The 112,976-nt window shown below is 34.6% G+C and overlaps 1 protein-coding gene across 1 annotated transcript; it reads left to right on the forward strand.

The window, feature by feature from the left end:
- The first annotated feature begins 28,433 nt into the window (after positions 1-28,433).
- On the forward strand, positions 28,434-91,731 carry LOC143222341 (uncharacterized). The gene is made up of 3 exons (XM_076448759.1): positions 28,434-29,144; positions 51,165-51,376; positions 91,087-91,731. The coding sequence occupies exons 1-3, from the start codon at positions 29,029-29,031 to the stop codon at positions 91,092-91,094; spliced, it is 336 nt and encodes a 111-aa protein (XP_076304874.1). The 5' UTR covers positions 28,434-29,028; the 3' UTR covers positions 91,095-91,731.
- Positions 91,732-112,976: the final 21,245 nt, after the last annotated feature.

The following is a 112,976-nucleotide window of genomic DNA, read 5'->3' on the forward strand; positions in this document are numbered from 1 at the left end:
TTGTAGAACAGTGAGGAAGTTGTTTGTATTACATAGATGATTCACACTTACTGTCACAGTTGTAGAACAGTGAGGAAGTTGTTTGTATTACATAGATGATTCACACTTACTGTCACAGTTGTAGAACAGTGAGGAAGTTGTTTGTATTACATAGATGATTCACACTTACTGTGACAGTTGTAGAACAGTGAGGAAGTTGTTTGTATTACATAGATGATTCACACTTACTGTGACAGTTGTAGAACAGTGAGGAAGTTGTTTGTATTACATAGATGATTCACACTTACTGTCACAGTTGTAGAACAGTGAGGAAGTTGTTTGTATTACATAGATGATTCACACTTACTGTCACAGTTGTAGAACAGTGAGGAAGTTGTTTGTATTACATAGATGATTCACACTTACTGTCACAGTTGTAGAACAGTGAGGAAGTTGTTTGTATTACATAGATGATTCACACTTACTGTCACAGTTGTAGAACAGTGAGGAAGTTGTTTGTATTACATAGATGATTCACACTTACTGTGACAGTTGTAGAACAGTGAGGAAGTTGTTTGTATTACATAGATGATTCACACTTACTGTGACAGTTGTAGAACAGTGAGGAAGTTGTTTGTATTACATAGATGATTCACACTTACTGTCACAGTTGTAGAACAGTGAGGAAGTTGTTTGTATTACATAGATGATTCACACTTACTGTCACAGTTGTAGAACAGTGAGGAAGTTGTTTGTATTACATAGATGATTCACACTTACTGTCACAGTTGTAGAACAGTGAGGAAGTTGTTTGTATTACATAGATGATTCACACTTACTGTCACAGTTGTAGAACAGTGAGGAAGTTGTTTGTATTACATAGATGATTCACACTTACTGTCACAGTTGTAGAACAGTGAGGAAGTTGTTTGTATTACATAGATGATTCACACTTACTGTCACAGTTGTAGAACAGTGAGGAAGTTGTTTGTATTACATAGATGATTCACACTTACTGTCACAGTTGTAGAACAGTGAGGAAGTTGTTTGTATTACATAGATGATTCACACTTACTGTCACAGTTGTAGAACAGTGAGGAAGTTGTTTGTATTACATAGATGATTCACACTTACTGTGACAGTTGTAGAACAGTGAGGAAGTTGTTTGTATTACATAGATGATTCACACTTACTGTGACAGTTGTAGAACAGTGAGGAAGTTGTTTGTATTACATAGATGATTCACACTTACTGTCACAGTTGTAGAACAGTGAGGAAGTTGTTTGTATTACATAGATGATTCACACTTACTGTGACAGTTGTAGAACAGTGAGGAAGTTGTTTGTATTACATAGATGATTCACACTTACTGTGACAGTTGTAGAACAGTGAGGAAGTTGTTTGTATTACATAGATGATTCACACTTACTGTCACAGTTGTAGAACAGTGAGGAAGTTGTTTGTATTACATAGATGATTCACACTTACTGTGACAGTTGTAGAACAGTGAGGAAGTTGTTTGTATTACATAGATGATTCACACTTACTGTCACAGTTGTAGAACAGTGAGGAAGTTGTTTGTATTACATAGATGATTCACACTTACTGTCACAGTTGTAGAACAGTGAGGAAGTTGTTTGTATTACATAGATGATTCACACTTACTGTCACAGTTGTAGAACAGTGAGGAAGTTGTTTGTATTACATAGATGATTCACACTTACTGTGACAGTTGTAGAACAGTGAGGAAGTTGTTTGTATTACATAGATGATTCACACTTACTGTCACAGTTGTAGAACAGTGAGGAAGTTGTTTGTATTACATAGATGATTCACACTTACTGTGACAGTTGTAGAACAGTGAGGAAGTTGTTTGTATTACATAGATGATTCACACTTACTGTCACAGTTGTAGAACAGTGAGGAAGTTGTTTGTATTACATAGATGATTCACACTTACTGTGTTGTACAGTTGTTGTGTAGAACAGTGAGTGAGGAAGTTGTTTGTATTATAGAAGTTGTTTGTATTACATAGATGATTCACACTTACTGTCACAGTTGTAGAACAGTGAGGAAGTTGTTTGTATTACATAGATGATTCACACTTACTGTGACAGTTGTAGAACAGTGAGGAAGTTGTTTGTATTACATAGATGATTCACACTTACTGTCACAGTTGTAGAACAGTGAGGAAGTTGTTTGTATTACATAGATGATTCACACTTACTGTGACAGTTGTAGAACAGTGAGGAAGTTGTTTGTATTACATAGATGATTCACACTTACTGTCACAGTTGTAGAACAGTGAGGAAGTTGTTTGTATTACATAGATGATTCACACTTACTGTGACAGTTGTAGAACAGTGAGGAAGTTGTTTGTATTACATAGATGATTCACACTTACTGTGACAGTTGTAGAACAGTGAGGAAGTTGTTTGTATTACATAGATGATTCACACTTACTGTGACAGTTGTAGAACAGTGAGGAAGTTGTTTGTATTACATAGATGATTCACACTTACTGTGACAGTTGTAGAACAGTGAGGAAGTTGTTTGTATTACATAGATGATTCACACTTACTGTGACAGTTGTAGAACAGTGAGGAAGTTGTTTGTATTACATAGATGATTCACACTTACTGTCACAGTTGTAGAACAGTGAGGAAGTTGTTTGTATTACATAGATGATTCACACTTACTGTCACAGTTGTAGAACAGTGAGGAAGTTGTTTGTATTACATAGATGATTCACACTTACTGTCACAGTTGTAGAACAGTGAGGAAGTTGTTTGTATTACATAGATGATTCACACTTACTGTGACAGTTGTAGAACAGTGAGGAAGTTGTTTGTATTACATAGATGATTCACACTTACTGTCACAGTTGTAGAACAGTGAGGAAGTTGTTTGTATTACATAGATGATTCACACTTACAGTTGTAGAACAGTGAGGAAGTTGTTTGTATTACATAGATGATTCACACTTACTGTCACAGTTGTAGAACAGTGAGGAAGTTGTTTGTATTACATAGATGATTCACACTTACTGTCACAGTTGTAGAACAGTGAGGAAGTTGTTTGTATTACATAGATGATTCACACTTACTGTGACAGTTGTAGAACAGTGAGGAAGTTGTTTGTATTACATAGATGATTCACACTTACTGTCACAGTTGTAGAACAGTGAGGAAGTTGTTTGTATTACATAGATGATTCACACTTACTGTCACAGTTGTAGAACAGTGAGGAAGTTGTTTGTATTACATAGATGATTCACACTTACTGTCACAGTTGTAGAACAGTGAGGAAGTTGTTTGTATTACATAGATGATTCACACTTACTGTCACAGTTGTAGAACAGTGAGGAAGTTGTTTGTATTACATAGATGATTCACACTTACTGTCACAGTTGTAGAACAGTGAGGAAGTTGTTTGTATTACATAGATGATTCACACTTACTGTGACAGTTGTAGAACAGTGAGGAAGTTGTTTGTATTACATAGATGATTCACACTTACTGTCACAGTTGTAGAACAGTGAGGAAGTTGTTTGTATTACATAGATGATTCACACTTACTGTCACAGTTGTGAACAGTGAGGAAGTTGTTTGTATTACATAGATGATTCACACTTACTGTGACAGTTGTAGAACAGTGAGGAAGTTGTTTGTATTACATAGATGATTCACACTTACTGTGACAGTTGTAGAACAGTGAGGAAGTTGTTTGTATTACATAGATGATTCACACTTACTGTCACAGTTGTAGAACAGTGAGGAAGTTGTTTGTATTACATAGATGATTCACACTTACTGTGACAGTTGTAGAACAGTGAGGAAGTTGTTTGTATTACATAGATGATTCACACTTACTGTGACAGTTGTAGAACAGTGAGGAAGTTGTTTGTATTACATAGATGATTCACACTTACTGTGACAGTTGTAGAACAGTGAGGAAGTTGTTTGTATTACATAGATGATTCACACTTACTGTGACAGTTGTAGAACAGTGAGGAAGTTGTTTGTATTACATAGATGATTCACACTTACTGTGACAGTTGTAGAACAGTGAGGAAGTTGTTTGTATTACATAGATGATTCACACTTACTGTCACAGTTGTAGAACAGTGAGGAAGTTGTTTGTATTACATAGATGATTCACACTTACTGTCACAGTTGTAGAACAGTGAGGAAGTTGTTTGTATTACATAGATGATTCACACTTACTGTGACAGTTGTAGAACAGTGAGGAAGTTGTTTGTATTACATAGATGATTCACACTTACTGTCACAGTTGTAGAACAGTGAGGAAGTTGTTTGTATTACATAGATGATTCACACTTACTGTCACAGTTGTAGAACAGTGAGGAAGTTGTTTGTATTACATAGATGATTCACACTTACTGTGACAGTTGTAGAACAGTGAGGAAGTTGTTTGTATTACATAGATGATTCACACTTACTGTCACAGTTGTAGAACAGTGAGGAAGTTGTTTGTATTACATAGATGATTCACACTTACTGTCACAGTTGTAGAACAGTGAGGAAGTTGTTTGTATTACATAGATGATTCACACTTACTGTCACAGTTGTAGAACAGTGAGGAAGTTGTTTGTATTACATAGATGATTCACACTTACTGTCACAGTTGTAGAACAGTGAGGAAGTTGTTTGTATTACATAGATGATTCACACTTACTGTCACAGTTGTAGAACAGTGAGGAAGTTGTTTGTATTACATAGATGATTCACACTTACTGTGACAGTTGTAGAACAGTGAGGAAGTTGTTTGTATTACATAGATGATTCACACTTACTGTGACAGTTGTAGAACAGTGAGGAAGTTGTTTGTATTACATAGATGATTCACACTTACTGTGACAGTTGTAGAACAGTGAGGAAGTTGTTTGTATTACATAGATGATTCACACTTACTGTCACAGTTGTAGAACAGTGAGGAAGTTGTTTGTATTACATAGATGATTCACACTTACTGTGACAGTTGTAGAACAGTGAGGAAGTTGTTTGTATTACATAGATGATTCACACTTACTGTCACAGTTGTAGAACAGTGAGGAAGTTGTTTGTATTACATAGATGATTCACACTTACTGTGACAGTTGTAGAACAGTGAGGAAGTTGTTTGTATTACATAGATGATTCACACTTACTGTGACAGTTGTAGAACAGTGAGGAAGTTGTTTGTATTACATAGATGATTCACACTTACTGTGACAGTTGTAGAACAGTGAGGAAGTTGTTTGTATTACATAGATGATTCACACTTACTGTGACAGTTGTAGAACAGTGAGGAAGTTGTTTGTATTACATAGATGATTCACACTTACTGTCACAGTTGTAGAACAGTGAGGAAGTTGTTTGTATTACATAGATGATTCACACTTACTGTCACAGTTGTAGAACAGTGAGGAAGTTGTTTGTATTACATAGATGATTCACACTTACTGTCACAGTTGTAGAACAGTGAGGAAGTTGTTTGTATTACATAGATGATTCACACTTACTGTCACAGTTGTAGAACAGTGAGGAAGTTGTTTGTATTACATAGATGATTCACACTTACTGTCACAGTTGTAGAACAGTGAGGAAGTTGTTTGTATTACATAGATGATTCACACTTACTGTCACAGTTGTAGAACAGTGAGGAAGTTGTTTGTATTACATAGATGATTCACACTTACTGTGACAGTTGTAGAACAGTGAGGAAGTTGTTTGTATTACATAGATGATTCACACTTACTGTCACAGTTGTAGAACAGTGAGGAAGTTGTTTGTATTACATAGATGATTCACACTTACTGTGACAGTTGTAGAACAGTGAGGAAGTTGTTTGTATTACATAGATGATTCACACTTACTGTCACAGTTGTAGAACAGTGAGGAAGTTGTTTGTATTACATAGATGATTCACACTTACTGTGACAGTTGTAGAACAGTGAGGAAGTTGTTTGTATTACATAGATGATTCACACTTACTGTGACAGTTGTAGAACAGTGAGGAAGTTGTTTGTATTACATAGATGATTCACACTTACTGTCACAGTTGTAGAACAGTGAGGAAGTTGTTTGTATTACATAGATGATTCACACTTACTGTCACAGTTGTAGAACAGTGAGGAAGTTGTTTGTATTACATAGATGATTCACACTTACTGTCACAGTTGTAGAACAGTGAGGAAGTTGTTTGTATTACATAGATGATTCACACTTACTGTGACAGTTGTAGAACAGTGAGGAAGTTGTTTGTATTACATAGATGATTCACACTTACTGTCACAGTTGTAGAACAGTGAGGAAGTTGTTTGTATTACATAGATGATTCACACTTACTGTCACAGTTGTAGAACAGTGAGGAAGTTGTTTGTATTACATAGATGATTCACACTTACTGTCACAGTTGTAGAACAGTGAGGAAGTTGTTTGTATTACATAGATGATTCACACTTACTGTCACAGTTGTAGAACAGTGAGGAAGTTGTTTGTATTACATAGATGATTCACACTTACTGTCACAGTTGTAGAACAGTGAGGAAGTTGTTTGTATTACATAGATGATTCACACTTACTGTGACAGTTGTAGAACAGTGAGGAAGTTGTTTGTATTACATAGATGATTCACACTTACTGTCACAGTTGTAGAACAGTGAGGAAGTTGTTTGTATTACATAGATGATTCACACTTACTGTCACAGTTGTAGAACAGTGAGGAAGTTGTTTGTATTACATAGATGATTCACACTTACTGTCACAGTTGTAGAACAGTGAGGAAGTTGTTTGTATTACATAGATGATTCACACTTACTGTGACAGTTGTAGAACAGTGAGGAAGTTGTTTGTATTACATAGATGATTCACACTTACTGTGACAGTTGTAGAACAGTGAGGAAGTTGTTTGTATTACATAGATGATTCACACTTACTGTGACAGTTGTAGAACAGTGAGGAAGTTGTTTGTATTACATAGATGATTCACACTTACTGTCACAGTTGTAGAACAGTGAGGAAGTTGTTTGTATTACATAGATGATTCACACTTACTGTCACAGTTGTAGAACAGTGAGGAAGTTGTTTGTATTACATAGATGATTCACACTTACTGTCACAGTTGTAGAACAGTGAGGAAGTTGTTTGTATTACATAGATGATTCACACTTACTGTGACAGTTGTAGAACAGTGAGGAAGTTGTTTGTATTACATAGATGATTCACACTTACTGTCACAGTTGTAGAACAGTGAGGAAGTTGTTTGTATTACATAGATGATTCACACTTACTGTCACAGTTGTAGAACAGTGAGGAAGTTGTTTGTATTCACATAGATGATTCACACACTTACTGTGACAGTTGTAGAACAGTGAGGAAGTTGTTTGTATTACATAGATGATTCACACTTACTGTGACAGTTGTAGAACAGTGAGGAAGTTGTTTGTATTACATAGATGATTCACACTTACTGTGACAGTTGTAGAACAGTGAGGAAGTTGTTTGTATTACATAGATGATTCACACTTACTGTGACAGTTGTAGAACAGTGAGGAAGTTGTTTGTATTACATAGATGATTCACACTTACTGTGACAGTTGTAGAACAGTGAGGAAGTTGTTTGTATTACATAGATGATTCACACTTACTGTGACAGTTGTAGAACAGTGAGGAAGTTGTTTGTATTACATAGATGATTCACACTTACTGTCACAGTTGTAGAACAGTGAGGAAGTTGTTTGTATTACATAGATGATTCACACTTACTGTCACAGTTGTAGAACAGTGAGGAAGTTGTTTGTATTACATAGATGATTCACACTTACTGTCACAGTTGTAGAACAGTGAGGAAGTTGTTTGTATTACATAGATGATTCACACTTACTGTGACAGTTGTAGAACAGTGAGGAAGTTGTTTGTATTACATAGATGATTCACACTTACTGTCACAGTTGTAGAACAGTGAGGAAGTTGTTTGTATTACATAGATGATTCACACTTACTGTGACAGTTGTAGAACAGTGAGGAAGTTGTTTGTATTACATAGATGATTCACACTTACTGTCACAGTTGTAGAACAGTGAGGAAGTTGTTTGTATTACATAGATGATTCACACTTACTGTCACAGTTGTAGAACAGTGAGGAAGTTGTTTGTATTACATAGATGATTCACACTTACTGTCACAGTTGTAGAACAGTGAGGAAGTTGTTTGTATTACATAGATGATTCACACTTACTGTGACAGTTGTAGAACAGTGAGGAAGTTGTTTGTATTACATAGATGATTCACACTTACTGTCACAGTTGTAGAACAGTGAGGAAGTTGTTTGTATTACATAGATGATTCACACTTACTGTGACAGTTGTAGAACAGTGAGGAAGTTGTTTGTATTACATAGATGATTCACACTTACTGTGACAGTTGTAGAACAGTGAGGAAGTTGTTTGTATTACATAGATGATTCACACTTACTGTGACAGTTGTAGAACAGTGAGGAAGTTGTTTGTATTACATAGATGATTCACACTTACTTGTAGAACAGTGAGGAAGTTGTTTGTATTACTGATTCACACTTACTGTGACAGTTGTAGAACAGTGAGGAAGTTGTTTGTATTACATAGATGATTCACACTTACTGTGACAGTTGTAGAACAGTGAGGAAGTTGTTTGTATTACATAGATGATTCACACTTACTGTGACAGTTGTAGAACAGTGAGGAAGTTGTTTGTATTACATAGATGATTCACACTTACTGTGACAGTTGTAGAACAGTGAGGAAGTTGTTTGTATTACATAGATGATTCACACTTACTGTGACAGTTGTAGAACAGTGAGGAAGTTGTTTGTATTACATAGATGATTCACACTTACTGTGACAGTTGTAGAACAGTGAGGAAGTTGTTTGTATTACATAGATGATTCACACTTACTGTGACAGTTGTAGAACAGTGAGGAAGTTGTTTGTATTACATAGATGATTCACACTTACTGTGACAGTTGTAGAACAGTGAGGAAGTTGTTTGTATTACATAGATGATTCACAGTTGTAGAACAGTTACTGTGATTCACAGTTGTAGAACAGTGAGGAAGTTGTTTGTATTACATAGATGATTCACACTTACTGTCACAGTTGTAGAACAGTGAGGAAGTTGTTTGTATTACATAGATGATTCACACTTACTGTCACAGTTGTAGAACAGTGAGGAAGTTGTTTGTATTACATAGATGATTCACACTTACTGTGACAGTTGTAGAACAGTGAGGAAGTTGTTTGTATTACATAGATGATTCACACTTACTGTCACAGTTGTAGAACAGTGAGGAAGTTGTTTGTATTACATAGATGATTCACACTTACTGTGACAGTTGTAGAACAGTGAGGAAGTTGTTTGTATTACATAGATGATTCACACTTACTGTCACAGTTGTAGAACAGTGAGGAAGTTGTTTGTATTACATAGATGATTCACACTTACTGTGACAGTTGTAGAACAGTGAGGAAGTTGTTTGTATTACATAGATGATTCACACTTACTGTGACAGTTGTAGAACAGTGAGGAAGTTGTTTGTATTACATAGATGATTCACACTTACTGTGACAGTTGTAGAACAGTGAGGAAGTTGTTTGTATTACATAGATGATTCACACTTACTGTCACAGTTGTAGAACAGTGAGGAAGTTGTTTGTATTACATAGATGATTCACACTTACTGTGACAGTTGTAGAACAGTGAGGAAGTTGTTTGTATTACATAGATGATTCACACTTACTGTGACAGTTGTAGAACAGTGAGGAAGTTGTTTGTATTACATAGATGATTCACACTTACTGTGACAGTTGTAGAACAGTGAGGAAGTTGTTTGTATTACATAGATGATTCACACTTACTGTGACAGTTGTAGAACAGTGAGGAAGTTGTTTGTATTACATAGATGATTCACACTTACTGTCACAGTTGTAGAACAGTGAGGAAGTTGTTTGTATTACATAGATGATTCACACTTACTGTGACAGTTGTAGAACAGTGAGGAAGTTGTTTGTATTACATAGATGATTCACACTTACTGTGACAGTTGTAGAACAGTGAGGAAGTTGTTTGTATTACATAGATGATTCACACTTACTGTGACAGTTGTAGAACAGTGAGGAAGTTGTTTGTATTACATAGATGATTCACACTTACTGTGACAGTTGTAGAACAGTGAGGAAGTTGTTTGTATTACATAGATGATTCACACTTACTGTCACAGTTGTAGAACAGTGAGGAAGTTGTTTGTATTACATAGATGATTCACACTTACTGTCACAGTTGTAGAACAGTGAGGAAGTTGTTTGTATTACATAGATGATTCACACTTACTGTGACAGTTGTAGAACAGTGAGGAAGTTGTTTGTATTACATAGATGATTCACACTTACTGTGACAGTTGTAGAACAGTGAGGAAGTTGTTTGTATTACATAGATGATTCACACTTACTGTGACAGTTGTAGAACAGTGAGGAAGTTGTTTGTATTACATAGATGATTCACACTTACTGTGACAGTTGTAGAACAGTGAGGAAGTTGTTTGTATTACATAGATGATTCACACTTACTGTCACAGTTGTAGAACAGTGAGGAAGTTGTTTGTATTACATAGATGATTCACACTTACTGTGACAGTTGTAGAACAGTGAGGAAGTTGTTTGTATTACATAGATGATTCACACTTACTGTCACAGTTGTAGAACAGTGAGGAAGTTGTTTGTATTACATAGATGATTCACACTTACTGTGACAGTTGTAGAACAGTGAGGAAGTTGTTTGTATTACATAGATGATTCACACTTACTGTGACAGTTGTAGAACAGTGAGGAAGTTGTTTGTATTACATAGATGATTCACACTTACTGTGACAGTTGTAGAACAGTGAGGAAGTTGTTTGTATTACATAGATGATTCACACTTACTGTCACAGTTGTAGAACAGTGAGGAAGTTGTTTGTATTACATAGATGATTCACACTTACTGTGACAGTTGTAGAACAGTGAGGAAGTTGTTTGTATTACATAGATGATTCACACTTACTGTGACAGTTGTAGAACAGTGAGGAAGTTGTTTGTATTACATAGATGATTCACACTTACTGTCACAGTTGTAGAACAGTGAGGAAGTTGTTTGTATTACATAGATGATTCACACTTACTGTGACAGTTGTAGAACAGTGAGGAAGTTGTTTGTATTACATAGATGATTCACACTTACTGTGACAGTTGTAGAACAGTGAGGAAGTTGTTTGTATTACATAGATGATTCACACTTACTGTCACAGTTGTAGAACAGTGAGGAAGTTGTTTGTATTACATAGATGATTCACACTTACTGTCACAGTTGTAGAACAGTGAGGAAGTTGTTTGTATTACATAGATGATTCACACTTACTGTCACAGTTGTAGAACAGTGAGGAAGTTGTTTGTATTACATAGATGATTCACACTTACTGTGACAGTTGTAGAACAGTGAGGAAGTTGTTTGTATTACATAGATGATTCACACTTACTGTGACAGTTGTAGAACAGTGAGGAAGTTGTTTGTATTACATAGATGATTCACACTTACTGTGACAGTTGTAGAACAGTGAGGAAGTTGTTTGTATTACATAGATGATTCACACTTACTGTCACAGTTGTAGAACAGTGAGGAAGTTGTTTGTATTACATAGATGATTCACACTTACTGTGACAGTTGTAGAACAGTGAGGAAGTTGTTTGTATTACATAGATGATTCACACTTACTGTGACAGTTGTAGAACAGTGAGGAAGTTGTTTGTATTACATAGATGATTCACACTTACTGTGACAGTTGTAGAACAGTGAGGAAGTTGTTTGTATTACATAGATGATTCACACTTACTGTGACAGTTGTAGAACAGTGAGGAAGTTGTTTGTATTACATAGATGATTCACACTTACTGTGACAGTTGTAGAACAGTGAGGAAGTTGTTTGTATTACATAGATGATTCACACTTACTGTCACAGTTGTAGAACAGTGAGGAAGTTGTTTGTATTACATAGATGATTCACACTTACTGTGACAGTTGTAGAACAGTGAGGAAGTTGTTTGTATTACATAGATGATTCACACTTACTGTGACAGTTGTAGAACAGTGAGGAAGTTGTTTGTATTACATAGATGATTCACACTTACTGTGACAGTTGTAGAACAGTGAGGAAGTTGTTTGTATTACATAGATGATTCACACTTACTGTCACAGTTGTAGAACAGTGAGGAAGTTGTTTGTATTACATAGATGATTCACACTTACTGTCACAGTTGTAGAACAGTGAGGAAGTTGTTTGTATTACATAGATGATTCACACTTACTGTGACAGTTGTAGAACAGTGAGGAAGTTGTTTGTATTACATAGATGATTCACACTTACTGTGACAGTTGTAGAACAGTGAGGAAGTTGTTTGTATTACATAGATGATTCACACTTACTGTGACAGTTGTAGAACAGTGAGGAAGTTGTTTGTATTACATAGATGATTCACACTTACTGTGACAGTTGTAGAACAGTGAGGAAGTTGTTTGTATTACATAGATGATTCACACTTACTGTCACAGTTGTAGAACAGTGAGGAAGTTGTTTGTATTACATAGATGATTCACACTTACTGTCACAGTTGTAGAACAGTGAGGAAGTTGTTTGTATTACATAGATGATTCACACTTACTGTGACAGTTGTAGAACAGTGAGGAAGTTGTTTGTATTACATAGATGATTCACACTTACTGTCACAGTTGTAGAACAGTGAGGAAGTTGTTTGTATTACATAGATGATTCACACTTACTGTGACAGTTGTAGAACAGTGAGGAAGTTGTTTGTATTACATAGATGATTCACACTTACTGTCACAGTTGTAGAACAGTGAGGAAGTTGTTTGTATTACATAGATGATTCACACTTACTGTCACAGTTGTAGAACAGTGAGGAAGTTGTTTGTATTACATAGATGATTCACACTTACTGTGACAGTTGTAGAACAGTGAGGAAGTTGTTTGTATTACATAGATGATTCACACTTACTGTCACAGTTGTAGAACAGTGAGGAAGTTGTTTGTATTACATAGATGATTCACACTTACTGTGACAGTTGTAGAACAGTGAGGAAGTTGTTTGTATTACATAGATGATTCACACTTACTGTCACAGTTGTAGAACAGTGAGGAAGTTGTTTGTATTACATAGATGATTCACACTTACTGTGACAGTTGTAGAACAGTGAGGAAGTTGTTTGTATTACATAGATGATTCACACTTACTGTGACAGTTGTAGAACAGTGAGGAAGTTGTTTGTATTACATAGATGATTCACACTTACTGTGACAGTTGTAGAACAGTGAGGAAGTTGTTTGTATTACATAGATGATTCACACTTACTGTCACAGTTGTAGAACAGTGAGGAAGTTGTTTGTATTACATAGATGATTCACACTTACTGTCACAGTTGTAGAACAGTGAGGAAGTTGTTTGTATTACATAGATGATTCACACTTACTGTCACAGTTGTAGAACAGTGAGGAAGTTGTTTGTATTACATAGATGATTCACACTTACTGTGACAGTTGTAGAACAGTGAGGAAGTTGTTTGTATTACATAGATGATTCACACTTACTGTGACAGTTGTAGAACAGTGAGGAAGTTGTTTGTATTACATAGATGATTCACACTTACTGTGACAGTTGTAGAACAGTGAGGAAGTTGTTTGTATTACATAGATGATTCACACTTACTGTCACAGTTGTAGAACAGTGAGGAAGTTGTTTGTATTACATAGATGATTCACACTTACTGTGACAGTTGTAGAACAGTGAGGAAGTTGTTTGTATTACATAGATGATTCACACTTACTGTGACAGTTGTAGAACAGTGAGGAAGTTGTTTGTATTACATATATGATTCACACTTACTGTCACAGTTGTAGAACAGTGAGGAAGTTGTATTACATAGATGATTCACACTTACTGTCACAGTTGTAGAACAGTGAGAAAGTTGTTTGTATTACATAGATGATTCACACTAACTGTCACAGTTGTAGAACAATGAGGAAGTTGTTTGTATTACATAGATGATTCACACTTACTGTGACAGTTGTAGAACAGTGAGGAAGTTGTTTGTATTACATAGATGATTCACACTTACTGTGACAGTTGTAGAACAGTGAGGAAGTTGTTTGTATTACATAGATGATTCACACTTACTGTGACAGTTGTAGAACAGTGAGGAAGTTGTTTGTATTACATAGATGATTCACACTTACTGTCACAGTTGTAGAACAGTGAGGAAGTTGTTTGTATTACATAGATGATTCACACTTACTGTCACAGTTGTAGAACAGTGAGGAAGTTGTTTGTATTACATAGATGATTCACACTTACTGTGACAGTTGTAGAACAGTGAGGAAGTTGTTTGTATTACATAGATGATTCACACTTACTGTGACAGTTGTAGAACAGTGAGGAAGTTGTTTGTATTACATAGATGATTCACACTTACTGTGACAGTTGTAGAACAGTGAGGAAGTTGTTTGTATTACATAGATGATTCACACTTACTGTCACAGTTGTAGAACAGTGAGGAAGTTGTTTGTATTACATAGATGATTCACACTTACTGTCACAGTTGTAGAACAGTGAGGAAGTTGTTTGTATTACATAGATGATTCACACTTACTGTCACAGTTGTAGAACAGTGAGGAAGTTGTTTGTATTACATAGATGATTCACACTTACTGTGACAGTTGTAGAACAGTGAGGAAGTTGTTTGTATTACATAGATGATTCACACTTACTGTCACAGTTGTAGAACAGTGAGGAAGTTGTTTGTATTACATAGATGATTCACACTTACTGTGACAGTTGTAGAACAGTGAGGAAGTTGTTTGTATTACATAGATGATTCACACTTACTGTGACAGTTGTAGAACAGTGAGGAAGTTGTTTGTATTACATAGATGATTCACACTTACTGTCACAGTTGTAGAACAGTGAGGAAGTTGTTTGTATTACATAGATGATTCACACTTACTGTCACAGTTGTAGAACAGTGAGGAAGTTGTTTGTATTACATAGATGATTCACACTTACTGTCACAGTTGTAGAACAGTGAGGAAGTTGTTTGTATTACATAGATGATTCACACTTACTGTGACAGTTGTAGAACAGTGAGGAAGTTGTTTGTATTACATAGATGATTCACACTTACTGTGACAGTTGTAGAACAGTGAGGAAGTTGTTTGTATTACATAGATGATTCACACTTACTGTCACAGTTGTAGAACAGTGAGGAAGTTGTTTGTATTACATAGATGATTCACACTTACTGTGACAGTTGTAGAACAGTGAGGAAGTTGTTTGTATTACATAGATGATTCACACTTACTGTGACAGTTGTAGAACAGTGAGGAAGTTGTTTGTATTACATAGATGATTCACACTTACTGTGACAGTTGTAGAACAGTGAGGAAGTTGTTTGTATTACATAGATGATTCACACTTACTGTGACAGTTGTAGAACAGTGAGGAAGTTGTTTGTATTACATAGATGATTCACACTTACTGTGACAGTTGTAGAACAGTGAGGAAGTTGTTTGTATTACATAGATGATTCACACTTACTGTGACAGTTGTAGAACAGTGAGGAAGTTGTTTGTATTACATAGATGATTCACACTTACTGTGACAGTTGTAGAACAGTGAGGAAGTTGTTTGTATTACATAGATTATTCACACTTACTGTCACAGTTGTAGGACAGTGAGGAAGTTTTTTGTATTACATAGATGATTCACACTTTCTGTGACAGTTGTAGAACAGTGAGGAAGTTGTTTGTATTACATAGTCTGATTCACACTTACTGTCATAGTTGTAGAACAAAAATAATTTACGTCATCAGTAGCACAGTCGTAAAGCATCCGATTTACGTCATATTTGTATTTTTACACCATTTAGCCATTTTGTAACTACATCAAATGTTGACTTTTGAAATTAACCCCATATCACAGTTGGGTAGTTGCTTACGTGGCTTGAAAGAGAATCCGAGTTAGATCCCGGTCACAAGGTGGAAGTAATATTAAACTACCAGTATTACCTGAGACAGCTAGAGGTCGCCCAGCTAGAGGTCGTCTCCCAGAACTTATATATGAGACAAGAATGATTTTCAAAACGTTTCACAGGTCACGCAGAATTTGTAGTACAACATAATGATCGCTGGTGAAACGTGGCAGAAGAACGCAAACCAGTAAGAACATGGTTGAAGAAGCCAATTTTACCAAATATTAACAACGAACTTCTGAGCTGAAACAAAAATCTCTTGCAAATTTACAAACAGCGATTCTGCTGATAACAAAGTAACAAAACAATAAGACGAATTAATATGGTTTTAGGTAATTTATACCCGAATATTAAAAGACAATAAAATAGGCTTAAAGTATGGAAATAGCTCATATATTTTATGAATTTATTATACCTGAAATCTGCGATAAATATCACACGAATCAGATACGCTTGATGAAACATAGACGGTCAGAAGAGGTGGCGTACGTTGGAAAGAGGTAAAACAGTTGCTCAGCACATAACTGGCAAACCTTAAGGCTATTACGTCTCCTTTTGTCTCCACCTCATCACTCCCAATGGTACAGTAGTATGGCTGCAGACTTTTACTGTTAGAAACCGGGTTTCGATACCCTTGGTGGACAGTGCGGAGATAGTCCTTTGTATGGCTTTGTGCTTTGAAACAAAGAAACAGATTTATCCTTTAATTATCTGAGTTTATAACAGGTTCGGATATTCAGAACTCACACTTCTCAGGTCAGCTTAAATTACTTGAAAGATATATCTACGCACTTTACAACACGAGGAATATGTGGATAATAAGATGAAACATGAGAGAAGGACTAATATAGAGAGGTTAATAATGTTGATAAGGTATTGTACACACAACTTAATGGTTAATAATGTTGACAAGGTATTGTACACCCAACTTTATGGTTAATAATGTTGACAAGATATTGTACACACAACTTAATAGTTAATAATGTTGACAGGGTAGTGTACACAAAAAGTTAATGGTTAATAATGTTGACAAGATATTGTACACACAACTTAATAGTTAATGATGTTAACAAGGTATTGTATACAAAACTTAATAGTTAATAATGTTGACAAGATATTGTACACACAACTTAATGGTTAATAATGTTGATAAGGTATTGTACACACAACTTAATGGTTAATAATGTTGACAAGGTATTGTACACCCAACTTTATGGTTAATAATGTTGACAAGATATTGTACACACAACTTAATAGTTAATAATGTTGACAGGGTAGTGTACACAAAAGTTAATGGTTAATAATGTTGACAAGATATTGTACACACAACTTAATAGTTAATGATGTTAACAAGGTATTGTATACAAAACTTAATAGTTAATAATGTTGACAAGATATTGTACACACAACTTAATAGTTAATAATGTTGACAAGGTAGTGTACACACAACTTAATAGTTAATAATGTTGACAAGGTATTGTACACACAACTTAATAGTTAATAATGTTGACAATGTATTGTACACAAAACTTAATGGTTAATAATGTTGACAAGATATTGTACACACAACTTAATGGTTAATAATGTTGACAAGATATTGTACACACAACTTAATAGTTAATAATGTTAACAAGGTATTGTATACAAAACTTAATGGTTAATATTGTTGACAAGGTATTGTACACACAACTTAATGGTTAATAATGTTCACAAGGTAGTGTACACACAACTTAATAATTAATAATGTTGACAATGTATTGTACACAAAACATAATGGTTAATAATGTTGACCATGTAGTGTACACACAACTTAATGGTTAATAATGTTGACAAGGTAGTGTACCCACAACTTAATGGTTAATAATGTTGACCATGTAGTGTACACACAACTTAATAGTTAATAATGTTCACAATGTATTGTACACAAAACTTAATGGTTAATAATGTTGACAAGATATTGTACACACAACTTAATGGTTAATAATGTTGACAAGGTAGTGTACACACAACTTAATAGTTAATAATGTTAACAAGGTAGTGCACACACAACTTAATGGTTAATAATGTTGACAAGGTATTGTACACACAACTTAATGGTTAAAAATGTTGACAAGATATTGTACACACAACTTAATGGTTAAAAATGTTGACAAGATATTGTACACACAACTTAATGGTTAATAATGTTGACAATGTAGTGTACACACAACTTAATGGTTAATAATGTTGACAAGATATTGTACACACAACTTAATAGTTAATAATGTTGACAAGGTATTGTACACACAACTTAATAGTTAATAATGTTGACAAGGTATTGTACACACAACTTTATGGTTAATAATGTTGACAAGGTATTGTACACCCAACTTTATGGTTAATAATGTTGACAATGTATTGTACACACAACTTAATAGTTAATAATGTTGACAAGGTATTGTACACACAACTTAATGGTTAATAATGTTGACAATGTATTGTACACACAACTTAATGGTTAATAATGTTGACAAGGTATTGTACACCCAACTTTATGGTTAATAATATTGACAAGGTATTGTACACACAACTTAATAGTTAATAATGTTAACAAGGTAGTTGTACACACAACTTAATGGTTAATAATGTTGACAAGGTATTGTACACCCAACTTTATGGTTAATAATGTTGGCAAGGTATTGTACACACAACTTAATAGTTAATAATGTTGACAAGGTATTGTACACACAACTTAATAGTTAATAATGTTGACAAGATATTGTACACACAACTTAATGGTTAATAATGTTGACAAGATATTGTACACACAACTTAATGGTTAATAATGTTGACAAGGTAGTGTACACACAACTTAATAGTTAATAATGTTGACAATGTATTGTACACACAACTTAATAGTTAATAATGTTGACAAGGTATTGTACACACAACTTAATGGATAATAATGTTGACAATGTATTGTACACACAACTTAATGGTTAATAATGTTGACAATGTATTGTACACCCATCTTAATGGTTAATAATGTTGACCATGTAGTGTAAACACAACTTAATGGTTAATAATGTTGACAATGGATTGTACACCCAACTTAATAGTTACTAATGTTGACAATGTATTGTACACCCAACTTAATGGTTAATAATGTTGACCATGTAGTGTACACACAACTTAATGGTTAATAATGTTGACAAGGTATTGTACACATAACTTAATAGTTAATAATGTTGACAAGATATTGTACACACAACTTAATGGTTAATAATGTTGACAAGGCATTGTACACACAACTTAATAATTAATAATGTTGACAACATATTGTACACAGAACTTAATGGTTAATAAAATTAACAATGTATTGTACACACAACTTAATAATTAATAATGTTGACAAGGTATTGTACACAAAACTTAATGGTTAATAATGTTGACAAGGTATTGTACACACAACTTAATGGTTAATAATGTTGACAAGGTAGTGTACACACAACTTAATAGTTAATAATGTTAACAAGGTAGTGTACACACAACTTAATGGTTAATAATGTTGACAAGGTATTGTACACACAACTTAATAATTAATAATGTTAACAATGTATTGTACACAAAACTTAATGGTTAATAATGTTGACAATGTAGTGTACACACAACTTAATGGTTAATAATGTTGACAAGGTATTGTACACATAACTTAATAGTTAATAATGTTGACAAGGTATTGTACACACAACTTAATAGTTAATAATGTTGACAAGGTAATGTACACACAACTTAATAGTTAATAATGTTGAGAAGGTATTGTACACACAACTTTATAGTTAATAATGTTGACAAGGTATTGTACACCCAACTTTATGGTTAATAATGTTGACAATGTATTGTACACACAACTTAATAATTAATAATGTTGACAAGGTATTGTACACACAACTTAATGGTTCATAATGTTGACAATGTATTGTACACACAACTTAATGGTTAATAATGTTGACAAGGTATTATACACCCAACTTTATGGTTAATAATGTTGACAAGGTATTGTACACACAACTTAATAGTTAATAATGTTAACAAGGTAGTGTGTACACAACTTTATGGTTAATGATGTTGACAAGGTATTGTACACCCAACTTTATGGTTAATAATGTTGGCAAGGTATTGTACACACAACTTAATAGTTAATAATGTTGACAAGGTATTGTACACACAACTTAATAGTTAATAATGTTGACAAGATATTGTACACACAACTTAATGGTTAATAATGTTGACAAGATATTGTACACACAACTTAATGGTTAATAATGTTGACAAGGTATTGTACACACAACTTAATGGATAATAATGTTGACAATGTATTGTACACACAACTTAATGGTTAATAATGTTGACAATGTATTGTACACCCATCTTAATGGTTAATAATGTTGACCATGTAGTGTAAACACAACTTAATGGTTAATAATGTTGACAATGGATTGTACACTTAACTTAATAGTTACTAATGTTGACAATGTATTGTACACCCAACTTAATGGTTAATAATGTTGACCATGTAGTGTACACACAACTTAATGGTTAATAATGTTGACAAGGTATTGTACACATAACTTAATAGTTAATAATGTTGACAAGATATTGTACACACAACTTAATGGTTAATAATGTTCACAAGGCATTGTACACACAACTTAATAATTAATAATGTTGACAACATATTGTACACAGAACTTAATGGTTAATAAAATTAACAATGTATTGTACACACAACTTAATAATTAATAATGTTGACAAGGTATTGTACACAAAACTTAATGGTTAATAATGTTGACAAGGTATTGTACACACAACTTAATGGTTAATAATGTTGACAAGGTAGTGTACACACAACTTAATAGTTAATAATGTTAACAAGGTAGTGTACACACAACTTAATGGTTAATAATGTTGACAAGGTATTGTACACACAACTTAATGGTTAAAAATGTTGACAAGATATTGTACACACAACTTAATGGTTAAAAATGTTGACAAGATATTGTACACACAACTTAATGGTTAATAATGTTGACAATGTAGTGTACACACAACTTAATGGTTAATAATGTTGACAAGATATTGTACACACAACTTAATAGTTAATAATGTTGACAAGGTATTGTACACACAACTTTATGGTTAATAATGTTGACAAGGTATTGTACACCCAACTTTATGGTTAATAATGTTGACAATGTATTGTACACAAACTTAATAGTTAATAATGTTGACAAGGTATTGTACACACAACTTAATGGTTAATAATGTTGACAATGTATTGTACACACAACTTAATGGTTAATAATGTTGACAAGGTATTGTACACCCAACTTTATGGTTAATAATATTGACAAGGTATTGTACACACAACTTAATAGTTAATAATGTTAACAAGGTAGTGTGCACACAACTTTATGGTTAATAATGTTGACAAGGTATTGTACACCCAACTTAATGGTTAATAATGTTGGCAAGGTATTGTACACACAACTTAATAGTTAATAATGTTGACAAGGTATTGTACACCCAACTTAATAGTTAATAATGTTGACAAGATATTGTACACACAACTTAATGGTTAATAATGTTGACAAGATATTGTACACACAACTTAATGGTTAATAATGTTGACAAGGTAGTGTACACACAACTTAATAGTTAATAATGTTGACAATGTATTGTACACACAACTTAATAGTTAATAATGTTGACAAGGTATTGTACACACAACTTAATGGATAATAATGTTGACAATGTATTGTACACACAACTTAATGGTTAATAATGTTGACAATGTATTGTACACCCATCTTAATGGTTAATAATGTTGACCATGTAGTGTAAACACAACTTAATGGTTAATAATGTTGACAATGGATTGTACACCCAACTTAATAGTTAATAATGTTGACAATGTATTGTACACAGAACTTAATGGTTAATAATGTTGACAATGTAGTGTACACACAACTTAATGGTTAATAATGTTGACAAGGTATTGTACACACAACTTAATAGTTAATAATGTTGACAAGATATTGTACACACAACTTAATGGTTAATAATGTTGACAAGGCATTGTACACACAACTTAATAATTAATAATGTTGACAACATATTGTACACAGAACTTAATGGTTAATAAAATTAACAATGTATTGTACACACAACTTAATAATTAATAATGTTGACAAGGTATTGTACACAAAACTTAATGGTTAATAATGTTGACAAGGTATTGTACACACAACTTAATGGTTAATAATGTTGACAAGGTAGTGTACACACAACTTAATAGTTAATAATGTTAACAAGGTAGTGTACACACAACTTAATGGTTAATAATGTTGACAAGGTATTGTACACACAACTTAATAATTAATAATGTTAACAATGTATTGTACACAAAACTTAATGGTTAATAATGTTGACAATGTAGTGTACACACAACTTAATGGTTAATAATGTTGACAAGGTATTGTACACATAACTTAATAGTTAATAATGTTGACAAGGTATTGTACACACAACTTAATAGTTAATAATGTTGACAAGGTAGTGTACACACAACTTAATAGTTAATAATGTTGAGAAGGTATTGTACACACAACTTTATAGTTAATAATGTTGACAAGGTATTGTACACACAACTTTATGGTTAATAATGTTGACAATGTATTGTACACACAACTTAATAATTAATAATGTTGACAAGGTATTGTACACACAACTTAATGGTTCATAATGTTGACAATGTATTGTACACACAACTTAATGGTTAATAATGTTGACAAGGTATTATACACCCAACTTTATGGTTAATAATGTTGACAAGGTATTGTACACACAACTTAATAGTTAATAATGTTAACAAGGTAGTGTGCACACAACTTAATGGTTAATAATGTTGACAATGTATTGTACACACAATTTAATGGTTAATAATGTTGACAATGGATTGTACACCCAACTTAATAGTTACTAATGTTGACAATGTATTGTACACCCAACTTAATGGTTAATAATGTTGACCATGTAGTGTACACACAACTTAATAGTTAATAATGTTGACAAGATATTGTACACACAACTTAATAGTTAATAATGTTGACAAGGTATTGTACATACAACTTAATAGGTAATAATGTTGACAAGGTATTGTACACACAACTTAATGGTTAATAATGTTGACAAGATATTGTACACACAACTTAATAGTTAATAATGTTGACAAGGTATTGTACATACAACTTAATAGGTAATAATGTTGACAAGGTATTGTACACAAAACTTAATGGTTAATAATGTTGACAAGGTAGTGTACACACAACTTAATAGTTAATAATGTTGACAAGGTAGTGTACACACAACTTAATGGTTAATAATGTTGACCATGTAGTGTACACACAACTTAATAGTTAATAATGTTGACAATGTATTGTACACAAAACTTAATGGTTAATAATGTTGACAAGATATTGTACACACAACTTAATGGTTAATAATGTTGACAAGGTAGTGTACACACAACTTAATAGTTAATAATGTTAACAAGGTAGTGTACACACAACTTAATGGTTAATAATGTTGACAAGGTATTGTACACACAACTTAATGGTTAAAAATGTTGACAAGATATTGTACACACAACTTAATGGTTAAAAATGTTGACAAGATATTGTACACACAACTTAATGGTTAATAATGTTGACAATGTAGTGTACACACAACTTAATGGTTAATAATGTTGACAAGATATTGTACACACAACTTAATAGTTAATAATGTTGACAAGGTATTGTACACACAACTTAATAGTTAATAATGTTGACAAGGTATTGTACACACAACTTTATGGTTAATAATGTTGACAAGGTATTGTACACACAACTTAATGGTTAATAATGTTGACAATGTATTGTACACACAACTTAATAGTTAATAATGTTGACAAGGTATTGTACACACAACTTAATGGTTAATAATGTTGACAATGTATTGTACACACAACTTAATGGTTAATAATGTTGACAAGGTATTGTACACACAACTTAATGGTTAATAATGTTGACAAGGTATTGTACACACAACTTAATAGTTAATAATGTTAACAAGGTAGTGTGTACACAACTTTATGGTTAATGATGTTGACAAGGTATTGTACACCCAACTTTATGGTTAATAATGTTGGCAAGGTATTGTACACACAACTTAATAGTTAATAATGTTGACAAGGTATTGTACACCCAACTTAATAGTTAATAATGTTGACAAGGTATTGTACATACAACTTAATAGGTAATAATGTTGACAAGGTATTGTACACACAACTTAATGGTTAATAATGTTGACAAGATATTGTACACACAACTTAATAGTTAATAATGTTGACAAGGTATTGTACATACAACTTAATAGGTAATAATGTTGACAAGGTATTGTACACAAAACTTAATGGTTAATAATGTTGACAAGGTAGTGTACACACAACTTAATAGTTAATAATGTTGACAAGGTAGTGTACACACAACTTAATGGTTAATAATGTTGACCATGTAGTGTACACACAACTTAATAGTTAATAATGTTGACAATGTATTGTACACAAAACTTAATGGTTAATAATGTTGACAAGATATTGTACACACAACTTAATGGTTAATAATGTTGACAAGGTAGTGTACACACAACTTAATAGTTAATAATGTTAACAAGGTAGTGTACACACAACTTAATGGTTAATAATGTTGACAAGGTATTGTACACACAACTTAATGGTTAAAAATGTTGACAAGATATTGTACACACAACTTAATGGTTAAAAATGTTGACAAGATATTGTACACACAACTTAATGGTTAATAATGTTGACAATGTAGTGTACACACAACTTAATGGTTAATAATGTTGACAAGATATTGTACACACAACTTAATAGTTAATAATGTTGACAAGGTATTGTACACACAACTTAATAGTTAATAATGTTGACAAGGTATTGTACACACAACTTTATGGTTAATAATGTTGACAAGGTATTGTACACCCAACTTTATGGTTAATAATGTTGACAATGTATTGTACACACAACTTAATAGTTAATAATGTTGACAAGGTATTGTACACACAACTTAATGGTTAATAATGTTGACAATGTATTGTACACACAACTTAATGGTTAATAATGTTGACAAGGTATTGTACACCCAACTTTATGGTTAATAATATTGACAAGGTATTGTACACACAACTTAATAGTTAATAATGTTAACAAGGTAGTGTGTACACAACTTTATGGTTAATGATGTTGACAAGGTATTGTACACCCAACTTTATGGTTAATAATGTTGGCAAGGTATTGTACACACAACTTAATAGTTAATAATGTTGACAAGGTATTGTACACCCAACTTAATAGTTAATAATGTTGACAAGATATTGTACACACAACTTAATGGTTAATAATGTTGACAAGATATTGTACACACAACTTAATGGTTAATAATGTTGACAAGGTAGTGTACACACAACTTAATGGATAATAATGTTGACAATGTATTGTACACACAACTTAATGGTTAATAATGTTGACAATGTATTGTACACCCATCTTAATGGTTAATAATGTTGACCATGTAGTGTAAACACAACTTAATGGTTAATAATGTTGACAATGGATTGTACACTTAACTTAATAGTTACTAATGTTGACAATGTATTGTACACCCAACTTAATGGTTAATAATGTTGACCATGTAGTGTACACACAACTTAATGGTTAATAATGTTGACAAGGTATTGTACACATAACTTAATAGTTAATAATGTTGACAAGATATTGTACACACAACTTAATGGTTAATAATGTTGACAAGGCATTGTACACACAACTTAATAATTAATAATGTTGACAACATATTGTACACAGAACTTAATGGTTAATAAAATTAACAATGTATTGTACACACAACTTAATAATTAATAATGTTGACAAGGTATTGTACACAAAACTTAATGGTTAATAATGTTGACAAGGTATTGTACACACAACTTAATGGTTAATAATGTTGACAAGGTAGTGTACACACAACTTAATAGTTAATAATGTTAACAAGGTAGTGTACACACAACTTAATGGTTAATAATGTTGACAAGGTATTGTACACACAACTTAATAATTAATAATGTTAACAATGTATTGTACACAAAACTTAATGGTTAATAATGTTGACAATGTAGTGTACACACAACTTAATGGTTAATAATGTTGACAAGGTATTGTACACATAACTTAATAGTTAATAATGTTGACAAGGTATTGTACACACAACTTAATAGTTAATAATGTTGACAAGGTAGTGTACACACAACTTAATAGTTAATAATGTTGACAAGGTATTGTACACACAACTTAATAGTTAATAATGTTAACAAGGTAGTGTGCACACAACTTAATGGTTAATAATGTTGACAATGTATTGTACACACAATTTAATGGTTAATAATGTTGACAAGATATTGTACACACAACTTAATAGTTAATAATGTTGACAAGGTATTGTACATACAACTTAATAGGTAATAATGTTGACAAGGTATTGTACACACAACTTAATGGTTAATAATGTTGACAAGATATTGTACACACAACTTAATAGTTAATAATGTTGACAAGGTATTGTACACACAACTTAATGGTTAATAATGTTGACAAGGTAGTGTACACACAACTTAATAGTTAATAATGTTAACAAGGTAGTGTACACACAACTTAATGGTTAATAATGTTGACAATGTATTGTACACACATCTTAATGGTTAATAATGTTGACAAGGTATTGTACACCCAACTTTATGGTTAATAATGTTGACAAGGTATTGTACACACAACTTAATAGTTAATAATGTTAACAAGGTAGTGTGCACACAACTTAATGGTTAATAATGTTGACAATGTATTGTACACCCATCTTAATGGTTAATAATGTTGACCATGTAGTGTACACACAACTTAATGGTTAATAATGTTGACAATGTATTGTTCACACATCTTAATGGTTAATAATGTTGACAAGGTATTGTACACCCAACTTTATGGTTAATAATGTTAACAAGGTAGTGTACACACAACTTAATGGTTAATAATGTTGACCATGTAGTGTACACACAACTTAATAGTTAATAATGTTGACAATGTTGTATAAACATAACTTAATGGTTGATAATGTTAACAAGGTAGTGTACACACAACTTAATAGTTAATAATGTTGACAAGGTATTGTACACACAAATTAATAGTTAATAATGTTGACAAGGTATTGTACACACAACTTAATAGTTAATAATGTTGACAAGGTATTGTACACAACTTTATGGTTAATAATGTTGATAAGGTATTGTACACCCAACTTTATGGTTAATAATGTTGACAATGTATTGTACACACAACTTAATGGTTAATAATGTTGACAAGGTATTGTACACACAACTTAATGGTTAATAATGTTGACAAGGTAGTGTACACACAACTTAATGATTAATAATATTGACAAGGTATTGTACACAAAACTTAATAGTTAATAATGTTGACAAGATATTGTACACACAACTTAATAGTTAATAATGTTGACAAGATATTGTACACACAACTTAATAGTTAATAATGTTAACAAGGTAGTGTACACACAACTTAATAGTTAATAATGTTAACAAGGTAGTGTACACACAACTTAATGGTTAATAATGTTAACAAGGTAGTGTACACACAACTTAATAGTTAATAATGTTGACAAGGTATTGTACATATAATTTAATAGGTAATAATGTTGACAAGGTATTGTACCCACAACTTAATGGTTAATAATGTTAACAAGGTATTGTACATATAACTTAATAATTAATAATGTTGACAAGGTATTGTGCATACAACTTAATAGTTAATAATGTTAACAAGGTATTGTACACACAACTTAATAGTTAATAATGTTGACAAGGTATTGTACACACAACTTAATGGTTAATAATGTTGACCATGTAGTGTACACACAACTTAATGGTTAATAATGTTAACTGAGTGATCAGTAACAAAATATCTAAATTTACATAATTTAACTTGATGATAGAAATAGGAATTACATTAATTATAGTGATCTGCTTAATGTACATCTACAGAGAACTGGTCAAATTTTGGTCTTCGGTCATCCAAACACTTTGTAGGTCATGTTAAGCGCGAGGAATAATTGGTGTAGATTTACGGTTAACATACGAGAGAACCTTTGAGCACGTGCATGTCAACATTTGATGGAGATTCTGTAACCCGAATGGAGTATTTTTGAAAGAGTTACGAAACACGTGCTGGAATGAATAAACTAAATATGTGATGAAATACTGGTAATTTCGTCATAATTTAAAAAGAGCACGTGAAGAGAGGTCATCATTTTTATTATCTCTGTCAAATATCTCGACAGTATGGAAAATATTATCCATTCGAAACAGTTAAGGGAGTGATTTATTATTTCACTTCTGTTCTGACACCATTTTGTATTTCTTATTTTTGTTTTTGAATTTTTTTTTTCGGGTAGTGTTGTGTAATTTTTTCAGTAGGTCTGTTCTGGCACTCGCATATCTTAAACGTGCAGCTGATTTCGCTCATAGATCGTGAAATTCGTAACTGGTAATATTTCGTTCCGGTACGACGTAAAACTTCCCTCGAAGCTGAAACCGCTTACATCCCGCAAATCGTCTGTTTAAACCACACAACCCGGTTTTTAGTTTCTCTTTTTTTTTATTATTTTATTAAACGTGTATTTTGATCAGTTGGCAGCTGACACCCGGCGGTTGACACGATCAAGTTTCTGAAACACTGTAAATTGTAACATAGCCCAGAACTGTTATCACTTGGTAAATGGGAAGATGTCTCTTTGTTGGTTTTTGTATCCGTAATGGATTTCCATCTCACTTCACTGTTTTTTTTTTTGTCGACTCATTTGGACCTACTTTCGAGAACCAAATATTTATGGGGTAAATAATTTTTTTTTTAGTTTAAGACATATTTTAAAATGTAATTTATTAATTTTGTATTTATAACATAAGGAATATTACTACACATAAATTATGACATTTTGTTAACCACTACTGACAAAAAAAAACAAAACACACATTTGGTTTGTTTGTTTCTTGAATTTTGCGCAAAGCTACTCGAGGGCTATCTGCGCTAGCCGTCCATAATTTAGTATTGTAAGACTAGATGGAAGGCAGCTAGTCATCACCATCCACCACCAATTATTGGGTTACTTTTTCACAAACAAATAATGGGATTGATTGTCACATTATACCACAACCACGGCTGAAAGGGCGAGCATGTTTAGCGCGACGGGGATGCGAACCCACGACCCTCGGATTACGAGTCGCACGCGTTAACACGCTTGGCCATGCCGGGCCGGACATTTAGTTATCACTCGAATAGGTTTTAATTTCTCTCTAGTGGCAAATATGGGGCCTTACGACCTTAGAAACTGGTTTCGCTACCCGTGGTTGGTACAGTACAGATGGTTCACAGTTAATTGAACGTAAAGTTACACAATATGGATCTAGCCCGAATTTTAACAAGTCTCTTACTGCTATCGCTGAAACACCGAGATATATTGAACAGGAGTCATAGTAAATGATCAATGGAATCGGACGTGTGTGTAAAAACCAAAAAAGTTTAGGTTCATTTAGCTGTTAAGACTTCTCTCAAATGTTAATTCACGGAAGAGCTCGTCTGTTAGGGTTAAGTAAATGTAAACTGGTCCAGCAAGGCCAGGTGGGTTAAGGCGTTCGACTCGTAATCTGAGGGTCGCCAGTTAGAATTCCGATTGCACCAAACATGCTCGCCTTTCAGCCGTGGGGACGTTATAACGTGACGGTCCATCCCACTATTCGTTGGTAAAAGAGTAGCCCAAGAGTTGGCGGTGGATGGTGATGACTAGCTGCCTTCTCTCTAGTCTTACACTGCTAAGTTAGGGACGGGTAGCGCAGATAGCCCTCGAGTAGCTTTGCGCGAAATTCAAACAAAGAAACAAAATGTAAATTACTTGGTATGGAGACTCAAGAAGTGTGATCAATTCAATTGGAAACTGTTTATCTAATGATCAAAACTTGACAGTTAAACAAACGTAATGGTTATATGGGTTTATTTCATGATGAAATACGTAGTAAAACCACGTGCTACTCATTAACATATATTAATGGTGTCACACATCTCATTAACATATATCAGTAGGATCACACATCTCATTAATATATATCAGTAGGATCACACATCTCATTAACATATATTAGTAGGATCACACATCTCACTCTCATTAACATATATTAGTAGGATCAGACATCTCACTGACATACACTAGCATAATCATATATCTTACGAACATAGTTGGTTTGATCGTATATATATATATATATCATTATCATACACTAATGAGATCGCATATCTCATTAACATATATTAATGGTGTCACACATCTCATTAACATATATTAGTAGGATCACACATCTCATTAACAAATATTAGTAGGATTGTCATGTAAACAGAGATAGGACTGTTTTTGTTTTATAACACGACACGCTATCGTTAACACATGAACTTATTTTTATGAACTTTATAAGATTCGTTTCTTATAAAAACAACAAAACACGCTGTAAAGTGTAGCCCTTGTCAGAAGAGAGACTCATAGAGAATACATTCAGACACGTTAAGGGTACCACCTGCCCCTCCATATCCGTCAGAATATAACAGGATTAACTCTCTGAGCAGAAAACACCTCGGGAATTCATTCAGTCAGAAGAAAAAAAAAAGAAGAGAACTGAGATTATCACGCTCTGACTTCTAACAGTGTGTTCAGTCGTTGGGTACATAGTGTTCTCCACCCTTATTGTGGCAGTCAGTCGCAATGTACAATAGAGAAAAGATTAGGGTTTCTAAATCTTACTCATTGACCTAAAATATGAGGCTTAGTCAACGAAGTTTTGTGGAGGAACTCAATCTTATCTTACGTTTTATTTTTATGCTGTCTCTCGTCAAAAACTGCTTGTTTGTGTGTGTGTGTTTTCAAGTCACGAAATGATGAAACCGAAGTTGCTTCCCTTGAAGAACGCAGCATGACGCCGGTGTGGTCAGCAGGTCGGCTTACGTGACGTGAACAACAAGCAGTACCAGCATTGTGACGCATTGTTATCTAGATTGGATTTACCGCGCACCCTGTCGTTCAATTCAAACAGGTGTGTTAACCTAACAGGGATGCTCGGAGAATCAGAGGTCACGTGAATCACTTAGAGTTTTGCTCTTTACTTATGAATTCAGCATTATGACGAATTTTTTTTTTATGTATGGTTCATTTAGTCTAAGAATCCTACGTTCAGTTTTAAGGCTCTCTCCAGTGGCGTGTTTGCAGATTTACAACGCAAAAACCCGTGTTTTGATACCCGTGGTGGGTAGAGCACACACAGCCAGTTGTGTAGTTTAAATTACAAAAAAATAAACAATTGTTTTAAAGGTACTTGTGGCCCTCTTAAAATATTATCCAAAACGTTTTAATCTGATTTCTCTTTTCGGTATTTCATAACTCAGTTTCTAAAATTTTCATATCTGACAACGTTCAAATATTGGTTGTAAACAAAACAACGTTCAACCATCAAGTCGGTTTATTTTCATTTGTGCAAACACAACCTATTTTTTCGATAAACACATTATCATATTTTAAAGCGTTGTATTATTGATTTTTGTTTGTTTTTTTTGTTTTTTGTGGAATTTCGCACAAAGCTACTCGAGGGCTATCTGTGCTAGCCGTCCCTAATTTAGCAGTGTAAGACTAGAGGGAAGGCAGCTAGTCATCACCACCCACCGCCAACTCTTGGGCTACTCTTTTACCAACGAAAAGTGGGATTGAACGTTACATTATAACGCCCCCACGGTTGGGAGGACGAGCATGTTTGGCGCGACTCGGGCGCGAACCCGCAACCCTCGGATTACGAGTCGCACGCCTTACGCGCTCGGCCATGCCAGTTGTATTATTGAAGAATCACCTATGATGTTTTGTTTTGTTTGTTTGTTTTATAAAATTTATCGCAATGCTACTCGAGGGCTATCTGCGCTAGCCGTCCCTAATTTAGCAGTTTAAGACTAGAGGGAAGGCAGCTAGTCATCACCACCCACCGCCAACTCTTGGGTTACTCTTTTACCAACGAATAGTGGGATTTATCGTACCATTATAACGCCCTCACGGCTGAAAGGGCGAGCATGTTTGGTACAACGGGGATTTAAACCCACGACCCTTAGATTACGAGTGCTTACGATGTAACAAGCCAACTTGAAATATCCGGAATTTTGCTTGTTGAATTAAAAACAATGGATGAAAATATTTTAATATTAGGCCTAAAAGGTCCATATCGGGGTTTAATCTCAAGTCAGTTTGTGCTGTAATGATTATTACAAAACGCTACATTGGCTTTCTTATTCATCCCCATCGAGCCAAACATGCTGCTCTTTCAGCCGTGTGGGCGTTATAATGTTTCGGTCAATCCCACTATTCGTTGGTAAAAGAGTAGCCCAAGGGTTGGCGGTGGGTGGTGATGACTAGCTGCCTTCCTTCTAGTCTTACACTACTAAATTAGGGACGGCTAGTGCAGATAGCCCTCGAGTAGCTTTGTGCGAAATCCAAAAAAACAAACGCTTTCTTATTCTTTCAATAGTTTGTATTTTTTAAAGCTGAATTAGGGTGAAGTCAGGTCAGCTTTCAGTGTTGACAATATTACGTAGTATAAACTACTTATGACGTAACATTCATGGTTGGTTTGATGTTATGCTACTTTCAGTATATAGTAAACCATTGTTAGGGGAAGAAATAGACAGCCTCGTCAATTTGGAGTCTAATGAGCTGTGAACGAAAGAAAAATTTTGACGACAAACGAAAGACAGATATTTCTTATTTACAGTGGAGAAGAAATCTGTGAGAAGTTTCCTTTATCATTATTGTCTCTCTATCTTGTTCTTTTCTTCCAAAAAAAAATATTTTATAACCAGAAAATACAAGCCATGAGACCGGACCAACGGGTTAAAACGGAAGTTCAACTTACTTTAAGATAGTTATTTGTAAGTTGTGAGTGAACTGGTTTTATATCTAACCATTTTGTTCTTAGTGTGAGTCAGTTACAAGATAAATGAGCGAAGTTCCCTGACATTGAATTATCAGAGTTCCTCTTTCGGATTATTTTATCTGTTTTGCTAATGAAAAATAAAGGTTTATTTGGAATAACTCCTGCTCAGCTGATATAACCAAGCTTTGGACCAAACCAGTTACATGTGAAATGAGGCGTTTGCCAAAAACCTAAACAACAAGAGGTAATCTGACCTGCGTTGAATAACGGGACAGATTAAATCACGCTTCTGTTCTTAGGGCAGTAGAGCGAAAATACAGCTCGTTAAACTAAACAATTAAAGAATGATTAATGTGTAACTTTTCAGTTAAACAAAATCAGTTATAAAATTATATCGGTCACGTTTTTGGTTCGTTATTACGAACATCAAGCATCCGATGGTCAGTCATGTGATCGAAAATGCAAATATAGAAATATAAAAAAGAAACCATTCAAGGGTGTAATTTCTCAGCTGGTACATCTAATATTTTAGTCTTATCGTAAAAGTATTTATTTCCAGGTGAAAGTTCATTTTGTTATAGAATAATATTCACATGTGAATAATACCAACTATCAAAAATATATACGATAAAAATCTAAACTAACGTGAAGGATAATATATTTAGATTGAACATTTGTACAGCGGTAAGTGTACGGATTTACAACGCTAAAACCAGGTTCGGCAGATAGCTTGATGCGGCTTTGCTGTAATAAAAACACACATACTGAACATTTTGTTGTACATATAATTTTTTATAAACCTGTTTTAAACACAGGAGGTTAAAAATTCCATAATCTGGTCATTATTCCAAGCAAAAGAAAAACTTATTTAACGTGGTAGATAAACTATTTTTTTTTTATTATATTCCTTGTAGCAATAAAATAAAAAGATGTTTCTTACTTAATTCGTTCGGAGCTCGGTCAATGCTTTTTACGAACAAAGGTAAACATACATCTCATAAGGTCAAACCTAGAAGACTAGGACCCAGGTTTAAGAACTGTTCAGTAGACGGGACACGAAATTCTTTAGTCGCGACTCAGATTTCTAGGTCAGAGCTGAGGGCTTTCAATTCGTGTACGAAGAATAGATAGAGTCCGGTTACGATAGAACTGAGTGTACAGCACATTCGCTGTCAGCCATGTGTAGATCCAGGGTTGGATTACTCTTCTCCCAATACTCCCGAACTTTACTCCTGTTAAGAACAAAGACCGACAGCCTGCTTTGTTGTTTTTTTCACTTCTCAAGCCTAAATAGGCTGAAAACCAGAGTTCATTCATACCCACGGTTCTTAAACTTTAAACGGGAATCCCTCTTTCTTTGAACCCAATATGAAAAAAAACATTTACATCTATTGGATAACAAAACCGAAAAAAAAACAAAAAACGCTGCTATCGAATGTTATTTAATCTGCTCAATTAATACGTAAGGTGAATCGAGCAATTATTTTTGAGGTAACATAACATAGAATCTGGAAATATATATCTTAGAAACCACAAATTACATTTTTTTAAAGAAATGCACGCTACGACTTTAGTCCTGTGTGAGAGCGAGTGGAATCGTACGCCTGATTTTAGCGTTGAAAATGCGGAGGCTTACCTCTGTACTAGTGAGGTGCTGTAGTCCTGCCCATATAAAATCTGTAAATATTTATTTTATAAACCACAAATTACTATTTCAAAGAAATACATCCTATAACTGTAGTCCTGTCCAGACAAAAACCTGTAAATATTTATTTCAGAAACCAAAATGACTGATTTTGAGAAATATATTGTGAAGCGGAACCTACTGGATGAAGTTTATACTGTGTTATTGATGTAGGTTAGTGTAGGTTAGTGAAGCTGAACCTACTGGATGAAGTTTATACTGTGTTATTGAAGTAGGTTAGTGAAGCTGAACCTACAGGATGAAGTTTATACTGTGTTATTGAAGTAGGTTAGTGAAGCTGAACCTAAATGGATGAAGTTTATACTGTGTTATTGAAGTAGGTTAGTGAAGCTGAACCTACTGAATAAAGTTTATACTGTGTTATTGAAGTAGGTTAGTAAGCTGAACCTACTGGATGAAGTTTATACTGTGTTATTGAAGTAGGTTAGTGAAGCTGAACCTACTGGATGAAGTTTATACTGTGTTATTGAAGTAGGTTAGTGAAGCTGAACCTACTGGATGAAGTTTATACTTTGTTATTGAAGTAGGTTAGTGAAGCTGAACCTACTGGATGAAGTTTATACTGTGTTATTGAAGTAGGTTAGTGAAGCTGAACCTACTGGATGAAGTTTATACTGTGTTATTGAAGTAGGTTAGTGAAGCTGAACCTACTGGATGAAGTTTATACTGTGTTATTGAAGTAGGTTAGTGAAGCTGAACCTACTGGATGAAGTTTATACTGTGTTATTGAAGTAGGTTAGTGAAGCTGAACCTACTGGATGAAGTTTATACTGTGTTATTGAAGTAGGTTAGTGAAGCTGAACCTACTGGATGAAGTTTATACTGTGTTATTGAAGTAGGTTAGTGAAGCTGAACCTACTGGATGAAGTTTATACTGTGTTATTGAAGTAGGTTAGTGAAGCTGAACCTACTGGATGAAGTTTATACTGTGTTATTGAAGTAGGTTAGTGAAGCTGAACCTACTGGATGAAGTTTATACTGTGTTATTGAAATAGGTTAGTGAAGCTGAACCTACTGGATGAAGTTTATACTGTGTTATTGAAATAGGTTAGTGAAGCTGAACCCACTGGATGAAGTTTATACTGTGTTATTGAAGTAGGTTAGTGAAGCTGAACCCACTGGATGAAGTTTATACTGTGTTATTGAAGTAGGTTAGTGAAGCTGAACCTACTGGATGAAGTTTATACTGTGTTATTGAAGTAGGTTAGTGAAGCTGAACCTACTGGATGAAGTTTATACTGTGTTATTGAAGTAGGTTAGTGAAGCTGAACCTACTGGATGAAGTTTATACTGTGTTATTGAAGTAGGTTAGTGAAGCTGAACCTACTGGATGAAGTTTATACTGTGTTATTGAAGTAGGTTAGTGAAGCTGAACCTACTGGATGAAGTTTATACTGTGTTATTGAAGTAGGTTAGTAAGCTGAACCTACTGGATGAAGTTTATACTGTGTTATTGAAGTAGGTTAGTGAAGCTGAACCTACTGGATGAAGTTTATACTGTGTTATTGAAGTAGGTTAGTGAAGCTGAACCTACTGGATGAAGTTTATACTTTGTTATTGAAGTAGGTTAGTGAAGCTGAACCTACTGGATGAAGTTTATACTGTGTTATTGAAGTAGGTTAGTGAAGCTGAACCTACTGGATGAAGTTTATACTGTGTTATTGAAGTAGGTTAGTGAAGCTGAACCTACTGGATGAAGTTTATACTGTGCTATTGAAGTAGGTTAGTGAAGCTGAACCTAATAGCATACATTAAAAGCATCAAGTAACCCTAGGGAAAACCTAAACCTGAGACGGATGTCGGCTCTAGAACTATACAACCATCTGAAGTGGCACTCCTGCTGCATGTAACAATTTTTCGCTGTTTTCACGTGGATGACGTGACGGCGCGCGTGTCACGGCATTAGATTAAGGGACAATGAGTGGTTTCTAAATAGTTGTAGAATTTGTCAAAATCTTAACTAAAATAAAGGAAGGGGTTTTCGAAACCTTTGGGGCCACGGCAAAGAACCCTTAACCATAGGGGCCACAGCAAAATATCTTTAACATAGGGGCACAAAATCGAACCCTCAGCGTTAATTACACACCATGATGTTCTGCTCAACCCATGAAGTTAATGTGCGATACACCTTGTGTCACTATCAGTGAAGTTAATGTGAAGTTCACCATGTGTCACTATCAGTGAAGTTAATGTGTAATCCACGTTGTGTCACTATCAGTGAATTTAATGTGTAATCCACCTTGTGTCACTATCAGTGGAGTTAATGTGTAATCCACCTTGTGTCACTATCAGTGAAGTTCATGTGTAATCCACCTGTGTCACTATCAGTGAAGTTAATGTGTAATCCACCTTGTGTCATTATCAGTGAAGTTAATGTTTATCTAGCTATCAGTTATAACATATGAATAGTACACATTAAAACATATACTTGTTATAACATATATCTAGTACGTATAAACAACATGATTGTTATAACATATATCTAGTACATATAAACAAGATATTATTGTTATAACATATATCTAGTACATATTAACAACATATGATTGTTATAACATATATCTAGTACATATTAACAACATATACTTGTTATAACATATATCTAGTACATATTAACAACATGATTGTTATAACATATATCTAGTACATATAAACAACATATGCTTGTTATAACATATATCTAGTACATATTAACAACATGATTGTTGTAACATATATCTAGTACATATTAACAACATGATTGTTATAACATATATCTAGGTATATATTAACAACATATGATTGTTATAACATATATATATTACATATAAACAAGATATTATTGTTATAACATATATCTAGTACATTTTAACAACATATGATTGTTATAACATACATCTAGTACATATTAAGAACATATACTTGTTATAACATATATCTAGTACATATTAAGAACATATGCTTGTTGTAACATATATCTAGTACATATTAACAACATATGCTTGTCATAACATATATCTAGTACATATTAACAATATATGCTTGTTATAACATATATCTAGTACATATGAAGAACATATGCTTGTTATAACATATATCTAGTACATATAAACAACATGATTGTTATAACATATATCTAGTACATATAAACAAGATATTATTGTTATAACATATATCTAGTACATATTAACAACATATGATTGTTATAACATATATCTAGTACATATTAACAACATATACTTGTTATAACATATATCTAGTACATATTAACAACATGATTGTTATAACATATATCTAGTACATATAAACAACATATGCTTGTTATAACATATATCTAGTACATATTAACAACATGATTGTTGTAACATATATCTAGTACATATTAACAACATGATTGTTATAACATATATCTAGTACATATTAACAACATATGATTGTTATAACATATATCTAGTACATATTAACAACATATACTTGTTATAACATATATCTAGTACATATTAACAACATGATTGTTATAACATATATCTAGTACATATAAACAACATATGCTTGTTATAACATATATCTAGTACATATTAACAACATGATTGTTGTAACATATATCTAGTACATATTAACAACATGATTGTTATAACATATATCTAGTACATATTAACAACATATGATTGTTATAACATATATCTAGGTATATATTAACAACATATGATTGTTATAACATATATATATTACATATAAACAAGATATTATTGTTATAACATATATCTAGTACATTTTAACAACATATGATTGTTATAACATACATCTAGTACATATTAAGAACATATACTTGTTATAACATATATCTAGTACATATTAAGAATATATACTTGTTATAACATATATCTAGTACATATTAACAATATATGCTTGTTATAACATATATCTAGTACATATTAAGAACATATGCTTGTTATAACATATATCTAGTACATATTAAGAACATATGCTTGTTATAACAGATATCTAGTACATATTAACAACATATGCTTTTTTTAACATATATCTAGTACATATTAAGAACATATGCTTGTTATAACATATATCTTGTATATATTAACAACATATGCTTGTTATAACATATATCTAGTACATATTAACAACATATGCTTGTTATAACATATATCTAGTACATATTAAGAACATATGCTTGTTATAACATATATCTAGTACATATTAACAACATATGCTTGTTATAACACATATATAGTACATATTAACAACATATGATTGTTATAACATATATCTAGTACATATTAACAACATGATTGTTATAACATATATCTAGTACATATTAACAGCATGATTGTTATAACATATATCTAGTACATATTAACAACATGATTGTTATAACATATATCTTGTACATATTAACAACATATGCTTGTTATAACATATATCTAGGACATATTAACAACATATATCTAGCTATAGATGAAAACTTTATATCTGTTACACGTCTATAAATCAATGACATATTTCTACACTTAACCAATTATGAGTAACTAGCTACACCTCCAATCATTATGGATATCAGCCATGTCACAGCTCGTGTCTCTATTCAGTTTGATTCTTTAATTTCAATCTTGAATTTGAATGAACGGGCTACATAACACTAGAGGGCAGCACTTCATTACTGTAATTTTAACACTGTATAAAGACATCCGATTCGTATCCAGAAAAACATGAGAATCTCTTTCCTGAGTTTTATCTGGTTGTCATAGCAACTTACATATCTGATGACGTCACAGAATTAAAGTTTTCTAGAAAACATTGTTGTCTGTCATTACCAGCTGTTTATTGATAAACTTGACGAACTACAGAGTACACTAAGACAACGGGTTTCGAACAGAACATACGAACATTTCTCTTAATGGTTCAGCGATAAATGTACGTGCTTACAACACTAAAAATCGGGTTTTGAACCCATATAACCCAATGTGCATATTAATACATAAAAACCAGCCAACAACCTACATTTTGTTCCCGCTTATAACATTAAGCCACAAACAGTATTAATTAATTGATGGTGGTTATGACAAGTAAATTTATTTGCGTTCATATATATTAGAAAATGTGAATTCACCCAGGAAACAATGGCGAATTAGTTATTCAAAACATTTCGTTATCTTAACATCAATTTTACCCAATGAAACCTTTCCTTAAAGGCAAATCATTTTCTTTTCTCCTTTCCCTTTTGCCAGACTGTTTCCTTCCTTGCCAATGGAAACTACAAATTATGCAAATAACGGTTACTACGAAGTTTGTGTCACAAACTCTACACGTACATTTAGCACGTTATACTGGTGTTTGTTTGTTTGTCTTGAATTTCGCACAAAGCTGCACGAGAGCTATCTGCGCTAGCCGTCCCTAATTTAGCAGTGTAAGACTAGAGGGAAAACAGCTAGTCATTACAAGCCACCGCCAACTCTTGGGCTATCTTTCGCCAACGAATAGTGGCATTGACTGTCACATTATAACGCTCCCACGGCTGAAAGGGCGAACATGTTTGGTGTGACGGGAATTCGAACCCGCGACCCTCGGATTACGAGTCGAGTGCCTTAACCCACCTGGCCATGCCGAGGTCGTTATACTAGTGTATTTGTAAAACTACAAATAAATTGTCTCGAAAGAATAACTGATGTAAATACTGGATATGAGGCAATTAGGTAAAATGAGTCGTTCTGACATACGTCTCTTTCCAGAGACCACAGCATCACGGACTGAAAGAAAGAGGCTGAAGCCCCTAGTGTGTCCAGTGATATATACCAATTTAATATCGCTGTAATCTGTCAAACTGTGTGTTCTGTTTTCAGTAATTCAAATAAATCGTCACTAATTCTCTACTATACGGTTTGAAATAATACAGAAATATACTGAAATAATACACAAATATTCTGAAATAATACACAAATATTCTGAAATAATACACAAATATTCTGAAATAATACAGCTCCGACTTAAGTTTTAAGAACCCAGAATTAAAGATGAGAGCTTAATGACAGAGGTGGTCGCTGAGCCTGGTAAGGAAGTTACAAGAACACTAGCTGAGTAAACAGTTTAAGGTACAGTTGTGTTATAGCACTAAGACTTAAAGTTGGAATTATTTTAATACGCGTAATACAAGACGAACGTAGCTCGATTGTGTCGGCGCACTTCTGACACGTTTATTTATGAGAATGTTTTGTATTTTCAGAAATCGCTACTCTGTGTCCTTATATGTTTAACATTAGCCTTAAAGTAGTGGTTGCAACTGTGTTTTTATGTTTTAGAGGTTCGCTAAAAGCTAAATAAGGGCTCTTTGTGTTAGCTATCATTATTATTGAACTACAATAATACACAAGAAAAAGGCAGTTAAGTAGCCCACATAACCTATCGCTAATTCTCAGGCTACTACAATGAAAGATTTGGACACAAATTGTATCAAAACGAAATAGACAACTGTACAAATTGTATCAAAAAGAAACAGACAACAATACAAATTGTATCAAAACGAAATAGACAACTGTACAAATTGTATCAAAAAGAAACAGACAACAATACAAATTGTATCAAAACGAAACAGACAACAGTACAAATTGTATCAAAAAGAAACAGACAACAATACAACTTGTATCGAAACGAAACAGACAACAGTACAACTTGTATCAAAACGAAACAGACAACAGTACAAATTGTATCAAAACGAAATAGACAACAATACAAATTATATCAAAAAGAAACAGACAACAGTACAAATTGTATCAAAAAGAAACAGACAACAGTACAACTTGTATCAAAACGAAACAGACAACAGTACAACTTGTATCAAAACGAAACAGACAACAGTACAAATTGTATCAAAACGAAGCAGACAACAGTACAAATTGTATCAAAAAGAAACAGACAACAATACCAATTATATCAAAACGAAACAGACAACAATACAAATTGTATCAAAACGAAACAGACAATTGTACAAATTATATCAAAACGAAACAGACAAGAATACAAATTGTATCAAAACGAAACAGACAACAGTACAAATTGTATCAAAAAGAAACAGAAAACAATACAAATTATATCAAAAAGAAACAGACAACAATACAACTTGTATCAAAACGAAACAGACAACAGTACAACTTGTATAAAAACGAGACAGACAACAATACAAATTGTATCAAAACGAAACAGACAACAGTACAAATTGTATCAAAAAGAAACAGACAACAATACAAATTGTATCAAAACGAAATAGACAACAATACAAATTATATCAAAAAGAAACAGACAACAGTACAAATTGTATCAAAAAGAAACAGACAACAATACAAATTGTATCAAAACGAAAAAGACAACAGTACCAATTATATCAAAACGAAACAGACAACAATACAAATTGTATCAAAACGAAACAGACAATTGTACAAATTATATCAAAACGAAACAGACAACAGTACAAATTATATCAAAACGAAATAGACAACTGTACAAATTGTATCAAAAAGAAACAGACAACAATACAAATTATATAAAAAAAAACAGACAACAATACAAATTGTATCAAAACGAAACAGACAACAGTACAAATTGTATCAAAACGAAACAGACAACAGTACAAATTGTATCAAAAAGAAACAGACAACAATACAAATTATATCAAAACGAAACAGACAACAATACAAATTATATCAAAACGAAACAGACAACAGTACAACTTGTATCAAAACGAAACAGACAACAGTACAAATTGTATCAAAACAAAACAGACAACAGTACAAATTGTATCAAAACGAAACAGACAACAGTACAAATTGTATCAAAACGAAACAGACAACAGTACAAATTGTATCAAAAAGAAACAGAAAACAATACAAATTATATCAAAAAGAAACAGACAACAATACAACTTGTATCAAAACGAAACAGACAACAGTACAACTTGTATCAAAACGAGACAGACAACAATACAAATTGTATCAAAACGAAACAGACAACAGTACAAATTGTATCAAAAAGAAACAGACAACAATACAAATTGTATCAAAACGAAATAGACAACAATACAAATTATATCAAAAAGAAACAGACAACAGTACAAATTGTATCAAAAAGAAACAGACAACAATACAAATTGTATCAAAACGAAAAAGACAACAGTACCAATTATATCAAAACGAAACAGACAACAATACAAATTGTATCAAAACGAAACAGACAATTGTACAAATTATATCAAAACGAAACAGACAACAGTACAAATTATATCAAAACGAAATAGACAACTGTACAAATTGTATCAAAAAGAAACAGACAACAATACAAATTATATAAAAAAAAAACAGACAACAATACAAATTGTATCAAAACGAAACAGACAACAGTACAAATTGTATCAAAACGAAACAGACAACAGTACAAATTGTATCAAAAAGAAACAGACAACAATACAAATTATATCAAAACGAAACAGACAACAATACAAATTGTATCAAAAAGAAACAGACAACAGTACAAATTGTATCAAAAAAACAGAAACAGACAACAATACAAATTGTATCAAAACAGAAAAGACAACAGTACCAATTATATCAAAACGAAACAGACAACAATACAAATTGTATCAAAACGAAACAGACAATTGTACAAATTATATCAAAACGAAACAGACAACAGTACAAATTATATCAAAACGAAATAGACAACTGTACAAATTGTATCAAAAAGAAACAGACAACAATACAAATTATATAAAAAAAAACAGACAACAATACAAATTGTATCAAAACGAAACAGACAACAGTACAAATTGTATCAAAACGAAACAGACAACAGTACAAATTGTATCAAAAAGAAACAGACAACAATACAAATTATATCAAAACAGAAACAATACAAATTATATCAAAACGACAACAATACAAATTGTATCAAAACGAAACAGACAACAGTACAAATTGTATCAAAACGAAACAGACAACAGTACAACTTGTATCAAAACGAAACAGACAACAGTACAAATTGTATCAAAACGAAACAGACAACAGTACAAATTGTATTAAAATGAAAAATAGAACACTATAAATTATATGAAAGTGAAACACGCGATGGAACAAACTATACATATGTTTTACAGTGTTAAATTGACAAACTATACATATGTTTTACAGTGTTAAATTGAACTAGAATTAAACATGACAGAATCAGAAAAGTTAGTTATTGCTTGTATCTAGTCACCTCTTTAAAACATATAACTAAAAGAATTAAAATGAAACCAGCAACTGTCATAGAACAGCTTTAACACAATATTTGTGTGGATTACTCAGAAACACTCGCTTGTATGTAAGTATGTATCAAGAGTTTGAATGAGATTATTTGTAGTCAGGGCCAGTATATCTTGATAAAAACTGATGTCGCTTTATTAAGTTCGACGTATGTTCATCACGTCATTATGTGATTTTGTAGAACTGATGTCTCTTTAACAGGTTCTGTTTATCTTCACTAGGACCGATATATATGTACGTCTATCAGGTTTCATGCACCTACAGTAAGACTTATATACCTTTATGATTGAAACGCAGTATTATAATATGTTTGTTAAGCATGCTGCACTATTAGTAACTATTGACAGTTCCCTAGCTGCTAAACATAATGTTCTTCGAAAAATTTATTTATAAGAAGAGTTGGTCATCGTGGCGAGTGAGTTCAAGTTTTAAAATTACACACGAAAACAACTTTCGGCGTGTTATTTGTAAATCTTTTTACACATGCGTGATTATAACCATCTTATTTAAAATGCTTATTTACACGTAAGTTTGATAGCATCGACGCAAATTACATACGTGTTTTTAGCCTGCAGTTAAACTGAAAGTCATGTTTGATAACTTTATGGTTTGGAGTGAATTCATAAAAATTGTTACATGGTTCTTTGTCGATAACTCTAGGTTAGCTGAGACCTAGCTTCTCCCCAGGTCAGATGAGCCTGCGGGGAATTAAACAAACCCTAGGGTTGGGTGCCAGCGTCTCCGTGATAGATCGGTACTGCACCCTCGCTTGCATTTTAATAAGGCTCGCAGTGACGGTCTATTTGTGGCCGGCCCCGGATGTGCCTGCAAACAATGGGCTTTAATCGGTGCGGCCACATGCCATGCCAAAACCTTAATAAATTGTAAAACATTAAATCCTTGAATACAATAGGGTTTCGCTGCTTTCCAAGGATGAGCTTGTGGACACTATGGAAACTACCAATTAAACTATACACTTAGTTTCGAAGTATGAACTTAACGTGCTGGTTACAGAACCAAATATTCTACGAAACAGAACATCTTGAGAAATTTTGTGTACCATCCCTTACAAGGCACAATTGTCCTACCGACAAGAAACTATGCGTACTTCTACGAACTAGGCAGACGTCCCCTTTGTCTCTTCACGTGTGAAGTGTGTAAAATTTTTGTTTCTAGTATTCGTCATTAATTTGAGGTTCGAAACCCCTCTAGGAGTTTAGAAGACTGAATCGGAATCTCTTATAGCCTGAGACTGAAAACCGTAAAATAAAGTTGCTGTTAATAATACAGACTAAATCTCATATACGTAGCATAAAATTTACGTATACTATAATGAGTGGTTTATCTTCTATGAGCCCGGCATGGCCAGGTAGGTTAAGGCGTTCGACTAGTAATTCTAGGGTCGCAGATTCGAATCCCGGTCGCACCAAACATGCTCGCCCTTTCAACCGTGGGGGGCGTTATAAATATCACAGTCAACCCCACTATTCATTGGTAAAAGAGTAGCCCAAGAGATGGCTGTGGGTGGTGATGACTAGCTGCCTTCCCTCTAGTCTTACACTGCTAAATTAGGGGCGGCTAGCACAGATAGCCCTCGAGTAGCTTTGCGCGAAATTCAAAACAAACAAACAAACAAACAAGCTATGCTTGAAATTAAAAAAAACAAACAAAACTTCTATGTAATTACAAGTAGAAAGAATCGAGAGACAAAATAACCGAATAAAATCAGTTGTTTAATTTGTGTTAATTGGTTACATATGCAAATACAGTCAGAATCACGTTAACTTCATGTTACATTACCATCATCTATCTACGTACCTACACGCAGACATATGAAATGTTGATGTAAAAATACATATATATTTTTGAAGAGTACAACCAACAAGACAGATGTAATAACACCATCCAAGTTTGACTTTAAGTAAGATTGAAATTTCTTCAGAAATTAATAGCACTAATTTACATTTATTTATGAACAGCACTCGAGTTTACTTAAAATTATTGACGAATAGCATCTATTTCAACTTACCGATGAATAGCACATGCTTAAAATCATCTATGAATAGCACCCAGTTCACTTAAAATCACTGATTCATAGCACCCATTTAAACTGACATAAGTGGTGATTGAATGTTGTAGCGTTTGTAACCATACTGTTCTATATATATTTTATATCGTTCATAGGATACTTTATTATGATAACCCGTTTCTGCGTAAAAATAAACGACGAAAACCAAGCATTGATAGGACTTTTGTTTTAGTTTCATTAAAATAATGCAGTATTTTTGTTTCTTTTTTACTGTCTCCTATTCAAGGAATGGCCCGGCATGGCCAGGTGGGTCAAGACGTGCGACTCATAATCTGAAGGTCGCGGATTCGAATCCCGGTCGCACCAAACATGCTCGCCCTCCCAGCTGTGGGGGCGTTATAAAGATACGATCAATCCCACTATTCGTTGGTAAAAGAGTAACCCAAGAGTTGAAGGTGGGTGGTGATGACTAGCTAGCTGCCTTCCCTCTAGTCTTAAACTGCTAAATTAGGGACGGCTAGCGCAGATAGCCCTCGAGTAGCTTTGCGCGAAATTAAAAAAGAACAACAAAAAACAAACCTATTTAAGGTAAAAAACAACAATAACAGAAAACAGATGTATGGTGAAAAATAAACATTGTTATCTCTACCTGGTGTCTCTTGATAGATGAACTGTAAGTTTAAGGACTTACAACACTAAAATACGGGATTCAAATCTCCCACCACCATGTACTTAGTGCAGATAGCCAGCCTATTGTGTGGCTCTGTACTACAAAACTGCCACCTGGTGGTAGTCATTTTTAATAGTGTATAATTAATTTATTCAGAGTATCATACTTCATGTATTTTTTTTATTTTAATACCATCACAGTCACGTGGTTCGCAGCGCTGAACAAAATTAACGAGAGAATTATAAAACTTGTAGAAAAAACTGTATTTTAATTATTACGGTAATAAAATGTTTAAATCGGCCGTTAGGGGACTTTCCGTACATGTTGCATAGTGTGTTAGAGGATCATAAACACCCCGCTAATGAGGGCACAACTTCTCTGATCTTTGACAGAATTTCGTATCTGATAAGTAGGTGAAACCCTTAGTACACCAATAGGAGAGGTCTACATAATTTGTTTTGACCAATTACGCATAACATTTAAATATGAAGCACAAGAAAAGTGAACGCCCACGTGAAGTACTGTCGACGTGATGATAATTTAAAACACAACTTTACGTAGTTTTTATGAACCGCTCTAGTGAAGTTTATATTTGAATATTTTATCGTTTAAGAAGTTCACAGTTTCTCATTATGAACGTTAAATATTGGCATTGCATCCCGCCAGATGAATAAAACATAAACATGGTACGAAATACACTCTCATGCCGTCCGGTATAGCCAGGTGATAACGGCGCTCGAGTCTTAATCTGAGGGTGGTGGGTTCGAAACTCTGGCACACCAAGCATGCTCGCCCTTTTAGTTGTGAAGACATTACAATGTCACAATTACTCCCACTATTCGTTGTTAAAGAGTAGTCCAAGAGTTGGCGATGGGTGGTGATAACTTCCCTCTAGTCTTACGCTGCTAAATTGGGAACGGCTAGCGCAGATAGTCTTCGTGTAGCTTTGCGGGAAATTAAAAGACAAACAAACATTCTGATCCATATGTAGAAGTAATAAATACTAAAATAATGTGAACACTAGTGGAGGTACTCCCAGAAGTAACAACTACAAATGTTCTATCCTTTTCTTCCCGGTATCTTAAAATATGAGTGATCCATGTATCATCACATTGTTCCATATTGATCTGTGATCTCACATCTTAATCTGCCCTTCACCTGTTATGCTGACAAGGGAAAACAAACGTTGAATCTTTTTAGTCATGTCTTAAGTATTCTGTGCCTTCTAACTTATCACATAGTTGTAAACAATATTTTAACTCTGGATTTATGACGTAACCACGAACGATGATTTTAACCCTGGATTTATTACGTAATCATGAACAATGTTTTCAACCCCGTATTTATCACACAATCATGAAAAATCTTTTTAACGCTGGATTTATCCCATAATCATAAATAATCTTTTTAACCCCTATTTATGACGCAAACATGAACAGTTTTTAAACCCCGTATTTATTATGTAATCCTAAACAATCTTTTTAACCCTGAACTTATCACGTAATCATGAACAATGTTTTTAACTCTGAATTTATGACATAGTCACAAACGATCCTTGTGAAGATATATTGATTCATTTTGTTTTGTTTTGTTTGTTTGTTTCGGAATTTCGCACAAAGCTATTCGAGGGCTGTCTGCGCTAGCCGTCCCTAATCTAGTAGTGTAAGACTAGAGGGAAGGCAGCTAGTCATCACCACCCACCGCCAACTCTTGGGCTACTCTTTTACTAGCGAATAGTGGGATTGACCGTCACATTATCACGCCCTCACGGCTGAAAGGGTGAGCATGTTTGGCGCGACGGGGATGCGAACTCGCGACCCTCAGATTACAAGTCGCATGCCTTAACACACTTGGCCATGCCAGGCCCAACATTCATTTTGATTTCTGGAAAACAGCAACGTACTCTACAACATGAGTCCACTGTTTGTTTTATTGTAGTAAAGATTTATTTATTTTCTAATGGTTAAATGTACGAGTGCGGTGTACATATAATAAACGAAATGTTAGAACTTAATCAAAATGAAAAAAAAATAATAATCATGCCACATGACTAAATAAAATAATTCTTATTAGAGATATTTCACACGACACACTAGAAGGTGACGCGACACCTTGTGGTTAGGTACACAAATATGTTCACAGCTTATGAAAATTAAATCAAAATAAATGCATAACTTATTTTCCCCAGAGAATTTCCGTTTTCTTCAACTTAAGTTATGAGTTCCTTAATTTATTTGGAATCAGTTTTTACGAACTTGAACAAAGATATTCAGATTAACTTAATGACCAAATGTTAGGTGTTTTTTTTTCATTGTTACCAGATGAGAGTAACATGGCACATAGGGTGCCAAATGGATACCACAAGTTTCACCCAGCTGAAAATAAAAATCTATTTCAAAATAACCTCTCTTCTTTAGCTCTAATGAAAGGAGATTATTGTATCTACCTATCTTGCACACGGACAAGAAGTCTTTCAACAAATCAAAAACAACTTATCTCATCTGCAGAAGCTTGACTTTTTGAAGTTTCGAATCGCGTGGTTCAAGTTTTCTCCATGACTGGACGGAGCCAACGCCGATTCAAAACAGTCTGAATCGGACTCTGGACAAAGCTCATTTATTTCGTGGTATGGTAGCCATCCTCAGCCTGTAATTAGTGCCAAGAGAAAGACGACTTGGTAATGGTGAAATGACTCGCCCGCTTAAATACTCCAGATATTTAAATACTCCAAATAGTTTTCGCTCCTTCTCCTTGAGTAATAAATACTCATGAAGTTTTGATGTAAAGAATCAAAACAAACACACACACACACACACACACACACAAGATTTTTAAAAGCTTTTCTTACCAGAAGCCACCTTCAAAGTTTTACTAATTTAACCAATTTTATTGAATATTCTTTCTCTCCAAATTGGAGTTGTTAAAACTTGTTAGTTTTGTTGTTTCTAACAGGTGTTAGTTTTTACATTTACCATCATATTTGTTTAGTATTCTTGGTTCTGTTAAATGAACTGCATTATTTATAGTTTATATTTCACAGAGTTTTAGTGACTTCAGTGTTAGAGTACAGGAATTTCACACATTGGCCGAACGGTCCTGCACTACAATAAATATTCATAACACTAACACAGTGACTGGTTCTGTACCACCATAAATATTCATAAAACTAACACAGTAACTGGTTCTGTATTACCATAAGTATTCATAAGACTAACACAGTGACTGGTTCTGTACCACCATAAATATTCATAAGACTAAAACAGTGACTGGTTCTCTACCACCATAAAGATTCATAAGACAAACACAGTGACTGGTTCTGTACCACCGTAAATATTCATAAGACTAACACAGTGACTGGTTCTGTGCCACCATAAATATTCCTTCAGATTGTACAGTGACTGGTTCTATACCATCATAAATATACCTTCAAATTACACAGTAACTGGTTATATACCATCATGAATATTCCTTCAGATTACACTGACTGGTTCTATATCATCATAAATATACCTCCAGACTACACAATGAGTGATTTTATAACTCCATAAATATACGTATGACAGAAAGAGAACTTTTAATTCAGACAGCACAGTAACTTGAATAAAAACAACTAAATAAAACAAGACAACCGAAAGGTTTCCCTGAAGAACATAATTAACTTTCTTTAAAACATGTGTCACTGCCCTCTGTCATTTTGCATATTGAGTCACCATAACCAGTGCCATCTTTCGACAGCGTCAAGAAACATTCTCAATTGTTTATAAACTAAGTTGAGAAACGACACGTGTGAAATTCAAAACGAATTTGTAACTGAGCGTTGAATGTTTATTTTACCCTAAAAACAGTATGAAATACGATCGGTTAAACTATTTTGACATTTTTCAACACAACGGGCACGTGAGATCATTTACGATTTTCTGTAATAACCCGGCTATAATTTACATTTTAAACTGAAACGTAACAGCCTTTTGTTGTTATGCATTCAGGTTTCTATCTACCGTTCGGACAGCTGTAATTCAAACATTTTTTTTTTCTCACGGTTCTTGTAGTTTTATGAACTTTCCCACACGGATCTCTAGTTCTCACTGGAAACCTATATTATAGCTATATGATTAGAGGTTTTTCTTTAGGATGTTTTATGAGTTATGACTTGTAATCTAATTAATGTGACAGTAAATTTGTGCCTCACCCAAGGTAATTGTAAAGTTCTATTCGATAGCATGGTATGCACACCGGAGCTCCCGGCGGGTATGCGGTCAGACCGACAGACACTCCTCTCTGCGCAACAGTTCGCTTTGGCCAACGTCTCTGGGTTAACATCGATCAAAGTGTGTCGGATGAAAAATTTTATGCAAGAAAAAACTGGACATATCGTGTTAGCGCCTTCTAAATTACGCTCAGAATATACGACAGGAATTCTCCTTCTGACAGGTAAATTGTCTAAAGCTACTGTTCTTGTTTTATTTATAAAAAGAACAAAGCCTATTGGCTGAAAGCATGACCTTGACTTCGGTCACTAAATGTGGTCGAACAAAATAACAATGAAAAGATATTTACATATTACAAAATATATTATATATTCAAATATTAGAAAACAGGACCGTCGATCAATAGATAAGTAATTTAATCTTTAAAGTTGTGAAGGTGTCTAATACAAACTGTATTTTACTGTTGTGAACATGTCTACTACAAACTGTATTTTACTGTTGTGAAGATGTCTACTACAAACTGTATTTTACTGTTGTGAACATGTCTATTACAAACTGTATTTTACTGTTGTGAACATGTCTACTACAAACTGTATTTTACTGTTGTGAACATGTCTATTACAAACTGTATTTTACTGTTGTGAACATGTCTACTACAGAATGTATTTTACTGTTGTGAACATGTCTATTACAAACTGTATTTTACTGTTGTGAACATGTCTACTACAAACTGTATTTTACTGTTGTGAACATGTCTATTACAAACTGTATTTTACTGTTGTGAACATGTCTATTACAAACTGTATTTTACTGTTGTGAAGATGTCTACTACAGAATGTATTTTACTGTTGTGAAGATGTCTATTACAAACTGTATTTTACTGTTGTGAACATGTCTATTACAAACTGTATTTTACTGTTGTGAAGATGTCTACTGCAGACTGTATTTTACTGTTGTGAAGATGTCTATTACAAACTGTATTTTACTGTTGTGAACATGTTTATTACAAACTGTATTTTACTGTTGTGAAGATTTCTATTACAAACTGTATTTTACTGTTGTGAAGATGTCTATTACAACTCTATTTCACTGTTGTGAACATGTCTACTACAAACTGTATTTTACTGTTGTGAAGATGTCTACTGCAGACTGTATTTTACTGTTGTGAAGATGTCTACTGCAGACTGTATTTTACTGTTGTGAACATGTCTACTACAAACTCTATTTTACTGTTGTGAAGATGTCTACTGCAGACTGTATTTTACTGTTTTGAACATGTCTATTACAAACTGTATTTTACTGTTGTGAACATGTCTACTACAAACTGTATTTTACTGTTGTGAAGATGTCTACTACAAACTGTATTTTACTGTTGTGAACATGTCTATTACAAACTGTATTTTACTGTTGTGAACATGTCTATTACAAACTGTATTTTACTGTTGTGAACATGTCTACTACAAACTGTATTTTACTGTTGTGAACATGTCTATTACAAACTGTATTTTACTGTTGTGAAGATGTCTACTACAAACTGTATTTTACTGTTGTGAACATGTCTACTACAAACTGTATTTTACTGTTGTAAACATGTCTACTACAAACTGTCTTTTACTGTTGTGAACATGTCTACTACAAACTGTATTTTACTGTTGTGAACATGTCTACTACAGACTGTATTTTACTGTTGTGAACATGTCTACTACAGACTGTATTTTACTGTTGTGAACATGTCTACTACAGACTGTATTTTACTGTTGTGAACATGTCTACTACAGACTGTATTTAACCGGAGGGGTTAAGAGTGGGTGTGTTTTGTTGTGGCAAAGCCACATCGGGCTATGTGCTAAGTCCGTCGAGGGGAATCGAAGGGTTTAGAGAGTAGCTGAATTAAAACTAATTTACAACCGAGTAATAGGTGTAAATGAAATAAACAATATTTTTCAGCGTGACCTAACTGTCATGCACAGGTTTCCATTCAGTCTTTATAAATGACACATTATCACGACGTATAATTTATCTGTGTGTGAATTTTGAATTATAATTTAATTATGTGTTGAGAGGAAAGAGAGAATTGTAAATATGTAATTACATGCTACTATAATTACGTATGAGTACCTTGATTTTAAACGAACCGCCCAAATATTACGTGATTCACCAGCGATCACTACGCCCTCAAATGTAACACCTTATCTCTTATCTAGTAGGTTTTAAGTATCTCGCTTTACATATATCACTGAAACAAACAAGTTAACTCACCTAAATAATTGGGAATTTCGCACTTGCATGTTATATTTTAACCTTTTAGCATTGTCCACTATAGTTATCTAACATTGTCCACTATAGTTATCTAACATTGTCCACTATAGTTATTTAAGATTGTTCACTATAGTTATCTAATATTGTCCACTATCGTTACCTAACATTGTCCACTATAGTTATCTAACGTTGTCCACTATAGTTATTTAACATTGTCCACTATAGTTATCTAACATTGTCCACTATAGTTATCTAATATTGTCCACTATAGTTATCTAATATTGTCCACTATAGTTATCTAATTATCTAACATTGTCCACTATAGTTATTTAAGATTGTTCACTATAGTTATCTAACATTGTCCACTATAGTTATTTAACATTGTCCACTATAGTTATCTAATTATCTAACATTGTCCACTATAGTTATTTAAGATTGTTCACTATAGTTATCTAACGTTGTCCACTATAGTTATTTAACATTGTCCACTATAGTTATCTAACATTGTCCACTATAGTTATCTAATTATCTAATATTGTCCACTATAGTTATCTAATATTGTCCACTATAGTTATCTAATTATCTAACATTGTCCACCATAGTTATCTAACATTGTCCACTATAGTTATCTAACATTGTCCACTATAGTTATTTAACATTGTCCACTATAGTTATCTAATTATCTAACATTGTCCACCATAGTTATCTAACATTGTCCACTATAGTTATTTAAGATTGTCCACTATAGTTATCTAATTATCTAACATTGTCCACCATAGTTATCTAACATTGTCCACTATAGTTATCTAATATTGTCCACTATAGTTATCTAATTATCTAACATTGTCCACCATAGTTATCTAACATTGTCCACTATAGTTATCTAATTATCTAACATTGTCCACTATAGTTATTTAAGATTGTTCACTATAGTTATCTAACATTGTCCACTATAGTTATCTAATTATCTAACATTGTCCACTATAGTTATTTAAGATTGTTCACTATAGTTATCTAACATTGTCCACTATAGTTATTTAACATTGTCCACTATAGTTATCTAATTATCTAACATTGTCCACCATAGTTATCTAACATTGTCCACTATAGTTATCTAATTATCTAACATTGTCCACTATAGTTATTTAAGATTGTTCACTATAGTTATCTAACATTGTCCACTATAGGTATTTAAGATTGTTCACTATAGTTATCTAACATTGTCCACTATAGTTATTTAAGATTGTTCACTATAGTTATCTAACATTGTCCACTATAGTTATTTAAGATTGTCCACTATAGTTATTTACGATTGTTCACTATAGTTATCTAACATTGTCCACTATAGTTATCTAACATTGTCCACTATAGTTATCTAACATTGTCCACTATAGTTATTTAACATTGTCCACTATAGTTATCTAATTATCTAACATTGTCCACCATAGTTATCTAACATTGTCCATTATAGTTATCTGATTATCTAACATTGTCCACTATAGTTATCTAATTATCTAACATTGTCCACTATAGTTATTTAAGATTGTTCACTATAGTTATCTAACATTGTCCACTATAGGTGTTTAAGATTGTTCACTATAGTTATCTAACATTGTCCACTATAGTTATTTAAGATTGTTCACTATAGTTATCTAACATTGTCCACTATAGTTATTTAAGATTGTCCACTATAGTTATTTACGATTGTTCACTATAGTTATCTAACATTGTCCACTCTCAACCTTCCAGTAATGTTCACTTTTCATTGTCGTCGACTTTAAATCTTTCAAAAACGTGTTTGTAGTTTTAGGTAGAAATGACTCATGTTTTAGTTTCGAGTAGCATTATGTAGAAACATCTTGACTTTTGTTCATAGAGTTAAAATATGAATACTTTTATCAGAATTGTTTTATGTTATAAACAATGACCCAGACATTCACACAAACACTCGGCAGTGTTAAGATAACGAACCGTAGTTTACAATAATTAGTGGACACGTGGGACCAAAAATTGAGTAGAATAGTAAAACATACAGATTCTATGTGACCCTTTTGGAAGAATGACCTTCATGAAGGACAAACAGGAAATGCCTAGTCCTGACGAACGCCCGGAATGGCCAGGTGGGTTAAAGCGTTCGGATCCCTGTCGCACCAAATATGCTCGCCCTTTCAACCGTGGGAGCATTACAATGTGACGGTAAATCTCACCATTCGTTGGTAAAAGAGTAGCCCCAGAGTTGGCGGTAGGTGGTGATGACTAGCTACCTTCCCTCTAGTCTTACACTGCTAAATTAGGGACGGCTAGCTCAGATAGCTCTTGAGTAGCTTTGTACGAAATTCAAAAACAAACAAACAAACTACTCCTGACGAAGAAAAGTCGAAATTTCTAAAGCGTTATGGTTATAGGCTTTTGTGGTTTTCGTCAGTAAGTATATTAGTTATTATATTATCAGTATTTTAATGAAATAATTCAAATATAGAAATTAATCGAAGACGTATTTAAAGCATTAAACGTATAATGTATGAATGGTTTATGGGATTACATTCGTCTTATCGTTTTCGGAGCTCCCTATATTTTAATTATGACGTTAACAAACCAGTATTTCCCAAAGCCACATGATAACCATATTGTTAACAAACCAGTATTTCCCTAAGCCACATGATAACCATATTGTTAACAAACCAGTATTTCCCTAAGCCACATGATAACCATATTGTCAACAAACCAGTATTTCCCAAAGCCACATGATAACCATATTGTTAACAAACCAGTATTTCCCTAAGCCACATGATAACCATATTGTCAACAAACCAGTATTTCCCAAAGCCACATGATAACCATATTGTTAACAAACCAGTATTTCGCTAAGCCACATGATAACCATATTGTTAACAAACCAGTATTTCGCTAAGCCACATGATAACCATATTGTTAACAAACCAGTATTTTCCTAAGCCACATGATAACCATACTGTTAATAAAAGAGCATTTCCCTAAAAGACGTGATAACCATATTATTAACAAACGAGCACTTTTCTAAACTACATGTTAACCACACTGTTAACAAACAAACATTTTCTAAAGCTGCATAACAAGCTTAGGTTTATTTGTTACTTAAATTTTGCACAAAATATCCAAGAGCCATATGCGCTATCCGATCCCCCAATTAGAGGTGATAAATTAGAGGGAAAAGTAGTTAGTTACGACCACCCATCCTCAAGTCTTGGACTACGCTAACTGAATAGGGGAATTAATCGTCGCATCATAACATCCTTCCAGCTGAAATGACAAGTATATTCGGTAAAGGGATTCGAGTCCATGATCACCATGGCCACACCAGGCCAGGTTTTAATGAGTAATCGTGAACATGTTGTGAAGTCATATGAAGAATAACTTCTGAATATCCAGAGAATTTTCCAACAAATAAAGAACCTCTTAAATGTTTCTTCCATAGTAAGACATAAGTATGCATATCACTTAGTTAATCTATTATTCTATTGGTCTCGTACGGCCAGGTGGTGAAGGTACTCGGCTCATAATCTGAGGGTCGCGGGTTCGAATCCCTGTCACACCAAAAATGCTCGTCCTTTCAGCCGTGGGGGCGTAATAATGTTTCGGCCAATCCCACTATTCGTTGGTAAAAGAGTAGCCCAAGAGTTGGCGGTGGGTGGTGATGACTAGCTGATTTCCTTTTAGTGTGACGCTGCTAAATTAAACTAATATACATATTGTAGTGATATACTGATGTTCATAATGAAGATATATATATATATCAGTGTACATAATATAGCGACATGCTAGGTTCGATGATATGACAACATATTATAAATGAAAGTGATCACTTACACCTATATGTAAAACATTAATGTGGTGTACATCTATATTTTGGTTTGTTTGATGAATACATCAGATTAATGTAGGTGTATACATCAGACTGGAGTATCTGTATACATCTGTCTACATATATACTGAACTTCCAATTGAGTTTTCTCTAAATATTTTGTTTGTTTGTTTTACCACTAACAGTTTATTAGTACAACAATACTTATGTGATATGAATAACTGATTAAACACAGGATCAGTCCGTTGTTTGTTCCAAATAGCTGGTAAAACACAGGATCAGTCCGTTGTTTGTTCTGAGTAGCTGGTAAAACACAGGATCAGTCCGTTGTTTGTTCCAAGTAGCTGGTAAAACACAGGATCAGTCCGTTGTTTGTTCTGAGTAGCTGGTAAAACACAGGATCAGTCCGTTGTTCTGTAGCTGGTAAAACACAGGATCAGTCCGTTGTTTGTTCTGAGTAGCTGGTAAAACACAGGATCAGTCCGTTGTTTGTTCTGAGTAGCTGGTAAAACACAGGATCAGTCCGTTGTTTGTTCTGAGTAGCTGGTAAAACACAGGATCAGTCCGTTGTTTGTTCTGAGTAGCTGGTAAAACACAGGATCAGTCCGTTGTTTGTTCTGAGTAGCTGGTAAAACACAGGATCAGTCCGTTGTTTGTTCTGAGTAGCTGGTAAAACACAGGATCAGTCCGTTGTTTGTTCTGAGTAGCTGGTAAAACACAGTAAAACACAGGATCAGTCCGTTGTTTGTTCTGAGTAGCTGGTAAAACACAGGATCAGTCCGTTGTTTGTTCTGAGTAGCTGGTAAAACACAGGATCAGTCCGTTGTTTGTTCTGAGTAGCTGGTAAAACACAGGATCAGTCCGTTGTTTGTTTGTTTGTTCCAGTAGCTGGTAAAACACAGGATCAGTCCGTTGTTTGTTCCAAGTAGCTGGTAAAACACAGGATCAGTCCGTTGTTTGTTCCAAGTAGCTGGTAAAACACAGGATCAGTCCGTTGTTTGTTCCAAGTAGCTGGTAAAACACAGGATCAGTCCGTTGTTTGTTCCAAGTAGCTGGTAAAACACAGGATCAGTCCGTTGTTTGTTCCAGGAGTAGCTGGTAAAACACAGGATCAGTCCGTTGTTTGTTCTGAGTAGCTGGTAAAACACAGGATCAGTCCGTTGTTTGTTCCAAGTAGCTGGTAAAACACAGGATCAGTCCGTTGTTTGTTCCTGGTAAGTAGCTGGTAAAACACAGGATCAGTCCGTTGTTTGTTCCAAGTAGCTGGTAAAACACAGGATCAGTCTGGTAAAACACAGGATGTTTGTTTGTTCTGAGTAGCTGGTAAAACACAGGATCAGTCCGTTGTTTGTTCCAAGTAGCTGGTAAAACACAGGATCAGTCCGTTGTTTGTTCTGAGTAGCTGGTAAAACACAGGATCAGTCCGTTGTTTGTTCTGAGTAGCTGGTAAAACACAGGATCAGTCCGTTGTTTGTTCTGAGTAGCTGGTAAAACACAGGATCAGTCCGTTGTTTGTTCTGAGTAGCTGGTAAAACACAGGATCAGTCCGTTGTTTGTTCTGAGTAGCTGGTAAAACACAGGATCAGTCCGTTGTTTGTTCTGAGTAGCTGGTAAAACACAGGATCAGTCCGTTGTTTGTTCTGAGTAGCTGGTAAAACACAGGATCAGTCCGTTGTTTGTTCTGAGTAGCTGGTAAAACACAGGATCAGTCCGTTGTTTGTTCTGAGTAGCTGGTAAAACACAGGATCAGTCCGTTGTTTGTTCCAAGTAGCTGGTAAAACACAGGAGTAGTCCGTTGTTTGTTCCAAGTAGCTGGTAAAACACAGGATCAGTCCGTTGTTTGTTCCAAGTAGCTGGTAAAACACAGGATCAGTCCGTTGTTTGTTCCAAGTAGCTGGTAAAACACAGTAGCTGGTAAAACACAGGATCAGTCCGTTGTTTGTTCCAAGTAGCTGGTAAAACACAGGATCAGTCCGTTGTTTGTTCCAAGTAGCTGGTAAAACACAGGATCAGTCCGTTGTTTGTTCTGAGTAGCTGGTAAAACACAGGATCAGTCCGTTGTTTGTTCCAAGTAGCTGGTAAAACACAGGATCAGTCCGTTGTTTGTTCTGAGTAGCTGGTAAAACACAGGATCAGTCCGTTGTTTGTTCTGAGTAGCTGGTAAAACACAGGATCAGTCCGTTGTTTGTTCCAAGTAGCTGGTAAAACACAGGATCAGTCCGTTGTTTGTTCTGAGTAGCTGGTAAAACACAGGATCAGTCCGTTGTTTGTTCCAGTAGCTGGTAAAACACAGGATCAGTCCGTTGTTTGTTCTGAGTAGCTGGTAAAACACAGGATCAGTCCGTTGTTTGTTCTGAGTAGCTGGTAAAACACAGGATCAGTCCGTTGTTTGTTCTGAGTAGCTGGTAAAACACAGGATCAGTCCGTTGTTTGTTCTGAGTAGCTGGTAAAACACAGGATCAGTCCGTTGTTTGTTCTGAGTAGAGTAGCTGGTAAAACACAGGATCAGTCCGTTGTTTGTTCTGAGTAGCTGGTAAAACACAGGATCAGTCCGTTGTTTGTTCTGAGTAGCTGGTAAAACACAGGATCAGTCCGTTGTTTGTTCTGAGTAGCTGGTAAAACACAGGATCAGTCCGTTGTTTGTTCCAAGTAGTAGCTGGTAAAACACAGGATCAGTCCGTTGTTTGTTCCAAGTAGCTGGTAAAACACAGGATCAGTCCGTTGTTTGTTCTGAGTAGCTGGTAAAACACAGGATCAGTCCGTTGTTTGTTCTGAAGTAGCTGGTAAAACACAGGATCAGTCCGTTGTTTGTTCTGAGTAGCTGGTAAAACACAGGATCAGTCCGTTGTTTGTTCTGAGTAGCTGGTAAAACACAGGATCAGTCCGTTGTTTGTTCTGAGTAGCTGGTAAAACACAGGATCAGTCCGTTGTTTGTTCTGAGTAGCTGGTAAAACACAGGATCAGTCCGTTGTTTGTTCTGAGTAGCTGGTAAAACACAGGATCAGTCCGTTGTTTGTTCTGAGTAGCTGGTAAAACACAGGATCAGTCCGTTGTTTGTTCTGAGTAGCTGGTAAAACACAGGATCAGTCCGTTGTTTGTTCCAAGTAGCTGGTAAAACACAGGATCAGTCCGTTGTTTGTTCTGAGTAGCTGGTAAAACACAGGATCAGTCCGTTGTTTGTTCTGAGTAGCTGGTAAAACACAGGATCAGTCCGTTGTTTGTTCTGAGTAGCTGGTAAAACACAGGATCAGTCCGTTGTTTGTTCGTTGTTTGTTCTGAGTAGCTGGTAAAACACAGGATCAGTCCGTTGTTTGTTCTGAGTAGCTGGTAAAACACAGGATCAGTCCGTTGTTTGTTCCAAGTAGCTGGTAAAACACAGGATCAGTCCGTTGTTTGTTCCGAGTAGCTGGTAAAACACAGGATCAGTCCGTTGTTTGTTCTGAGTAGCTGGTAAAACACAGGATCAGTCCGTTGTTTGTTCCGAGTAGCTGGTAAAACACAGGATCAGTCCGTTGTTTGTTCCGAGTAGCTGGTAAAACACAGGATCAGTCCGTTGTTTGTTCTGAGTAGCTGGTAAAACACAGGATCAGTCCGTTGTTTGTTCCGAGTAGCTGGTAAAACACAGGATCAGTCCGTTGTTTGTTCCAAGTAGCTGGTAAAACACAGGATCAGTCCGTTGTTTGTTCCAAGTAGCTGGTAAAACACAGGATCAGTCCGTTGTTTGTTCCAAGTAGCTGGTAAAACACAGGATCAGTCCGTTGTTTGTTCTGTAGCTGGTAAAACACAGGATAGCTTGTTTGTTCCAAGTAGCTGGTAAAACACAGGATCAGTCCGTTGTTTGTTCCAAGTAGCTGGTAAAACACAGGATCAGTCCGTTGTTTGTTCTGAGTAGCTGGTAAAACACAGGATCAGTCCGTTGTTTGTTCCAAGTAGCTGGTAAAACACAGGAGTAGTCCGTTGTTTGTTCTGAGTAGCTGGTAAAACACAGGATCAGTCCGTTGTTTGTTCTGAGTAGCTGGTAAAACACAGGATCAGTCCGTTGTTTGTTCTGTAGCTGGTAAAACACAGGATCAGTCCGTTGTTTGTTCTGAGTAGCTGGTAAAACACAGGATCAGTCCGTTGTTTGTTCTGAGTAGCTGGTAAAACACAGGATCAGTCCGTTGTTTGTTCTGAGTAGCTGGTAAAACACAGGATCAGTCCGTTGTTTGTTCTGAGTAGCTGGTAAAACACAGGATCAGTCCGTTGTTTGTTCTGAGTAGCTGGTAAAACACAGGATCAGTCCGTTGTTTGTTCCAAGTAGCTGGTAAAACACAGGATCAGTCCGTTGTTTGTTCTGAGTAGCTGGTAAAACACAGGATCAGTCCGTTGTTTGTTCTGAGTAGCTGGTAAAACACAGGATCAGTCAGTGGTAAAACACAGGATTCCGTTTGTTCCAAGTAGCTGGTAAAACACAGGATCAGTCCGTTGTTTGTTCCAGTAGCTGGTAAAACACAGGATCAGTAGCTGGTAAAACACAGGATCAGTGTTTGTTCTGTTCCAGTAGCTGGTAAAACACAGGATCAGTCCGTTGTTTGTTCCGAGTAGCTGGTAAAACACAGGATCAGTCCGTTGTTTGTTCCAAGTAGCTGGTAAAACACAGGATCAGTCCGTTGTTTGTTCTGAGTAGCTGGTAAAACACAGGATCAGTCCGTTGTTTGTTCCGAGTAGCTGGTAAAACACAGGATCAGTCCGTTGTTTGTTCCAAGTAGCTGGTAAAACACAGGATCAGTCCGTTGTTTGTTCTGAGTAGCTGGGAAAACACAGGATCAGTCCGTTGTTTGTTCCGAGTAGCTGGTAAAACACAGGATCAGTCCGTTGTTTGTTCCAGTAGCTGGTAAAACACAGGATCAGTCCGTTGTTTGTTCTGAGTAGCTGGTAAAACACAGGATCAGTCCGTTGTTTGTTCCAAGTAGCTGGTAAAACACAGGAGTAGTCCGTTGTTTGTTCCAAGTAGCTGGTAAAACACAGGATCAGTCCGTTGTTTGTTCCAAGTAGCTGGTAAAACACAGGATCAGTCCGTTGTTTGTTCCAAGTAGCTGGTAAAACACAGGAGTAGTCCGTTGTTTGTTCCAAGTAGCTGGTAAAACACAGGATCAGTCCGTTGTTTGTTCTGAGTAGCTGGTAAAACACAGGATCAGTCCGTTGTTTGTTCCAGTAGCTGGTAAAACACAGGATCAGTCCGTTGTTTGTTCTGAGTAGTAGCTGGTAAAACACAGGATCAGTCCGTTGTTTGTTCCAAGTAGCTGGTAAAACACAGGATCAGTCCGTTGTTTGTTCTGAGTAGCTGGTAAAACACAGGATCAGTCCGTTGTTTGTTCTGAGTAGCTGGTAAAACACAGGATCAGTCCGTTGTTTGTTCCAAGTAGCTGGTAAAACACAGGATCAGTCCGTTGTTTGTTCTGAGTAGCTGGTAAAACACAGGATCAGTCCGTTGTTTGTTCTGAGTAGCTGGTAAAACACAGGATCAGTCCGTTGTTTGTTCTGAGTAGCTGGTAAAACACAGGATCAGTCCGTTGTTTGTTCCAAGTAGCTGGTAAAACACAGGATCAGTCCGTTGTTTGTTCTGAGTAGCTGGTAAAACACAGGATCAGTCCGTTGCTGGTAAAACACAGGATCAGTCCGTTGTTTGTTCTGAGTAGCTGGTAAAACACAGGATCAGTCCGTTGTTTGTTCTGAGTAGCTGGTAAAACACAGGATCAGTCCGTTGTTTGTTCCAAGTAGCTGGTAAAACACAGGATCAGTCCGTTGTTTGTTCTGAGTAGCTGGTAAAACACAGGATCAGTCCGTTGTTTGTTCTGAGTAGCTGGTAAAACACAGGATCAGTCCGTTGTTTGTTCTGAGTAGCTGGTAAAACACAGGATCAGTCCGTTGTTTGTTCTGAGTAGCTGGTAAAACAGTCCGGTTTCTGAGTAGCTGGTAAAACACAGGATCAGTTGTTTTTGTTCTGAGTAGCTGGTAAAACACAGGATCAGTCCGTTGTTTGTTCTGAGTAGCTGGTAAAACACAGGATCAGTCCGTTGTTTGTTCTGAGTAGCTGGTAAAACACAGGATCAGTCCGTTGTTTGTTCCAAGTAGCTGGTAAAACACAGGATCAGTCCGTTGTTTGTTCTGAGTAGCTGGTAAAACACAGGATCAGTCCGTTGTTTGTTCCACAGTAGCTGGTAAAACACAGGATCAGTCCGTTGTTTGTTCTGAGTAGCTGGTAAAACACAGGATCAGTCGTTGTTTGTTCCAAGTTTAAAACACAGGAGTTCTGTTTGTTCCAGTAGCTGGTAAAACACAGGATCAGTCCGTTGTTTGTTCTGAGTAGCTGGTAAAACACAGGATCAGTCCGTTGTTTGTTCTGAGTAGCTGGTAAAACACAGGATCAGTCCGTTGTTTGTTCTGAGTAGCTGGTAAAACACAGGATCAGTCCGTTGTTTGTTCTGAGTAGCTGGTAAAACACAGGATCAGTCCGTTGTTTGTTCTGAGTAGCTGGTAAAACACAGGATCAGTCCGTTGTTTGTTCTGAGTAGCTGGTAAAACACAGGATCAGTCCGTTGTTTGTTCTGAGTAGCTGGTAAAACACAGGATCAGTCCGTTGTTTGTTCCAAGTAGCTGGTAAAACACAGGATCAGTCCGTTGTTTGTTCTGAGTAGCTGGTAAAACACAGGATCAGTCCGTTGTTTGTTCTGAGTAGCTGGTAAAACACAGGATCAGTCCGTTGTTTGTTCTGAGTAGCTGGTAAAACACAGGATCAGTCCGTTGTTTGTTCTGAGTAGCTGGTAAAACACAGGATCAGTCCGTTGTTTGTTCTAGCTGGTAAAACACAGGATCAGTCCGTTGTTTGTTCTGAGTAGCTGGTAAAACACAGGATCAGTCCGTTGTTTGTTCTGAGTAGCTGGTAAAACACAGGATCAGTCCGTTGTTTGTTCTGAGTAGCTGGTAAAACACAGGATCAGTCCGTTGTTTGTTCTGAGTAGCTGGTAAAACACAGGATCAGTCCGTTGTTTGTTCCAGTAGCTGGTAAAACACAGGATCAGTCCGTTGTTTGTTCTGAGTAGCTGGTAAAACACAGGATCAGTCCGTTGTTTGTTCTGAGTAGCTGGTAAAACACAGGATCAGTCCGTTGTTTGTTCCAAGTAGCTGGTAAAACACAGGATCAGTCCGTTGTTTGTTCTGAGTAGCTGGTAAAACACAGGATCAGTCCGTTGTTTGTTCTGAGTAGCTGGTAAAACACAGGATCAGTCCGTTGTTTGTTCTGAGTAGCTGGTAAAACACAGGATCAGTCTGGTAAAACACAGGATCAGTGTTGTTTGTTCTGAGTAGCTGGTAAAACACAGGATCAGTCCGTTGTTTGTTCTGAGTAGCTGGTAAAACACAGGATCAGTCCGTTGTTTGTTCTGAGTAGCTGGTAAAACACAGGATCAGTCCGTTGTTTGTTCTGAGTAGCTGGTAAAACACAGGATCAGTCCGTTGTTTGTTCCAAGTAGCTGGTAAAACACAGGATCAGTCCGTTGTTTGTTCCAAGTAGCTGGTAAAACACAGGATCAGTTCCGTTGTTTGTTCCAAGTAGCTGGTAAAACACAGGATCAGTCCGTTGTTTGTTCTGAGTAGCTGGTAAAACACAGGATCAGTCCGTTGTTTGTTCTGAGTAGCTGGTAAAACACAGGATCAGTCCGTTGTTTGTTCCGAGTAGCTGGTAAAACACAGGATCAGTCCGTTGTTTGTTCTGAGTAGCTGGTAAAACACAGGATCAGTCCGTTGTTTGTTCTAAGTAGCTGGTAAAACACAGGATCAGTCCGTTGTTTGTTCCAAGTAGCTGGTAAAACACAGGATCAGTCCGTTGTTTGTTCCAAGTAGCTGGTAAAACACAGGATCAGTCCGTTGTTTGTTCTGAGTAGCTGGTAAAACACAGGATCAGTCCGTTGTTTGTTCCAAGTAGCTGGTAAAACACAGGATCAGTCCGTTGTTTGTTCTGAGTAGCTGGTAAAACACAGGATCAGTCCGTTGTTTGTTCCAAGTAGCTGGTAAAACACAGGATCAGTCCGTTGTTTGTTCTGAGTAGCTGGTAAAACACAGGATCAGTCCGTTGTTTGTTCTAGCTGGTAGTAGCTGGTAAAACACAGGATCAGTCCGTTGTTTGTTCTGAGTAGCTGGTAAAACACAGGATCAGTCCGTTGTTTGTTCCAAGTAGCTGGTAAAACAGGATCAGTCCGTTGTTTGTTCCAAGTAGCTGGTAAAACACAGGATCAGTCCGTTGTTTGTTCTGAGTAGCTGGTAAAACACAGGATCAGTCCGTTGTTTGTTCTGAGTAGCTGGTAAAACACAGGATCAGTCCGTTGTTTGTTCTGAGTAGCTGGTAAAACACAGGATCAGTCCGTTGTTTGTTCCAAGTAGCTGGTAAAACACAGGATCAGTCCGTTGTTTGTTCCAAGTAGCTGGTAAAACACAGGATCAGTCCGTTGTTTGTTCTGAGTAGCTGGTAAAACACAGGATCAGTCCGTTGTTTGTTCTGAGTAGCTGGTAAAACACAGGATCAGTCCGTTGTTTGTTCTGAGTAGCTGGTAAAACACAGGATCAGTCCGTTGTTTGTTCTAGGTAGCTGGTAAAACACAGGATCAGTCCGTTGTTTGTTCTGAGTAGCTGGTAAAACACAGGATCAGTCCGTTGTTTGTTCTGAGTAGCTGGTAAAACACAGGATCAGTCCGTTGTTTGTTCCAAGTAGCTGGTAAAACACAGGATCAGTCCGTTGTTTGTTCTGAGTAGCTGGTAAAACACAGGATCAGTCCGTTGTTTGTTCTGAGTAGCTGGTAAAACACAGGATCAGTCCGTTGTTTGTTCCAGTAGCTGGTAAAACACAGGATCAGTCCGTTGTTTGTTCCGAGTAGCTGGTAAAACACAGGATCAAAAAACACAGGATCAGTCCGTTGTTTGTTCTGAGTAGCTGGTAAAACACAGGATCAGTCCGTTGTTTGTTCTGAGTAGCTGGTAAAACACAGAGTAGCTGGTAAAACACAGGATCAGTCCGTTGTTTGTTCTGAGTAGCTGGTAAAACACAGGATCAGTCCGTTGTTTGTTCTGAGTAGCTGGTAAAACACAGGATCAGTCCGTTGTTTGTTCCAAGTAGCTGGTAAAACACAGGATCAGTCCGTTGTTTGTTCCGAGTAGCTGGTAAAACACAGGATCAGTCCGTTGTTTGTTCTGAGTAGCTGGTAAAACACAGGATCAGTCCGTTGTTTGTTCCAAGTAGCTGGTAAAACACAGGATCAGTCCGTTGTTTGTTCCAAGTAGCTGGTAAAACACAGGATCAGTCCGTTGTTTGTTCCAAGTAGCTGGTAAAACACAGGATCAGTCCGTTGTTTGTTCTGAGTAGCTGGTAAAACACAGGATCAGTCCGTTGTTTGTTCTGAGTAGCTGGTAAAACACAGGATCAGTCCGTTGTTTGTTCCGAGTAGCTGGTAAAACACAGGATCAGTCCGTTGTTTGTTCTGAGTAGCTGGTAAAACACAGGATCAGTCCGTTGTTTGTTCCGAGTAGCTGGTAAAACACAGGATCAGTCCGTTGTTTGTTCTGAGTAGCTGGTAAAACACAGGATCAGTCCGTTGTTTGTTCCAAGTAGCTGGTAAAACACAGGATCAGTCCGTTGTTTGTTCCGAGTAGCTGGTAAAACACAGGATCAGTCTGGTAAAACACAGGATGTTTGTTTGTTCAGAGTAGCTGGTAAAACACAGGATCAGTCCGTTGTTTGTTCCAGTAGCTGGTAAAACACAGGATCAGTCCGTTGTTTGTTCTGAGTAGCTGGTAAAACACAGGATCAGTCCGTTGTTTGTTCCAAGTAGCTGGTAAAACACAGGATCAGTCCGTTGTTTGTTCTGAGTAGCTGGTAAAACACAGGATCAGTCCGTTGTTTGTTCTGAGTAGCTGGTAAAACACAGGATCAGTCCGTTGTTTGTTCCAAGTAGCTGGTAAAACACAGGATCAGTCCGTTGTTTGTTCTGAGTAGCTGGTAAAACACAGGATCAGTCCGTTGTTTGTTCTGAGTAGCTGGTAAAACACAGGATCAGTCCGTTGTTTGTTCTAGGTAGCTGGTAAAACACAGGATCAGTCCGTTGTTTGTTCTGAGTAGCTGGTAAAACACAGGATCAGTCCGTTGTTTGTTCTGAGTAGCTGGTAAAACACAGGATCAGTCCGTTGTTTGTTCCAAACACAGGATCAGTAGCTGGTAAAACACAGGATCAGTCCGTTGTTTGTTCTGAGTAGCTGGTAAAACACAGGATCAGTCCGTTGTTTGTTCTGAGTAGCTGGTAAAACACAGGATCAGTCCGTTGTTTGTTCTGAGTAGCTGGTAAAACACAGGATCAGTCCGTTGTTTGTTCCAAGAGTAGCTGGTAAAACACAGGATCAGTCCGTTGTTTGTTCTGAGTAGCTGGTAAAACACAGGATCAGTCCGTTGTTTGTTCCAAGTAGCTGGTAAAACACAGGATCAGTCCGTTGTTTGTTCTGAGTAGCTGGTAAAACACAGGATCAGTCCGTTGTTTGTTCCAAGTAGCTGGTAAAACACAGGATCAGTCCGTTGTTTGTTCCAAGTAGCTGGTAAAACACAGGATCAGTCCGTTGTTTGTTCCAAGTAGCTGGTAAAACACAGGATCAGGATCAGTCCGTTGTTTGTTCCAAAAACACAGGATCAGTCCGTTGTTTGTTCCAAGTAGCTGTTGTTTGTTCCAAGTAGCTGGTAAAACACAGGATCAGTCCGTTGTTTGTTCCAAGTAGCTGGTAAAACACAGAGTCAGTCCGTTGTTTGTTCCAAGTAGCTGGTAAAACACAGGATCAGTCCGTTGTTTGTTCTGAGTAGCTGGTAAAACACAGGATCAGTCCGTTGTTTGTTCTGAGTAGCTGGTAAAACACAGGATCAGTCCTGGTTCAGTCCGTTGTTTGTTCAAGTAGCTGGTAAAACACAGGAGTAGTCCGTTGTTTGTTCCAAGTAGCTGGTAAAACACAGGATCAGTCCGTTGTTTGTTCTGAGTAGCTGGTAAAACACAGGAGTAGTCCGTTGTTTGTTCCAAGTAGCTGGTAAAACACAGGATCAGTCCGTTGTTTGTTCCAAGTAGCTGGTAAAACACAGGATCAGTCCGTTGTTTGTTCTGAGTAGCTGGTAAAACACAGGATCAGTCCGTTGTTTGTTCTGAGTAGCTGGTAAAACACAGGATCAGTCCGTTGTTTGTTCTGAGTAGCTGGTAAAACACAGGATCAGTCCGTTGTTTGTTCTGAGTAGCTGGTAAAACACAGGATCAGTCCGTTGTTTGTTCTGAGTAGCTGGTAAAACACAGGATCAGTCCGTTGTTTGTTCTGAGTAGCTGGTAAAACACAGGATCAGTCCGTTGTTTGTTCTGAGTAGCTGGTAAAACACAGGATCAGTCCGTTGTTTGTTCTGAGTAGCTGGTAAAACACAGGATCAGTCCGTTGTTTGTTCTGAGTAGCTGGTTGTTTGTTCTGGAAAACACAGGATCAGTCCGTTGTTTGTTCTGAGTAGCTGGTAAAACACAGGATCAGTCCGTTGTTTGTTCTGAGTAGCTGGTAAAACACAGGATCAGTCCGTTGTTTGTTCTGAGTAGCTGGTAAAACACAGGATCAGTCCGTTGTTTGTTCTCAGTCCGTTGTTTGTTCTAGTAGCTGGTAAAACACAGGATCAGTCCGTTGTTTGTTCTGAGTAGCTGGTAAAACACAGGATCAGTCCGTTGTTTGTTCTAGCTGGTAAAACACAGGATAGCTGGTAAAACACAGGATCAGTCCGTTGTTTGTTCCAAGTAGCTGGTAAAACACAGGATCAGTCCGTTGTTTGTTCCAGTAGCTGGTAAAACACAGGATCAGTCCGTTGTTTGTTCCAAGTAGCTGGTAAAACACAGGATCAGTCCGTTGTTTGTTCCAAGTAGCTGGTAAAACACAGGATCAGTCCGTTGTTTGTTCTGAGTAGCTGGTAAAACACAGGATCAGTCCGTTGTTTGTTCTGAGTAGCTGGTAAAACACAGTAGTCTTGTTTGTTCTAGGTAGCTGGTAAAACACAGGATCAGTCCGTTGTTTGTTCTGAGTAGCTGGTAAAACACAGGATCAGTCCGTTGTTTGTTCTAGGTAGCTGGTAAAACACAGGATCAGTCCGTTGTTTGTTCCAAGCTGGTAAAACACAGGATCAGTCCGTTGTTTGTTCCAAGTAGCTGGTAAAACACAGTCAGTTGTTTGTTCTGAGTAGCTGGTAAAACACAGGATCTGGTAAAACACAGGATCAGTCCGTTGTTTGTTCTGAGTAGCTGGTAAAACACAGGATCAGTCCGTTGTTTGTTCTGAGTAGCTGGTAAAACACAGGATCAGTCCGTTGTTTGTTCTGAGTAGCTGGTAAAACACAGGATCAGTCCGTTGTTTGTTCTGAGTAGCTGGTAAAACACAGGATCAGTCCGTTGTTTGTTCTGAGTAGCTGGTAAAACACAGGATCAGTCCGTTGTTTGTTCTGAGTAGCTGGTAAAACACAGGATCAGTCCGTTGTTTGTTCTGAGTAGCTGGTAAAACACAGGATCAGTCCGTTGTTTGTTCTGAGTAGCTGGTAAAACACAGGATCAGTCCGTTGTTTGTTCTGAGTAGCTGGTAAAACACAGGATCAGTCCGTTGTTTGTTCTGAGTAGCTGGTAAAACACAGGATCAGTCCGTTGTTTGTTCTGAGTAGCTGGTAAAACACAGGATCAGTCCGTTGTTTGTTCTGAGTAGCTGGTAAAACACAGGATCAGTCCGTTGTTTGTTCTGAGTAGCTGGTAAAACACACAGGATCAGTCCGTTGTTTGTTCTGAGTAGCTGGTAAAACACAGGATCAGTCCGTTGTTTGTTCTGAGTAGCTGGTAAAACACAGGATCAGTCCGTTGTTTGTTCTGAGTAGCTGGTAAAACACAGGATCAGTCCGTTGTTTGTTCCAAGTAGCTGGTAAAACACAGGATCAGTCCGTTGTTTGTTCTGAGTAGCTGGTAAAACACAGGATCAGTCCGTTGTTTGTTCCGAGTAGCTGGTAAAACACAGGATCAGTCCGTTGTTTGTTCCGAGTAGCTGGTAAAACACAGGATCAGTCCGTTGTTTGTTCTGAGTAGCTGGTAAAACACAGGATCAGTTCGTTGTTTGTTGTTTGTTCCGTTGTTTGTTCCGAGTAGCTGGTAAAACACAGGATCAGTCCGTTGTTTGTTCTGAGTAGCTGGTAAAACACAGGATCAGTCCGTTGTTTGTTCCAAGTAGCTGGTAAAACACAGGATCAGTCCGTTGTTTGTTCCAAGTAGCTGGTAAAACACAGGATCAGTCCGTTGTTTGTTCCAAGTAGCTGGTAAAACACAGGAGTAGTCCGTTGTTTGTTCCAAGTAGCTGGTAAAACACAGGATCAGTCCGTTGTTTGTTCCAAGTAGCTGGTAAAACACAGGATCAGTCCGTTGTTTGTTATGAGTAGCTGGTAAAACACAGGATCAGTCCGTTGTTTGTTCCAAGTAGCTGGTAAAACACAGGAGTAGTCCGTTGTTTGTTCCAAGTAGCTGGTAAAACACAGGATCAGTCCGTTGTTTGTTCTGAGTAGCTGGTAAAACACAGGATCAGTCCGTTGTTTGTTCTAGGTAGCTGGTAAAACACAGGATCAGTCCGTTGTTTGTTCCAAGTAGCTGGTAAAACACAGGAGTAGTCCGTTGTTTGTTCCAAGTAGCTGGTAAAACACAGGATCAGTCCGTTGTTTGTTCTGAGTAGCTGGTAAAACACAGGAGTAGTCCGTTGTTTGTTCCAAGTAGCTGGTAAAACACAGGATCAGTCCGTTGTTTGTTCCAAGTAGCTGGTAAAACACAGGTTCAGTCCGTTGTTTGTTCCAAGTAGCTGGTAAAACACAGGCTGGATCCGTGTTTGTTCCGAGTAGCTGGTAAAACACAGGATCAGTCCGTTGTTTGTTCTGAGTAGCTGGTAAAACACAGGATCAGTCCGTTGTTTGTTCTGAGTAGCTGGTAAAACACAGGATCAGTCCGTTGTTTGTTCTAGGTAGCTGGTAAAACACAGGATCAGTCCGTGTTTGTTCCGAGTAGCTGGTAAAACACAGGATCAGTCCGTTGTTTGTTCTAAGTAGTTGGTAAAACACAGGATCAGTCCGTTGTTTGTTCTAAGTAGCTGGTAAAACACAGGATCAGTCCGTTGTTTGTTCTAAGTAGCTGGTAAAACACAGGCTCGATCCGTTATTTTTCCCGAATGGCTGATAAAAACACAGGTTCGGTTCGTTGTTATGTTCCGAGTAGCTGGTAAAACACAGGATCAGTCCGTTGTTTGTTCTGAGTAGCTGGTAAAACACAGGATCAGTCCGTTGTTTGTTCCAAGTAGCTGGTAAAACACAGGATCATTCCGTTGTTTGTTCTGAGTAGCTGGTAAAACACAGGATCAGTCCGTTGTTTGTTCTAGGTAGCTGGTAAAACACAGGATCAGTCCGTTGTTTGTTCTAAGTAGTTGGTAAAACACAGGATCAGTCCGTTGTTTGTTCTAAGTAGCTGGTAAAACACAGGCTCGATCCGTTATTTTTCCCGAATGGCTGATAAAAACACAGGTTCGGTTCGTTGTTTGTTCCAAGTAGCTGGTAAAACACACGACTAGTGATCTGTAAGCAGTGCAAACTTCTTATCCGTTTTAGTTTTTATAGTTTTGCGACTATATAAACGATGATGAAATATTCAAAACACACAATATTATGACGGACTCTGTGATGAAATGAGCCAGTTGCATGAACACACGGTTTGAACGTGCTCATGGTCGTAAGTTATGATTAAAATTCTGAACAACATGACTAGAATGCTTGCTAGTTTCAAGCTTACATTAATAGAATCATTAGTTCAAGAAGGAATAAAGAAACATATATAATATTCCGTGTAGCTAAACATTAAGTAACATAAATTAATACCGTCAGTGTCCTTTGGCTGAAGGTTCGACATGTGTTAACATGCTTCTCTTGAAAGCTTAAGAGACGCTGTTGTATTTCCTGTTTGAAGTCGGACTTTGTCGAACATTCCGAATAAAAAAAACAAACCAAACTGTTTTTCATAATAATTCAAGAAACGTATGATTCAAGACCAGAATGATCATATAATATTTTGAGAGGATCGTGCTATGGGTGTTTCAAACCTCTGAGGTCAATCCATTATGAAGTGTCGAATATATTGCCCTCCGAGTCGACGTTGTCGACGTGCCTTCTTAGACAAAACAGCGTGTTTTATCCTTCTTAAGAATATTTTTGTCAATCTGATCAAATCTAATAATGTTTTAACGCCCAATAAAATGTAGATGCACTGTGCCCAACACTATTTTTGTTATTACGCACAAAATTACACAAAGGGCTATCTATGACCACCACGGGTATGGAAACCAGGTTTTAACGTTATAAGCCTTCAGACTTACTGCCTAGCTAGGAGGGGACAGATCATCCATGAGGTGTTTAAGATAATTAATATAAGCAATTTACACATATTAGATATGAGTCAGTTTTACGTTTTTCATCTATACGTAAAGCCTTGTCCATAAATTATTGATGGCTACCATTTCTTGTGGAACAACCTCGAATATATTCGACGTTCTACATTTGTGTTTCTGGATAAATCTAGAGAATACATCGTTTTAAGGGCTATGTATTACTTGGAGAAAATTTTTAAAGTGACAAACAAAAATACTGCACGAGTTCTTTCGCCAGTCATATTGTATTTACTAGTATTTCAACAGCCAACAGTCTTTTGCAGCAGACGGTTCTTTACTAAATATACATGTTTTCCTTTGATTCCTTAAGCCTAACATGTGATGCACTATCCACTCCTCGCCGTTTTGTTAAGATGGTCGACACGAAGAGGGCCGAACGACTTAGACTTGGAAATACAAGAATTTCGTTGGACACGACAACGTAACCTCCTCTTTCAAGGAATCCAGAGGAAGAAAAAACACGGAATAATGTAAAACAATGAAGAGGATTTCAAATGAAAACTTTCTTTCTCCCGCATTAATGGAATATTTCTAAAGTTTAAGACTAGCACGTTTGATTTCTTGAATAGGATGCTGTTGTTACATAAATTATTTACGTGAAGTCATGGTGATAAAATATTATTTTTGAGATTAAGATTAAATAAAAAAGTAATATAAATTGAACTCCAGCTAACCAGAAGTAAGTAGCTGTACATCTTTGTAAACTGTGATGAAACTATCATAAATTGAACTCCAGCTGACCAAAAGTAAAGAGCTGTTCATCTTTGTAAACTGTGATTAAACTATCATAAATTCAACTCCAGCTAACCAGAAGTAAGTAACTGTACATCTTTGTAAACTGTGATTAAACTATCATAAATTGAACTCCAGCTGACCAAAAGTAAAGAGCTGTTCATCTTTGTAAACTGTGATTAAACTATCATAAATTCAACTCCAGCTAACCAGAAGTAAGTAACTGTACATCTTTGTAAACTGTGATTAAACTATCATAAAAACTATATTTTATATGGTATGCGGTTTGTTTTGTGGGTATTTTGATATTGTGGGATTACAGTATTAAAAAAATAATTAGTTTGGTGAGGTTTTAACAAATGTAGGTGAAGCCATGAATATTTTAAAATAATATACATTTTCTCAATTCCGACTACAACAGAAAATCTGTCAAGTGATTGGCTGTTGGGAAACGTTCGTTTCTGCCAATAGGCGGAATACTTTTTTTTTTGAAAGATAGAAGTGAGCCAATAGTGACCTCGTGATTAAGTTGCTCGAACAGTGAATCTAGGAGTTAAATGTTCCAGTCCCGTTCGTCCTTCGAATATTGCGACCTTGGACAATGAGGAAACAAATGTTCCGGAAGAATCCGATGCTTTTATAAGGATATGAAACTAAGACTAAAGGAACCTATTAATAAAAACATTAATTATAGCATGTTTAAAAACGACGTAGTCTGTTTAATATATGTGGAAATATTACTCCATAAGTACATTGTAAATAAAACACAGACAGAGAATGATGTATCTATACGCCTCAAATTCTCAGTTGATGTTTAAGATACTCATAAACCTTTCACTATTTTGTTAAATTGAAGTAATCCGGTATCATAAGTAATTCTAACGTTTAGTAAAGAATAGCGCTTACAACTTCCATAATGAAACTATTCTGGTTCGGTGTTCAGTAAGATAATAACCCGGCTGACGTTTTAATAGATATTTTATTATATTTTTGATCACCAGACTTCTAAATCAATGCATTCTCCTTGTCTTCTCGATAAAACCATGTAATAATCGTTCCTTCTTTTAGCTCCAGGGTGTTTTTTTTATGCGTAAAAAGTTAGTTTAGAGTTAATTGGCATTGTGAATATCAAATCGCGTGAAATGGTTTGTCAAGAAACACTAATGGGATAATGTGCCTCATACGACAACACGTAAGTAAAACTACCCCCGCGAAGAATGCTTTCAAAGAGTCCAGTAATGAATTCCTTATCTGTTTTTTCACCCTCGTCCTATTCAACCGTTTTAAATTTTTTATTGATCAGCGACTGTCTGTACGAAAACGATTTATTTTTGTTTTTTCATCTAGTTTTTAGAGCAATTTATAAAGTTCGTATTTTTCCTTTACGCCTACATAAAAACAATGGTGGCCTTATCTTACTTTGGTTTGTTTTTTTTTTGTCCTTTAATCGGACTTTCATACGATATCAAAATATTGAAAAATAATTACCAGAGATCCGATGAGTTAATTTAATATTGTTCACCAAAGAAGTTTACATGGTTCTAGATATACTGTTAAACATCCTTACACTAAAGTTAATTTATATCATAAACGAGAACTTTTTTCTTAATAAAATTGTTAAATTATTTCCATGTGCAATATAAATATCATGGAATAACTAGATAAATAAAGTGTGACTGAATTATTTGTAACAACAGTCCTCTCATGGAATAAGTAGATAAATAAAGTTTCACTGAATTATCAGTAACAACAGTCCTCTCATGGAATAACTAGATAAATAAAGTGTGTCTGAATTATTTGTAACTACAGTCCTCTCATGGAGTAACTAGATAAATAAAGTTTCACTGAATTATCAGTAACAACAGTCCTCTCATGGAATAACTAGATAAATAAAGTGTGACTGAATTATTTGTAACTACAGTCCTCTCATGGAGTAACTAGATAAATAAATTGTGACTGAATTATCAGTAACAACAGTCCTTTCATGGAATAACTAGATAAATAAAGTGTGACTGAATTATCAGTAACAACTGTCCTCTCATGGAATAACTAGATAAATAAAGTGTGTCTGAATTATCAGTAACAACAGTCCTCTCATGGAATAACTAGATAAATAAAGTGTGACTGAATTATCAGTAACAACAGTCCTCTCATAGAATAACTAGATAAATAAAGTGTGACTGAATTATCAGTAACAACAGTTCTCTTATGGAATAACTAGATAAATAAAGTGTGACTGAATTATTTGTAACTACAGTCCTCTCATGGAGTAACTAGATAAATAAAGTTTCACTGAATTATCAGTAACAACAGTCCTCTCATGGAATAAGTAGATAAATAAAGTGTGACTGAATTATCAGTAACAACAGTCCTCTCATGGAGTAACTAGATAAACAAAGTGTGACTGAATTATCAGTAACAACAGTCCTCTCATGGAGTAACTAGATAAATAAAGTGTGACTGAATTATCAGTAACAACAGTCCTCTCATGGAATAACTAGATAAATAAAGTGTGACTGAATAATCAGTAACAACAGTCCTCTCATGGAGTAACTAGATAAATAAAGTGTGACTGAATTATCAGTAACAACAGTCCTCTCATGGAATAACTAGATAAATAAAGTGTGGCTGAAAATTGTCTAAATAACTTATTTATTTATTTTGGTATCTCGTGAGAGAACTGTTGTTACTGATTATTCAGTCACACTTTATTTATCTAGTTACTCCATGAGAGGACTGTTGTTACTGATTATTCAGTCACACTTTCTTCATCTAGTTACTCCATGATAAGACTGTAGTTACAGATAATCCAGCCACACTCTATCAGGATATACAACATCGTCTGAATGCAAATTAATGTGTCATAATAGTTATTTAGTTACGCCGTAACCATTTATTGACATGCAGTTTCTTACCGTATAAATTATGTTCCACTCTTATCATTTGTCCAGATTCTATAAAAAATAACAAATTTTGTTTTTTAACAAATGTTCATTAATTAATTATTGTAATTGTTCTGGTAACTTAACTTGAATTGTTATATAAATATCCTGTTTTTTATTTTTTTTTATTTTTAAAAAAATATTTCTTCCAGGCTTTGAGCGTTAGCATATCACTGAACGCTATTTAATTTTATATGTTTGAGAGGGCACAGTTTTCCACGTAAAGTCACGATACTCTTGTAATGGCTGAACGACTTTTATCACCCTCAGGTAATCAGAAAGCTGTTGAGGTAAAACAGGTGTTCGAGAATTCGTTAATAAAGTTTTTCATGCAATCCATGAGCAAAAGGCATGTCAGAAGCATGCAAACAGGCGTCAACAAAGTTATATAATTGTACCGATAACACGACATGATCTTTATCAATAAGTACTTAGAATAGAGATAGAGAGGAAACAAACGTGTAGATAATGAAATGAAACATATATTCTATTTTAAAAAGATATATCATATTTTCTCCTCACTTAATATGATACACATTTTTTAAAATTATTTATTTATTTAGGCCCGGCATGGCCAAGTGCGTTAAGGCGTGCGACTTGTAATCCGAGGGTCGCGGGTTCTCATCCCCGTCGCGCCAAACATGCTCGCCTTTTCAGGTATGGGGGCGTTACAATGTGACGGTCAATCCCACTATTCGTTGATAAAAAAGTAGCCCCAGAGTTGGCGGTGGGTGGTGATGACTAGCTGCCTTCCCTCTTGTCTTACACTGCAAAATTAGGGACGGCTAGCACAGATAGCCCTCGAGTAGCTTTGTGCGAAATTCAAAGACAAACAAAATTTATTTATTTATTGGCCCGGCATGGCCAAGCGTGCGACTCGTAATCTGAGGGTCGCGGGTTCGCATCCCCGTCGCGCCAAACATGCTCACCTTTTCCGCCGTGGGGGCGTTATAAAGTGACGGTCAATCCCACTATTCGTTGGTAAAAGAGTTGGCGGTGGGTGGTGACGACTAGCTGCCTTCTCTCTAGTCTTATACTAAATTAGGGACGGCTAGCACAGATAGCTCTCGAGTAGCTTTGTGCGAAATTCAAAAACAAACTTTGTTTTGATAATGTGATTAACTATTTTTGTGAACAGTACAACTTAATTCTGATGTCCCACATCGTTGTTTGATGTAAACCTCAATAAGTTTTAAAGGTCATATGATATTTTAGCTCTTAGCAAATCATAAATATAATATATAACATATATATATATCACTAATATATAAAGAAAACCTTTGTTTCCTGTCTTAACACAGTATGTAAGTCTGGAGTACCTTTGGTCTAAATTGTGATCTGATGGACGAAAACTATAGAATTACACAATATTTTGTTTATTTGTTTCAAATTTCTCACACGAATACTCGAGATCTATCAGTAGTAATCGTCCCTAACTTAGCAATGGTAAAGTTGAGGGAAGGCAGCTAGTCAAAAATCACCCATCGTCAACCCTTGAGCTACTTTTTTACCAATAAATAGTGGGATTGGTAGTACCATTATAACGCCCCTGCGGCTGAAAGTACATCTTGTCTGGCCCAGAGTCGTTAACATCACAAGATTATGTTCGGATTTCATTCTGTACATAACGCACGAGTGTTTAGAAGTTAATTCACTGAATACCAACACTGGCTCCGTACAACGATACGTGTTATATATCTTAGGGATTTTCAACTTGATACAGTTAATATTTAACGAATAGTTATCCAGCGTAACAGATATTTAACAGCTACTAACTAGCTTCATTCACCATAAAAACTCGGTACAGTTTGAAACCTGACTTTAGACTGATTGTCCGTAGCCTGGCCAACATTCGCGGTTCATCGATATAACCACTAACAGACTTAGCCATAAAGAACATGATTTTTTTTTTATATTGGGATTTATGGTTTTTGTAACAGAACCTGTGCATCGTGAGGTCCTCTATCCTTTGGTGCATCCTTTGTTATTATGCCTTGGACATCTACTCCATAATATATTTCTTCTAAAGCTTCTGTTATTGATAGTAATATTGTTACTTAAAGTTTTTTTAAGTCAGAAAAGCTTGTGCGTGATCCTATACATCTCTAACTTGACCGCGTAGACTGTATGTAAATGTCATACACCAGCTGATAGCGGACAAACAACAAAAAACCTCTCTTACGTCCCGAACAACACAAGTCAGCCGACGTAAGATGATGAAAACAAAGTTCGAGATCTTTAAAACTATTGAGAAGATCCCTTAGATTAAGAGAACAGTGCCCCTTACGTTGAGCTGCACGCGCCATAGAGCAGGCACAAGAACCAAAGGATCTTGAGTTCGGGAACAAATCCAGTCTTTTCAACGATAAGAGTCAAACCGGTGAAGCAGACGTTATCTTTCGGAATGATTTAGTTGAGGGATTGTTTATAGAGAATCGCTTTATCCACTCCACTCGCGGTCTCATCCGATTATCTGTCTACTAAACCCCCCTTGTAAATAAGACAGACAGAGGTGATATTTCGTTCCACTGCTTTGATCCAATCTTAACGCAGGCTTTTAGTAAATCTGTTCAATACGGAGGGCAAGTGTTCGGTTAGATGAACTAACAGAAATAATTCCTAACATAAAAATCTTGAACCGAGACAAAATAGGGTTTACTAAACAAAAGCCATCTTGGAGACCATGTCTGTCCTCACGATGTAAGCAGATTATGTTTTTTTATAATTGTCATTGTTGAGCTGTTCTTTTTAAATAATTATTATTCAAATCGCGGGGTGAATACGAGTGTTAAGGTAGATTTCTTCACATTCTACTAGTGTATTTATATACATTTATGTTAATTTATATTCAGCTGATAAACGTTCCTTTGTTCCTTCGTAAATAAGGACGTGAACTTAGCGCTGAAAGTTCTTTTCTTTAGTGCACAACCTGCGAAGTGTCACATCTTCTAATTAACAACTTAGATTATTATCAGTTGGAACAGTCTTACATCTCCTTATGTTATCAACTTAGATTATTACCAGTTGGAACAGTCTTACATCTCCTTATTTTATCAACTTAGATTATTACCAGTTGGAACAGTCTTACATCTCATTATTTTATCAACTTAGATTATTACCAGTTGGAACAGTCTCACATCTCATTATGTTATCAACTTAGATTATTATCAGTTGGAACAGTCTCACATCTCATTATTTTATCAACTTAGATTATTACCAGTTGGAACAGTCTTACATCTCATTATGTTATCAACTTAGATTATTACCAGTTGGAACAGTCTCACATCTCCTTATTTTATCAACTTAGATTATTACCAGTTGGAACAGTCTTACATCTCATTATGTTATCAACTTAGATTATTACCAGTTGGAACAGTCTCACATCTCCTTATTTTATCAACTTAGATTATTACCAGTTGGAACAGTCTTACATCTCATTATGTTATCAACTTAGATTTTTACCAGTTGGAACAGTCTCACATCTCCTTATTTTATCAACTTAGATTATTACCAGTTGGAACAGTCTCACATCTTCTAATTAACAACTTAGATTATTACCAGTTAGAACAGTCTTACATCTCATTATGTTATCAACTTAGATTATTACCAGTTGGAACAGTCTCACATCTCCTTATTTTATCAACTTAGATTATTACCAGTTGGAACAGTCTTACATCTCATTATGTTATCAACTTAGATTATTACCAGTTGGAACAGTCTCACATCTCATTATTTTATCAACTTAGATTATTATCAGTTGGAACAGTCTTACATCTCCTTATTTTATCAACTTAGATTATTACCAGTTGGAACAGCCTTACATCTCATTATTTTATCAACTTAGATTATTACCAGTTGGAACAGTCTCACATCTCATTATGTTATCAACTTAGATTATTATCAGTTGGAACAGTCTCACATCTCATTATTTTATCAACTTAGATTATAACCAGTTGGAACAGTCTTACATCTCATTATGTTATCAACTTAGATTATTACCAGTTGGAACAGTCTTACATCTCATTATGTTATCAACTTAGATTATTACCAGTTGGAACAGTCTCACATCTCTTAATTTTATCAACTTAGATTATAATCAATTGGAACGGTCTTACATCTCATTATGTTATCAACTTAGATTATTACCAGTTGGAACAGTCTCACATCTCCTTATTTTATCAACTTAGATTATTACCAGTTGGAACAGTCTTACATCTCATTATTTTATCAACTTAGATTATTACCAGTTATAACAGTCTCACATCTCTTAATTTTATCAACTTAGATTATTATAAATTGGAACAGTCTCACATCTCTTAATTTTATCAACTTAGATTATTACCAGTTGGAACAGTCTCACATCTCTTAATTTTATCAATTTAGATTATTATCAGTTGGAACAGTCTCACATCTCATTATTTTATCAACTTAGATTATTATCATTTGGAACAGTCTCACATTTCATTATTTTATCAACTTAGATTATTACCAGTTGGAACAGTCTCACATCTCATTATTTTATCAATTTAGATTATTACCAGTTGGAACAGTGTCACATTTCATTATTTTATCAACTTAGATTATTACCAGTTGGAACAGTCTCACATCTCATTATTTTATCAATTTAGATTATTACCAGTCAGAACAGTTTCACTTCTCCTTATTTTATCAATTTAGATTATTACCAGTAGGAACAGTCTCACATCTCATTATTTTATCAACTTAGATTATTATCAGTTGGAACAGTCTCACATCTCTTAATTTTATCAACTTAGATTATTATCAGTTGGAACAGTCTCACATCTCTTAATTTTATCAACTTTGATTATTACCAGTTGGAACAGTCTCACATCTCATTATTTTATCAATTTAGATTATTACCAGTTAGAACAGTTTCACATCTCCTTATTTTATCAATTTAGATTATTATCAGTTGGAACAGTCTCACATTTCATTATTTTATCAACTTAGATTATTACCAGTTATAACAGTCTCACATCTCCTTATTTTATCAACTTAGATTATTACCAGTTATAACAGTCTCACATCTCCTTATTTTATCAACTTAGATTATTACCAGTTGGAACAGTCTTACATCTCATTATTTTATCAACTTAGATTATTACCAGTTAGAACAGTCTCACATCTCTTAATTTTATCAACTTAGATTATTACCAGTTATAACAGTCTCACATCTCTTAATTTTATCAACTTAGATTATTATCAATTGGAACGGTCTTACATCTCATTATGTTATCAACTTAGATTATTACCAGTTGGAACAGTCTCACATCTCCTTATTTTTTCAATTTAGATTATTATCAATTGGAACGGTCTTACATCTCATTATGTTATCAACTTAGATTATTACCAGTTGGAACAGTCTCACATCTCCTTATTTTATCAACTTAGATTATTACCAGTTGGAACAGTCTTACATCTCATTATTTTATCAACTTAGATTATTACCAGTTATAACAGTCTCACATCTCTTAATTTTATCAACTTAGATTATTATCAATTGGAACGGTCTTACATCTCATTATTTTATCAACTTAGATTATTACTAGTTATAACAGTCTCACATCTCTTAATTTTATCAACTTAGGTTATTATCAATTGGAACGGTCTTACATCTCATTATGTTATCAACTTAGATTATTACCAGTTGGAACAGTCTCACATCTCCTTATTTTATCAACTTAGATTATTACCAGTTGGAACAGTCTTACATCTCATTATGTTATCAACTTAGATTATTACCAGTTGGAACAGTCTCACATCTCCTTATTTTATCAACTTAGATTATTACCAGTTGGAACAGTCTTACATCTCATTATGTTATCAACTTAGATTATTACCAGTTGGAACAGTCTCACATCTCATTATTTTATCAACTTAGATTATTACCAGTTATAACAGTCTCACATCTCTTAATTTTATCAACTTAGATTATTATCAATTGGAACGGTCTTACATCTCATTATGTTATCAACTTAGATTATTACCAGTTGGAACAGTCTCACATCTCCTTATTTTATCAACTTAGATTATTACCAGTTGGAACAGTCTTAGATCTCATTATTTTATCAACTTAGATTATTACCAGTTATAACAGTCTCACATCTCTTAATTTTATCAACTTAGAATATTATAAATTGGAACAGTCTCACATCTCTTAATTTTATCAACTTAGATTATTACCAGTTGGAACAGTCTCACATCTCTTAATTTTATCAATTTAGATTATTACCAGTTGGAACAGTCTCACATCTCATTATTTTATCAACTTAGATTATTACCAGTTATAACAGTCTCACATCTCTTAATTTTATCAACTTAGATTATTACCAGTTGGAACAGTCTCACATCTCATTATTTTATCAATTTAGATTATTACCAGTTGGAACAGTGTCACATTTCATTATTTTATCAACTTAGATTATTACCAGTTGGAACAGTCTCACATCTCATTATTTTATCAATTTAGATTATTATCAGTCAGAACAGTTTCACATCTCCTTATTTTATCAATTTAGATTATTACCAGTTGGAACAGTCTCACATCTCTTAATTTTATCAATTTAGATTATTACCAGTTAGAACAGTTTCACATCTTTTTATTTTATCAATTTAGATTATTACCAGTTGGAACAGTCTCACATTTCATTATTTTATCAACTTAGATTATTACCAGTTATAACAGTCTCACATCTCCTTATTTTATCAACTTAGATTATTACCAGTTATAACAGTCTCACATCTCCTTATTTTATCAACTTAGATTATTACCAGTTGGAACAGTCTTACATCTCATTATTTTATCAACTTAGATTATTACCAGTTAGAACAGTCTCACATCTCTTAATTTTATCAACTTAGATTATTACCAGTTGGAACAGTCTTACATCTCATTATGTTATCAACTTAGATTATTACCAGTTGGAACAGTCTCACATCTCCTTATTTTATCAACTTAGATTATTACCAGTTGGAACAGTCTCACATCTCCTTATTTTATCAACTTAGATTATTACCAGTTATAACAGTCTCACATCTCTTAATTTTATCAACTTAGATTATTATCAATTGGAACGGTCTTACATCTCATTATGTTATCAACTTAGATTATTACCAGTTGGAACAGTCTCACATCTCCTTATTTTATCAACTTAGATTATTATCAATTGGAACGGTCTTACATCTCATTATGTTATCAACTTAGATTATTACCAGTTGGAACAGTCTCACATCTCCTTATTTTATCAACTTAGATTATTACCAGTTGGAACAGTCTTACATCTCATTATTTTATCAACTTAGATTATTACCAGTTATAACAGTCTCACATCTCTTAATTTTATCAACTTAGATTATTATCAATTGGAACGGTCTTACATCTCATTATTTTATCAACTTAGATTATTACTAGTTATAACAGTCTCACATCTCTTAATTTTATCAACTTAGATTATTACCAGTTGGAACAGTCTCACATCTCATTATTTTATCAACTTAGATTATTACCAGTTATAACAGTCTCACATCTCATTATTTTATCAATTTAGATTATTACCAGTTGGAACAGTCTTACATCTCATTATTTTATCAACTTAGATTATTACCAGTTATAACAGTCTCACATCTCTTAATTTTATCAATTTAGATTATTACCAGTTGGAACAGTCTCACATCTCCTTATTTTATCAACTTAGATTATTACCAGTTGGAACAGTCTTACATCTCATTATTTTATCAACTTAGATTATTACCAGTTATAACAGTCTCACATCTCTTAATTTTATCAACTTAGATTATTATCAATTGGAACGGTCTTACATCTCATTATGTTATCAACTTAGATTATTACCAGTTGGAACAGTCTCACATCTCCTTATTTTATCAACTTAGATTATTATCAATTGGAACGGTCTTACATCTCATTATGTTATCAACTTAGATTATTACCAGTTGGAACAGTCTCACATCTCCTTATTTTATCAACTTAGATTATTACCAGTTGGAACAGTCTCACATCTCATTATTTTATCAACTTAGATTATTACCAGTTATAACAGTCTCACATCTCTTAATTTTATCAATTTAGATTATTACCAGTTGGAACAGTCTCACATCTCATTATTTTATCAACTTAGATTATTACCAGTTGGAACAGTCTTACATCTCATTATTTTATCAACTTAGATTATTACCAGTTGGAACAGTCTCACATCTCATTATTTTATCAACTTAGATTATTACCAGTTGGAACAGTCTCACATCTCATTATTTTATCAACTTAGATTATTACCAGTTATAACAGTCTCACATCTCTTAATTTTATCAATTTAGATTATTACCAGTTGGAACAGTCCCACATCTCCTTATTTTATCAACTTAGATTATTACCAGTTGGAACAGTCTCACATCTCTTAATTTTATCAATTTAGATTATTACCAGTTGGAACAGTCTCACATTTCATTATTTTATCAATTTAGATTATTACCAGTTGGAACAGTCTTACATCTCATTATTTTATCAACTTAGATTATTACCAGTTATAACAGTCTCACATCTCTTAATTTTATCAACTTAGATTATTATCAATTGGAACAGTCTCACATCTCTTAATTTTATCAACTTAGATTATTACCAGTTGGAACAGTCTCACATCTCATTATTTTATCAATTTAGATTATTACCAGTTAGAACAGTCTCACATCTCTTAATTTTATCAATTTAGATTATTACCAGTTGGAACAGTCTCACATTTCATTATTTTATCAATTTAGATTATTACCAGTTGGAACAGTGTCACATTTCATTATTTTATCAACTTAGATTATTACCAGTTGGAACAGTCTCACATCTCATTATTTTATCAATTTAGATTATTACCAGTCAGAACAGTTTCACATCTCCTTATTTTATCAATTTAGATTATTACCAGTTATAACAGTCTCACATCTCTTAATTTTTCAACTTAGATTATTACCAGTTGGAACAGTCTCACATCTCTTAATTTTTCAACTTAGATTATTACCAGTTGGAACAGTCTCACATCTCATTATTTTATCAATTTAGATTATTACCAGTTAGAACAGTTTCACATCTCCTTATTTTATCAATTTAGATTATTACCTGTTGGAACAGTCTCACATTTCATTATTTTATCAACTTAGATTATTACCAGTTATAACAGTCTCACATCTCCTTATTTTATCAACTTAGATTATTACCAGTTATAACAGTCTCACATCTCCTTATTTTATCAACTTAGATTATTACCAGTTGGAACAGTCTTACATCTCATTATTTTATCAACTTAGATTATTACCAGTTAGAACAGTCTCACATCTCTTAATTTTATCAACTTAGATTATTACCAGTTGGAACAGTCTCACATCTCATTATTTTATCAACTTAGATTATTACCAGTTAGAACAGTCTCACATCTCTTAATTTTATCAACTTAGATTATTACCAGTTGGAACAGTCTCACATCTCTTAATTTTATCAATTTAGATTATTACCAGTTGGAACAGTCTCACATCTCATTATTTTATCAACTTAGATTAATATCAGTTATAACAGTCTCACATCTCCTTATTTTATCAATTTAGATTATTACCAGTTGGAACAGTCTCACATCTCTTAATTTTTCAACTTAGATTATTACCAGTTGGAACAGTCTCACATCTCCTTATTTTATCAACTTAGATTATTACCAGTTATAACAGTCTCACATCTCCTTATTTTATCAACTTAGATTATTACCAGTTGGAACAGTCTCACATCTCATTATTTTATCAACTTAGATTATTATCAATTGGAACAGTCTCACATCTCATTATTTTATCAACTTAGATTATTACCAGTTGGAACAGTCTCACATCTCATTATTTTATCAACTTAGATTATTATCAGTTGGAACAGTCTCACATTTCATTATTTTATCAACTTAGATTATTATCAGTTGGAACAGTCTTACATCTCATTATTTTATCAATTTAGATTATTACCAGTTGGAACAGTCTCACATTTCATTATTTTATCAACTTAGATTATTACCAGTTATAACAGTCTCACATCTCCTTATTTTATCAACTTAGATTATTACCAGTTATAACAGTCTCACATCTCCTTATTTTATCAACTTAGATTATTACCAGTTGGAACAGTCTTACATCTCATTATTTTATCAACTTAGATTATTACCAGTTAGAACAGTCTCACATCTCTTAATTTTATCAACTTAGATTATTACCAGTTGGAACAGTCTCACATCTCATTATTTTATCAACTTAGATTATTACCAGTTAGAACAGTCTCACATCTCTTAATTTTATCAACTTAGATTATTACCAGTTGGAACAGTCTCACATCTCTTAATTTTATCAATTTAGATTATTACCAGTTGGAACAGTCTCACATCTCATTATTTTATCAACTTAGATTATTATCAGTTGGAACAGTCTCACATCTCATTATTTTATCAACTTAGATTATTACCAGTTATAACAGTCTCACATCTCCTTATTTTATCAACTTAGATTATTACCAGTTATAACAGTCTCACATCTCCTTATTTTATCAACTTATATTATTACCAGTTGGAACAGTCTCACATCTCATTATTTTATCAACTTAGATTATTATCAATTGGAACGGTCTCACATCTCATTATTTTATCAACTTAGATTATTACCAGTTGGAACAGTCTCACATCTCATTATTTTATCAACTTAGATTATTATCAGTTGGAACAGTCTCACATTTCATTATTTTATCAACTTAGATTATTATCAGTTGGAACAGTCTTACATCTCATTATTTTATCAATTTAGATTATTACCAGTTGGAACAGTCTCACATTTCATTATTTTATCAACTTAGATTATTACCAGTTATAACAGTCTCACATCTCCTTATTTTATCAACTTAGATTATTACCAGTTATAACAGTCTCACATCTCCTTATTTTATCAACTTAGATTATTACCAGTTGGAACAGTCTTACATCTCATTATTTTATCAACTTAGATTATTACCAGTTAGAACAGTCTCACATCTCTTAATTTTATCAACTTAGATTATTACCAGTTGGAACAGTCTTACATCTCATTATGTTATCAACTTAGATTATTACCAGTTGGAACAGTCTCACATCTCCTTATTTTATCAACTTAGATTATTACCAGTTGGAACAGTCTTACATCTCATTATTTTATCAACTTAGATTATTACCAGTTATAACAGTCTCACATCTCTTAATTTTATCAACTTAGATTATTATCAATTGGAACGGTCTTACATCTCATTATTTTATCAACTTAGATTATTACTAGTTATAACAGTCTCACATCTCTTTATTTTATCAACTTAGGTTATTATCAATTGGAACGGTCTTACATCTCATTATGTTATCAACTTAGATTATTACCAGTTATAACAGTCTCACATCTCTTAATTTTATCAACTTAGATTATTATCAATTGGAACGGTCTTACATCTCATTATTTTATCAACTTAGATTATTACTAGTTATAACAGTCTCACATCTCTTTATTTTATCAACTTAGGTTATTATCAATTGGAACGGTCTTACATCTCATTATGTTATCAACTTAGATTATTACCAGTTGGAACAGTCCCACATCTCCTTATTTTATCAACTTAGATTATTACCAGTTGGAACAGTCTCACATCTCTTAATTTTATCAACTTAGATTATTATCAATTGGAACAGTCTCACATCTCTTAATTTTATCAACTTAGATTATTACCAGTTGGAACAGTCTCACATCTCATTATTTTATCAATTTAGATTATTACCAGTTGGAACAGTTTTACATCTCATTATTTTATCAACTTAGATTATTACCAGTTATAACAGTCTCACATCTCTTAATTTTATCAACTTAGATTATTATCAATTGGAACAGTCTCACATCTCTTAATTTTATCAACTTAGATTATTACCAGTTGGAACAGTCTCACATCTCTTAATTTTTCAACTTAGATTATTACCAGTTGGAACAGTCTCACATCTCATTATTTTATCAATTTAGATTATTACCAGTTAGAACAGTTTCACATCTCCTTATTTTATCAATTTAGATTATTACCTGTTGGAACAGTCTCACATTTCATTATTTTATCAACTTAGATTATTACCAGTTATAACAGTCTCACATCTCCTTATTTTATCAACTTAGATTATTACCAGTTATAACAGTCTCACATCTCCTTATTTTATCAACTTAGATTATTACCAGTTGGAACAGTCTCACATCTCTTAATTTTATCAACTTAGCTTATTACCAGTTGGAACAGTCTCACATCTCATTATTTTATCAACTTAGATTATTACCAGTTAGAACAGTCTCACATCTCTTAATTTTATCAACTTAGATTATTACCAGTTGGAACAGTCTCACATCTCTTAATTTTATCAATTTAGATGATTACCAGTTGGAACAGTCTCACATCTCATTATTTTATCAACTTAGATTATTATCAGTTGGAACAGTCTCACATCTCATTATTTTATCAACTTAGATTATTACCAGTTATAACAGTCTCACATCTCCTTATTTTATCAACTTAGATTATTACCAGTTATAACAGTCTCACATCTCCTTATTTTATCAACTTAGATTATTACCAGTTGGAACAGTCTCACATCTCCTTATTTTATCAACTTAGATTATTACCAGTTATAACAGTCTCACATCTCCTTATTTTATCAACTTAGATTATTACCAGTTATAACAGTCTCACGTCTCCTTATTTTATCAACTTAGATTATTATCAGTTGGAACAGTCTCACATCTCATTATTTTATCAACTTAGATTATTACCAGTTATAACAGTCTCACATCTCCTTATTTTATCAACTTAGATTATTACCAGTTATAACAGTCTCACATCTCCTTATTTTATCAACTTAGATTATTACCAGTTGGAACAGTCTTACATCTCATTATTTTATCAACTTAGATTATTATCAGTTGGAACAGTCTCACATCTCATTATTTTATCAACTTAGATTATTACCAGTTATAACAGTCTCACATCTCCTTATTTTATCAACTTAGATTATTACCAGTTATAACAGTCTCACATCTCCTTATTTTATCAACTTAGATTATTACCAGTTGGAACAGTCTTACATCTCATTATTTTATCAACTTAGATTATTACCAGTTGGAACAGTCTTACATCTCATTATTTTATCAACTTAGATTATTATCAGTTGGAACAGTCTCACATCTCATTATTTTATCAACTTAGATTATTACCAGTTATAACAGTCTCACATCTCCTTATTTTATCAACTTAGATTATTACCAGTTATAACAGTCTCACATCTCCTTATTTTATCAATTTAGATTATTACCAGTTGGAACAGTCTCACATCTCATTATTTTATCAACTTAGATTATTATCAGTTGGAACAGTCTCACATTTCATTATTTTATCAACTTAGATTATTATCAGTTGGAACAGTCTTACATCTCATTATTTTATCAACTTAGATTATTATCAGTTATAACAGTCTCACATTTCATTATTTTATCAACTTAGATTATTATCAGTTGGAACAGTCTCACATTTCATTATTTTATCAACTTAGATTATTATCAGTTGGAACAGTCTTACATCTCATTATTTTATCAACTTAGATTATTATCAGTTGGAACAGTCTTACATCTCATTATTTTATCAATTTAGATTATTACCAGTTAGAACAGTCTCACATCTCATTATTTTATCAACTTAGATTACTACCAGTTAGAACAGTCTCACATCTCATTATTTTATCAACTTAGATTATTACCAGTTGGAACAGCCTCACATCTCATTATTTTATCAACTTAGATTACTACCAGTTAGAACAGTCTCACATCTCATTATTTTATCAACTTAGATTATTACCAGTTATAACAGTCTCACATCTCCTTATTTTATCAACTTAGATTATTACCAGTTATAACAGTCTCACATCTCCTTATTTTATCAACTTAGATTATTATCAGTTGGATAGTCTCACATCTCATTATTTATCAACTTAGATTATTATCAGTTGAAACAGTACACAATATTTTATTTTGAACAATATTTTGAACAGTGGCAGAGAAACATGTATATTGGACCCCTCAAAAATTATAAGATGAATATATAATATATAATAATAATATATGAATAATATATAGGTCTTTCTTGTTTATAATAAACGACAGCTTTACAGACAATAAAGCTAGGCCTAAACTTTTATTATACATAATTATACAATTGACTACAATATTGTATATGTATAGTGTGGATTTGTTGGTATAAATAAATACGCATGATCTACTTATATAGGTATTAGTCCCACACATCTGTCTTAATTAATAACTGTTGTTTTACGATGACTCTGTTATTTGAACTAAATGTTTCCCAGGTTTCCTTTCGTCCCAACTGTAATCAACATTCTATACTCTCAGTCCAGGTCCTTTCACTCCATCATGTTTGTTACTTTTCACGTGCACGACCTCTGTTATATTTTATGTACACAAACCACGTGTTCTGTACGCGAGTATAATACGTCACTCCATATTCCTCTATATTTCTGATTACAGTTGAGTAGAGAGGAGTAGAAATCTCTGATTCCTGGCCCAACGACACCCCATTAGGAAGACCGAGAAGATAACTACAATAATTTCATTAGCTAAAAGGAACGACCACAAAGCGTCCAGATGTGGCATTCTTTATCAACACGTTTTCCCGCAGAATATTTGGAAGTGTATTAAGTGAAAACCTACCATCAACATCTTAAAAGTTGTCCGAGAGTGCACGTGTCTAATCACACTCAAGCTATACGCACAGAGTGAACAGTAATCGTATTAAGAAAACAGTTTTTAAGCTACTAATGGAGGGTTAAAACGGGTCACTGTTTTTTACACATTAAATCCCAGCAGGTTTTTCTTTTTAAAGAAAACACAACAGCCTGCAGTTACCCTCCGCCATAGTTTCGAGCGAATAAGACACATTTCATAAAGCGTGTGTGTTACAATACTGCCTGATAAAAGTGAGTAATTCGTTGTTAAAACTCTAGCAGTTTGGCAGATGTTTACAACACTTCGACCATCTTTGATAATTGATCGATACCGTGGTAAAAAATGAGAAGTTTGTTAACACCAAGAGCACTGTTACAAGAGCACTGTTACAAGAGCACTGTTACAAGAGCACTGTTACAAGTGCACTGTTACAAGAGCACTGTTACAAGTGCACTGTTACAAGAGCACTGTTACAAGAGCACTGTTACAAGTGCACTGTTACAAGAGCACTGTTACAAGAGCACTGTTACAAGAGCACTGTTACAAGTGCACTGTTACAAGAGCACTGTTACAAGTGCACTGTTACAAGAGCACTGTTACAAGAGCACTGTTACAAGTGCACTGTTACAAGAGCATTGTTACAAGTGCACTGTTACAAGTGCACTGTTACAAGAGCACTGTTACAAGTGCACTGTTACAAGTGCATTGTTACAAGAGCACTGTTACAAGTGCACTGTTACAAGAGCACTGTTACAAGAGCATTGTTACAAGAGCACTGTTACAAGTCCACTGTTACAAGAGCATTGTTACAAGAGCACTGTTACAAGTGCATTGTTACAAGAGCATTGTTACAAGAGCACTGTTAAAAGAGCATTGTTACAAGAGCACTGTTACAAGTGCACTGTTACAAGAGCACTGTTTCAAGAGCATTGTTACAAGAGCACTGTTAAAAGAGCATTGTTACAAGAGCACTGTTACAAGTGCACTGTTACAAGTGCACTGTTACAAGAGCACTGTTACAAGAGCACTGTTACAAGTGCACTGTTACAAGAGCATTGTTACAAGAGCACTGTTACAAGAGCACTGTTACAAGAGCACTGTTACAAGTGCACTGTTACAAGAGCACTGTTACAAGAGCACTGTTACAAGAGCACTGTTACAAGAGCACTGTTACAAGTGCACTGTTACAAGAGCACTGTTACAAGTGCACTGTTACAAGAGCACTGTTACAAGAGCACTGTTACAAGTGCACTGTTACAAGAGCATTGTTACAAGTGCACTGTTACAAGTGCATTGTTACAAGAGCACTGTTACAAGTGCACTGTTACAAGAGCACTGTTACAAGAGCATTGTTACAAGAGCACTGTTACAAGTCCACTGTTACAAGAGCATTGTTACAAGAGCACTGTTACAAGTGCATTGTTACAAGAGCATTGTTACAAGAGCACTGTTAAAGAGCATTGTTACAAGAGCACTGTTACAAGTGCACTGTTACAAGAGCACTGTTTCAAGAGCATTGTTACAAGAGCACTGTTAAAAGAGCATTGTTACAAGAGCACTGTTACAAGTGCACTGTTACAAGTGCACTGTTACAAGAGCACTGTTACAAGAGCACTGTTACAAGTGCACTGTTACAAGAGCATTGTTACAAGTGCACTGTTACAAGTGCACTGTTACAAGAGCACTGTTACAAGTGCACTGTTACAAGTGCATTGTTACAAGAACACTGTTACAAGTGCACTGTTACAAGAGCATTGTTACAAGAGCACTGTTACAAGTCCACTGTTACAAGAGCATTGTTACAAGAGCACTGTTACAAGTGCATTGTTACAAGAGCATTGTTACAAGAGCACTGTTAAAAGAGCATTGTTACAAGAGCACTGTTACAAGTGCACTGTTACAAGAGCACTGTTTCAAGAGCATTGTTACAAGGGCATTGTTAAAAGAGCATTGTTACAAGAGCATTGTTACAAGAGCATTGTTGTAAAATTCCAATAAAAATCAATTATCTTTATTAACTTTCTAGTTAAGAGTGAATCCAGTTGTTTTCATCCGGGTCTACACATGTTTGAGTACGTTATAGGTCACTTTCAACATCATGCTGGTAACGGTAACTTATAATCGTTGTCATCTGTGTAAGATAACTCGTTATCTGAGAGTTGTGGGTTCGAATCCCTGTTACACCAAACATGCTCGCCCTCTCAGCCGTGGGGGCGTTATAATGTGACTATTATTTGTTGGTAAAAGAGTACCCCAAGCGTTGGTACGGTGGGTGGTGATGACTAGCTGCTTTCCCTATAGCCTTACACTGCTAAGTTAGGGACGGTTAGCGCAGATAGTTCTCGTATAGCTTTGCGCGAAGTTAAGAAACAATCAGTAAGACTAAGACGTATTTTCCTGGAACAACATGGAGAACTTTTTGAAGGTCAGGGGTGATTGAAACCTGTAGAAGGTGGGACTTAAAATACGAGGCACTCCTGTAACACTGAGGACTGTGAATACAATACAGCATTTTATAACAAACACCACCTTCAAATGTATGGAACTAAATACACAACTCTGTGTATCAGACTTTCCATCTCTCCAAAGCTTTTCTTCGGGTTCAGTGGAAACAGTCTGTGAGGCGGATAATTCCTTCGTAACCCATGTGGTACTTATATAAGCCCACTTGTATCCCACTCCAAAATCCACAAAATTTTTATTTATTTATTATTATTCTGCGCCGAACACTATTCTCACAACAAAGGCTTTTGTGGACGAGAGTATTGTGACGAGAGTAAAGTGTTCTTTTCACACTTATTTATTGTTCAGTAAATCTGCAAAAGATTTAGCGAAAGTGTTAAAAAAGAAATTTCTAGAAGAGTCTTTTTTCCGTATTTTTTAAAACTACTCTTTTCAGCAGAATGTTGCACAACAAGTTCTGTTTCTCAACAAGATGTCATGTTTAATTTATAAGAACGATCCTTCGTTCGAGCACTCTCTCAGCAAGAGTTTCGTTCGATGAAAAAAAACAAATCTGCCAGTATACGTGAATCGTCTTGAACCACTTTAACTACACCTTCTTGTTTGCACGTGAATTCCTTTTTCGTAGCCAGTTTCTCTTTATAAAAACGAGATGGTTAAAGATTGGTTTACCAGAAAGTTTACAGAAATAAGAAAACGTTGGAAAGGAGACGGGTTGGTTAAAAAACCAACTAATGTGTTGTACGAATATCCAAAACTCGTAAAAGAAGGACATTATTATGTCAACGTTCACGTTTCGATAGCTTCATTCATCATACGTTCTCTAAAGGTTTACGCTCGCTGGAAACAAGGGAAGACGTGTTAAGTTTGATTTGAGAAATACGATTTTGTGGGTATTTAAACATTTAACATTTTAACAATTAACAATTTAACATTTAACATTTAAACATTTAAACATTTAAACATTTAAACATTTATTAATTAACATTTAACAATTTAACATTTTAACAATTTAACATTTAACATGTTAGGCTGCAAACTTTCTTGTGTTCAAAAAACAGTCTCATGTTTACTAACTTATCAGAACTTGAAGAATGAATAATACACTACTAAAACAGTACCGTATATACCTGTAGGAAACCTTACACTACTAAAACAGTACCGTATATAACTGTAGGAAACCTTACCCTGCTAAAACAGTACCGTATATAACTGTAGGAAACCTTACCCTGCTAAAACAGTACCGTATATAACTGTAGGAAACTTTACCCTGCTAAAACAGTACCGTATATAACTGTAGGAAACCTTACCCTGCTAAAACAGTACCGTATATAACTGTAGGAAACTTTACCCTGCTAAAACAGTACCGTGTATAACTGTAGGAAACCTTACCCTGCTAAAACAGTACCGTATATAACTGTAGGAAACCTTACCCTGCTAAAACAGTACCGTATATAACTGTAGGAAACCTTACCCTGCTAAAACAGTACCGTATATAACTGTAGGAAACTTTACCCTGCTAAAACAGTACCGTGTATACCTGTAGGAAACCTTACACTACTAAAACAGTATCGTATGCCTTAGAAACAGTGAGATTCTTCACTAAATATCCCACGAGTCACGTGACCATCACATCTGTCTCCACCAGGTGGGGTATCCCATACAAATATTTTATCACTATAGCTACACACATTTACTCATGTTAACATTAATATTATCCCAGTTTTTTATCCTGATGTTTCTTATTTTCAAACCACATTTTTATCGAAGATTTCTGATCAGTTTTAAAGCACCATCATAACGTCTTCTATAACTTGGGAAGTTCTTTAAACGAAAACCGAGTACACACAGCCAGTTTAACGTCTACGTGTATGTAAAGGTCCACGTTTCGAAAGCGCTCGCGTTATAAGGGTTTCTATTTCAGTTTTATCAAGACGTCTTGGACCTACGTGTTTTTAGCACATTATGTGGGTAAAACTGAATCGTGTATCAAGTTTCGGTATAATTACTACCGGTTATGAGTCGTGATTCAAGTTTCGGTAACATTACTACCGGTTATGAGACGTGATTCAAGTTTCGGTAACATTACTACCGGTTATGAGTCGTGATTCAAGTTTCGGTAACATTACTACCGGTTATGAGTCGTGATTCAAGTTTCGGTAACATTACTACCGGTTATGAGTCGTAATTCAAGTTTCGGTAACATTCCTACCGGTTATGAGTCGTGATTCAAGTTTCGGTAACATTACTACCGGTTATGAGTCGTGATTCAAGTTTCGGTAACATTACTACCGGTTATCATTCTGTTCCAAACAAATATTTCTCTTTTTTTTATTTTCACATTCTTCAAACCACCATGGCTAAAAACCAATTTGATGACCGTTAACATAAATCACAGTAACCTAAGTAAACTTTGTGGGACTCGTTACGTCACCATTGGTTTGACTGTCAAATAAATTTGGCCTGGTTTATTCGGCTGTTCACAGAGCTTGTTTCCAGTGCACGCCCCCATCTATGTTGATAACTATTGTTTTAACCAACTCCAGTACTATCTTATTTAGGTGACTCATCCTTCAACGGCAGGATGGATAAAAGCGATCATTGAACGAGTAGTGACCGACCGCCTGGGACAAAACCGCTTATGAAGAAAAAGATGGATACAAGCCAAAAAGCTTTGTTAGCGGTAACGTCCTATGGGACCAGAATATAAATCTACAATAATTACAGCCGTTTCCTGAATATGACAAACCCTGCAGACATATATTCTACCAATTCTCTGGGGTTCATGATTTACGACAGTTTATACACATGTCTCCGGACAGTATCGGGCGGGAATGGTTATCTTCCCAAACCACGGGAGGATGTGGTCAAGTCTGCGCTAAAACAGTCGCTGTTTGCCGAACCGGCCCTCTAGTCGTATATCACCATTTGTAGCTGATATTATCTATCACTTTTCTTTATCTACTGTCATCGTCACCCAATTACGGATGCAATGAAACACGGAATATGCTTTAAGTCCGCTTTAAAAGGCACGTAACGGAGACAGCTACCAGATCAGTGTTTAACCGAAATCGGACAAGGGAAGCAATGTAGTTCTCGTAAATCGTTTCTCGTTAAAACTCGAGCTACGAGGAATTTATCCAATTCATATCTTTAATGTTATTTATTCACCTCGTAAAAAGTCGCATATTGGTAAGTAACTACATTTACCTTCATCTCTAAGGCGCTAATGTTGCACGCGATGTTTGCGAGTAAAAAAAACGTATGGTTTGTTTGTTTTTGAATTTCGCACAAAGCTGCTCGAGGGCTATCTGCGCTAGCCGTCCCTAATTTAGCAGTGTAAGACTAGAGGGAAGGCAGCTAGTCATCACCACTCACCGCCAACTCTTGGGCTACTCTTTTACCAACGAATAGTGGGATTGACCGTAACATTATAACGCCCCCACGACTGAAAGGGCGAGCATGTTTGGCGCGACGGGGATGCGAACCCACGACCCTCAGATTACGAGTCGCACGCCTTAACACACTTGGCTATGCCGGGCCAAAATGTTTGGTTGTATAAGAAAGTTGAACTGGTTAGTCACAGTGGTTACAGTGAGCAATTCTCAAAGAATAATGACTGTGTATAGATATACTAACTTTGATATATCGGCTTAACAGTAAATATTGTTCCGAAATTTCAAATGTTGACTAAGAATGATATAATACATTGACTGAGGGTCAGGCATGAACCATCAATTCGCGAAATCGCGCCCTGCACTCTGGGTTGTGGGTGTGTCATAGTGATGATGGTCAAATCTAAATATTCGATCAGGCGAGGTTAGCTCAAGTTTTGGCGGAAACTGCTGTTGAATAGCTAGCTGTCTTCTCCCTAGTCCAGTGTGTCAGTTTCAACTTAGAGCTATCTTATCTCTGGTTTAGTGTGTCAGTTTCAACTTAGAGCTGTCTTATCTCTGGTTTAGTGTGTCAGTTTCAACTTAGAGTTGTTTTCCCCCTAGTTCAGTGTATCAGTTTCAAATTAGAGGTGTCTTCTCTCTAGTTCAGTGTGTCAGTTTCAACTTAGAGGTGTCTTCTCTCTTGTTTAGTGTGTCAGTTTCAACTTAGAGCTGTCTTCTCTTTAGTTCAGTGTGTCAGTTTCAACTTAAAGCTGTCTTCTCTCTAGTTCAGTGTGTCAGTTTCAACTTAGAGGTGTCTTCTCTCTAGTTCAGTGTGTCAGTTTCAACTTAGAGTTGTTTTCCCCCTAGTTCAGTGTGTCAGTTTCAACTTAGAGGTGTCTTCTCTCTAGTTCAGTGTGTCAGTTTCAACTTAGAGCTGTCTTCTCTCTTGTTTAGTGTGTCAGTTTCAACTTAGAGGTGTCTTCTTTCTTGTTTAGTGTGTCAGTTTCAACTTAGAGTTGTCTTCTCTCTAGTTCAGTGTGTCAGATTCAACTTAGAGCTGTCTTCTCTCTAGTTCAGTGTGTCAGTTTCAACTTAGAGCTGTTTTCTCTCTAGTTCAGTGTGTTAGATTCAACTTAGAGCTGTCTTCTCTCTAGTTCAGTGTGTCAGATTCAACTTAGAGCTGTCTTCTCTCTAGTTCAGTGTGTCAGTTTCAACTTAGAGCTGTTTTCTCTCTAGTTCAGTGTGTCAGATTCAACTTAGAGCTGTCTTCTCTCTAGTTCAGTGTGTCAGTTTCAACTTAGAGCTGTCTTCTTTCTAGTTCAGTGTGTCAGTTTCAACTTAGAGCTCTCTTCTTTCTTGTTTAATGTATCAGTTTCAACCTAGAACGCAAACATCCCTTATACAATATAGTGCGAAAAACACAAACAAACAAACAAACTTAACTTCGTCTTTACTACACGTTCTAAAAAGTTAATAAGCTAAAAGAAGGAAACAGTTTAAAAATTGTCTCAGTGTTCATTATAACCTCATTAACTGGGAGATAAGTGGTATTTATTTCTGTATAATCAAATGATCCCTAACTTACGAGGAAATGTGATGTGTCACATTTGAAGTTTTATCTCAAATTAACCACAGATTTCACAGAAAGTTTGATGAAACTTTGCTAAGACGTCATGTTTAATCCAGAAGTATCAGTAACCAATCAGAGAGGTGAACAGTAATTACAACAACATTAAACCGCTAATTTTCAATTTTACTCAAAATGTGATTGGCCACAGCTGTTTGTTACTAACGTATTTAAACTTTCAACTAAACAGGATAATCACAAGTTGTTTTGCAAATTGTGTGGAAAACGAAAACATTAACTCTTATTTGTGTTCCGTTCAATTCCAGATATCATTTATATATCTGGTCTGACACACATCAAGCGCCCTCTGTTACATGTCTCTCTGATTCAATCCATAAACAACTCTTTCTAAATAAAACGTGACGGAATTTTATATAACTTAAAAAAACAAATAGGATCGTGCATTCTACAGCAATTGCGATTAATAGTTGGCCAAAAACTGTCGAATTCTTTAGAAATACAGTTACAAATATAGATACACATATAGTTATAAATAACAAACCAAATTTACTGTAAATTAATAACAAATTTACTGTAAATTGTAAAGATGAATTACACTGATTATGTAGATTTTGATAAGACATCAAATACAGCACATCACAGGGTGCAAATAACTTAAAGGTTAAAACACAGCACATCACAGGGTGTAAAGAAGTAGAAGGTTGAAATACAGTATATCACAGGATGTAAAGGACTAAAAGGTTAAAATACAGTACAACACAGGGAGTAAAGGACTAAAAGGTTGAAATACAATACATCACAAGGTGTAAAGGACTAAAAGGTTAAAATACAGCACATCACAGGGTGTAAAGGACTAAAAGGTTAAAATACAGTACAACACAGGGTGTAAAAGACTAGTAGGTGAAAATACAGTAAATCACAAAGTGTAAAGGAATAGAAGGATAAAATAATGCACATCACAGGGTGTAAAGGACTAAAAGGTTAAAATACAGTTAAAAACAGGGTCTAAAAAACTAAAAGATAAAATACAGCACAACACAGGGTGTAAAGGACTAAAAGGTTAAAATACAGTACATCACAGGGTGTAAAGGAAAAGAACGTTAAAATACAGCACATCACAGGGTCTAAAAATCTAAAAGGTTAAAATACAGTACAACACAGGGTGTAAAAAAATTAAGGGTTAAAATTCAGTACATCACAGGGTGTAAAGGACTAGAAGGTGAAAATACAGTACAACACTGGGTGTAAATGACTAAAAGGTTAAAATACAGCACATCACAAAGTGTAAAAGAATAGAAGGTTAAAATACAGTACAACACAGGGTGTAAAGGACTAAAAGCATAAAATACAGTACAACACACGGTGTAAAGGACTAGTAGGTGAAAATACAGTAAATAACAGGGTGAAAAGGAAAACAACGTTAAAATACAGCACATAACAGGGTCTAAAGGACTAAAATGTTAAAATACAGTAAAAAACACGGTTTAAAGGACTAAAAGGATAAAATACAGTACAACACAGGGTGTAAAGGACTAACATGTTAAAATACAGAAGAAACCAGGGTGTAAAGGACTAGAAGGTGAAAATACAGTACAACACTGGGTGTAAAGGACTAAAACATTAAAATACAGTACATCACAGGGTCTAAAGGACTAAAAGGTTAAAATACAGTAAAACGCAGGGTGTAAAAGACTAAAAGGTTAAAATACAGAACATCACAGGGTGTAAAGGACTATAAGGTGAAAATACAGTACAACATTGTGTGTAAAGGACTAAAAGGTTAAATTACAGTACATCACAGAGTCTAAAGGACTAAGAGGATAAAATACAGCACAACACAGGGTGTAAAGGACTAAAAGGTTAAAATACAGTAGAAACCAGGGTGTAAAGGACTAAAAGGTGAAAATAATTACAACAATGGGTGTAAAGGACTTAAAGGTTACAATACAGTACATCACAGGGTGTAAAAAAATAGAAGGTTAAAATCCAATACATCACAGGATGTAAAGGACGAAAAGGTGAAAATACAGAAGAACACAGTGTGTAAAGGACTAAAAGGTTAAATACAGTATAACACAGAGTGTAAAGGACTAAAAGGATAAAATACAGTACAACACACGATGTAAAGGAGTAGTAGGTGAAAATACAGTAAATAACAGGGTGTAAAGGAAAAGAACGTTAAAATACAGCACATCACAGGGTCTAAAAATGTAAAAGGTTAAAATACAGTACAACACAGGGTGTAAAATTTAACGGTTAAAATACAGTACATCACAGGGTGTAAAGGACTAGAAGGTGAAAAAACAGTACACCACTGGGTGTAAAGGACTAAAAGGTTAATATAACAGTACATCACAGGGTCCAAAGGACTAAAAGGTTAAAATACAGTACATCACAGGGTCCAAAGGACTAAAAGGTTAAAATACAGTAGAAACCAGGGTTTAACGGACTAGAAGGTTAAAATACAGTACAACACTGGATGTAAAGGACTAAAAGGTTAAAATACAGTACAACACAAGGTCCAAAGGACTAAAAGGTTAAAATACAGTACAAAACATGGTGTAAAGGACTAAAAGGATAAAATACAGTACAACACAGGGTGTAAAGGACAAAAAGGTTAAAATACAGTAGAAACCAGAATGTTACGGACTAGAAGGTGAAAATAAAGTACATCAAAGAGTGTAAAGGACTAGAAGGTGAAAATACAGTACAACATTGGGTGTAAAGGACTAAAAGATTAAAACACAGTACAACACTGGGTGTAAAGGACTAAAAGCTTAAAATACAGTACATCACAGGGTCCAAAGGACTTAAAGGTTAACATACAGTACAAAACAGGGTGAAAAAAACTAAAAGGTTAAAATACAGTAGAAACCAGGGTGTAAAGGACTAGTAGGTGAAAATACAGTAAATAACAGGGTGAAAAGGAAAAGAACGTTAAAATACAGCACATAACAGGGTCCAAAGGACTAAAATGTTAAAATACAGTAAAAAACAGGGTTTAAAGGACTAAAAGGATAAAATACAGTACAACACAGGGTGTAAAGGACTAACACGTTAAAATACAGAAGAAACCAGGGTGTAAAGGAATAGAAGGTGAAAATACAGTACAACACTGGGTGTAAAGGACTAAAACATTAAAATACAGTACATCACAGGGTCTAAAGGACTAAAAGGTTAAAATACAGTACAACGCAGGGTGTAAAAGACTAAAAGGTTAAAATACAGAACATCACAGGGTGTAAAGGACTATAAGGTGAAAATACAGTACAACACTGTGTGTAAAGGACTAAAAGGTTAAATTACAGTACATCACAGAGTCTAAAGGACTAAGATGATAAAATACAGCACAACACAGGGTGTAAAGGACTAAAAGGTTAAAATACAGTAGAAACCAGGGTGTAAAGGACTAAAAGGTGAAAATAATTACAACAATGGGTGTAAAGGACTTAAAGGTTAAAATAAAGTACATCACAGGGTCTAAAGGACTAGTAGGTGAAAATACAGTAAATCACAGGGTGTAAAAAAATAGAAGGTTAAAATCCAATACATCACAGGGTGTAAAGGACGAAAAGGTGAAAATACAGAAGAACACAGTGTGTAAAGGAATAAAAGGTTAAATACAGTATAACACAGAGTGTAAAGGACTAAAAGGATAAAATACAGTACAACACACGATGTAAAGGAGTAGTAGGTGAAAATACAGTAAATAACAGGGTGTAAAGGAAAAGAACGTTAAAATACAGCACATCACAGGGTCTAAAAATGTAAAAGGTTAAAATACAGTACAACACAGGGTGTAAAATTTAACGGTTAAAATACAGTACATCACAGGGTGTAAAGGACTAGAAAGTGAAAATACAGTACACCACTGGGTGTAAAGGACTAAAAGGTTAATATAACAGTACATCACAGGGTCCAAAGGACTAAAATGTTAAAATACAGTACATCCAGGGTCCAAAGGACTAAAAGGTTAAAATACAGTAGAAACCAGGGTTTAACGGACTAGAAGGTTAAAATACAGTACAACACAAGGTGTAACGGACTAAAAGGAAAAAATACAGTACAACACACGGTGTAAAGGACTAGTAGGTGAAAATACAGAAAATAACAGGGTGTAAAGGAAAAGAACGTTAAAATACAGCACATCACAGGGTCTAAAAATCTAAAAGGTTAAAATACAGTACAACACAGGATGTAAAAAAATTAAGGGTTAAAATTCAGTACAACACTGGGTGGAAAGGACTAAAAGGTTAAAATACAGTACATCACAGCGTCCAAAGGACTAAAAGGTTAAAATACAGTACAAAACATGGTGTAAAGGACTAAAAGGATAAAATACAGTACAACACAGGGTGTAAAGGACTAAAAGGTTAAAATACAGTAGAAACCAGGGTGTTACGGACTAGAAGGTGAAAATAAAGTACATCAAAGAGTGTAAAGGACTAGAAAGTGCAAATACAGTACAACACTGGGTGTAAAGGACTAAAAGATTAAAATACAGTACAACACAAGGTGTAAAGAAATAGAAGGTTGAAATACAGCACATCAAAGGGTGTAAAGGACCAGTAGGTGAAAATACAGTAAATCACAGGATGTAAAGGAATAGAAGGATAAAATACAGTTCAAAACAAGGTCTAAAAACTAAAAAAAAAATACAGAACAACACAGTGTGTAAAGGACTAAAAGGTTAAAATACAGAACAACACAGTGTGTAAAGGACTAAAAGGTTAAAATACAGTACATCACAGGGTGTAAAGGACTAGAAGGTGAAAATACAGTACATCACAGGGTGTAAAGAACTAGAAAGTGAAAATACAGTACAACACTGGGTGTAAAGGACTAAAAGATTAAAATACAGTACAACACAAGGTGTAAAAGAAATAGAAGGTTGAAATACAGCACATCACATGGTGTAAAGGACTAAAAGATTAAAATACAGTATATCACAGGGTGTAAAGGAATAGAAGGTAAAATCACAGTACAACACTGGGTGTAAAGGACTAAAAGCTTAAAATACAGTACATCACAGGGTCCAAAGGACTTAAAGGTTAACATACAGTACATCACAGGGTGTAAAGGACTAAAAGGTTAAAATACAGTACATCACAGGGTCTAAAGGACTAAAAGTTTAAAATACAGCACAACACAAAGTGTAAAGGACTAAAAGGTTAAAATACAGAAGATCACAGGGTGTAAAGGACTATAAAATGAAAATAAAATACAACACTGTGTGTAAAGGACTAAAAGGTTAAAATACAGTACATCACACGGTCTAAAGGACTAAATGGTTAAAGTACAGTACAACACAAGGTGTAAAGGACAAAAAGGTTAAAATACAGTAGAAACCAGGGTGTAAAGGACTAAAAGGTGAAAATACAGTACAACACTGGGTGTAAAAGACTTAAAGGTTAAAATACATTAGAACCCAGGGTGTAAAGGAAAAGAAAGTGAAAATACAGTACATTACAGGGTATAAGGGAATAGAAATTTAAAATACAGTACATCCAAAGTTCTAAAGGACTAAAAGGTTAAAATACAGTACAACACAGTGTACAAATGTCTAAAAGAGTAAAATACAATAGAACATAGTGTGTAAAAAACTAAAACGTTAAAATACAGTCCAACACTGTTTGTATAGGACTAAAAGGTTAAAATACAGTACAACACAGGGTGCAAATGACTAAAAGGTTAAAATACAGTAGAACTTAAAGTGTAAAAAACTAAAACGTTAAAATATAGTACAACACATGGTGTAAAGGATCAAAAGATTACAATACAGTACATCACAGGGTCCAAAGGACTAAAAGGTTAAAATACAGTACAAAACAGGGTGTAAAGGACTAAAAGGATAAAATAGAGGAAAACACAGGGTGTAAAGGACTAGAAGGTGAAAATAATATACAACAATGGGTGTAAAGGACTAGAAGGTGAAAATAATATACAACAATGGGTGTAAAGGACTAAAATAATAAAATACAGTACAACACAAGGTGTAAAGAAATAGAAAGTTGAAATACAGCACGTCACAGGGTGTTAAGGACTATAAGATTAAAATACAGTACGAAACAAGGCGTAAAGAAATAGAAGGTTAAAATACAGTACAACACTGGGTGTAAAGGACTAAAAGGTTAAAATACAGTACTTCACAAAGTGTAAAAGAATAGAAGGTTAAAATACTGTACATCACAGGGTGTAAAGGACGAAAAGGTTAAAATACAGTAGAACACAGTATGTAAAAGACTAAAAGGTTAAAAACAGTACAACACAGGGTGTAAAGAACTAAAAAATAAAATACAGTACAACACACGGTGTATTTCACTAGTAGGTGAAAATACAGTAAATAACAGGATGTAAAGGAAAAGAACGTTAAAATACAGCACATCACAGGGTCTAAAAATTTAAAAGGTTAAAATACAGTTCAAAACAGGGTCTAAAAAATTAAAAGATAAAATACAGCACAACACAGGGTGTAAAGGACTAAAAGGTTAAAATAAAGTACACCACAGGGTGTAAAGAAGTAGAAGGTTGAAATACAGTATATCACAGGGTGTAAAGGAATAGATGGTTGAAATACAGCACATCACAGGGTGCAAATATCTTAAAGGTTAAAACACAGCACATAACAGGGTGTAAAGAAGTAGAAGGTTGAAATACAGTATATCACAGGGTGTAAAAGACTAAAATGTTAAAATACAGTACAACACAGGGTGTAAAAACTAAAAGATAAAATACAGCAAAACACAGGGTGTAAAGGACTAGAAGGTAAAAATACAGTACATCACAGGGTGTAAAGGACGAAAAGGTTAAAATACAGTAGAACACAGTGTGTAAAGAACTAAAAGGTTAAGTACAGTACAACAAAGGGTGTAACGGACTAAAAGGAAAAAATACAGTACAACACACGGTGTAAAGGACTAGTAGGTGAAAATACAGTAAATAACAGGGTGTAAAGGAAAAGAACTTTAAAATACAGCACATCACAGGGTCTAAAAATCTAAAAGGTTAAAATACAGTACAACACAGGGTGTAAAAAAATTAATGGTTAAAATACAGTACATCACAGGGTGTAAAGGACTAAAAGGTTAAAATACAGTACATCACAGGGTCCAAAGGACTAAAAGGTTAAAATACAGTAAAAAACAGGGTTTAAAGGACTAAAAGGATAAAATACAGTACAACACAGGGTGTAAAGGACTAAAAGGTAAACATACAGTACAAAACAGGGTATAAAGGAATAGAAGTTTAAAATGCAGTACATCACACAGTCTAAAAAACTAAAAGGTTAAAATACAGTACAATACAGGGTGTAAAGAAATAGAAGGTTAAAATACAATACATTTTATGGTGTAAAGAACTAGAAGGTGAAAATACAGTACATTACAGGGTGTAAAGGAATGGAAGGTTAAGATACAGTACATCACAGTGTGTAAAGGAATAGAAGGTTAAAATACAGAACATCACAGAGTCTAAAGGACTAAAACGTTAAAATACAGTACAACACTTGTATAGAGGACTAAAAGGCTAAAATACAGTAAAACACATAGTGTAAAGGAATAGAAGGTTAAAATACAGTATATCACACGGTCTAAAGGAATAAAAGGTTAAAATTCAGTACACCACAGGGTGTAAAGTAGTAGAAGGTGAAAATAGAGAGCATCACAGGGTATTAAGGAATAGAAGTTTAAAATACAGTACATCACAGAGTTTAAGGACTAAAAGGTTAAAATACAGTACAACACAGGGTGTAAAGGACTGAAAGGTTAAATACAGTACAACACAGGGTGTAAAGGATTAAAAGGTTAAAATACAGTACATCACAGGGTATAAAGGACTAAAAAGTTAAAATACAGTAGAACACAGGGTGTAAAGGACCAGAAGGTGATAACACAGTATATTGCAGGGTGTAAAGGAGTAGAAGTTTAAAATACAGTATATCACAGGGTGTAAAGGTCTAAAAGAGTAAAATACAATAGAACAGAGTATGTAAAGAACTAAAACATTAATATACATTCCAACACTGCGTGTAAAGGAATAGAAGGATAAAATACAGTACAACACAGGGTGTAAAGGACTTAAAGTTAAATACAGTACAACAGGGTGTAAAGGATTAAAAGATTAAAATACAATAGAACCTAAAGTGTAAGCTATTTGAAGGTTAAAAACAGTACGTCGTACGGTCTAAAGGAATAAAAGGGTAAAATAAAGTACAACACAGGGTGTGAAGGACTAAAAGGTTAAAATACAGTCCAACTCAGTGTGTGCAGGACTAAAAGGTTAAATACAGTACAACACAGGGTGTAAAGGAATAGAAAGTTAAAATACAGTACGTCACCGGGTCTAAAAAAATAAAAGGATAAAATACAGAACAACCCAGTGTGTAAATACAGTACAACACAGGGTGTAAAGGAGTAGAAGGTGAAAATAGAGTTCATCACAGGGTATTAAGGAATAGAAGTTTAAAATACAGTACATCACAGAGTTTAAAGGACTAAAAGGTTAAAATACAGTACAACACAGGGTGTAAAGGACTAAAAGGTTAAATACAGTAGAACACAGAGTGTAAAGGATTAAAAGGTTAAAATACAGTACATCACAGGGTATAAAGGACTAAAAGGTTAACATACAGTACAAAACAGGGTATAAAGGAATAGAAGGTTAAAATACAGTACATCACACAGTCTAAAAATTAAAAGGTTAAAATACAGTACAACACAGGGTGTAAAGGAATAAAAGGATAAAATACAGTACATCACCGGGTGTAAAGGTCTAAAAGAGTAAAATACTATAGAATACAGTGTGTAAAGGATTAAAACGTTAAAATACATTCCAATACTGTGTATAAAGGAATAGGAGGTTAAAATACAGTACAACACAGGGTGTAAAGGACTTAAAGGTTAAATACAGTACAACACAGGGTGTAAAGGATTAAAAGGTTAAAATACAATAGAACCCAGGGTATAAGCTATTTGAAGGTTCAAATACAGTACGTCGCACTGTCTAAAGGAATAAAAGGTTAAAATAAAGTACAACACAGGGTGTAAAGGACTAAGAGAATAAAATACAGTACAACTCAGTGTGTAAAGGACTAAAAGGTTAAATACAGTACAACACAAGGTGTAAAGGACTAAAAGGTTAAAATACAGTACAACACAGGGTGTAAAGGAATAGAAGGTTAAAATACAGTACATCACCGGGTCTAAAAAAATAAAAGGATAAAATACAGTACAACACAGGGTGTAAAGGACTAAAAAGTTAAAATACAGTAGAATCCAGGGTGTAAAGAATTAAAAGGTGAAAATACAATACATCATATGGTGTAAAGAAGTAGAAGGTGAAAATACAGTACATTACAGGGTGTAAAGGAATAGAAGGTTAAAATACAGTATATCACAGGGTGTAAAGGTCTAAAAGAGTAAAATACTATAGAATACAGTGTGTAAAAAACTAAAACGTTAAAATACATTCAATACCAGTGTATAAAGGAATAGGAGGTTAAAATACAGTACAACACAGGGTGTAAAGGACTTAAAGGTTAAATACAGTACAACACAGGGTGTAAAGGATTAAGGTTAAAATACAATAGAACCAGGGTATAAGCTATTTGAAGGTTCAAATACAGTACGTCGCACGGTCTAAAGGAATAAAAGGTTAAAATAAAGTACAACACAGGGTGTAAAGGACTAAGAGAATAAAATACAGTACAACTCAGTGTGTAAAGGACTAAAAGGTTAAATACAGTACAACACAGGGTGTAAAGGACTAAAAGGTTAAAATACAGCACAACATAGGGTGTAAAGGACTAAAATGTTAAAATACAGTACAACACACAGGGTGTGAAGGACTAGTATTTAAAAAACACAGTAAATCACACACGGTGTAAAGGACCAGAAGGTGAAAATACAGTATATTACAGGGTGTAAAGGAATAGAAGGTTAAAATACAGTACAACACAGTGTGTAAAGGTCTAAAGAGTAAAATACAATAGAACATAGTGTGTAAAAACAAAAGGTTAAAATACAGTCCAACACTGTGTGTATAGGACTAAAAGGTTAAAATACAATAGAACCCAGGGTGTAAATGATAATAAGGTTAAAATACAGTACCTCACACGGTCTAAAGTAATAAAAGGTTAAAATAAAGTACAAAACAGGGTGTAAAGGACTAAAAGTTAAAATACAGTACAACACAGGGTCTAAAGGACTAAAAGGTTAAAATACAGTACAACATAGGGTGTAAAGAACTAAAATGTTAAAATACAGTACAACACAGGGTGTGAAGGACTAGTATTTAAAAATACAGTAAATCACAGGGTGTAAAGGACCAGAAGGTGAAAATACAGTATATTACAGGGTGTAAAGGAATAGAAGGTTAAAATACAGTACAACACAGTGTGTAAAGGTCTAAAAGAGTAAAATACAATAGAACACAGTGTGTAAAGAAATAGAAGGTTAAAATACAGTATATCACACTGTCTAAAGAAATAAAAGGTTAAAATACAGTACAACACAAGGTGTAAAGGACTAAAAGGTTAAAATACAGTAGAATCCAGGGTGTAAAGAATTAAAAGGTGAAAATACAATACATCACGTGGTGTAAAGAACTAAAAGGTTAAAACACAGTAGAACACAGGGTGTAAAAAACTAAAAGGTTAAAATACAGTAGAACACAGAATGTAAAGGAATAAAAGGTAAAAATACAGTAGAACACAGGGTGTAAAGGACTAAAGGTTAAAATACAGCTCAACACAAGGTGTAAAGGACTAAAAGGTTAAAATACAGTACATCACATGGTTTAAAGGTCTAAAAGGTTAAAATACAGTACAACACAGTGTGTAAAAGACTAAAGGTTAAAATACAGTTTTAACACAGGGTGTAAAGATCTAAAGGTTAAAATACAGTAAAACCAGGGTGTAAAGTACTAAAGTTTAAAATACAATTACAACACTAGGTGTAAAAGAACTAAAAGGTTAAAACACAGTAGAACACAGGGTGTAAAAAAAAAAAGGTTAAAATACAGTAGAACACAGAATGTAAAGGAATAAAAGGTAAAATACAGTAGAACACAGGGTGTAAAGGACTAAAGGTTAAAATACAGCACAACACACGGTGTAAAGAATAGAAAGGTTAAAATACAGTACATCCACAGTGGTTTAAAAGGTCTAAAGGTTAAAATACAGTACAACACAGTGTAAAAGACTAAAGGTTAAAATACAGCACAACACAGGGTGTAAAGACTAAAAGGTTAAAATACAGTAAAACCCAGGGTGTAAAGTACTAAAAGTTTAAAATACAGTACAACACTGTGTGTAAAAGAATAAAAGGTTAAAATACAGTAGAACGTAAGGTGTAAAGAACTAAAAGGTGAAAATACAGTACATTACATGGTGTAAAGAACTAGAAGGTAAAATACAAGTACATTACAGGGTGTAAAGGAATAGAAGGTTCAAATACAGTACATCACAAGGTGTAAAGGAATAGAAAGTTAAAATACAGTACATCACAGGGTCTAAAGGACTAAAACGTTAAAATACAGTACTTCACAAAGTGTAAAAGAATAGAAGGTTAAAATACTGTACATCACAGGGTGTAAAGGACGAAAAGGTTAAAATACAGTAGAACACAGGGTGTAAAGGAATAAAAGGATAAAATACAGTACATCACCGGGTGTAAAGGTCTAAAAGAGTAAAATACTATAGAACACAGTGTGTAAAGGATTAAAACGTTAAAATACATTACAATACTGGTGTATAAAGGAATAGAAGGTTAAAATACAGTACAACACAGGGTGTAAAGGACTTAAAGGTTAAATACAGTACAACACAGGGTGTAAAGGATTAAAAGGTTAAAATACAATAGAACCCAGGGTATAAGCTATTTGAAGGTTCAAATACAGTACGTCGCACTGTCTAAAGGAATAAAAGGTTAAAATAAAGTACAACACAGGGTGTAAGGACTAAGAAGATAAAATACAGTACAACACAGTGTGTAAAGGACTAAAAGGTTAAATACAGTACAACACAAGGTGTAAAGGACTAAAGGTTAAAATACAATTTTAACACAGGGTGTAAAGGAATAGAAGGTTAAAATACAGTACATCACACGGGTCTAAAAAAATAAAAGGATTAAAATACAGTACAACACAGGGTGTAAAGGACTAAAAAAGTTAAAATACAGTAGAATCCAGGGTGTAAAGAATTAAAAGGTGAAAATACAATACATCATATGGTGTAAAGAAGTAGAAGGTGAAAATACAGTACATCACAGGGTGTAAAGGAATAGAAGGTTAAAATACAGTACATCACAGGGTGTAAAGGTCTAAAAGAGTAAAATACTATAGAATACAGTGTGTAAAAACTAAAACGTTAAAATACATTCCAACACTGTGTATAAAGGAATAGGAGGTTAAAATACAGTACAACACAGGGTGTAAAGGACTTAAAAGGTTAAATACAGTACAAACACAGGGTGTAAAGGATTAAAAGGTTAAAATACAATAGAACCCAGGGTATAAGCTATTTGAAGGTTAAAATACAGTACAACACACAGTCTAAAAAAGGAATAAAAGGTTAAAATAAAGTACAACACAGGGTGTAAAGGACTAAGAAGAATAAAATACAGTACAACACAGTGTGTAAAGGACTAAAAGGTTAAATACAGTACAACACAGGGTGTAAAGGACTAAAAGGTTAAAATACAGTACAACATGGGGTGTAAGGACTAAAATGTTAAAATACAGTACAACACAGGGTGTGAAGGACTAGTATTTAAAATACAGTAAATCACACGGTGTAAAGGACCAGAAGGTGAAAATACAGTATATTACAGGGTGTAAAGGAATAGAAGGTTAAAATACAGTACAACACAGTGTGTAAAGGTCTAAAAGGTAAAATACAATAGAACATAGTGTGTAAAAACTAAAACGTTAAAATACAGTACAACACTGTGTGTATGGGACTAAAAAAGGTTAAAATACAATACAACCCAGGGTGTAAATGATAATAAGGTTAAAATACAGTACATCACACGGTCCTAAAGTAATAAAAAGTTAAAATAAAGTTAAAAACAGGGTGTAAAGGACTAAAAGTTAAAATACAGTACAACCACAGGGTCTAAGGACTAAAAGGTTAAAATACAGTACAACATAGGGTGTAAAAGAACTAAAATGTTAAAATACAGTACAACACAGGGTGTGTGAAAAGGACTAGTATTTAAAAAATACAGTAAATCACAGGGTGTAAAGGACCAGAAGGTGAAAATACAGTATATTACAGGGTGTAAAGGAATAGAAGGTTAAAATACAGTACAACACAGTGTGTAAAGGTCTAAAAGAGTAAAATACAATAGAACATCACAGTGTGTAAAAAGAAATAGAAGGTTAAAATACAGTATATCACACTGTCTAAAGAAATAAAAGGTTAAAATACAATTACAACACAAGGTGTAAGGACTAAAGGTTAAAATACAGTAGAATCACAGGGTGTAAAGAACTAAAAGGTGAAAATACAATACATCACGTGGTGTAAGAACTAAAGGTTAAAAACACAGTAGAACACAGGGTGTAAAAAACTAAAAAGGTTAAAATACAGTAGAACACAGAATGTAAAGGAATAAAAGGTAAAAATACAGTAGAACACAGGGTGTAAAGGACTAAAGGTTAAAATACAGTACAACACAACGGTGTAAAGAATAGAAAGGTTAAAATACAATTACATCACATGGTTTAAAGGTCTAAGGTTAAAATACAGTACAACACAGTGTGTAAAAGACTAAAAGGTTAAAATACAATTACAACACAGGGTGTAAAGAGACTAAAGGTTAAAATACAGTAAAACAGGGTGTAAAGGACTAAAAGTTTAAAATACAATTACAACACTGTGTGTAAAAGAATAAAAGGTTAAAATACAGTAGAACATAAAAGGTGTAAAGAACTAAAAGGTGAAAATACAGTACATTACATAGGTGTAAAAAGAACTAGAAGGTAAAAAATACAGTACATTACAGGGTGTAAAGGAATAGAAAGGTTAAAATACAGTACATCACAGGGTGTAAAGGAATAGAAAGTTAAAATACAGTACATCACAGGGTGTAAAGGACTAAAACAGTTAAAATACAGTACAACACAAAGTGTAAAAGAATAGAAGGTTAAAATACAGTACATCACAGGGTGTAAAGGACTAAAAGGTTAAAATACAGTAGAACACAGTATGTAAAAGACTAAAAGGTTAAAACAAAGTACAACACAGGGTGTAAAGAACTAAAAAA

Source organism: Tachypleus tridentatus, chromosome 8, assembly GCF_004210375.1.
Source record: "Tachypleus tridentatus isolate NWPU-2018 chromosome 8, ASM421037v1, whole genome shotgun sequence".
In the NCBI taxonomy this organism is placed as follows: Eukaryota; Metazoa; Arthropoda; class Merostomata; order Xiphosura; family Limulidae; genus Tachypleus; species Tachypleus tridentatus.

What these genes read in the sequence shown, in the direction of transcription:
- LOC143222341 (XM_076448759.1), top strand. Translation starts at nt 29,029, where the DNA reads ATGGGAAGATGTCTCTTTGTTGGTTTTTGTATCCGTAATGGATTTCCA. An exon ending in GAGAACCAAATATTTATGGG is followed by an intron (nt 29,145 to 51,164) that starts GTAAATAATTTT and finishes TCTATTCGATAG; the next exon opens with CATGGTATGCACACCGGAGC.